This window comes from Oryctolagus cuniculus, chromosome 4, assembly GCF_964237555.1.
Source record: "Oryctolagus cuniculus chromosome 4, mOryCun1.1, whole genome shotgun sequence".
Taxonomy (NCBI): Eukaryota; Metazoa; Chordata; class Mammalia; order Lagomorpha; family Leporidae; genus Oryctolagus; species Oryctolagus cuniculus.
Window position 1 is genome coordinate 18594435 of NC_091435.1, and position 144179 is coordinate 18738613.

At 37.9% G+C, this 144179-nt stretch overlaps 1 protein-coding gene and 1 long non-coding RNA gene across 2 annotated transcripts; one reads left to right on the top strand and one right to left on the bottom strand.

Moving 5' to 3' along the window:
- Positions 1-11806: 11806 nt before the first annotated feature.
- Positions 11807-69060, bottom strand: LOC138849247 (uncharacterized). The gene is made up of 5 exons (XR_011387754.1): positions 68961-69060; positions 62078-62195; positions 58297-58341; positions 12336-12393; positions 11807-11954 (listed from the first exon to the last, which is right to left on the bottom strand). It is a non-coding gene; the product is annotated as an uncharacterized lncRNA (long non-coding RNA).
- Positions 26760-27383, top strand: LOC138843260 (large ribosomal subunit protein eL21). The gene has a single exon (XM_070071900.1). It carries the CDS (start codon positions 26805-26807, stop codon positions 27285-27287), a length of 483 nt encoding a protein of 160 aa, XP_069928001.1. The 5' UTR covers positions 26760-26804; the 3' UTR covers positions 27288-27383.
- Positions 69061-144179: the final 75119 nt, after the last annotated feature.

Genomic DNA, 144179 nt, shown 5'->3' on the forward strand with positions numbered 1-144179 from the left:
ACCTCACCCCGGTTAGAATGGCTCACATTCAGAAATCTACCAACAACAGATGCTGGCGAGGATGTGGGGAAAAAGGGACACTAACCCACTGTTGGTGGGAATGCAAACTGGTCAAGCCACTATGGAAATCAGTCTGGAGATTCCTCAGAAACCTGAAGATAACCCTACCGTTCGACCCAGCCATCCCACTCCTTGGAATTTACCCAAAGGAATTTAAATTGGCAAACAAAAAAGCGGTCTGCAGCCTAATGTTTATTGCAGCACAATTCACAATAGCTAAGACCTGGAACCAACCTAAATGCCCATCAACGGTAGACTGGATAAAGAAATTATGGGATATGTACTCTTTAGAATACTATACCGCAGTAAGAAACAACGAAATCCAGTCATTTGCAACAAAATGGAGGAATCTGGAAAACATCATGCTGAGTGAAATAAGCCAGTCCCAAAGGGACAAATACCATATGTTCTCCCTGATCGGTGACAACTGACTGAACACCAAAAAGGAAACTTGTTGAAGTGAAAGGGACACTATGGGAAACGGTGACTTGATCAGCATAGCCCTGACTGTTAATGAACAACTTAATACATTATCCCTCTTAGTAGTTTTTTTGTCTGTTCTACTTAATATGACTGATTTAATTCTGTAATTAATACACAGTTATTCTTAAGTGTTGAAATTTAACTGAAATGTGATCCCTGTTAAACATAAGAGTAGGAATAAGAGAGGGAAGAGATATATAATTTGGGACATGCTCAAGCTGACTTGCCCCAAATGGTAGAGTTAGAAACATACCAGGGGACTCCAATTTAATCCCATCAAGGTGGCATGTACCAATGCCATCTCACTAGTCCAAGTGATCAATTTCAGTTCACAATTGATCATAATGAAAGGACTAAGAGTCAAAGGGAGCACATAAGCAAGTCTAGTACCTGCTAACACTAACCGATAGAATAAATAAAGGGGAGAGTGATCCAACATGGGAAGTGAGATACTCAGCAGACTCATAGAATGGCAGATGCCCTAAATAGCACTATGGCCTCAGAATCAGCCCTAAAGGCATTCAGATCTGGCTGAAAAGCCCATGAGAGTATTTCAGGCATGGAAAGCCAAGACACTCTGGCAAAAGATCTCTGTGAGTGAGATCTCAGTGGAAAGAACAGGTCTTCAAAGAAGGAGGTACCTTTCTCTGAAGGGAGGAGAGAACCTCCACTTTGACTATGACCTTGTCTAAACAAGATAAGAGTCGGAGAACTCAAGGGGCTTCCATAGCCTTGGAAACTCATGACTGGAGCATAGGGAGGTCACTGATGCCATAGACAGGAGTGTCAATTGGTAAAGTCAACAACAGGAGTCACTGTGCACTTACTCCTCATGTAGGATCTTTGTCCTTAATGTGCTGTGCATTGAGATTTAATGCTATAACGAGTACTCAAATAATATATTTCACTTTGTGTTTCTATGGGGGTGCAAACTGTTGAAATCTTTACTTAATGCATACTAAACTGATCCTCTGTAAAAAAAAAAAAAAAAAAAAAAAAAAGAAAAGAAAAGAAAAGAAACTATCAACTCCCAACTTGACTCTCACTGGGATTAAACATGACAATAGGTCTGATCTGATTTCATCATCATTAAAAAAAATCATCTATTATTTTTCACTTTATGTTTCTGTGTGGGAGCAAACTGTTGAAATCCTTACTTAATGTATACTAAGCTGATCTTCTGTATATTAAGATAATCGAAAATGAATCTTGATGTGAATGGAAGGGGAGAGGGAGTGGGAAAGGGGAGGGTTGTGGGTGGGAGGGACGGTATGGGGGGGAAGCCATAGTAATCCATTATTCGTACTTTGGAAACGTATATTCATTAAATAAAAGTTAAAAAAAATAATAATAATAATTCAGAAACAGACATGGCAGGAGACATCAGGATCTGGAACACCTGCACTCCTCAGTTACACGGAACAGTCAAAAGGAACTTCAGCCACTCCATGAGTTAGATGAGGAGTTAGAGTTATGGGTGGAATGTTTGCAAAAATGGCTGGAATTGGCCCAGCCCTGCTGACTAGACCAGCAGATCGAAGATCTCTTTCTGCTTTTCAGATAAAATGCAAATAAATCCTTTTTTTTTTTATAAAAAAAAAATAAATGATATATGTATGAAATTCAATTCCTATTAATTTTTAAAAAATAACAGATGCATAAATATAAAACCCAATCCTTCTTATACAGTACCTAAAAGAGCAGAAATGCAGTAAATCTGCCAGTAACTGGAGGAACTCAAATGTTTCCAGGTGGTGTATTACAAAATATGTTTTAAATATTGAGTAAAGAAACAATTTTTTTTGATGAGAAGTCCAATTCCCTGTCCTGTTCTGGCATGCTATAAAATATGGTTTTTTGCTTTAAATGTTGCTGATTATACTTAGAAAAGGTTAAGAAAAATGGTAGTCCTGGAAATCCCAACTACAGACTCAAGGAAAATTAGGGAGGAAGGGACGGAGGGAGGAAGGGAGGGAGGGAGGAAGGGAGGGACGGAGGGAAGAAGGGAGGGAGGGAGGGATGAAGGAGGGAGGGAAGGAAGAAGAAAGGAAGGGAGGGAGGAATGAGGGAGGTAGGGGGAGAGAGGGAGGAAATGAGGGAGGGAGAGAAACGGATGACATTCTTTTTTTTTTTTTTTTTTTACATTTGGCTATTATGCACTGAACAGTGAACCCGCCCCCCCCGCCCCGAAATGTTTATGCTGAAGTGCTAAAAGCCCAAATGCCTCAGAATGTGAATTTGGAGATAGTGCCTTTAAAGATGTAATTTATGTGAAATAGGGTCACATCCTTTGCACTGTTCTGCAAGAATTTATGTTGAATGATTTTCATTTCTTCCATAAATATTTGGTAGAATTCACCAATGAAGCCATATGAGCCTTGCATTTTCTTAGTGAATGGCTTATACCTGCAAATGCAATTTTTTTATTAAATGTAGGCAATTTGTTTTAGCTTTTATCTTCTCAAGTAAGCTTTTATAGTTTGTGTCTTTCCACTAAGTTCTTCACTTTATCTAACTTTCCAAATTCATTGTCAGAAACTTCCTGATTATAGACCATTATTAACTTCCTTATGTCTCTAGAGTATGTAGAACTTTCATCATGCTCATTCCTGATAACTGTATTTTGTGTCTTCATTCGTAAACTATTTGGCTAAAGTTTGTGAATTTTCTGATCTCTACAAACACCCAGCTTTCGGTACTATTGATTTTATGTACAATTTTCTGGTTTTTATTTCATTGATTCTCTCCTCTGATTTTTTTTTTATTCTTTACTTTTGTTACATTAAATTTTCCCTCTGTCTCTAGTTTATTAAGGTGGATTCTGAGGTCATTGATCTGAGCATCTCTTCTAATATGCATTTAATTAATACATTATATAATAACATAAACATTTATATTAGTGACAATTTCTTAAACATTGTTTAGCAGTTTTGACCAAAATCTGATATTCTATGTACTATAATTTGATTTTTTGTGTTTTCCAAAACTCGTGCTAAAATTTGATTGTTATTGTGACAATTTGGAGAGGTGGAACCTTTGACAGTGGTTTTGACAGGGGTCTCTGACCTCATGGATTATTGAAGATTGATGACATTTCCAGGAGAGCAGTTTACTTGCACAAGAGGAAGTTATACCTCCTTTTTCTTCTCTCTCTTACTCTTCACAGTGTGATGATACAGCATGACAGCCCTAATCAGACCCCTTCATGATGACATCTTGAAATTGGACTTGGCAGCATCTAATACTGAGCCAGTAAAATTCTGTTCATCATACATTACCCAGTTGGTGGCAATCTGCTAAAGCATGACAAAATAGATAAGGACACTATTTTTTTTCATTGCATTAAATCCTAAATATGATCTAATTTCTTTTGTGACTTCTTCCTTAACTTATGAAATATATGTAAATGTGTAATTTAGCTTCCAAATATTTGAGGCTTTTCTATGTATATTTCTACTGTTGATTTCTATTTTAATTTTACAGTGACTAGAAAACTTTTTATAAACATATATATATATATATTTTTTTTTTTTTGGCAGGCAGAGTGGACAGTGAGAGAGAGACAGAGAGAAAGGTCTTCCTTTTGCCGTTGGTTCACCCTCCAATGGCCGCAGCGGCCAGCGCGCTGCGGCCGGCGCACCGCGCCGATCTGATGGCAGGAGCCAGGAGCCAGGTGCTTTTCCTGGTCTCCCATGGGGTGCAGGGCCCAAGCACTTGGGCCATCCTCCACTGCACTCCCTGGCCACAGCAGAGGGCTGGCCTGGAAGAGGGGCCACCGGGACAGAATCCGGCGCCCTGACCGGGACTAGAACCCGGTGTGCCGGCGCCGCTAGGCGGAGGATTAGCCTAGTGAGCCGCGGCGCCGGCCCCTTATAAATATATTGAAACTTGTTTTGTAGTCCATAATATGAGCCACCATAATAAATGTTAATTTGGGCCGGCATTGTGGCTCACTTTTAATCCTCCTCCTGAAGCCGGCATCCCATATGGGCATGGGGTTCTAATCCCAGTTGCTCCTCTTCCCGTCTAGCTCTCTGCTGTGGCCCGGGAGGGTAATGGAGGATGGCCCAACTGCTTGGACTCCTGCACCCACATGGGAGACCAGGAGAAGCACCTGGCTCCTGGCTTCAGATCGGCATAGCTCCGGGAGTAGCGGCCATTTATGGTGTGAACCAACGGAAGGAAGACCTTTCTCTCTGTGTCTCTCTCTCACTGTCTATAACTCTACCTGTCAAATAAATAAATATTCACATTAAAAATGTTAATTTGAAAAGGTCACATGTCTTCATATTGTCATACTGACAATCAGCTTCTTTTGCATGAATGTTGGAGGGGACATTCAAATCATAGCACATAGAATATCAGAACTTGATGAGAACTGATAAACAGTCTTTAGGGAAATTTTCCTTAATGTAAACATCAATATTATTATATAATGTAGTCATTAAACATATCTGATGGAAATAAAAAGGTACCTACTGGCCGGCGCTGCAGCTCAATAGCAGCTCAGGTCGGGGCGCCGGATTCTGTCCCGGTTGCCCCTCTTCCAGGCCAGCTCTCTGCTGTGGCCCAGGAGTGCAGTGGAGGATGGCCCAGGTGCTTGGGCCCTGTACCCACATGGGAGACCAGGAGAGGCACCTGGCTCCCAGCTTTGGATCAGCGCAGCGCGCTGGCCACACCGGCCATTGGAGGGTGAACCAACGGTAAAAGGAGGACCTTTCTCTCTGTCTCTCTCTCTCACTGTCCATTCTGCTTGTCAAAAAAAAAGGTACCTACCGATGATTTCAAGGTACCCAACTTGTGGTACTTAGAACCCAGTTCACACATAACTTAATCAAGATGACCTACTATTCTATTAAGTATTCCTCAAAAATAATTAAAATATTTATCCCCTTGCCACAAACAAATAAACCTTAAAATGTTTTTAAAGCATTTATTTATTTATTTGAAAGGCAGAGTTACAGAGAGGCAGAGGCAGAGAGAGAGAAAGAGAGAGAGACAGAGAGAGGTCTTTCATCCGCTGATTCACTCCTCAAATTGCTGCAAGGGCTGGAGCTGAGCTGATCCAAAGCCAGCAGCCAGATGGGCCAGGAATTGGGCCATCTTCTACTGATCTCCTAGGCCACAGCAGAGAGCTGGATCAGAAGTGGAGCAGCTGGGACTCGAACTGTATGCCCATATGGGATGCAGGCATTGCAGGCAGCAGCTTTACTCTCCATGCCACAGTGCCAGCCCAAAAATGTTTTGAAAATTAAATAAATTCAACTCTATTATTTTTTTACTTATGGCTAGTCACTCAGAAAAAAAAACATAAAGATTATTAACTGTTTCTAATTTGTAGCAGAAATGAGATTGAGGTAAAATGAGAGGGAGAGAAAGAGGGAGAGGGGGATAGAAAGAGAGAGAGAATGATAAAAACAAAAAGGAAAGGATTGCGCACTTAACAATTTTCTGCTCCGTACCACTTGACTGCCATTATTCCAAGTGGCATTTTTGGTCTATGTAAAGACGTATAGTATAGAGCCCTTAGGAATTTTATGTTTCTACTGGAAAATAGAATACATGACTTTTCTTTTAGACAAATTAAAAAGATTACAAAAATTGAAAGGGTGCATAAACACAAACATTCATAGATTTAATCATATTTTGAAAAACAGTGTGTAGCAGAAACCATACTATTTTGTTTTCAAGTTTTCCAATAACGAGTTCAAGATGTCCTAACCACATGTTGCTAAATCCTTGCAAACTCAGGATTGTCTATAAGACAGCAGACTTGTACTTTCAAAGTATGTTTTCTTTCCAGAGGCTTCAGAATGCTGATTTCCCCCACCCTCCAGGAACTTCAGCACAGAATGACTCACCATGGGTGTGGAGTGTGGGATATCGCCTTCATGAGCCCACCAATGTGGTCTTGGCAGTCACTGAATCTACTGACAAAGTGGGACATAACACAAGGAAGCCATTGCTTTATATTTTTATGCTGCACAGGAAATGTTCCTGTTGAAAAACATTGCACAGATGTGAAAAATCTGAGGAGTACAAAAAATATATTTTTTGATGGCTTTCTGTTTAATTCAGTTGTTTGTCTGAATTTGGAGTTTATCAGAAAAGATCTGCAATAAACTTACTGGAAATCAGAAGTATCCTCTAAGACTACCAAACCAAACTCATCATATTTCCAGGTTTTAATTACATCTAAAATGGTTTCAAATCAGTGAAGTGGTTATCTTACTGAATATTTAAGAAAAAACAAACAAACCCATGGAACAATTTTGCCTTTATCTGCCCTTCCTCTTTGGCTTACATTGATCAATGACTAGTCTTGCTTCAAATTCTGATGGTCAACAATAACACATTAAACTGTGACAATGACATCTTTTTTTTTTTTTAATTGTTTTTATTTCTTTGAGAAGTAGAGTTACAGAGAAAGAAAGAGATAAATATAAAGAAAGATCTTCCACCTGCTAGTTCACTCCCCAGTTGGCTACATCAGCGGGAGCTGGGTCAATCTGAAGCCAGGAGCCAGGAGCTTCCTCCAGGTATTCCATGTGGGTACAGGGGCCTAAGCACTTGGGTCATCTTCTGAGGTGCAACGGGGATACAAACAGGGGCCCATATATGGTGCTGGCTCTTCAAGCAGAGGCTTAGCCTACTATGTCACATCTCTGAACCTTATATTCAGTTTAAAAACACACATATATTTATATATATTTATATTTAAAAAGTTATTTGAAACAGAATTGACTCTATTCAAGTATATTTCACACTAAAGAAAAGTTGTCAGAGTGTCTTGGCTTTCCATGCCTGAAATACTCTCATGGGCTTTTCAGCCAGATCCGAATGCCTTTAGGGCTGATTCTGAGGCCAGAGTGCTGTTTAGGACATCTGCCATTCTATGAATCTGCTGTGTATCTCACTTCCCATGTTGGATCACTCTCCCCTTTATTTATTCTATCGGTTAGTATTAGCAGGTACTAGACTTGTTTATGTGCTCCCTTTGACTCTTAGTCCTTTCATTATGATCAATTGTGAACTGAAATTGATCACTTGGACTAGTGAGATGGCATTGGTACATGCCACCTTGATGGGATTAAATTGGAGTCCCCTGGTATGTTTCTAACTCTACCATTTGGGGCAAGTCAGCTTGAGCATGTCCCAAATTGTACATCTCTTCCCTCTCTTATCCCTACTCTTATGTTTAACAGGGATCACATTTCAGTTAAATTTCAACACTTAAGAATAACTGTGTATTAATTACAGAATTAAACCAAATGAAAGATCTCTGTGAGTGAGATCCCAGTGGAAAGAACAGGTCTTCAAAGAAGGAGGTACCTTTCTCTGAAGGGAGGAGAGAACTTCCACTTTGACTATGACCTTGTCTAAACAAGATAAGAGTCGGAGAACTCAAAAGGCTTCCATAGCCTTGGAAACTCATGACTGGAGCATAGAGAGACTACTGATGCCATAAATAGGAGTGTCAATTGGTAAAGTCAACAACAGGAGTCACTGTGCATTTACTCCTCATGTAGGATCTCTGTCCTTAATGTGCTGTACATTGAGGCTTAATGCTATAACGAGTACTCAAACAGTATATTTCACTTTGTGTTTCTGTGTGGGTGCAAACTGTTGAAATCTTTACTTAATGTATACTAAACTGATCTTCTGTTAAAAAAAAAAAAGAAGAAATTAGCAATTCCCAACTTGACTCTCACTGGGATTAAACATGACAATAGGTCTGATCTGATTTCATCATCATTTAAAAAATCATCTATTATTTTTCACTTTATGTTTCTGTGTGGGAGCAAACTGTTGAAATCTTTACTTAATGTATGCTAAACTGATCTTCTGTATATAAAGAGAATTGAAAATGAATCTTGATGTGAATGGAAGGGGAGAGGGAGTGGGAAAGGGGAGGGTTGCGGGTGGGAGGGACGTTATGGGGGGGAAGCCATTGTAACCCATGAGTCGTACTTTGGAAATTTATATTCATTAAATAAAAGTTAAAAAAAAAAAGAAAAGTTGTCTACAACTAAAATTTCAGATTGTTCTCTTGAAATTTTTAATGGAGTTTTGCAAAACTTGGTTTATGAAATTTATAGATCATGTTTATTAGTGTCTTCGTAACCCTTGAGTGGGAAAAAAGTAGAATTAACAATAGGGAATCCATTTTGATTTTGAGTGGCTGATTGATAACTTTTCTATTTTTCTCACCAAATCTGGAGACAGCCAAAAAGGCATAGCAATCAACAAGCATGTGGGGATATGACGGTGTCAATACTGATAAAAGGCAGATCAGAAGAGGTGACTAACATGTATGGTCATATTTTAATTCATAAAACAAAACCCCATAATTTATTTTATCTCCCTGACCTTCTGCCCTATCCCCGAAGGGAAGCACCTGTCCTATAAGGCTGATGTAAATGTAGAATGTGAGAGTTGCCCAGTCCCAGTTAAGCTTACTGAGCTCACTTTCTGTATTTCATAAAAATGTGAAATTTTAATCCCCATCATACCAATGTAGATATTTAATCATAACAGTTTTAAAAAAAACCTGCAAGACGTCTGTTATTTCAATCCTGAAACTGCTTTTCAACAGCACACAGAGACCATTAGTGGAGAATAACATTAGTTGATTTTCCTCCTACAAGTGAAGACATTTAACAGGGATTTCACATTATGAAAAATGAAATTTTATGGCCAGAAAGTTCTTATTGGTATCAAATGTAAGAATCCCCCCTTACAAATGAAGAAACTGAAGTTCAGGAAGGTTAAGTGATTTATCCAACTTTCTCCAAGCTCTTAGGGGCATAAGTGGCCTCCTGAGTTACATGTTTATTGAATGGTTTACCTTACGTTCCCTTTCACATTAACCACGCTACTAACTTATTCATTAGGAACAAATGAGAAAGAAAAGACATTCTAGTGCTTTTAGAATAATCTCTTTGTTGAGCCAATCTACTTCAGGCCATATTCCTTTATATCCACACTGGGTTCTCACTTTACAGAGTTCCGATTGGCTGGCTTCCAAGGAGCCTGAGAGGCTTAGGCAAATGGGACTTAGAAAATTGGCTGTTCTTAATGGCCACTTCCATGAGAGCTTCAGGCCATTAAAGCTCACCTATTCTGTTTTACTGGGCACATGTCCAGTAAGTTCTAAAGCTAATGTGGTATCAAAACCCACATCCTGGTTGATATTTCAGAAAATTTTCCAGTTTTCTCATCTCATTCCATTTCTTCAACCCAGAAGTAAACTTGAATTTATAGACTGATCATTTAAAAAAAACTTTAATTAAAGATTCCATTTCAAGGTCAGCTCTTACTCATTTATTACGTACAATACTAGTGTTAGTTTTATTAAAACAAGAAATTCTACTTAAGCACAAAAAGTACTGTTCAAAATAGTGTAAATACTGTGTGTGTGTTTGTGTGTGTATGTGACAGAGACAGGGAGAGAGAGAGAAACAGAGAGAGAGAATACTATGTGTGTGTTTGTGTGTGTATGTGACAGAGACAGAGAGAGAGAGAGAAACAGAGAGAGAGAGAGAGTATGCTGTTGTGGTTGAACAAAAACAGAGGTGGGCCAAGAGACTGCAAAGCGAATACAGCTTAAGCTTCTGGGGTAGTCATATGGCGGGTCTCTTCCATCACCTAGAAGAAGCCTAGCAGTGAATCCACATGCCCATGTAGTGGGTTCACACAGCCATATCTTTTTGGAAAATTCTCAAAAGAAACTGGTAATAAAGCTAGATATCAACAACATAGGAAACTCTAGCAAATACACAAACACAGGGCAAATGAAGAATCTGCCCCTGAGTGAGCACTGGATCATAGAAGAAATCAAAAGGGAAATAAAAAAAATTTCTTGAAACATGAAGATGACAACACAGCATATCAAAACATGTGATACAGCAAAAGCAGCGCTAAGAGGAAAGATTAGAGCAATTACTCTATACATAAAGAACTTGGAAACGCATCAAATAAGTGATCTAACAATATATTCCAAGGAGCTAGAAAAACAAGGATCAAACCAAACCCAAAATTAGTAGAAAGAAAGAAATAAGAATTAGAGTAGAAATAAACAAAATTGAAATAAAAAATATCAGTGAAAGAATAGCTGTTTTTTTGAAAACATAAACAAAATTGATAAACCATTGTCCCAACTAACCAAAAAAAGGAAAAACCCAAATTAATAAAATCAAAAATCAGAAAGGAGATGTATAAGAGATACCACAGAAATAAAAAGAATCATCAAGAATTACTACTAGCCGGTGCCGTGGCTCACTAGGCTAATCCTCCACCTTGCGGTGCCGGCACACCGGGTTCTAGTCCCGGTCGGGGTGCCAGATTCTGTCCCAGTTGCCCCTCTTCCAGGCCAGCTCTCTGCTGTGGCCAGGGAGTGCAGTGGAGGATGGCCCAAGTCCTTGGGCCCTGCACCCCATGGGAGACCAGGATAAGTACCTGGCTCCTGCCATCGGATCAGTGCGGTGCGCCGGCCGCAGCACGCCAGCCACGGTGGCCGTTGGAGGGTGAACCAACAGCAAAGGAAGACCTTTCTCTCGTCTCTCTCTCTCACTGCCCACTCTGCCTGTCAAATAAATAAATAAATAAATATTAAAAAAAGAATTACTACTAACAACTATATACCAACAAATTTGTAAATCTGGAAGAAATATATAGATTTCTGAACACATACAGTTTACAAAAAATGAGACACAAAGACATAGAAAACCTAAATAGACCACTAACCAAAACAGATATTGAATCAGTAATAAAGACCCTCCCACCAGTAAAAAAATCTGGGGAATGGATGGCTTCACTGCTAAATTCTACCGAAGGTTTAAAGAAAAACTAATTCCAGTTCTTCTTAAACTCTTCAAAAACATTGAAAAGGAGGGACTTTTCTCAAACTCCTCTCATGAAGCCAGCATTGCCTTCATTACAAAGCAAGAAAAATATAAAACAAAAAGAACTATAGATCAATATCCCTGGTGAACATAAGTGCAAAAATCCTCAAGAAAATACTAGCTAATCAAACCAACAACACACCAAATTTCAATTTTATTTATTTCCACATCCTTGCATATATTTTCTTGATATGCAAGGATGGTTTAAAAATGCAAGTCAATAAATGATATACATCACATGAACAGGTTGAAGAATAAAACCATGTGTTTATCTCAATAGATGCAAAAAATTGATAAAATACAACATCCTTACATTGCAAAACCTTAAGCAAATTGGGAATAGAACAAACATACCTCAACATAGTAAAGCAATATCATGACAAATCCAGAGCAAACATCATATTGAGTGAAGATATGCTGGAAGCATTTCCATCAACATCCAGAATCAGACAAGGGTGCCATTTTAGGTATTAATTTTAAATATAGCTTTGGAAGTTTTAGCCAGAACTGTAAGACAAGAAAAATAAATTAACAAAAGATATAAATTAGAAAAGAGGAAGTCAAATTATCTTTGTTTGCAGATGACATGATTCTATAAATAGGGTAACTAAAATACTACACTAAGAGACTATTTGAACTCATAAGAGAGTTTGCTAAAGTTGCAGGATATACAATCAACACACTAAAGTCACAGCATTTATATACACAAACAATGTAATGACTGAGCGCTTGTAAGATCAGTACCATTCACAACTAAAGATATGAAACACCTATACAATGAAAATTAACAAATATTAAGGAAAGAAATAGAAGACACAAAAAATGGAAAAATTTTGCATGTTCATAGAATAGAAGAATTAATAACATGAAAATGTCCATGCTACCCACAGCAATTCTCATATACAATGTGATTCCAATCCAAATTGCAAAGATATTCTTCTCAGATCTAGAAAAAAAGATACAAAAAATCATTTGGAATCACAAGAGACCCCCAAATAGCTAAAGCAATCTTAAGTAACAACAAATCTGTAGGTTTAACAATACCACATTTCAAGTAAATGTACAAAGCATTTATAATCAAAACAGCTTAATATGGGCACAAAAATAGACATGCAGGCAAATCAAAGAGTTAGATATCCCAGAAATTAATTTATGCACCTACAAATAATTAATTTTAACAAATGAGCTAAAATAACTTTCTGGAAAAAGAAAAATTTCAATAAATGGTGGGTAAATTGGCTCTCTACACGAAGAACTGTTAACAAGACGCCTGTATATACTCTACAAAAATCACATCATAATGGATCAGAGAGCTGAACTTAAGACCTGAAACCCTCAAATTACTAGAAGAAAGCACAGAGGAATCAGTGCAAGACATTCACATAAGAGAAGACTTCTTGGAAAAGACACCAGAAGCACAGGGAATTAAAGTAGAAATAGACAAATGGGTTTACATAAAGCTAAGGAACTTCTGCACAGCAAAGAAAACCCTCAACGAAGTGAAGAAAGAACCAACAGAATGAGGGAAAATATTTGCAAACTGTTTCTGATAATGGATTAATACCCAGAATATAAGGAGCTCAAGAAACTCAACAACAGCACAATAAATAATCCTGTCTACAAATGGGCAAGGACTTGAACAGGCATTTTTTCAAAGGATAAATACAAGTGGAAAACAGGCACAGGTGAAAATGCTCAGGATCACTACCCATAAGGAAATGTAAAAAAGAAAAAAAAAAAAGGGCTGATGCCATGGCTCACTTGGTTAATCCTCATCCTGCGGTGCCAGCATCCCATATGGGCACCAGCTTCTAGTCCCAGTTGCTCCTCTTCCAGTCCAGCTCTCTGTTGTGGCCTGGGAATGCAGTGCAGGATGGCCCAAGTGTTTGGGCACCTGTATCCACATGGGAGAGCAGGAGGAAGCACCTGGCTCCTGGCTTTGGATCGGCTCAGCACCGACCATCTGGGAGGTGATCCAATGGAAGGGAGACCTCTCTCTCTCTTTTCCTTCTCTCTCTCTCTCTCTGTAAACTCTACCTGTCAAATAAATAAATAAATAAAAAAGAAAAAGAAAAACAACAATAAAAACACAATGAGGTTTCACCTCACCCCAGATAGAATGGCTATCAACCAAAAATCAAAAATAACAACGGCTGGTGAGGATGTGGAGAAAAAGTACCCTAATACACTATTAGTGGGAATGGAAACTAGCGCAACCATTGTGTAATACATTCTGGAGTTTCCTCAGAAATCTGGAAATGGATCTACCATATGACCCAGCCAATCCACTCCTGGGAATCTACCTAAAGGAAATTAAATCAGCATATGAGAGACTTATCAGTACTTCCATCTTTATAGCAGCTTGAATCTCAACAGCGAAGATGGAATCAACCCTATTGTCCATCAACTGATGAGTGGATAAAGAAATTATGGCGCATATACATGATGGAATACTAGTCAGCCATAAAAAGTAATGGAATTCTGTCTTTTGCAGGATAACATGAGACTTCTGGGACAGAGATGAAGGACAATTTTTACTCACAACAATGACAGTACTGTCATGTTTGTGCCTCAAATCTCACATAGCAGCACAAAAAGAGGATCATGTGGATGTTTGTAGAAGCAGTGGGCTGCATTACAGAAGAATGTTTCAAAGGAATCTTTTATAATGGGCACTAAGCATACATTTTCTTTGCTCTGATTGGAAAGGGGATCTCTATTTACCAACTGTTTTCTACACAAAGATCCTTGAAATTACAGACCAGAAAAGCAGTCAGTGCCTCTACTCGCAAACATATGTTACATTCATTCTAGCAGGAATTTCTTCCCTCTTTATTTAATTAACTCAACTCAAATTTCAAATTTGAACTCAAATGCCATCTACTCTGACTAATCTTGCCTGATTTTAAGTCTTCCTCTTTAGATCTCTATTAAAATTCTGCTATTTTAATTAAAACAGGGGTCATCAAAATTTGATGCAAATACATTTGATGAAAAAAAATGAATTCCAAAAAAAATTTTACCAAAATATGCATATTTTAATTCTATTTTCCATTATCTTTTTGAAGTATCCCCATATCTACTTATAAGCTTCATATACACTGTATCACATAGTATGTATTCTTTTGTATCTTGCTTCTTTGGAAATTTAGCTAATATTTTTTCTATATGAAAATGACTTCATTGTCAAACAGTATCAGAATTTACTAATGATAGATTATTTTTCCACTTTGGAGCTATTACTAGTAATTCTGCAACAAACATTCTTGTACATTTATTTTAGTGAACTTATCTACATATTTTAACACATTTTCCCACAATCTGTGGAGTCACTGGATCATTACTGCTGTGTTGAACTTAAGCAATATTACCAATCTTCCAAATGCTTTATACTGACATACATTCCAGAACAGTGTACCATATTGCTTCGGTGGAAAGTTTCAAAAGTGGAACAATGTGAATTCTGGAGCCAGTTTGGCACAGTTGACAGCTTGGGACACCTACATCACATATCAAAGTGCATGGGTTTGAGTCCCTGCCCTGTTTCTTCTTCCAATTTGCTGCTAATTTGCACCCTTGGAGGCTGCTAATAATGGCATGAGGGCTCATTACTTGAGTCCCTGCCATTACCATGGGAGGACTGAATTAGTTCTGGGCTCTGGGCTTCCGCCTAGTCCAGCCCCTGTTGTTGCAGGCATTTGTTGAGTGAACCTTCAGATGGAAGGTCTCTCTTCGTGTCTGTCTCTTTCTCTGTGTTTGTGTTTCTAATAAAACTAAGGTATGTAAATGATTTTAAATGGTGTATGGTGCTGATGGGTCTCAACAGTTTAAGCCACCACTTGGGACACAGACACCCCATATCAGAGCACTGGTTTGAACTACAGTTCTCAAATCCTGACCCAGGTTTGCTAAAGTAGCAGAGGACAAGTACCTGGGCCTCCAAAGCCATGTGGGAGAACCAGAGAGACCAGGCTCCTGGCTTTGGCCAGGTTCTGGTCACTTGGGGAAGGAACCAGAGAATTTGGAAGTTTTTTTCTCTCTCCTCTACCACCCCACAATGGTCACACAACTCTGACTTTCAAATAAATAAAATAAATTATTTTGTTTTAAAAAGGGAAGCTGTGGACTATAAGATTTAAAAAAGAATGATGTGATTTTTCTCCTCTATGGAGTATAATTCACAAGCATAGTTCTCTGGGCCAGGAGTTTTAAAATCTATTTATTCAACATAAGGAGAGCAATTTAATCTTCTCTTCTTTTGTTTTGCACTGCAAATTGTGCTTTTTAGAAATTTATTTGTTTTTATTTAGTTCTCGAAGCCATCAATGCAAATTAAATTAATGAACATAATTGCTAGATAACATTAAATTAATTAGTTAAATTAATTAATATAATTGAATTGATGAATGTAAATTAAATTTTATTGTTAACATTTTTATTGCTTTTTAATATTCATAGTTGAATCTTTTCATTTCTGATATCACCAATTTGATTCTTTCTCTCGTTCTACCTGATCAAAAATTTTATCAACTGTTCAATAAACCTTTTGAAATAAAGGACCACAGCATAATCCACAAATTCATGGAGTCAGGGTATCTGACCCAGAGGCAAGCTGTGCCACTTGTGTAAATTGTGCCTGTGTTGCCCTGGAACTCTTCTTCAAAACAGGAATAATAGTAATGAGTTTTGTACTCCATGGTATTTCTTTGAATATTAAATGATTAACCCATATAAAGAACACGAAATACTACCTGATAAATACTAGGCAATTCTTTGACTTGATGTTATTATTCTTTGTCTGATGCTCCCCAGAAGGAAAATAAAGCACAAAATACCAAAACATCAATGATTTTTGAACATTCAAGAAGCTAGATCCCTAACACATCAATATTCTAAAGCTAAAATTCTCACCAGCATCATACCTGAGGTCCATAATTTATCCTTCAGGTACTCCTAATTTAATTTTTTTCTTGTGCTCTGAAAGGGGATCAAATGTCATGAGCTGAGGCTCATATGTATAGGTCATAGAACAAGCTCCTGGTGGGTGTTTGCCTGTAATATACTCCAGATTCCTGTTGCATCTCGCAAGTCTGTAATTTAATCTAGTAATGCACTGTGACTTACAAAAAAAAATGCTGGCATAATCTCAAGGAGACCAAATCTGGATATATACAACCCAAGAAAGAAATTATACTGTCTGCCCCCAGGGTAATGTTCTATGCACAGGAACACTAGAAGAAGGCTCAAAATGGGCAGATAAGCACACACTCACACACAGAGAAAGCAGCCAGTTAATACTAGACATTGTAGCAAACATTTGCTGATATCAGACAGACCTATGCCAGCTCTTGGCAATGCCAGCTGCCTTGAACTTTTGTAAATTATGCAACTTTGCCCAATCAGCTTTGACTTTTCTAAAATATGGATAATTTCTTTACTCTTTTTTTTTTTTTTTTTTTTTTTGACAGGCAGAGTGGACAGTGAGAGAGAGAGACAGAGAGAAAGGTCTTCCTTTTTTTTTTGCCATTGGTTCACCCTCCAATGGCCGCTGTGGCCAGCGCGCTGCGGCCAGCGCACTGCACTGATCCGGTGGCAGGAGCCAGGTGCTTCTCCTGGTCTCCCATGCGGGTGCAGGGCCCATGCACCTGGGCCATCCTCCACTGCACTCCCTGGCCACAGCAGAGAGCTGGCCTGGAAGAGGGGCAACCGGGACAGAATCCGGCTCCCCGACCGGGACTAGAACACAGTGTGCCGGCACCACAAGGCGGAGGATTAGCCTAATGAGCCTGAGCGCTGGCCTGTTGGATAATATCTTTACAAATCTCAATGTTTCATTGTACGTCTTCAGTGGGATAAGGTGTTTAAAACTCAGGCTGTGGTCTAGGTGAATCTGCAGGGAGGGGCTGGTGACCTAAGCTCCTCCACATCAACTCTCTCCCTGCCTACTTCTCAAGGGAGTTTCCAGTCTCATTCAAGAAAGAGGGTGAAGGCTTCTTCAGAGTTAGGTGTTTCCATCACAGCACAAATTCATGCAACTGCCATTAAACATCTATGCTCTTGTCCACCAATATTGAGATCTTTCTATCTCAGACCCATAACTTCAGATGTCAGTTTTACATTTACATTTAAATTTCTCGCTGCAATTTCAAAATCAGTAAGTTCCAAATCAATTTCTTATGAATTCTTCTCCTCTAAATCAGAATTACTTCCAAATATATCACTCTTAACAAACCCCAACAATTAATTTTCCAGTCAAGAAATACTGGGCTGTCATTTGGCACAACAATCATTTTAAAATGGTTGAAAAGCCAGATGGACATCTGCATGTCATTTTGGAGTTCCTGGATTTAAGTCCCAGCTCCTCTCCTGATCCGAGCTTCCTGCTAGTGCACACCCAAGGAGTCAGCAGGCAACACTTGGGTCCCTGCCATACCCATGAGCCACCTGGATTGAGTTTCCAGCTCCTGGCTTTGGCCTGACCCACCCCAGCAGTTATGAACATTTGAGGAGTGAAACAGTGGATGGAAGACATCTGTCTGTCTCTCTGTCTATCTCCTTGACTTTCAAATAAATAGAACCTTTTTCAAAAAATAAAAGAAATATTAAAATTTTTCCTATACTTCATTTTTCATTCTCAAAGTTTTTTCTAAATATTGTACAAGCAATAATTTCATCCATCTTATCTTTCCTTTGTTATAATCATAAACTTCCTGTATTAGTATTATAAATGTGAATTCATTTAACACCTGCTATCCCAGGAACTCTGTCAGTTTCAGAGACATAATTATAATCCAAACAATAATTAATAGCTATACGGTGTTTACTATGTGTTGTAAACTCCAGGAGTTTCACATAAACACACACATTTCTCACCAAAAATTAAATATTTTGGATAAAAAGGCAAGGAGCCACACACATAGAGTAAGTTGTCCAGAGCTATGCACTAGAACTGGGACTTGAACTTTGTTTCTGGCTCAAAAATTCATGTTCTCAGCCAGTAGACTCTAAGTTTTTACATTGTAGAAATGGAATATATTCAAGAGTAAATGATTTTATAGGTACAAATAGAGTTACAAGCTGTGATAATTGTAAGAAGGAAGAAAGAAATCCAGTGATTATTTTAACTGTCTTTTGAAGAAGTAAAGAAGAATGAACAGGACTTATGCTTTCCAGGCAGACAGCACACTGCAAGCAAGGAAAAGCAGGACACTGTGGGGAATAGAAAGACTGATCACATGGCTATAGCCGAGAAGTGGAGAGCTATGCAAACATGGTTGGACAGCTACAAACAGGCAAATTCAGTGTCTCTTCTGAAGCTGTTATAAACCTTAATAAAATTATATTTTTATGCCAAGGGTAATTTTCATAAATAATTTTATGTACCACCTCGACTGGGTTACCAGATACCTACTAAGACATTATTTCTGGGTAATTGCAGAAGGGATTAGCATTTGAGTCTGTAAAGAACACCTGCGCTCACAAGCATCATCTAATCCATTGAGATCCTAAGGAGAACAAAAATGTGGAAGAAGGTGAATTGGGTTTCTGATCTTAAGCTGAAACACCTATTTCCCCTGTCTTCAGATAACAGTGCCCACCAGTTCTTAGGCCTTTCAACTTGGACTGAATTAAACACTAGCTTTTTGATTCTCTAGTTTGCATATTAACATATTACCATGGCACTACCTACCCTCGGTAATCACATCAGTAGATTTCTTTTTTTTTTTTTTTTTATTTTAAAGAGAGTGGGAGATACAGAGAAGAAGATGTTGCATCTGCTTGTTCACTCCCCAAATGGCAGCAACAGAAGTTGGACCGATCCGAAGCCAGGAGCCAGGGGCTTCTTCTGCAATTCCCACCTGGGTGCAAGGGTCCAAGCATTTGGGCCATCTTCTAATGCTTTCTCAGGCCGTAACAGAGAGCTAGATCAGAATAAGAACAGCTGGGACTAGAACCAGCACCCATATGGGATGCCACCACCGCAGGCAAAGGATTACCCTACTGAGCCACAGTGACAGCCCCACCTGTCAATTTCTGTAATAAATCCATCACTGTATTCCATTCCCTATATTAGGGGAACTCTAATACAACTACAAACATTTCTTTCATACAAAGAAATGACATCATTTATTTAAATGTTAATATCTACAAGCAACTATGTACATGTAGCATAGATTAAAGAAATATCATGGGCGTGGGTAGAACAATAGGAAGCCAATGAAGCCATCAAATGAGACTAGTTTGGCTAACATAATGCTGATGGAACAGATGGAGAGAAAAATATGAATTAAAGTAATTTAGAGGGGCCAGCACTCTGCAGTGCCGGGATCCCATATGGGTGCCGGTTCAAGTCCTTGCTGCTCTTCGTCCAATCCAGCTCTCTGCTATGGCCTGGGAAAGTAGTAGAAGATGGTCCAAGTCTCTGGGCCCCTGCACCCATGTGGGAGACACGGAAGAAGCTCCTGGCTCCTGGCTTCCGATCGGCACAGCTCCTGCCATTGCGGCCAATTGGAAAGTGAACCATCAGATGCAAGACCTCTCTCTCTCTCTCTCTCTCTCTCTGCCTCTCCTCTCTCTCTCTGTGCAACTCTGACTTTCAAATAAATAAATAAATAAATGCATTTTAAAGAAAAAGAAATTTAGAAGGCAAAGACAGTAGAACTTGATATATTAGATATAGGATATAAGATAGTGTGGTATCAGGTGTAATGTCTGGCTTTTATTCTGTAGAAACTCCTTCATGGAATTAGAGAATCCTGTCTGAATGGATCTAAGTTTGGAAGCTATGATCTGGAGTTCAACTCTATATGCACTGGACTTGTAATTTTTAGCTAGCCAAGTTGCAAAATACAGTGTTGGATTATGTGAGCTGGTCATAAAAATTTAAGAATATTTTCAATGTTAACCTTTGTGTTCATGATAAAGGTGGATAATGTGGAAGATCCAAGTCTTGTTTACTGTAAAACCAGAAGGAATATGTAAAGAAGTTCCATAAAGCACCTGTTTGGGAGAATGCAGAAGGAAAGATCCATTATACCTCTAATACAGCCCTTTATTTATTTGACTATGAGTACAAGTCATTTGCATTAAAATGAAAATGAAACAAGACTGACTTGTGGAGGATGACTGTTGAGATTAGGGAAGAGGAGATCTTCCTGCACGTGTCTATACTCATTCATCTGATTTCAGCTCACTCTCTTGGCTATTTATACTCCATGACGCTGTTGATGTTACTTGCGTTCAACATTCTTGTCAAAATTTCACCTATCCTGCATGCTGTTATTCATTTTCTACTACTGAGTGTATGTTTTAATAAAATGTCATAACAATGTTTAATATAATAATCATGCTTAGATAAAAATAACAATCTAAAGGGAATAGTAATATAGCAATGTCTTTCTTAAGTCACATTTTATTTGCTGATCTGGAAATCATAGAAATTTCTAACTCATGAGGAAGCATTTGACAGCAAACAAAACTCACTGTCTTCTTTTTCCTATTAAAATTTATTGCTAAGACTTAAGAATTTTCAAGAATATTTTTAATAATTAAATTACTTATTTATGAAGTAGAGAGAAAAGACATCCCATCTACCAGTTCACTCCTCAAATGCCTACAACAGCCCAGGTTGGGCCAGACTGCAGCACAGAACCAAGAACCCAATCCAGGTCCACCACATGGATGGGAAGCACCCATCTACTTAAGCATTTACCTACTGTTTCTCTAGATGTGCATTAGCAGGAAGCTGAACTGGGATTGGATATGGGATTTGAACCCCGGAACTCTGATAAAGGATGCAGGCATCTTAACTGCTATGACAAATGCTGGCTAGCAAAAAAAAAAAAAAAAAAAAAAAAAAAAAAAAAAAAAAAAAAAAAAAATTCTTATAGAAGAAAACCCCATTCAAATATGTTTAATTTCTCTCCAGTCATGGTTATTTTACAACAAACAGAACAAATGCCAGCATAGACAGAAGAGCAGATGCTACAAAGAGCAAAGGGAATCCTTGCAGTAACAGAAAAGCAATTACACCAGACTGGATACCCGAGATTTCCCTGCATGTCTGACAGTGCCTGACTCAGGAGTGTAAAACGCGCTTGTCTCTAAGACAGTTTCTATCACAAATCTGTCGCATTTCAGGCCCACATGAACTGGTTGACTAAGTTCCTTTGTCTGGTTCATCTCTTACATACATAAAAATGAGCACATGGAATAAATTCAGAACTTACTCTCTTCACAACAAAGCAAAAAATGGGGGAAAACAAGAGAGATTATATCTTTCACTTTTCCTCAAAGATCACATAGGGAAGGAAAACAAAAAATATCAATTTTCTTTAACACACATTACAGAGAATGTTCAGAGACATGGATTCAACAAAATTTTTGTTGAGCAGATATTGTGCTGAGCAATCTAGTTTTTTTCCCTCACAGCTACTCCCCCTTGGCTGTAAACAGCATGTTAAAATCATCATCATTTTTTGTTTGTTTGTTTTTTGACAGGCAGAGTGGACAGTGAGAGAGAAAGAGACAGAGAGCAAGGTCTTCCTTTGCCGTTGGTTCACCCTCCATGGCTGCCGCGGCCAGCGCGCTGCGGCCAGCGCACTGCGCTGATCCGAAGCCAGGAGCCAGGTACTTCTCCTGGTCTCCCATGCAGGTGCAGGGCCCAAGCACTTGGGCCATCCTCCACTGCACTCCCTGGCCACAGCAGAGAGCTGGGCAGGAAGAGGGGCAACAGGGACAGAAACCGGCACCCTGACGGGGACTAGAACCCTGTGTGCCAGCGCCACAGGCAGAGGATTAGCCTATTGAGCCACGGCGCCGGCCAAAATCATCATCATTTTAAGAATATTTAGATAAAAACTTCTAATGATAAAAGCCAAAACTGATAGCAGTTTCAGTGATCCACCTTCAACATATAAATCCAATTAAAATGAACATAGTTTGGCAATGTTCACATACATGATCAGGGCTCCTTTTCTGTATCATAAGATTTTCAAGTACATAGTCTGAGTGAGTAGAAAATATAGAAAGAAATTAAAAAAGCAAACTCAAAGGCACATTTTTATTGCTGTTGATACTATTGCTTTTGCTACTGCTTATGTTTCTATAGTCATTATTCTGTTAATCATTTTATGCTAAATACCAGGATTGTTAAAATACATGTCTCTGTATTGACCAGGATGAAAAAATAAAAGCATCCACTATAATCAGATCTGGTGGAAAAACTCCATCTAAAAGGTCTATATATATCTAAATGCATCTGAGTACAATTTCAAGCAATTTTGGATATCAAAAAGAGTATAAAGGATAATTGACTTTTTAACCTTAAGGTAGTAAGAATGACTACATGAGCATATGATAGAGAAAGAGAAACAGTACAGGAAAAACACAAAGAAAGGGGATATCACCTGCGAGATTATTTAGCAGATAATTTGAGTGAGCTATTTGCTAAAACCTTAGCAGACAGGCGATGTGCCTAATGGACCCAAAGTTGCAGTCAATTATGCTTAAAAAGACATCTTAGAGTGCATTTCTCTCCCATTCAAAATGCAGTACCATGATCAAAGTGATAAGGGAAGATCTAATTTCACATTCAAAACAAACTCATATTAGTTGACAGAAAATTCAGATCAGTGGAAAGGAAGCCATTAGCCAACCTGAAATAGGAATTATCTTTTTATAATTGCCATACAAACTCAAAGATGGCCTAGCCCAGTGGGAAGATCTTTGAACATGAAAGAAGGAGACTGGGTTTGGTCTCTGGGCAAATAACTTAAATCTTAATGTTGTAACTTTAATACTATATATTGAGTGTTTTCTATGAGGATAATTTTATACATTGATATAATTCTCACAGTAACAATATGACACAAACCATGTTATCCCTTTTTAAAGATTTATTTATTTGAAAGGCAAACCAACAGAGAGAGAGAGAGAGAGAGATCAATCTGCTTTACTTTCCAAATGACAACAGCAGACTGGGCTGGGTCAGGAAGAAGCCAGGAGCCAGAAACTCCAGCCAGGTCTCCCACATGAGTGGCAGGGACTCAAATACTTTGGTCATCTTCTGCTACCTCTCCAGGGGCCTTAGCAAAAAGTTATAGGAAGTAGAAAAGCCAGGACTCACAATGGCACTTCAATATGGAATGCTGCTAAGCAGTGATTTAACCATCTTTGCCACACCAGCCCCTCACCATGTTATCTTTAATTATCTCTCTATATTTATATATTGTAATTTAGTCAATCACCTCTTATTGGCAAAACTAAGATAGAAGAAGTTGAATAACTGTAAATTAGTAAAGCTAGAAATGTGCAAAGTCAAAATGACTCTGACTTACTAGAAAGTTTTGCACTTACGCATGTGCACCAACACAGATATTTAATAAGGTATATATGTAAAAGATAATACAGACAAAATATGTTATCTGCTTAAAACCATATGTGGTGGAGTAGTTAGATAATAAAATCTTTTTAAATAATGCTCATGTTGTTTTAGTATTCTGTAGGAAGGAACAGAGAGTACACATACAAAACACTTCACATATTCCTACGTAATTGTTGTTGAAAAGAAAACAAATTTCTGCTTGATTAATGAGCTATCTTCTTCCTTGAATGCTACTTTTACTTAAAAGAAAGACTGCTGGGTGAACTATGGTTATTTATGCTAGGATATTTAGGAGATAATTTCTCAGAAATAAATTGAGACTGTAACTCAACTGAAAACAACAGGCATTATTTATTAAAATCCAAATTTCCAGGTGAAAATTAGAACTTTAAGAATTAGTATCCATTACAGTGAGTTTGACTTCGGATGAGATCAGTGGTGAAATTAATGATGGCTGTTTTTTTGGTACTGTATAATGAAATGTCCCAACATTTGGGAAATTTGCCTAACTTAAGGAACTAATAGTATTCAAACGATCAACACATGATGTTACAAAATTATGCATGAGTAAATAAATCATTGGAGGTGCAAGATAAATGAATGGATTTTAAGGAAACATAGAATAAAATGTTAATTGATAAGGTTTCAGATTTCAGATTGCAACTATCCTTTATGAAATGAACACTTCCTAATTTTATAATATCAAAGAATATTCACAAACATCAAAGAGCATAATTAAAATATTGCTTTCCTTTCCAACTACATATCTCTGTGAGGCATATTTTCTTCAAATACTCTAATAAAATCAATATATTGACAAACTAAACACAGAAAGATTTGAAGATTTCAGGCTCTTTCTATTAAACTCATTTTGGGTATTTGAAAATATGTAATTGAATACCACCTCTTCCCCACCCAGCCTTTTTTCTTTTGAGAATGGCATTGTGTATTTATCTTTTTAATTTATTTATTTTCATTTATGTGAATGATAAAGAAAGGTAAGGATTTTCCATCCACTGGCTCACTCCCCAACGCCCAAAATAATCCAGGTTTCTCACATGACTGGCAGGTCCCAACTACTTCAGACATCATCCGCTGACTTCCAGCGTGCGCATCAGCAGAAAACTGGAGTCAGAAGTGGAGCTGAGATAAAAACCCAGAAACTCCAATGTGGGATGTAGGTGTCCCAAGTGATGTCTTGACCATTTCACCAAACATTCAAACTTATAGATGCTTTTTTTTCACCTCTCAGTTTTAATTTCTAAATTGAGAATATTGATACATAAAATCCACACAAAATAAAAGCACTATGATGTCCTCATTAATTTTAAAGACTGTGATAGTTTTGGGAACAGTTTTTGTTATGACAGTACCTAATTATAGTAAACTGCTTAGCCTCAAATCCACAACAAATTGATAGTTAAATGTAAACTACTAATTGGAGGTAGCTCTCTGATCTGCCTATTGTACACGAGGAAATCAAGGTAAGATACACACCCATTGAATAATGAATCTTGTTTGGTGCATAAAGATTTAAGCTAAAGATAATTCAGTTTCTTTTGAACCAAGTACTTATTAGGAGTACATATCGGAGCCAGGAGAGATGATTGAAAATAAGAAATAGGCAAGTGAGATATAATTAATCAATCAAGAATCAAGTCTATTTTAGTTGTTTTGCAGATCCTTACAAATCCATTTGGCAGGCTACCTCATCATGTGCAACTCCCATGAATTCATCAGAGCAGCTGAGTAGTTAGTCTTTGCAGCTGCATAGTGAGGCTTTAAAGCACTGAAATTTAATAAATATAATTTGAACTGAGTACAGTATTATGCAATATATCTGTGACAAAACCACCCAAAAGAAAATTCAAAGTTGTTTTCATTTTTGAAACAAATTTGTCAAATTTTGAGCATCCTGTGACTATAACCTTGAGTCAAAAAGGCATAGAATTTGTTATATTTTTAAAATTTCATTCAGGAAAGCACATAGATGTAGTAATTATATTATGTAGAGCTTGTATTCCATGAATTGTAATGAAAACATAAGTGGTAGGAAAAACATAGCAAAGAGAATGCACAAGTTGAAACTTGACCAAAGTTAATTTCTAGAAATACAGAATTATTCATTTATTTCCAAGATCCCTTTCCTCAGTGTTTGTTAGAATATTTTAATTTAATTATATTTGAGATTGCAAAACTTAAAAGGTACAGCCTTTAAAGTATGACTCCGGGTTTGATTTCTTTGAACATCAATAAATGTTAAATATTATGATTACAATTTAAAGTGCATATACTATTTTCCACAGCAATTTCTTTTTTTAGAAAACTTTTATTTAATAAATATAAATTTCAAAAGTACAACTTTTGGATTATAGCAGTTTTTCCCCCCATAACCACCCTCCCACCCACAACCATCCCATCTCCTACGCCCTCTCCCATCCCATTCTTCATTAAGAATCATTTTCAATTATCTTTATATACAGAAGATCAACTTAGTATATACTAAGTAAAAATTTTAACAGTTTGCACTCACACAGACACAAAAAGTATAGAGTATTGTTTGAAGACTGGTTTCACCATTAATTTGTATAGTGCAACACATCGTATGATGTCTGGCACATAGCTCAACTTTTCTAAGCTTTGAGATTTGCAATTGTGATGCACAGAGGATAAATCCACCTACCCAGAGTTGCCATGAGACCTCAAGTATAGAATGTTCAGAAAGCATCTCACCACATCGCAGTTTTGTTCTCTGAAAACCAATAACTTGCAAACATCAAAAGAAAAAGAAAACAAAACAAAACAAAAAAAGTCTTGTGTCAACTCTCTAACTAAAATTCTGTAATTGGCAAATATGTGCAGAGAATGTTAAACTATTTGTAAATTTTCTGATATGACTTTCCAAAATTACATTATTTAAAAGAAAAACAAGCTTTTCGGCCGGAGCCGCCATCTTCCAGTAATTCGCCAAGATGACGAACACAAAGGGAAAGAGGCGAGGTACCCGGTACATGTTCTCCAGGCCTTTCAGAAAACATGGAGTTGTTCCTTTGGCCACATACATGCGCATTTACAAGAAAGGTGACATTGTGGACATCAAGGGAATGGGTACTGTTCAAAAAGGAATGCCCCATAAATGTTACCATGGAAAAACTGGAAGAGTCTACAATGTTACCCAGCATGCTGTTGGCATTGTTGTAAACAAACAAGTGAAAGGCAAGATTCTTGCCAAGAGAATAAATGTGCGTATTGAACACATTAAGCACTCTAAGAGCAGAGATAGCTTCTTGAAACGTGTGAAGGAAAATGATCAGAAGAAGAAGGAAGCCAAAGAGAAGGGTACCTGGGTTCAACTAAAGCGTCAGCCTGCTCCACCCAGAGAAGCCCACTTTGTCAGAACCAATGGAAAGGAGCCTGAGTTGCTGGAACCCATTCCTTATGAATTCATGGCATGATAAATGTAAGATAAATAAATAAGACCTAATTGATTAAAAAAAAAAAAAGAAAAAAAAATAAAAAAAAATAAAAAAAAATAAAAAAAAAAAGAAAAACAAGCCCGCGTCGCGGCTCACTAGGCTAATCCTCCGCCTAGCGGCGCCGGCACACAGGGTTCTAGTCCCGGTTGGGGCGCCGGATTCTGTCCCGGTTGCCCCTCTTCCAGGCCAGCTCTCTGCTGTGTCCAGGGAGTGCAGTGGAGGATGGCCCAGGTGCTTGGGCCCTGCACCCCATGGGAGACCAGGAAAAGCACCTGGCTCCTGGCTCCTGCCATCAGATCAGCGCGGTGCGCCGGCCGCAGCGCGCCAGCCACGGCGGCCATTGGAGGGTGAACCAACGGCAAAAGGAAGACCTTTCTCTCTCTCTCTCTCTCTCTCTCACTGTCCACTCTGCCTGTCAAAAAAGAAAGAAAGAAAGAAAGAAAGAAAAAGAAAGAAAGAAAGAAAGAAAGAAAGAAAGAAAGAAAGAAAGAAAGAAAGAAAGAAAGAAAGAAGAAAAACGTGGGGCTGGCACTGTGGATCAGCAGGTTAACGCCCTGGCCTGAAACGCTGGCATCCCATAAGGGCGCTGGTTCGAGACCCAGCTGCTTTTCTTCCTATCCAGCTCTCTGCTGTGGCCTGGGAAAGCAGTAAAAGATGACCCAAGTGCTTGGGCCCGTGCACCGGCGTGGGAGACCTGGGGGAAGCTCCTGGCACCTGGCTTTGGATCGGCGCATCTCCAGCCATTGCAACCAATTGAGGAGCAAACCATCGGATGGAAGACCTCTCTCTCTCTCTCTGCCTCTCCCCTCTCTGTGTAACTCTGACTTTCAAATAAATAAATAAATCTTTCAAAGAAAAGAAAAGAAAAGAAAAACGTGGCTAGTAAGGTTCACACAGTTCACGATGTCTATCTCCTTACCTCATAATGATCTTGGTAAGATGCTGGCCAATATAAAATCATGACAAAGCTATTGCATGGGTGTGAACCATGAGCAAAACTCCACATCAAATATTTTTGGCTTCGTTACTTTCAGAGATCATTTTTTTTTGTTGTTTTCAAAACTCAATGACATTTCCACTGAACAATCTAGCCTGCTAGGCAATCATATCTTTTGTTAAGATAAGTAAACTTAATATTTTTATCAAAAACTGCTTGGTATTGTTAATTTAAAATTTCTTTTGATTTTAAGATCCTCTGTACACAGTATTAGTTTTAAACTTTCCTATATTAGATCCATATTATATTTTACCTGCTAGGCATTCAATAAAAGTTTCTGGTAAAAATATTTTTGTCATAAAAATAGAATGCTTTTTTTCCATACCCTTTTAAATTGGAAATGATTGTTTTCGCTTTAATGTGAAGGGAAAAAGAGTTAATAATCAAAATAAAAAGATCAAGTTATTTGTATGTGAATCCCATTTAATACCAACAGGGCACTGATTAAAATTTATTTGTTGTTAGTAAAACGAACACATTCCTACTTCTTTCTGGAGCTGGTCGGGAGGGAACAAAAGACAGCTCTTAAGTTCATGTTCTGGGAAACTTGATTTTTGTGACATTAATACTCATTTCATGGTAACATTTAAGTTTTCAGTCAGATTTCCCTTATAAAGGCAAACTATCAAATATATGTCAGAATTTATTTGCATTTTTGAGTGAGAGTGCTTTATAGAGTTAAATACTTATAGGAAAATGACAACATAACTTTTTTAGAACATTAATTAAAGACAGAATTAACAGGAAAATTCAATATCATGCTAATCTCATCTAATATGTCCCTCTAAGAAGTTAAAACCCTCTTATTTATTTACGTAGAGCTTATTGATTCTCTACTCTAAGCTATAAATTTAGCAAAATTAACTTCATTTACAAATTGGGATTTCATTGTAGTGTTGGTATTTAACAACCATATCAAGACTTATGTCATGTATAAGCATATAAGCTCAGTATGTAAGAAAATCCAATACTTTGTAATCCAGAGCTTATGACATAAACAACCAGATACAAGAAATGTGCTGTTCTGTCAGTTCAAGTTAGATGTCTAATATTAATCAAACATGGTAGTTTTTTTTTTTTTTAATTTACACCCAGTTACATTTTTAGAAGTGCTCTGATATAGCTTTGTACTATTACGAAACAAAAGTCTCAGCCACATGGTTGAAACTTGGTCCAAAAACAAATGAGTAACATCAAAAGCAAGCAAAAAATCATAACCAATGAATTAGAAAAAAAAAAAAGTCCAGAAACTTAAACAGAAACTTCTACACTAGTTGGAATTGTAAACATGAAATTAAGCATGGAACAGGTCATTATTTTAACTCTGTTAAATGCTAATATTTTGGAACAAAGGTTAATTCTGTATTTTCCCATAGGAGAGGCAGAGAATTCATGAGAAACAGGAGTATATTTAGCCACTTAGTGATCTCTGTAAAACTAAGAGCTATTGAATGTATAATCACACACAAATGAAGTAACTTCCTGTTTCTCTAAATTCCTCCCATTTGTTAAACATTTGCCTTAATAAAGCCTATGATAACTGATGCCATAAACAGGAGTGTCAATTTGTAAAGTCAACAACAGGAGTCACTGTGCACTTACTCCTCATGTAGGATCTCTGTCCTTAACGTGATGTACACTGAGGCTTAATGCTATAACGAGTACTCAAACAGTATATTTCACTTTGTGTCTCTATGGGGGTGCAAACGATTGAAATCTTTACTTAATGTACACTAAACTGATCTTCTGTAAAAAAAAAAAAGAAAAGAAAAAAAAAAAAAGAAATTATCAATTCCCAACTTGACTCTCACTGGGATTAAACATGACAATAGGTCTGATCTGATTTCATCATCATTTAAAAAAATCATCTATTATTTTTCACTTTATGTTTCTGTGTGGGAGCAAACTGTTGAAATACTTACTTAAGGTATACTAAGCTGATCTTCTGTATATTAAGATAATCGAAAATGAATCTTGATGTGAATGAAAGGGGAGAGGGAGTGGGAAAGGGGAGGGTTGTGGGTGGGAGGGACGGTATGGGGGGGGAAGCCATTGTAACACATGAGTCGTACTTTGGAAATTTATATTCATTAAATAAAAGATAAAAAAAAAAGCCTATGATATTTTGAGGGGGATTGCATTGAATCTGTAAATTGCTTTCAGCAGTATGGTCATTTTGCTTATATTAATTCTTTCAATCCATGAGCATGGAAGATTTTTCCATTTTCTTGTGTCTTATTTTTTTTAATGTATTGTAATTTTATCATAGAGATCTTTCACCTCCTTGGTTAAATGTATTCCAAGGTATTTAAAGTTTTGTAGCTATTGTGACTGATACTGATCTTACAAGTTCTTTCCCAGGCAACTTTACCAAACTTTCTTATGAGTTCCAAGAGAATCTAAGTGGAGTCTTTTGGTGGCCTTCGATATAGAATCATGACATCTGCATACAGAGATAATTTGATTTCTTTCTTCCAATTTATATTCTTTGATTTATTTTTCTTGCTTAATGGCTGTGTCTAAAACTTCCAGGACTATATTAAACAGCAATGGTTAAAGTGGGCATCCTTTTTAGGTTCAGGATCTTAGTGGAAATGGTTCCAATTTTTCCCATTCAATATGATACTGGCTGTGAGTTTATCATGAATTGCCTTGATTGTACTGAGGAATATTCCTTCTACACATAATTTACTTAAAGTTTTTATCATGAAAGCACATTATATTTTATTGAAGGGTTTCTCTACATCTATGGAGATAATGGTTTTTAATTCTTCAATTTGTTAATGTGATTTATAAAATTATTGATTTGCATATTTTAAACCATCCCTGCAAATCAGGAATAAATACCACTTGGTCCAGATGAATGCTCTCTGATGTGTTGTTGGATTCCAATAGCTAGCATTTTATTGAGGGTTTTTGCATCTCTGTTCATCAGTAATATTGGTCTATAATTCTCTTTCTTTGTCATATCTTTCTTCTCAGGTCTAGAAAAAAAATGTACATATGAAAATACTTGAGACCCTGAATAGCTAACACAAACCACAAAAACTAAATAGGAGGCATCACAATACTAGATTTCAGACATACTACAGGGCAGTTACAATCAGAAAAGCCTGGTACTGGCACAAAAATAGACATCTAGACCAATGGAATAAAATAGAAACTCCAGAAATTAATCCATCCATCTACAATCAACTAATATTTGACAAAGGATCCTGAATCAATTCTTGGAAAAAGATCAGTCTCTTCAACAAATTGTGTTGGGAAAATTTGATCTCCATGTGTGAAAATCCATGTGTGAAAATATGAAACAAGACCCATACCTTATACCTTAGACAAAAATCCACTCAAAATAGATCAATAATCTAAATCTTCCACCAACGTACTAGAATAGAACACTGGGGAAACTCTGTAAGATATTGGCATAAGCAAAGGCTTCTTTGAAAAGACCCCAGAAGCTTAAGGAATCAAATCCAAAACTGACAAATGGGATTACATAAAGCTGAGAAACTTCTGCGTTAACAAAAAAAAAAAAAAAAAAAAAAAAAAAAATACAGCTCAGCAAAGTGAAAAGGTAACCAACAGAATGGGAGGAAATATTTGAAAACTATGTAACTGATAATGAGTTAAAATCTAGAATTTATAAAGAACTCAAGAAACTCAGCAACAATACAGCAAACAATTCACTTAAGAAATGGGCAAAGGACCTGAACAGGCATTTTTTTCAAAAGAGGAAAGTCAAATGACCAATGGACACATGAAAAAATGTTCAGGATCACTTAGCCATCAAAGAAATGCAAATGAAACTACAATGAAGTTTCACCAAACCAATGTTAGAATGGCTCTCCCACAGAAATCAAAATATAGCAAATGTTGTTGAGAATGTGGGTGGAAAGGTTCCCTAATCCACTGCTGGTGGGAATGTATGAAGTGTATGAAGACACCTCAGAAATCTGAAATTACATATACCGTATGACCCAGCAATCCCACTCCTGGGAATTTACCCAAACAAAATGAAATCAGCACATAAAAGACCTATCAGTCTCCCATGTTTACTGCAGCTCAACTCACATTAACTAGGATATGGAGTCAACCCAGATGTCCATCAACGATAGCCAGATAAAGAAATTGTGGTATATATATAGTATGGAATACTACTCAACCATAAAAGAAAGAATGAAATTCTGTCTTTTCCAATAAAATGGATGTAACTGGAAACCATTATACTTAGTGAAATAAGCCAGTCTTGAAAAGACAAATACTGTATGTTTGAACTGATCTGTGGTAACTAGTAGAGTATCAAAAATGTAATGTATATGAGTGAAAATTGACATTTTGAGATTTGATGATTGTTTATAGCTCTTGACTCTACTGTTAAGGAACATTTTTTTGTCTTTACTTATTATTGAGTTAATCATATAAGTATAAAATAAACTGAAGGTAGATAATTATAAAAATTGAAAGAAGGAATGAGAAATGAAAGAAGACGGAAGGTGAGAGCAAGAGCGGGAGGGAGATTATAATGGGAAGTATCACTATGCTCTTAAATCTGTATATGAAATGTATGAAAATTGTTTACCTTAAAAAATGAGAAAATAGATGAGCGCCAGACCGGGCTTGGGATTGCTATTGGCAAATTCTTGTTTGATTAATTAATGAGTCATGCCATATATATATATATATATATATATATTTCCATAACCAGTTTCCTCTTTCCTTTTAACCCTGATTTCTCCTTGACTATTTAGGATCATAAAATATATTTTTAGCAAGTATTGTGGCACAGAAAATCAAGCTGCTGCTTGAGACATCTCTAGTGCATAGCAGAGTGCCCCGTTGGAAGCACAGAAATCTTCCACACGCTGCTTGACTTCTTAATGAATGCAAGAGCCAGGGTTGGTCCAGGCTGAAACCAGGAACCTGAGGCTCCATCCAGGTCACCTACATGGGTGTCAGGAAGCCATCATCTGCTGCCTACCCAGACGCATTAGCAGGAACCTGGATCAGTAGCAGAGCAGCCAAAACACAAGAACCAGCATTCTGATATGGGATGTCACAATCCAAAGTGGCAGCTTCACCCACTGCACCACAACACTGAAGGAATTTAAGATTTTTACCTGTAAAAGTATAAATAGGATTTTTTTGAAAAATATTTACAAATATTTATTTATTTATGTGAAGGTCAGAGAGAGAGAGAGAGAGGGCACTTCCATGTCCTGTTTCACTCCCTAGATTGCCACAATAACCGAGACTGTGCCAGGCGGAAGCCGAGCTCCAGGAACAGAGCAGCCAGAACACAAATTGGCTCCCACAGGGGATGCCTACATTACAGGCAGCAGCTTTACCAGCTGGACCACAACACCTGCCTCTAAATAAGATCTTGTACTCTAATATAATGTGGGTACTAGGATGAATGAAATAACGTATTCTTCACAGCAGAGTTATTCTGAATATACATGCATACAATCATATTTAATAGCACATACATTAAACATCATATCTGAATGTTATACCATATATAATCCCTATAAAACTAATTTTTTTCACAACAAATTATTTTAAAACACAACACAAATTTTTATGCATATGTTGTCTTCTTTAAAAATATATATTTAATTTAAGTGAAAGGCAAAGTTAGAGAGAGGGAGAGAGGGAGAGACAGAGAGGTCATCCTGGCTTTGGATGGACCAAGCTCTGGCAGATCTGGCCAGCTGTAGAGTGAACCAGCAGATAGAAGATCTCCCGCAGCAGAGGGTTGTTGAAAGGTTATTTTATCTGGCAACAAACTTCGAGGCTTTTTCACAACATTGACAGCATCCTGGGTGACTTTATAGGCCCCATTTAAGTCAACAGCAGGAAGCTAGAATTGGGAGCTGAACTTAGGCTCAAAGCCAGGTACTCTGATTGGGGACATGGGAATCTTTACCTCTAGGTCAGTCTCCTATCCCCATGGAAAAGGGAATTATTATTTCAATTTTATTTTCTTTTAAAAATAATAATGAATTTTTTTATGTTTTTATTTTTTGTACACTTAAAAAGCAAAGAGAGAGAGACAGAGTTAGGTTGGACAAGGAGAAAGCCAGGACCCTGGAATGCCATCCAGAATTTACATATGTGTTACAGGGACCCAGGCATTTTAGACATCATCTGCCATGTCCCAGGGTGCAATGGCATGAAACCAGGTCAGATGTATAGCAGCCAGGACTCAAATCAGCACTCTAATATAAGAGACCTGTGTCCAAAACAATGGCTTAACCCAATATGCCAAAACTCCTGGCCCATTATGAACTCTTTCTCTCTCTCTCTCTCTCTCACCTCAATTTTTCTATTTGAAAGGCAGAGTAAAAGAAAGAGGATGAAGAGACAGGAAAAGGAGAGAGAGAGAGAGAGAGAGAGAGAGAGAGAGAGAGAGATGTTCCATGTACTGGTTCACTCTCCAATGGCTGCAACAGCCAGGTCTGGGCCAGGCCAAATCTAGAAGTCAGGAACTCCAGACTAGATCCCATGTGGGTGGCCCAGGTATTTGTACCATCTTCTTCTGTCTCCCTAGGCACATTAGCAGTAAGTTAAGCAGAGTAGCTGGAACTTAAGCAGCATTCCAGAAGACAGCGTTGTGGTGTAGCAAGTAAAGCCACTGCCTCTGACACTGGTGTCCTATATGGGCCCTGGTTTGAGTCCCTGTTGCTCCACTTCTGACCCAGCTCTCTGATAATGCCTAGGAAAAGAAGCAGGACATGGCTAAAGTATTTGGGACCCTGCACCCACGTGGGAGACCTGAAAGAATCTCTTGGCTCCTGCCTTCAGTCTGGCCCAGCCCCATCCATTGTAGCCATTTGGGGAGTGAACCAGAGGATGGAAGATTGCTCTCTCTGTCCCTTCCCCTCTCTCTCTCTCTCTCTCTCCCCCATCTCTCTCTCTCTCTCTCTCTCTGTGCAACTCTGCTTTTAAAATAAAAATAATTTTTGCAGCTCCTTTATAGAGTCTTCTACCATCTTACTACCTGCACCCCCTTCTTCCTCTCTCTAGATTAATAAGATTAATAAATATGTTGTATTTATACCTAGAACGTTTCTATCAACTTCCTTGTAAATGAAATCTTCTATTGTCAATCATTTTGGCAATACATTGTAGTTATTCATATTTAATTTTCCCTGAGCAAATATATTTTCTTTTTGTAAAGCAATCCTGATGACAGCTACAAATAAGACTTCCCTACCTCTTTGAAAATATTAAATAATCATACTTAGCACTATGATTTTTATAGAAAGTGACTTTTGAATTAGACAGTCTAGAAAGGAGAGATGAATAGTAGTAACTAGACCAAAATTATTCTAGAATCTGAAATCTAGAGTTATTAGACCTCAATTCATTAAAAATGTATGCTAAGTTATGAGTTAAAACATTGCAATGAACCCCTAAGTGTTGATTACAATGCTGTTTAAAAGTTTATCTTCATCACCAACTGTATGAAGGGATTCCGTGTTTAAAAAAGCCCAAACTGTTATATACAGAGTTCAACCAATGGTACTAGAACAAAAAAAAAATACTAAAATGGATAAAGTATTACATTGTACATCAACCGTCAGGACAAGAGTTGATCAAGTCACTGTTTCTCATAGTGTCCATTTAAATTTCAACAAGTTTCCCCTTTGGTGCTCAGGTAGTTGTTGCCGATCAGGGAGAACATATGATATTTGTCCCTTTGGGACTGGCTTAATTCACTCAACATGATGTTTTCCAAATTCCTCCATCTTGTTGCAAATGACCGGGTTTCCTTGTTTTTGACTGCTGTATAGTATTCAATAGAGTACATGTCCCATAATTTCTTTATCCAGTCTACTGTTGATGGGCATTTAGGTTGGTTCCAGGTCTTAGCTATTGTGAATTGAGCTGCAATAAACATCAATGTGCAGACAGCTTGTTTGTTTGCCGATTTCATTTCCTTTGGGTAAATTCCAAGGAGTGGGATGGCTGGGTTGAATGGTAGGGTTATATTCAGGTTTCTGAGGAATCTCCAGACTGACTTCCATAGTGGCTTAACCAATTTGCATTCCCACCAACAGTGGGTTAGTGTCCCTTTTTCCCCACATCCTCTCCAGCATCTATTGTTGGTAGATTTCTGAATGTGAGCCATTCTAACTGGGGTGAGGTGAAACCTCATTGTGGTTTTGATTTGCATTTCCCTGATTGCTAGTGATCGTGAACACTTTTTCATGTGTCTGTTGACCATTTGGATTTCCTCTTTTGTAAAATGTCTATTGAGGTCCTTGGCCCATCTCTTAAGTGGGTTGTTTGTTTTGATGTTGTGGAGTTTCTTGATTTCTTTGTAGATTCTGGTTATTAACCCTTTATCTGTTGCATAGTTTGCAAATATATTTTCCCATTCTGTCGGTTGTCTCTTCACTTTCCTGACTGTTTCTTTTGAAGTACAGAAACTTCTCAATTTGATGCAATCCCAAATGTTAATTTTGGCTTTGACTGCCTGTGCTTCTGGGGTGTTTTGCAAGAAGTCATTGCCGGTACCTATATCTTGCAGGGTTTTTCCAATGTTCTGTAATAATTTGATGGTGTCAGGTCGTAGATTTAAGTCTTTAATCCATGTTTAGTGAATTTTTCTGTAAGGTGAAAGGTAGGGGTCTTGCTTCAGCTCTTGTCCTGACGGTTGATGTACCATGTAATACTTTATCCATTTTAGTATTTTTTTTTGTTCTAGTACCATTGGTTGAACTCTGTAATTAACACACAATTATTCTTAGGTGTTTAAATTTTAACGGAAAAGTGATCCCTGTTAGGAATTTGGAAAACATTATGTTGAGTGAAATAAGCCAATCCCAAAGGGACATATACCACTTGTTCTCCTTGATAGGTGACAACTAACTGAGCACCAAAAAGGAAACCTGTTAAAGTGAAATGAACACTATGAGAAACGGTGACTTGATCAGCCCTCACCCTGACTGTTGATGAGCAACTTGATATGTTACCCCTTTTAGTATTTTTTTAATTTGTTCTACTTAATACTTTTGGTTGAATACTGTAATCAATACACAATCCTTCTTAAGTGCTGAAATTTAACTGAAAAGTGATCGCTGTTAAATATAAGAGTGGGAGTAAGAGAGGGAAGAGATCTGCAATTGGGGACATGCTCAAGCTGACTTACCTCAAACAGTAGAGTTAGAAACATACCAGGGGATTCCAATTCAATCCCATCAAGGTGGCATGTACCAATGCCATCTCACTAGTCCCAGTGATCAATTTCTGTTCACAATTAATCATAATGATAGGACTAAGAACCAAAGAGATCACGTAAACAAGACTAGTGTCTGCAAATACTAGCTGATAGAATCAAAAAGGGAGAGAATGATCCAACATGGGAAGTGAGATACACAGCAGACCCATAGAATGGCAGATGTCCTAAACAGCACTCTGGCCTCAGAATCAGCCCTTAAGGCATGTGGATCTGGCTGAAAAGCCCATGAGAGTATTTCAGGCATGGAAAGCCAAGACACTCTGGAAAAAAAAAAAAAAAAAAAAAACACCTAAATGAAAGATCTCTGCAAGTGAGATCCCAGTGGAAAGAACAGGTCATCAAAGAAGGAGGTACCTTTCTCTGAAGGGAGGAGAGAACTTCCACTTTGACCATGGCCTTGTCTAAAAATTATCAGAGTCAGTGAACTCAGGGGGCTTTCATAGCCTTGGCAGCTCATGAGAAGAGCCTAGGTTGATTACTGATGCCATAAACAAGAGTGTCAATTTGTTAAGTCAACAACAGGAGTCACTGTGCACTTGCTCCTCATGTAGGATCTTTGTCCTTAGTGTGCTGTACATTGAGATCTAATGCTATAACTAGTACTCAAACAGTATTTTTCACTTTATGTTTCTGTGTGGGAGCAAACTGTTGAAATCTTTACTTAATGTATGCTAAACTGATCTTCTGTATATAAAGAGAAACGAAAATGAATCTTGATGTGAATGGAAGGGGAGAGGGAGTGGGAAAGGGGAGGGTTGTGGGTGGGAGGGACATTATTGGGGGGAAGCCATTGTAATCCATAAGCTGTACTTTGGAAATTTATATTCATTAAATAAAAGTTTTTAAAAAAAAGAAAGCCCAAACTGGGGTTGGCATTGTGGCAGTGCAGGTTAAGCTGCTGCCTTGATGCTAACGTCCCATATGAGTATCAGTTTGAGTCCCAGCTGCTTCACATCTGATCCAGCTCCCTGCTAAAGCTCCTGGGGAAGCAGCGTAACATGGCCCAATGAATTAGGCCCCAACCACCCACAGGGGAAACCTGGATGTGGCTTCTGGCTCCTAGTTTCATCCTGACCACATCCTAGGCATTGTGGCCACTTAGGGGTAAACCTGCAGATGCAAGATCTCTCTCTCTCTCTCTCTTTACCTCTCTCTCTGTGTAACTCTGCATTTCAAATAAATAATCTTAAAAAATCCAAAGAAACATTAAACAAGCTAAAAAGATGCTGATGTGAGTGGTATAATCAAAAAGGATGATGTACAAATCTTCAAGGTTTATTTGGGGTAAATGTCTCTTGTACTTCTGATTCAGGAGGAAAACTACCTAGATCAATGTGTACCTAGATCAATGAGAGATGTGTACATGTGTACACTGATATGATTCAGATGACATAGAGATGCCATTAGGGGAGTTTCATGTACGTAGGCAGCAGCTTCGTGCTGTAGTCACTCAACTCAGGTACCATGAAGGCAACGACAACACAGGTGACACTAGAAAGAGCAAAGAAGTGCAGGTTTGTGAGAAACAAATTCCTAGGTAGATTTAGTATTTCATTTTTAGAGTCCTTAGTGAATAGATTTATGATGAAACTGTAAATTTAATCAACCAATGAGCATCTACCAAATGTTCTAAATTCACTTAGTTTTGGAATTTAATATTTTAGCTTTTATTTTTTAACAAAAAAGAGAATTGTAAGTAAAAATAGGCTAATTAAGCAATCCTGAATGAAAGATAGAAATTTTCAGTGCAAGTCCTAGGAGTGATTCATTTAAATTGAGAGATGGAGGGAGTTAGTATTCCACATGAAATCTGGCCATTTTAGGAGCTCCAGGGCTTCTTTTGGCAGAAATTAAGTTCATTTCCTGAAATCTGCTATGACTTACTATTTTAGCATTAATTTGAATTCTTATAAACAGAGTGGCTGGAAAACATATAAAAAGTAAATCTGAGGCTGGCGCTGTGGAGTAGTATGCTAAGCCTCCGCCTGAGGCACCAATATCCCATATGGGTGCTGGTTCATCTCCCAGCTGCTCCTCTTCTGATCCAGTTCTCTGCTTATGGCCTGGGAAAGCAGTAGAAGATGGTCCAAGTACTTGGGCCCCTGCACCCATTTGGGAGACCTGGAAAAAGTTACTGTCTCTTGGCTTCAGATCAGTCCTGTTCTGGCCATTGTGGCCATTTGGGGAGTGAACCAATGAATAGAAGACCTTTCTCTCTTTCTCTCTCTGTGTCTATAACTCTGCATGAAATAAATAAATGAATCTTTAAAACAATAAAGAAATCTACCTTCAGAACACTGACTGTAGGGTTACCTTAGTTATCATCCTTATAAACTGATATGAGATCTTATCCCTCTAGTGACTTAACTTTTATGTATATGGTCCAAGGAGGGCAGTGCCCAATTATGTATGAACCAGATAACTGGCCATTCCTCTGGGACTCTGGCATCAGCATCCTGGCATAGTCAATCATGAAGGAGAAACCATATCCTCCCTCATTGCCAACTGTATTATGTTACACTTTGAAAGCTCTCATCCTACTTTATGTAAGTGAGACTATGCTACTGAATGTGTGTTTTCCATATGTAGCTTTGTACAGCCCAGGAAAAATAGACCAGACTCTGTTAAACTTGCTAGTCTCAGGTTTTCTCTAACTTGCAAACTTCCAAGGGTCAGATTCTTTCTTCCTCTATTTTTCACTTAGGTTTAGATGAGTCCATCTACTTGTTTTTGTGTCAGACATGTTAAGCTTTAGAAAATTACTCAAATGTTACTTACTATGGCATAGTGTTATTTAACCTGCCTTTAAAAAATGCTCCACATAGGTCCCACTAATAAAAAATATTTTGTCAGTAAATATGAAGTTATTAATTACATAGAGTCCTCAACCATGTTCTTTCATTGCCTGACAAAGACACATGATTTCTTATAATTATTGTCTGAGTGCATCCTTGCCACCATAGCAATACACCTCAGACTTGGTAATTTATAAAGAATGGAAATTAACTTACACGGTTCTGGAGTCTGAAAGCCCAGGATCAAGGCAGCAGTAGTTTTGGTATCTGGGAAAATCTAGTCTCAGCTTCCAAAATGGAAGCTGTTATCTTTACAAAGTGAAAGAAGGTCAAAAACAGTGGTGTTGTATGCTATATTGGTGACGAAGTCTCAACATGAATTTGGGAGTGGGAACAAACATCCAAACCATTGTAATTTTATAGGATTTAGTGAAAGCACTTTTAACCAATTCTTTATTTCCATTAAGAGAGATTGTTTCTGAATTCTATGGTGATACTGTGGAACTATTGGATTTCAGTTTTCTCACATGTACTTATGTAAAACCTAAGTTTTATTTTAAGACAAAAACTAATTCAAAAATGACCTTTAAATAATTACAATATCTTTTATTTTAATACGAACAAGCCATTCAAAGGAGGAGAACCAAAGTTCTACTGAGATGAATTCATCTCTAATAAAACTACCATTGACTTCCGTTTATAGTGGCGAGATCTGGAAAAAACATCAGTTGAGATAGTTAAAATTTATTTTAGTGGCCAGCATTTTGGTTTAGTGAGTTAAGTCACTGCTTGCAGTGCCAGCATCCTGTATTGGAGCGTTGGCTGGTCACCCGGCTGCTCCCCTTCTGATCCAGCTCTCTGTTAATGCAGCAGATAATGGCCCAAGTACTGGGTCCCTGCTACTGTGATGGGAGACCTGGATTGAGTTTCTTGCTCCTAGCTTCAACCTGGCCCAGCACCATCTATTGCTACCATTTAGGGAGTGAACCAGTGGATATCTTCGATTTTTTTTCTCTCTCTCTCCCTCCCTCCCTCTCTCTCTCTCTTTCTGTTTGTTTATGTGCATGTATGTCTCCTCTATCTCTTCCTCTATCACTCCTTCAAATAAATATAATAAATCTTTAACAATTTTTATTTTCAAACTGCTTCAAATGTTTAAATGGAATAGAATCTGAATATCAAGTTCATATCATGTTAATTCTAATAAGGAGATGTTTTATACAGTGGCATTGTACATTTCCTAATTTACTTTTATATCATCTCTGACAGTGACAGATCATGTCACTCCTGATTAAAGAGTTTGTGTTTCCTCTTTTTAAGCACCGAAATTCTATTTTGAGAGTTTCAACATTTAAATGATAAAACAAAAAGTCAGCCAAAGGTTTCAATTGTCTATTTGAATTACTCAGTAGAAAGAGCCCATATTTAAGGTTTTTATATTTGAAAGAGGTCCTGTATGAAATGGGAGAAATGTTTATTTTTAACAACATAAAAATGACATTGCATTTCCCCAATGGAAATAATTCTGGAGTCAGGTATAAACAAACTCTCAGAGGAGAGGAAGAGAAAAATGTACGTGGACTAAGTTATGGGGGAATAAAAATATAATAGATTTTGGTGACATCACAAGCTGTGCAACAAAAGTGGGAATTTTTTATTTAGATACTGTAATTTTTCTTTAAGAAAAGTAGCAGGCCGGCGCCACGGCTCACTAGGCTAATCCTCCGCCTTGCGGCACCGGCACACAGGGTTCTAGTCCCAGTCAGGGCACCAGATTCTGTCCCGGTTGCCCCTCTTCCAGGCCAGCTCTCTGCTGTGGCCAGGGAGTGCAGTGGAGGATGGCCCAAGTGCTTGGGCCCTGCACCCCATAGGAGACCAGGAGAAGCACCTGGCTCCTACCATTGGATCAGCACAGTGCGCCGGCAGCAGCTCACTGGCCACAGCTGCCATTGGAGGGTGAACCAATGGCAAAGGAAGACCTTTCTCTCAGTCTCTCTCTCACTGTCCACTCTGCCTGTCAAAAAAAAAAAAAGTAGCAAGAGTCCATTAAGTGATACAAAGTGACCACAAAACACCCAATAAAGGTAGAGGTCTCTAGTTAGGAGCTTGTTTAAGGAACACTTAAAATGTATCCTCTTCAAAATCTTGTTTTTCCTGCGTGACCTTACCCTTAGGACCTGCTTAGAAGGGCTGGGAGTAGGTGGAGGCTGGGTTTCAGGTGAGCCAGGACCAGGACAGAAGTGACTGAGCAAGAATTCAGACCACAAAATATCTCAAACAAGTTTAAAACAAATTAAAAATAACAGTCTGTGTTGCACTTATATTTTAGCATCAGATCATGCTATAATAATTTTTTTAAAGAAAACAGCACAATAAGGTGTATTTTTTGATTTGTCTTTCACAGTCTAAAGGCTGATTCTGTTTTGTTTTTTTTTTTTTCTTTTCCGCTAATGATATGTTGCTCCAGTTCAGATTCAGGTATATAAATACCTTAAAAGATAAAGCAAGCTTAAGAAACAGAATGCTTTGCTTCCTTCCATTTGTTAATTTGGATTTGCAGAAGACATACTGATAGGGAAAGCATACTCACACACATGTACATGGGACATGGGCGTGCATGCACACACACACACACAGTCAGCTCTCCATAACCATGAGATCTGCACCTGTGGATTCAACCAACTGCACATGGAAAGTATTCAGGAAAAAACAGCTGCATCTATATAGAACATGTACTTCTCTTGTTATTATTCTCTAAATGATACAAGATAACAACTATAGTGGCTACATTGTGTTTGATATTATAAGTGACTTAAGTGTACTGGAGGATGTGTATAGTTTATAGGCAAATACTTTGTCACTTTATTTATAGCTCTAAAGCATCTGCAGATATCCATGGGATATCCATGGGAAGTCTTGGAAACAATCTTTCATGGACGCATAACAAAAATTTTAAAGGGAAAGAGTAAGAGGGAGAGAGAAAACGAGAGAGAGAGAGAGAGAGAGAGAGAGAGAGAGAAAGAGAGAGGAGAAATACGTGGGTGTTACTCTACATGAAAACTAGAATTTAACTGGTAAGGTTTTCTAAAGAGCTGATTTAGCAAGATGAGAAATTGTGAGAACAAAGAAAATGAATAAAGCTTCCTGAAAAATAGTGCAGTTCCCACCCACGACTAAATGGGCATTATTCCATAGGTTGCAATTCTTTCTCTTTTTCTGTGAGGCTCTTGGGGAGTATCTGTTCTTATTCATGAGTAGGGGGTCTACGAAGTCAAGTACTGTGGCTTCCATTGGGAAGAAGGCTCGATAGTGTAACCAAATGAAGAAACATGTAACAGGGTCCCTCTGAGGTGTGTGAGGAGATTGGGTCTGATCTAATATTTTGGATATGGATCTGTCCACATAGACGGTGAAATCTGAAATCCAGCCAATCATAGCAGTCTCTGCCCACACAAGTGATTACAGGCAGCTGAGAGTTTAGTCTTTGGATTCTGCATAAGTTTACGTTTTGGCTGTAAGTTTATAGTGAAAATATGCTGCTCATGTTTGCAAAATGAAGAAAGCTAGCTGGCCTTGTGAATTTTGCCAAGTTGTCAATTATTTCTAGAATCCAGGAGTATTTTCCTTATTTTTCAACTGTGACACTCTACTAGCATGTAGTTCAGTTAGCACCCACCCTCTTTGATCATCTGACATTCTTACAATATGAGATGAAACTTCTAAGTTTAATGAAATCTTTGTCATCACCAACCAAAACTATAAATCAACTTGAATGTAATCATCCCTTCCAGAATCTCATTACAGTTACCCTGTAAAAAACTAGCTCATAATGCAAAACATTTACTTTCAGACATAACTGGTGCAAATCAGAATCAATGACATGCTTATCATAATACCATACTACTTTCCAGTGCTTACTGCTTTATTGTGTGTGACTCCTATATTGTTTATTCAATACACATGTAGAACAAATAAAACAGGTCATCCACAATTGTATCCTGAGTCATAAATGATTTATATTCTTGCACGAAGGCAAACATGAAATTTAGGGGGAAATTGACACACGTGTGCATTTACACATGCGTGCATAAACACACACCAGATTAAAAACAAAAACTTTGCAGACTTAATGGAGCAGTACTTTTATTCATGATTTTGGTTGCAGTGATGTGAATATTTTTGTCACCCCTAAATTTGTATGTTGAAACCCAACCTCAAGGAGATCATATTAAGAGGTAAGGGTTTGGGGAGGTGATCAGATCATAAAAGCTCTGCTATCATGAATGGGATTAGTGCCCTTAGAAAAGATGCATGAGGTATTCTTCTTGACCCTACCCTGTGACGTTACAGTGAGAAGGTCCTGCCTACAAAGAAGAAAGCTCTCACCAGGCACCAAGTTTGATGATACCTGGATCCTGGGTTGCTCAGTCTTCAGAACATGACAAAAAATCCCTGTAAGTTATACATTACCCCATCTATGGTATTTTGTTATAGTGTAGCAGAAAACTCAGAGAGGTAGGACACACCAACGCTCATAGCAGGAAGAAAAGCTCTATTCTGCTGGCTGACCCACAGGTCAAATTCTGGGACTCAAACAAGGAAGGGGGCTGTCTTATATACCCTAGTACAAACAACTGTAAGTTTCCTAATATATACTTGGTTAGACATCTTTTGATTGGATATTTTAGTTCTATAGTACTTCCCACACAACCATTACACAAAGTCAAACATGCATGCAATCAAATCGCTGCAGTTGACCTAGCTGCATCACTTCAATTGACTTAGTTGAATTGTGGCATTTCTCAGAAAAATCCCTACATCCCCCTATTCTGGAAAAACCCCTGATTGAAAGCCTGTATCATTTTTGCCTCTAGCCAGTTGTTTTCAACCTAAGTAGAGCAACCCCTGCCACATTCCCCAGGGTCTTTGCCACAAGAGTAGCACAAATGTATTAAGAGAGAAGAAATATAAACACCAGTCTCCAGGCTTTTATTCTGTACTCCACAGCCCAGCACCATTTATATCCGTTGCTAGGAAGATTTGTCCAGTTCCCATCTGACATATTAGCCAGGCTTATAGGTCTATGTTGAATACTCCCTTTCTTCCCAAATCTGGATCATTATTTTCCTGGTTGGGGCTTCCTGAGACTAGCAATTAGGGGAAGTAGGAGCAGACAGTGAGATGATTAAATATCACTTACTAGGCACCTGTCTTGGGTAAATTTCTTGCTTTGTGTTAGGCAATGGGCAACTTATTCCTTCTGTCAAGAAGGAGCAAGGTACTATGATTCCTGCTGAATCATGGTGATCAATATTCTCAAGTTCATCCTGCCTAATATTTCCAGCCAGTCTCAGTTATTCCACTTCTCCACTGTCAAAGCTAAAATCCTGGGTAGAAGAATTTGCAGGAAATATGAATTCAACCTTTTTTTTTTCAGTCTAACTCTCTTATTGTAAAATCATAAGCCTTATTTTCCTCATATGAAGGAAATGTAAGCCCCTTTAAATGCTGCAAAGAGCTTCTATCTTTCACTCTGTAACCTTATTTGATAGCCAATATTTCTTCCTTCAGAGTTTGCATGGCTATAATAGCAGCTAACCGATTTCACAAACTTTATTATTATTTTTCACCTCAAATATTTCCATATGGGGCATTTTTACAAACCAATGCATTGCCTCTCATTTGTATTCAATCTACTACAGCTGTTGCAGGCAGATTGATGATGAGTGTGTTGACTCATTTCAATTCTGGAAACAGCATTCTACATTTGATGCTATGGCTTTCTTCCATGTAATGAGTGACTTGCATGGCTGCCCGTTTATAATGTGGCCAAGAGCTCAATGTTCTTCAGTAATTTCAGTAACTCCACCACTGGGTTCAAATGATTTAGCAGATCTCATGATGCTGGGTACCATTCTGCTAGAAAAAGGATACTGTCTAAAGAGGTAGTCACCATTTGAAAAGTAGCTCTTTATATGATCCTGGGTCCTTCCAAAGACTAAGTGCTAGAACATAGACTGTTGAGTGACAGATTATAAGACATATCCATTATGGACTAGACGCTGTTAGATGCACCAAACACAAATTAGGTCCAGCACAGAAAGATTTGTTATACAATAGAAGTAGCACATTTGGTATTGGATCTGATAAATTCTTGAGAACATATATTACACAAATAGGTGGTTGACTTCATGTCACCTACATCTATTTTTTAATTTCTGCTTCTTTCTTTTTTTAAAGATTTATTTTATTTCTTTGAAAGACAAAGTTATAGACAGAGGTAGAGACAGAGAGAGAGGTCTTCCATCTGATGGTTCACTCCCCAGATGGCCGCAATTGGCTGCGCCGATCCAAAGCCAGGAGCCAGGAACTTCTTCCTGGTCTCCCAAGTGAGTGCAGGGGCCCACGGATTTGGGCCATCTTCTACTGCTATCCCATGCTATAGCAGAGAGCTGGATCGGAAGAGGAGCAGCCGGGATTAGAACCAGCACCCATATGGGATGCTGATGCTTCAGGCCAGGCTTTAACCATTGCACCACAGCGCCAACCCCTTACAGTTCTTTATCTGACACCCATTCTTCAGTTTATGTCTATAGTATTGTGTGTTGGGGGAGGGGAGGTTCTCCATCCCCAGGTGAAACAGAATGTGGGAAATCTGGTTCAGATGCATGAACAGAAATTCAGTATGTTGCTTTGATCCATACAATGGATTGTTTAGAGTCAAAAACTGGATACTACAGCCTTAGTTAGTAGCCCTGAAAGATATTGATTAAGGGGAAAACCGCCAGTGAGCCGAATTTTGAAAAGTTCATGTGACCATGAACTTCACATTGAAAGAGTAGCAGCCTCAATTGAGGATATACATAAAATTCTGAGCAGTGATTAATAGCTGATGACAAAGCCAGGTGCTTAGAAGCAGAAAAACGTGGAAGGCACTAGAAAAACAGTGAGCAGTATGACCCACAGTCTGATAAAACTTGTTATCAGGCACCCCAATGTCTATAAAATTGGTTCTTCATTAATCAGCTCTTCATTCATCAGATGAAAAAGATGGAAGGCATGCAGGGCCCACATAGAATCCTTTTTACCAAGCACTTACTATTGTTACTAAGTGTTCAATCTACAAAAGAAGACTAACAAAAATCCAGGATAGTAACACCAACCTTTGAAGAGGACAACTAGTCCTCTCTGGTAAGTGGTGATGTTAGACAGAAAATGTTTGAATACTTCAAACTGAGGATGCGGGGAAAAGAAATTTGCCATTAAAAGGACTGATTTGATCTGGATATGGATTTGCCTTTTATGCTTATACTACCTTGGCCAAAATCAAAATTCAAAGACAAATGAAGGGGGCCAGCGCTGTGGTGTGGTGGGTTAATGCCTTGGCGTGAAGCGCTGGCATCCTATGTGGGCGCCTGTTAGAGGTGGCTGCTCCACCTCCAACCCAGCTCTCTGCTATGGCCTGGGATAGCAGTGGAATATGGCCCAAGTGCTTGGGCCCCTGCACCCATGTGGAAGACCCAGAAGAAGCTCCTGGCTTCAGATCGCGCATTTCCAACCATTGTGCTCAGTTGGGGAATGAACCATCAGATGGAAGACCTCTCTTTCTCTCTCTGCCTCTCCTCTCTCTGTGTAACTCTGGATTTCAAATAAATAAATAAATCTTTTAAAAAAGAAACAAAGACAAATGAAAATTATGGGATTCTGTATAGCAGCATAACATGACCTTGGGCCAAGGGACTAAATTCATAGGAAATACTTGTGACCTTGGACACTTGGCCTAGGATTCACTCATTGTAACAGTGACTTAGCCTTAACAGCTTTGAAAGCTGGAAGTTCCAAGCTCAAAGTGCCATTAGATTCATTTCTTGGTTACAGCCCTCTCCCTGTCTTGCTGTCACATATTTTTCTATTGTAGCCTCTTGTGATGGAGAGACAAACTTCCCAGGTCTCTTCCTTTCCTTATAATGATATGAATCTTATCCTGGGACTCCACCATCAAGACTTATCCAATCCTAATCATCACTCAAAGGTTTCCCCTTCTAGTGCTATCACATTTAGATTTCAACATAGGATTTGGGGAAGGGCGTATGACCATTCAGTTCAAATCTGTGGTGTCTGTTTGGCCTCTACCAACAAACTGAGCTGGCCAACCATTCAACTGGTCTGTGTCTTTTCTTTCTCCATCTATCCAATGATGGAGAGCCCTCTTCTTTTCCACCTGAACTTCTCAGTCCCCTAAAGTTTAGTGATATGAGCAAAGGGAAGAGAGTGAATCAGAGGTAGTGTCATGGGAATCATGTCCTCTATACTTGCCTACTCTTGGCTGGATTTCTTGCCCAATCCTTTAAGAAAGTAAATTATATAAAGAAAGTATTGTCGGAGGGCATAGAAGTCCAGAGTTGATGATAGGAAGAGGAAAATTAGGATGCTGGGATCAACGAAGGTGCTAGGGAACATAGTTGTATAAGACAACCTTTCTATTGCATGATTTTTTGGCTTTGTTTTAAGAAATTTTTTGTGGCCACCAATGTTTTGTGACTGTATAAGATTTATGCTGTTATAACAAATTATCACTTACTTGATAATTTGTAATTACCAATTCTGTAAGTCAAAATGCCAGGAAGGCTGCCAAAATCAAAGTATTGGGCAACTTGAACATTTACCAGGAGGCTATGAGGAAAACAACTTCCTATGACCTTACTCAGCTTGTTAGACTAGAATCCTGTTTGCTGTAATTATGTGACTGACACCCTCATGTTCTTAAAAACTCTTATCTAAAGGCTGCTCTTAGCAACCAGACATTTGTTATTAAAATGAGTTTTATCCTAAAAAAATGTACATGTTGAGGTGCTTACTCAGAGTATTTCAAAATGTAACTGCATTTGAAGATAAGGTCTTTAAAAAGGAATTACAGTAAAATGAGGTCATAATGGCATGCCCTAATCCAACATGACTTAGGTGCTCAAAAGAAGGGGGAATCTAGATAAAGACATGTATACAGAAAAGACCATGAAAAGATAAAGGGAGAAGAGAACTCTCTTTATAACCCCAGAAGTAAGGCTGTGGAAGAAACCAACATCTAATCTGTAATGAATATAAGACTTCCAATGGTCCTGACATGTGGCCCCGTCCATCACTGCACAGTCAACAGCACATCAGATCTGTGCTTCAAATCTCTCTGACCTTTCCTTCAACCAAAAATCAGGGAAAAATTTCTGTATTACTTCAAAACACAGTTCTACTGATTTTTTGTCACTGCAAGTGTACTTCAAAAAATTTGTGGGGAAAGGGAATTAAAAAGTAAGTTTATTTGGGAACAAAAAATTTATTTTTTTAAAAAAGATTTATTTTAGTTAATTGAAAGGCAGAATTGGAGAGAGAAAGAGAGAGAGGGAGAGAAAGAGAAAAAGAGAGAGGTGGGGAGCCATGGATCAAGTACAGTACACTTCTCAGGTGAGAACATGATGAGTGAAAGAAAGACAAGGGCCTCTATTTTCATAGTAGCCACTGGCTAGCATAAGGACTTGACATCTAATGGATCTTATATGAGATAGCACATTGATATTAGTGAAAATCTGTGTATTTTTATATTAGTGAAATATTAGTGAAATTATTATATATATTATATATATATATATATACCAGTGAAAATATTGTTTGTATTCAAAACCATCTAACATGATTTCTTGGTTTAAATACACACAGCAAGACTGTACACTTATACAAGTAAATATATATATGTATATACAAACAGCAGGGACTGCTTAAGGTAAGAACTATTTTACAGGCTCTCCACTAGTGAACAAGTTTTTTTTTAAGATTCAGTTTTATTTATTTGAAAGGCAGAGTTACAGAGAGTCAGAGGCATGGAGAAAGAGAGAGAGGTCTTCCATCTGCCAGGATCTGGGAGCTTCCTCCAGGCCTCCCATGCGGGGCCCAAGCACTTGGGCCATCCTCTACTCCTTTCCCAGGCCTCAGCAGAGAGACTCGAACTGGTGCCCATATGGGATGCCGGCACTGCAGGTGGCGATTTTACCAGCTATGCCATAGCTCCCGACCCAACAATTTTTGTTTCCTCTCTATATTAAATAACCTGGAAGAAACCTAACTGTCAGAGGCAATTGTTTCATAAATTGTATAAATTCTTTACCCAAATAAAACTATGTAAAGTTAGTAAGATATTTTGGATCACCCTCTACCTAACTGAATAACCCACATTTTAACATTTGAAGGAGAAAAAAAAAGTTTATGTGAGGGATGCCAGCAGAGCTGCAGCTGAAAATTGTTTAGGTCACAGTTAGGCTAAATCCAGGTTGAGGAAGAAGGAAAAGTGAGAAAGAGTGTAAAGGGATCTTTTAGAACCAGATTCTTGTCCCAGAAATCACCCAGAACATCCCATTGATTATAATAGTGACTTACAGTGTTTGTAAAGTGCATTGTTGAAAAATAGAAGAAGCGAAAATAAAGAAAATTAAGACAAATAGAGACAGAGACTAACATGACGTACATTTCAAGCACACGGATATTTAGATAATGTTATTTTATTTAAAGTGTATTTACATATTTCTTACGCCAAAAGTTCACAAATTTTGCAGGTAGTCAACATAAATTCCTGCTTTGTTCAAAAACTCAATACTTCTCAACTTTCCCACATTCTCCAAACAGAACGCATTAGATCAAAAAAATCACATGAATTATTAAATCTACCAGAACATTTTAATTAATTTTCTTTTGTAGTTTGAAGGGGTTTAACTGTCTTTTGCTCATGCATTTACAGAACCACAAAACAAAAACAGACTTCATAGTAACAAATGCACATCGTGTTAAGGACTCAGCTGAATGATGGGGAAATAAAACCAAATAAGAAATATCCTCTAGAAACTAATAGTTTAGAATAACACTTCCACAGATGATTAGAGCAAAGTGCAACAGATGTTATTACCAAGGCATAACCAGGCTTATAATGGAAGAAACAGATAGCTGAACAACAACAGTGAGTACACAAAGAACCACAAACAGGAGAAAGAGTCCCATAATGTGTAACAGGAAGTTGTGAAACACACAGCTGAACAGATAATTGGACACAAGATCAGGGAGAGTTTCACGTGCAAGGTTGAGGCATGTATGTTGCAATAGGCAATGGGAGGACTTCAAAGGGCTCAACAGTAGGAACATATGAGTATTTGCATTTTAGATGGAACTCTAGGGAATCTATTTGAGGGAGCAGGTCTGAGGACTGAGAGTACAGGCCCAGTTTCTGAGCCAGAAAAGAGATAGAAAGAATGAAGTGGATGACATGCATTTGAAAAAATTTCGGAGTTGTGTGATTACATGGGCTGCTATAACAAAATACCTTACACTAAGCAATTTATAAACAACACAAAGTTGTTATTTACACGTCTGGAGATCAGGAAGTTCAGGATCAAGTTTCTAGCAGAGTCAATGTCTGCTGAGAGTTTACTCTCGGCTCCAATTATGGCTCCTTTTCATTGTAGCTTCACATGGTAGAAGAGGCATGCAAACTCTAGTGGGGCTTTTGTTCTAAGAGTGTTAGTTTCATTTATGACTCCACCTTCTTGATCCCATAACCACCCAAAGGCCTCACCTCTCAATGCCAACAGCTGGAGACTACATTTCAGGACATGAATTTTGGGGTAATGCAAAGACTCACAAAACAGAAGGAATTGGAAAAATATAGATATGGTGGTTAGGAGCAAAATGCTGAATTTAGGACAATCTCCAGTTATATCCATGGTGAACAAAATGATGTTGAAGCAATCAATTTTGGGAACAAAAAGAAACATTCATCCTTGGGCCTTTGTGTATGGTACACATGTGTCCACACATGTAGTTAGAAAACCAAGTGAGAGTTTGTGGCTAGAGACAGGGGCTAAGAGTTGTCACTGGGCTAGGCAGACTAACCCCTGCTCTTTAGAGACCTCTCAACGCTGTGACTAGACTTCTTTCTATGCCAGTTGGGTTTCTGCTGGTGTAATGGATTTTAAGATGAGGTCGTCTTGGATTATCGGTGTGGCAACACATAATCATAATGTGCTTATAGGGAAATACAGAAGCAATAGTATCAGAGCATAACTCAGAGATCACAGAGAGACTGAAGATCCTATACAGTCACCCCTGACCGTGGAAGAAGGCTCTAGAATGTAGAGGAGGCAGAAGGACCAATTTTTCCCTAGAAGCTCTATCTAGAACACAACTCTTGCAGACACCCTTAATTATGCACTTCTGATTTTCAGAATCATAAGATAATATACTTGTGCTATTTTATACCACTAAGTATGTGGCAAGTTTGTACAGAACAATAAGAAACACAAACTTCACATAAGAGTTAGCAAATCTGGGGCCATGGTTGTGGTGCAGTGGTATGAGCACCAGCACAATTTCCAGCTGCTCCACTTCTGATTCAGCTCCCTGCTAAGGTGCCCGAGAAGACAGCTGAGGATAACCCAAGTATCTGGGTCCCTTCCACGATGTAGGAGACATGTATGGAGTTCCTGGCTCCCGGCATTGGTCTGGCCCAGTCTGACCCTTGAGGCCATTTGGGAAGAAAACCAGTAGAGGGAAGATCTCTTTCTCTCTGTCTTTCCATCTCTCTCTGTGACTCTCTGAGTCTGCTTTTCAAATAAATACATAAGTCTTTAAAAACAAACAAAAAAAAAAGAGTTAGCCAAATTGATAACTATGGTTTTGTGACAAAATATGGGGAGTGCACAATTCAATCTTGGGGTGCTGTGAAATGGTCACATGCAGGAGTTGCTTAAAGGAAACTTTATTGTGTTATGACGAGTAAAGCATACTGGAGGAAGGTGGGGTTCCCTAAAGAAACTACTTTCCTAAGAAGCTGCTTGCCAAGGCTGTAAGAATCAGGCAAGTATCTAGGATCTAGGAAACTCCTTCAAGGTGCAATACACATCTTCATACATTGTGTAGTCAACAGTCTGACTCATTCTGGCTCCTTGGAGCTTTCCTTATCCATCGTGGTCTGTCCCCCTTTTAGTACAGTGGCATGAGATAAGTTTTCCACAACCTCTGTAAAGAAAGTTCAAGCAAGATGTGGTTTCATATTCTATGCCCATGGTTAAGCGCCCTCCTTGTGCCTAAATTTTAAACTCTTAGTTACAGGTTATTGGAGAAATAAGATTAACATTGGAGAGAAAATATTGTAAAATGGAGAACTGGAGAAACCAACTTTCGAAGAGAAAAGTAGAGGAAGAAAAGTGAATGTGGTGGCTGGTGTTTTAGTGTAGCGGGTAGGGCTGTCACTTGCAGCGCTGGCATCCCATATGAGCACCAGTTTGAGCCCTTGCTGCTCTACTTCTGATCCAGCTCTCTGCTGTGGCCAGGGAAAACAGTGGAGGATGGCCCAAGTCCTTGGGCCCCTGCACCCTGGTGGGAGACCTGGAAGAATCTCCTGGCTCCTGGCCTTGGATCAGCCCAGCTCCGGCCGTTGTGGCCACCTGGGGAGTAAACCAGCAGATGGAAGACCTCTCTCTCTCTCTCTCTCTCTGCCTCTCTGTAACTCTGCCTTTCAAATAAATAAATAAATAAATAAATCTTTAAAAAAATGTGAATGTGTAGTTAATAGCATCAAAAATCAATGTGTTTACTAATATAAACACATTTAAATTCCAATTCAGTATGGAAGGAAAGCTTAAAAAAAGATGAAAAAAGGATATTTGATTACTTCCCATGTAACTTTCTCTCACACTCATTTGATAGAGAAAACATTGATTTTTCATTGCTAGAGGAAGTTACATGGTCTTGCAATTTTTTTTTCTAAAAATTAAATGAAAATAGAGCTAACCTTAACACTCACAAAGTAAACTTAGCAAACATTCCTGAGTACAGCTTGCTGGGCACAGTGTCCAGCAATCATGGACTACTGCTATGTACTACTCAGTTGGAAAAGTACAAGAAGGGTAAGTTACCACAAGGAAAAATGAATGACTTCTCTCTAAGGCACTTTGTCCCTGCCCAGGAGTCTATATTTAAATACTTGTCCTCTGTGAACTGAAAGTCAGAAGTCTGTAGTGGTAGCTAAGACATTAGTAACTGCCTTTCCTAATAAATGAGTATCTGAAATAATATCTTGGAAAAGGAAACTAAATGCTCAAACATTTCTCAACATTCTTCTTTTCTACCTATAACTCCCATTGAATATGAACATTTTACTATCTTTTGCCAGCGTACGATCCAAGCATTTAGTGTGGGTGTCTGAAAAGGTAGACCCAAGAAAATAAAAATAAAATTAGCTAATCCTGTAAGTTTCCCTGTCATTTGTAAATTTGCCTTTCAAAGTAAGAAATAACTACGAAAGTGAGAGATTGGGCTGGTGGTTTTAGCAACAACCTCAAACTGAAGGGATTTTTTTTTCTTTAATGTTGACATTTACTGCATAAGTAAAGAATTAAACTTTTTAAAAAAAAATGTTATTCATTTATTTCTTTATTTAGTTTGCTAACAGGATCAGTATCAGATCAGTGGGATTTCATTTGATACCCAAGCTTGCATTATGGCTGAGATTTATTGACTGGGAGCTATTTAAGTGTGGGAAGATAGACAAGGCACTCCCAAGTTGGATCCCTCCTCAACCTCCACTTACACTAGGCCTCTAATCTAAACATGTTAAATGTTGAGGTTCTCAGTTCTCAAGGCTTTGCACATTCTCTGCCCTGGTTTGAAAGTCTCAGCCTCCGGGAGGCATTGCTAATTTTCTCATTTGCCAATAGTCACACTTCTACTGTCCAATACACTAGCCGATAGACAGGTCACAAAGATCCTTGGTCTACACAGTCAGAGTGTTGTCATCCAGATGATAATTTTAAGTATGAGATATAGATTAGAACAGTTTTGTTTTTTAACTTACAAAATGAAAAGAACTCCTTACTAAATGAAAAAAAAAACTCAAAACTTAACATTTTTAAAGATAGATATTTATTTCATACATTTTTATGGCACTTTGTAACTTTTGATAAAACTGGTATAGATATCTCTAAATTCACAGATATTTAGATTTCCCCTCTGCTTTGAAAGTTTGAGATAACACTATTGTTCACAGGACAAGTCCAAGTTCCTGACTGCAGTCTCATGCAGCCAAGTTAATGGGAAAGCAATGGAGGACAATCCAAGGACTTGGGCCCCTGCACCCATGTGGGAGACCCAGAGGAAGCTCCTGGCTCCTGGCTTCAGACTAGCTCACCTATAGCCAGCACAGCCATTTGGGAAGTGAACCAGTGGATGGAGGTTCTACCTGTGTGTCTTTCCCTTTCTCTGTGTAACTCTTCTTTCAAATAAATAAATAAATCTTTTTTAAAAAAATGAAATATAATAAAGCTGTTAAAATTCTTCTTTTAAAAAGTAAAAAATAAAAAAATATATTGTGGCTTAAGTTCTGGGCCACCACAATAATGCAAATACCAACATAGAATCATATAATTTTGTCAACTTCTCAGTACATATAAAAGTTATATTTACAATTATTGCTAATTAATACATGAGCAATAGCATCATGTCTATAATGTAAATTTCTTAAGTTTGAAATATGCTTTTGCTAAAACATGCTAATGATCATTTTATCCTTCTGAGAGTTGTAATCTTTGTGCTGGTAGAGGGGCTTGTCTTAATGTCAGTGGCTGCTGACTAGTCAGAAGAGAATTTTCTGCAGATGGAGATGCCTTGTGGTTTCTTAAAATAAGACAAAGAAGTTCACCATATTGATGAACTCTTCCTATCTCAAGATTTCCTGTAGTGTGCAATGCTATTTAATAACATTTTACCCGCGGTAGAACTCATCTGAAAATGGAAGCCAGTCCTTTCAAACTCTGTTGCTGCTTTATCGACTAATTTTATGTAATATTCTAAATCGTTTCTTGTTGTTTTAAGGATGTTCATAGCATCTTCACCAGGAATAGAGTCCATTTCAAGAAATCACTTTTGTTTCTCATCCCTAAGATTCAAGTCATCCTAAAATTTTATCACAAGACTGTAGAAATCCAGTCACATCATTAAACCCCTCTCCTAATTCTAGTTCTTTTTCAGTTTCCACAACATGTTTACTTCTTCCATCAAAGACTTGAGCACCTCATACATAATGATTGAAATCAACTTACTCCAAACTGCTGTTCATGTTGATGTTTTGAACTTTTTCCATCAGTCATGAATATTCTTAGAAGCATCTGAAATGGTGAATTCTTTCCAAAATATTTTTAATCTATGTTGCCCAGATCCACCAGCAGAATCACTGTCTATGACAGATACAGCTTTATAAAATGTATTTTGTAAAAAAGACTTGAAGGTAAACATTAGTTTGACCATGAGCTGCCTAATGGATTTTGTGTTTTATGAAAACTTTAATCTCATTGCAGATTTCCATGAGAGCTCATTGATGATGAGGTGAATCATCAATGAACAACAGTATTTTGAAAATAATCTTTTTTTCTAAGAAGTAAGCTTGAAATATTGGTAATCCGTGTGGTAAACAGACATGCTGTCAGGACAGCGCCATGGCTCACTTGGCTAATCCTCCACCTGAGGTGCCGGTACTCTGGATTCTAGTCCCGGTTGGGGCGCTGGATTCTGTCCCGGTTGCTCCTCTTCTAGTCCAGCTCTCTGCTGTGGCCCAGGAGGGCAGTGGAGGATGGCCCAGGTTCTTGGGCCCTGCACCCACATGGGAGACCAGGAAGAAGCTCCTGGCTCCTGGCTTTGGATCGGCACTGCATGCCGGCCATGGTGGCAATTTTGGGGGTGAACCAATGGAAGGAAGACCTTTCTCTCTGTCTCTCTCTCACTGGCTAACTCTGCCTGTCAAAAAAAAAAAAAAAAAAAAAAAAAAAAAAAAAGCAGACGTGCTGTCTTCCAGATTTTGTCCCAATTGTAATTGTAATGCAATGTCTGTGTAGATTTTGTATATTCTCAAAGGCCTTAAGAATTTCCAAATGATAAATGAACATTCAGTGTAATGTGAACTCACCAGCTGCCTTAAACCCTAAAAATAGAATCAAGCCTGTCCTCTGAAACTTTGAAGCCAGGCATTGACTTGTCTTCTCTCACCGGAAAAGTTCTAGCTGGCATCATCTTCCAGTACCAGATAGTTCTATCTACACTTAAAGTCTGTTGTTTGGTGTGATCACCTTCCTTAATTAGCAGAGCTAGCTCTGGATAACTGTAGCTTCTGCATTAGCATTTGAAACTTCACCTTGTACTTTTATGTAATAGAGATGGGTTCTTTTCTTAATCCTCATGAATCAACCTCAACTAGCTTTAACATTTTCTTCTACAGCTTCCTTACCTCTCTCAGCTTTCAAGGAATTGAAGAAGAGTTATGGCATGATTCTGGTTTAGGCTTTGGCTTTAGGAAATTGTGTGTCAGGTGTGATGTTCTATCCATGCTATTAAAACTTGCTCCTACCATATTCTTGTGTTCACTGGAGGAACACTTTTAATTTCCTTTCAGAACTTTTTCTTTACACTCAAAATTTATCTCATGATTTGTTGTGAGGGGACTATCTCAGCTTTTGACATGCTTTCCTAATTAAATTGCTAATTAATTAACTGTGCTTTTGACTTAAAATATTATTCTGCCTCTCACTTAGAGGCCATTGTTGTGTTGATAATCAATATAATTTCAATATTGTTTTGTCTCAGGAAAAGGGAGGCACAAGGAGAGGGAAAGAGAAAGAGGAATAGGTATTTAGTTGAGCAATTAGAGCATACACAACATTCATGGGTTGACTTCACTATCATATATGCCCAAAATTTACAGTACACCAAAAGAGTTGCAAAATAACACCAAAGATGTCTGATCAGACATCACCATAAGAAATAAAATAAAAATGGAAAAATTTTAAATTTTGTATGATCACAATATGACACAGAGAAAGGAAGTGATCACATGCTATTTATTGGAAAGAATGATGCCAATATACTTACAAGAAACAAGAGCCCACAGTGTTCAACTTGTAAGAAGTACAATGTCTGTGAAGCACAATAAAGCAATGTTCAAAAAACCAAAGTATTCTATTATTTATTTTCATGGTAGTAACTATTATTTTGAGTGTTTTATATAATTTGCCTATTACGATTAAGCCACATTCCATAAAAGGAAACTTTTATAATCAAATTAATAAAATAATAATAATTCTGGGGCCAGCTCTGTGTGTAGCGGGTTCTGCTGCCACCTGCAGTGTAAACATCCCATATAGGCACCAGTTTGAATCCTGTCTGCTCCACTTCCCATCCAGCTCTCTGCTATGGTGTTGAAAAGCAATAGGGGATGGATGGCCCAAGTCCTTGGGCCCCTGCACCTGAATGGGAGACCCAAAAGAAGCTCCTGGTTCCTGGATTCAGATTGGCACATCTCTGGCTGTTGTGGCCAATTGGGGAGTGAACCAGCGGACAGAAGATCTCTCTCTCTCTCTGCCTCTCCTCTCTCTGTATTACTCTGACTTTCAAAGAAAAGAAAAGAAAAGAAAAGAAAAGAAAAGAAAAGAAAAGAGGAGAAGAGGAGAGGAGAGGAGGGGAGGGGAGGGGAGGGGAGGGGAGGGGAGGGAAGAGAAGAGAAGAGAAGAGAAGAGAAGAGAAGAGAAGAGAGAAGGAGGGAGGGAGGGAGGGAAGGAAGGAAGGAAGGAAAAAAGGAAGGAAGGAAAAAAGGAAGGAAGGAAAAAAGGAAGGAAGGATAAAAGGAAGGGAAGAAGGAAGGAAGGAAGAAGGGAAACTAATTTTGCAGGAATATTGTGTACCGTATGGCTCTGTATGCAGCCTTCACTCCTTAGGATGCACACTAGCTCCTTAGTAATTTCATCTGTCCCATGACTTCAAATACCATTAGACTCCAAGGAATGCTTATCTCAGGATCTAAGCTCTCTGTCTCAATGGCTCTCTAACTCAGAATGAAAGTTAAAGTCCTTCTAATGGCCTTGAAGTACCTACTTAACAAATCCCTCGGGACTCCTACCCCCATTATCTCTCTAACCTCATCCACTGCTTCTACAGCCTAGTCTACTTCATTGCTGCCACTTTGGCTCCTTGCTCTTCCTCTGACATGCCAGGCACACTATCAGCTTAGGTATGAACAAAGGCTATCCCCTCCACCTGAAATGACTTTCTTCTAAATGTTCTCATGGCTAAATGCATCCTTTTCTTACATCTTGGCTTAAAGTTCACAGTTTTGAGGAATGCTATGCTCACCATTTTATTTAAATTTGTATCTTCTGATAATTAATATAGTATTTATTCTGTTGATTGATTATTATTATTTATCCCCACATAATGTAAACAAAATTGAATACATGCATTTTAGATACATATTTAGTTCATTACCATATTTTTTTTAATTATTTGAAAGGTATAGTAAGAGAGAGAGAGGGAAAGAGATCATCCATACACTGATTCACTTTCCAAATGGCCACAAGGTTAGGACTGAGCCAGACTGCAGCCAGGAGGCAGGAACTCCATTCCACCAACCTCCCCGCCGGCAATGAGTGGCAGTGCCCATGTATTTGGGTCACCATTCACTGCTGGCACATCATCAGGCAGCTGGATCAGAAGCATAGAAGCCAGACTCAAATAAGTACTCTGTATAGCATTCCAGCAACATAGCAGGTTAATCTGAAGAGGCATAATGCCAGCTTCTATTACTATACTTCCATAACTTTCTTTATATTTTCAAACTGTTTGGTAAATATGTGCTGTTCCTTCTCCATAGGAAAAGTACACTTTACATGGCTCTGTCAGCTGTGGTCAACACAATGTGAGAAGAAATGTCAATGTACCGTTTTCAAATGGAAGCTGTCTCTCAAGAAAAGAACACATCCAAAGCAGTTGCTGTTCCCTGAGCATATGCCTAAGATGATAGACTCTACATTCTACACAAATCTAAATCCATAATCAGAGCTTTAGTCAGCTCACAGGCCAGTGAGCAAGAACTAACCCACTTGGTATTTTGCAAAACTGTCCTAGTAAAAGCTGACTGGCACTATCCCAAGTACCTTAAATGTGCTTGGCAAATGGAAGTTGTTCAATAAATGTTATTTAAATTAATGAGCAAGTGAGGAGGATTTTTTAAAAAATTAACTTCTTCTTTTAAAGATTTTTTTTATTTGAAAGGCAGAGTTACAGAGAGAGAGAGAGAGAGAGAGAGAGAGAGATCTTCCCTCTGCTAGTTCACTCTTTGGATGGTTGTAGTAGTCAGGGCTGGGCCAAGCCAAAGCCAGGAGCCTAGACCTTCCTGCAGTTCTCCCAATTCGGTGCAGGGGCCCAAGGACTTGGGCCATCCTCTGCTGCTTTCCCAGTTGTATGAGCAGGAAGCTGGAGCAGAAGTGGAGCAGCTGGTATAAGAACCAGTGCCCATATGGGATGCTGACATTGCAGATGGCAACTTAAACCTCTATGCCACAACACCGACCCCTTAATTAACTTCTTAGTTCTCACCTAATCATTACCTAATGCACGAACTATGTCCTAGAATTAAATTAGATTCTTACATAACTATTTAACCTCATTCAGGTCACTTAAACATATTTGGTGAATCATTATTCAGGATTTTAAGTGGAACCCAAATAAAAAGTGCATGTGTTTTCTAATAACTGTTTATTCCAACGATAGCCACATAAAATAAACCAAACATTTGACTGCTTGTAAATTTTTAGTCACTAACATGAAGTGCTTCAAATAACAGTGTTATTTGTATTTTTAAGAAAATAAAAATGATGAGAAGGTCATCGTTCCAGTCATTTCAATGATGCTACCAGTCAGGATGAATCCACTATTGGGTAACTGAATCCGGTTTTTTATTACATTTATGATTCTGTGACTTCACTTTCAGTAACTTGCACCTTGGGAAAATTACATTAAAGGAAACGATGGGTTTTTGGAAGATGCTATTTCCGTGGCTTGGCCAAGAACCTGGTCATCATATACATCTCTATCCGAGTACAATCACTTGGAAAGTTTTTCAATTACTCCTTTCTGTTTTGCTTTCCACTCCATTCATCCTTCTTGTTTGACTTCGTCCTTCTCTCTTATTATTTTTCTCCTTACTACTTGTTCCTTTTAAAAGGTCTTGTTAACACTTATTAATGAGTGTAGTGCAAATTTCCAAAGCAAACAAGCAGCAGAAGAAAGGGGATGAAAGAACCGGACTTTGATTTTCCTGCCAGACTTCAAATGGATCTCAACAGCAGCTGGGGTACCAGCCAGTTCTTGTAGCTGCCGCTGCAAGCTGCCACCCTGCTAATCCTCATACAAGTATGACTGGGACTACAAAAACTGTTCAAACAAATTTTCTCAGAACTGATTTCCAACAGCATCAAAACTATATTTGCATTCTCTCTAAAAATCACTGACCACTCTCTTACCACTCTACTGAGGATCTTGCCCCACTTCAAAGGATGGACAGCATCTGTCACTCCAAAATGAACTTGTTCCTGAACACAGAACCAAAAACTATAATATGAAAATCATGAAGAAAGGAATTGGAATTGCTAGATGGTTTTCAAGTGATAAAAAAGACCTTGTGTGGTGTTTTTTGTTTGTTTGTTTGTTTTTTGTTTTTTTTTGTTTTTTTTTTTTAATTCTGCTAATACTAGATCCGGTGAACTTTAATCTCTCATTCATCAGTATGACACCTTAATTTCCTTACCAACTCTACTACTTAGCACAAGAGATAGCCTTAAAGTTATGCATGCATGCAGAAGAATATTTGGATAATTACCTTCATTATTCAACAAATATTTATGGAGCTCATGCTACTGTCTTCGTGGTCATCGTAGATGTTAAGCATATACCAGTGAACAAGGAGGCAAACAATAAGTATAATAAATGTTGAAGAGCTGTAAGAAAAAATTTAGAATGTTTCCATCATAAAGAAAATATAAATGTTTGAGGAAATAAATTTACCCTGATTTGAATAATGCACAATCTATATACATATTGAAGGATAACTCCATAAATATCTACCCTATAAATATGTATAATTTTTGTATATCACCTTAAAAATTAATGCTGAACAGAAACAAAAAATAAGCATCTTGGGACAGGCATCCAGCCTACCCATTAAGATGACAATGTCGTACATCACAATGCCTAGGTGGGCATCCTGGCTCAGGCCCCTGACTCCAGCTTCCTGCTAATGTGCACCCTGGGTGGGCAGCTGTAATGCTGTGACAGGATCCCTGCCACCCACATGGGAGATCCAGACTGGGTTCCAGGCACCAGCTTTTGTCCCACTCATGCTCTCCTTCCAGCCTCTTTGTTGGCAGGCATTTGGGGAGGGAAACTGTGGATGGGAACTTGCTCTCTCTCTCTCTCTCTCTCTCTCTCTCCCCCACTGTGTGTGTCTGTCTGCCTGCCTCTACCTGTCTCCCTCTCCCTTTCTCTCAAATAAATAAAACATAAGCAACTTTTGTGAAGCAGAAACCAATCATACTGAGTGTCTCAGACAACACCAAGAAATAACTTTTACTTTTGAAGCTGGAAATACAGTCTAAGGCTAGAATATTTAACACAAATTTCTTGAGGCTGGCATTGGGGTGTAGCAGGTAAAGCTGCCACCGACAACACTGACATCCCAGCTGGGCACTGGTTTGAATCTCCCTGCTCCACTTCTGATTCAGTTTCCTGATAATGTGGCTAGGAAAGCAATAGAAAATGGTCCAGGTACTTGGGAGACCCTGAAGAAGCTTCTGACTCATGGCTTCAGCCTTGCCCAGCCTTGGCAATTGTGGCTATTTGGGGAGAGAATCAGTGGATTGATCTGTCTGTCTCTGCCTCTCTCCATCTCTCTAACTCTACCTTTCAAATACAACAAATAAATCTTTAAAAAATAATAATTCCCCTGTTTATTTTTTACTGAAGTAAAATAAACATAGAAAAGTATGCATAGCCTGTTTGTAGCTTAATACATTTTTACGAATGGATCACACCCATTTCAGCAGATCAGGGAAGAAATCAATTTCATTTCCAAAACAGGTGTTCTGCCTACTCTTTCAGTCATTGCTTTCCTAAAGTTATTTATACTCTAACCTCTCATACTTTGAGAATATTTCAAAATATAGATTATGCCTCTATATTTGATCAAATAATATGCATAAAGAAAATCATGCAAGATGTACTATTTTTGGTAAAGAGGATTTCACTCACAAGTTTCTGAGATGCACTTGCATTATGGCTTGAAATTATAGGTTGATCATTCTCTTGCTCCGTAATATTCCATTGCATGAGCCAACCATAACCTATTGCTCCATTATAACTGTTTATGGCCATTTGAATAATTTATGACTTTGGGGATATTGTAAATTTCTCTTAAGATTCTAATGCATATGTTATGTATTAGGCGTACCTACATCTAGCCTCTGTGTGTACTCCCAAATACTTTTTCAAAATGGCTGTACCTCTGTAGGTTCCCATCAGCACTATTTGAGACACCTGCTTGTTCTATACTCTTTCCAATACATGGTGTTATCTGCATTGGTCTTTAAGAGGAATAGTAGTTTTTCAGTCACTACTTTTCAGATTTTTCTAAACACATGGTCGTTTTCCAACTACCATATTTAGCAGCTTTTCATACCTTTAGACACTTAAGTTATTTTTACAACTGAATGTAGTCTTAACTCATGGTTTAACATCACAAAGTGTTAGATATTTTTGTAGATATTATCTAAATACCAGTCTGTTGTTTTTCCTTTCTCCTTGTGTTTTTGTTTTAAATATTTGTAATATATGTTATAGAAATACTATATGAATAAGAGTATCAAAGACAAATATGCCCTTGCAACAAACAATATTCCTAAAACTTTAAGAACATAAATTTCTCCACTTTTATCTGAATTTGAAATAGCAGCTAAAACTCTTCCTGTCTGCTAGATAATGTTTCTAGTTATTATGCACATTTTCTCTATAAACTTTAATCTTAATTATACGAAAATGATGTCCATTTTCAAGTTTATGTCATTGTGGATTCTAAAATCTGAGTCCATCAATATATACTGGGTGCTTTATATACATTATCTTATTCTATAAAAAAATTCTACAAACTTGTGAGATTCCATTTTTGGTTTCTCACAACTGGAATTTGGAAAACTTGTAACTTCTTCTAACTTGGGTATCATTTAAATGTCAGAATGGAGCTCTGAACTCAGGTTTGCAGATTTAACATGTTTCTCTTTATTTGGCTGAAGAAAAATCGGTCTGCAGGGAACACTTGGAAACATCTTGAATGACCAGTTTCCTACAGACAATGGTTTGGAAAGCATTATTCCAATTCCAAATTCAATCAACTTTCCATTACACCACAGATGTCCTTAACAAGCTTTGCTTAAGCTATATTTAAAACAGCACAGAAATATAGGCTATCAAAATTAAATTAGTCTCAATATTTTATTTTGTTACATTATAGGAAGGGCACAATTAAAAGGATTACCTCTGAAATGTCCACATTTAAACATCCTTAGCTATTTTTATCCCAAGTATATAAACTTTCAGAATTTGTTTCAGAAGTCAGTAGTTCTTGTATATCTAATCCATAAAATCTTTTAAAAATTCCATGTCGTCAAAGTTGCATCTGTTTCCTCAACCACTAGAGCCAGGTGTCATAGCTGGCGGCCAAGACAGCTCTGCATCTTTACAAATGTGTATACCATTGGAAGGAGGCCATAAGCAAAACTGTAGTCTCAGAATTACAATGTCAGAAAACAAGTTTAGACAAGGGAAACATGAGCACAAATGTCTAATTTACAATCTGGCTGTTCTCAGATAATGATCACTAACAGTCAAGTAGAGTTGACTATCATGTAATGTTTTAAGCGCTTTCTACCTGGTGATTTACTTTATATCTCTAAGCAATGAAGTATTATTACTTCATTATTCTATTATTATTACTTTTTGAGAAGTGAGGATATAAAGATGCAGGATACTATGTTACTTGATCAAAGTCTCAAAGGTTAGCAAGTAATAGGTCTTGCTGGAACAGAGGCCATGTGAAGCCATAAGTTGCTTTGGTTCTTGCCATTGAATAGTGTTTCAGGACCTTCAGAAAGTTCATTCTTACCTTTCCAGTTAGTTTGAAAGATTTATGTATTAAAACTTATTAAGTATTATGTTTTAAATATATTTATTTATTTGAAAGTCAGAGCCACAGAAAGAAAGACAAAAGAGAGATATGTTCCATCCATGGATCACTCCCCACATAGCCACCATGGTTAGGGCTGGACCAGGCTGAAGCCAGGAGCGCAGAACTCCATCAGTTCTCCTGTGTGGATAGCATGGGCCCAAAACACTCAGATCACCTTCTGCTGACTTCCCAGGGAAGCTAGACTGGTAGTAGAGCAGCCAGGACTGGGACTGGTGCTCATATGGAAAGCCAACATCCTGGACAGTGGCTTCCCCTGCTGTGTCACAACACCAATTCACAGTGGTAGCATTTATCTTTCCCATTTCTTAATGCACAGATATTATTCCATGTCCCATGCTTTTTAAAGCATCTTTTTCCGGAGAATACTGATGAATGTATTTTTTGTGTATTTAACCTTGGAATGAACTTTCATTTATTGTGTCATTAATGAATGAGAGAATGATGTGAACTAGAAAATACTGTTTCATCATATCCTCAAGGCTTATAGCATCCTTTTGGATAGTAATTTCAGTGACAGCAGAGTTAACAAATGTAAAAAAGGAGAGCCTACAATTTTCATAAATATTTGTGTATCACTTGGATATGTATCATGATTAAAAATGATTTTCTAAAAAAGCCAATTACAGCCAGCGCTGCGGCTCACTAGGCTGATCCTCAGCCTGCGGCACCGGCACCCCGGGGTTCTAGTCCCAGTCGGGGCACCAGTTCTGTCCCTGTTGCCCCTCTGCCAGTCCAGCTCTCTGCTGTGGCCCGGAAGGCAGTGGAGGATGGCCCAAGTGCTTGGGCACTACGGCACACTGTGGCACACGGGCACACGGGTGCCACTACACCCACATGGGAGACCCGGAGGAAGCACCTGGCTGCTTGCTTCGGATCAGCACAGCACGCCTGCCATAGTGGCCATTTGGGGGCTGAACCAACAGAAAAGGAAGACTTTTCTCTCTCTCTCTCTCTCTCTCTCTCTCTCTCTCTCTCTCACTGTCTAACTCTGCCTGTCAATAAATAAATAAATAAATAAGCCAATTACACTAACATATTCATGTATTAATTCTCTTTTAGTTGACTTATTCCTTTTTCTGGTTGTCTTTGTACTCTTGAAGTCAATTTTGTCATTCATAACCAAAGGATTAATTTTTACATTGAAAATACCATAATTCAATATTTAAGAATCTAGAAACAGAAACAGAAAAAATTATAATTTTGGTACACACCCCTGATGTGTCAACATTTCAGCATCGTTTATTTGTTCCATGAGGAGCTCAGTATGGGAAAATTCTCATTTATAACCTTCCTTCAAGTAAACAGTGAGGAACAGTCTGCTGTGCGTGCGTGTGCGTGTGTGTGTGTGTGTGTGCTTATTTTTGATTCGCAAGTAATAACTGTGTATGTAGGGGGGTGCAATAGTATGTTTTGATCCATGTCTATACCATAGACATGGTATTAATCAATAATTAACATATCCATTACCTGAACAATTCACCCCTTTTTGTGGTGAGAATCAAACCCATGGCCATGATCTTGGCATCGGGCTCCTAGTGAAGTCATTCTTCAGATAGCTCATTGTTATCCCAGTGGCCTCTCCCCAGCGCACAGAGCTTTCAAATTAAAACATTTCTGAGCAGCTCATACATACACCCATTGCCGTTGAGCATCTCAATAAATAGGCTAGTGCAAGGGTGTGCATTGCACCAAAGCATATGCGTCACCACTTGGGATGCCTATATCAGAGCGCTGGTTGAAGTCCAGCATCTCTGCCTCTATTCCAGGTTCATAGTCATGCATCCTAGGAGGAAGCAGATGACAGCTCAACTGCTTGGACCCCTACCACCCGCATGGGAGACCTTGATAGAGTTCCTGGCTACTGACTCCAGCTTGACCCAGCCCTGGCTGCTGTGAGCATATGGAAAGTGTACCAAAGGATGGAAGTTTTTCTCTCTCTCTCTCTTTCTCTTTCTCTTTCTCTCTCCCCCAACCCAAACAGCTCTGCTTTCAAGTAGATCAAACTAAATAAATAAACATTGAAAAATAGGCTTGGGTAGATATTTTCATAAACAGCTTGTCACTAATTCCCTGGAAATAAATGACACTCTATTTCAAATTTTAAGAAGGAAAGCTGCTCATTTTTATTCTGAAAGAGATAGAATTCGCTGACATTGTAACAAAGAATATTCCAAAAGTGGAAAATTAATAATCTTAAATGTGGTCAACAGACATCAGCTGTTTTTTATAGCAAACGTCAAAATCAAAATGAACATATTGCTTTGGAATGAAAACAGAAAGCACACACATTATGTAGATGCTATCATGAATTTGCAGTGTGCATGTCAAAACTCAGGACATGGGCCGGCCTTGTGGCATAGCAGGTAATGCAGCCACATTATGTTGGCATTCCATATGGGCACCAGCTCCTGGCTCTTTGCTCCTGGCTCCTGGCTTTGTCTTCATCCATTCTTGGTCATCGCAGCCATATGGGGAATGAACCAGCAGATGGAAGATCAATCTCTCTTTCTATCCCTCTCTCTCTCTAACTCTGATTTTCAAATAAATAAATACATCTTTAAAAAAAAGACTCAAGACTAATGATCCAGTTACAAAAATCCATTCTGTCGTCCGGGAGATCCAGATGCTTTGCTTTTTTTTGTTTGTAATGTTCATTTTTTTGCATTCTTTGAGGATTTTGTACATTTTTATTAGCATATAATAACTGTGCATATTTATGGAGTGTGATATTTCAAGAACTTTAAGTAGCATGTACTGACCAAACCGAGATTTTGTTTTAGTGTGTTTTAAAATGTGATGTGTTTTCTTTCTGAGTTGGTCTTTACTGGATGGAGCACTTTACCTGGATTTCTGATTTAAGTACTCAGCAGGACCCTGAGGGAGACATCCACAGCAGCCTCCTCCTGACAGACAAGAGAACTTTGCCGGCAATTTAATGACTTGCTCAAGGCCTCATGAGCAGCGTTGAAACTATTGAAGTTCAGAATCTACCATTAATTTCATCATGTTACACTGCCCTCCAGACCCTGTGTTGGGTCAGGCATCTTGCACTGTGGTTAGCATACCTCCTGGAATGTTTGCATTCCATATTGGAGTTCCTGGGATCAATCCCGGCTTCACTCCAAATCCAGTTTCCTGTTAATGTACACCCTGGAAGGCAGCAGGTGATCGTTCAAGTGATTTCGTCCCTGCCACATACATGAGACTCAGATCGCATTCCTGGCTCGTGGCTCTGATTTGGTCCAGCCTGGGCTGCTGGGGGTATTTGGGGAGTGAACCAGAGGATAAAAAAATCTCTCTCTCTCACTCTCTTTCCTTCCTCCCTTCTTCCCTCCCTCCACTCTGCCTTTCAAATAAATTTGAAAAATAAATAAAATTAAAAAGCAAAAGGTCACATACTGGAGAGTAAGTCACCGGTTCTTTCTGTCCCAGACACTACTAGAAGTTCAAGGTATTCCTCACTCACCTTCTTGTCATCATTTCCCTGCCAGGCAATGTTGCTGCTTCCAGGACTTCTGTTATTACTCCACAGCGGCCGCTCCTGCCCGTGTGCCACAGTGGAAAGAATGTTTTCCCTCTGAGTGATTTCAGGTCTATACTTAACGCTGCCCACATTCCCCACATGTCCCTTCAAGTACCATGGTTTTTTCAATTTCACAATCACCCTTCTCACCAAAAAAACATGACCAGCTTCTCAAGGCAAATAACCATAATATTATTATTGAGTGCTCGCCATGTGACTTTATTTTGTTTCCTCTTCTCAGAAACTCTGCACTTTATTTTACAGACTAGGAAGCAGAGAGTTAAGAAATGAGAGAGGAAATGGCATAGGACCTTATTTCATACTCTGCAGAAGTGCCTTCCATGGACTGAAATCAGGTATTTCCTGTCGGGATTGCACTGCTTGGCCGCTCCTCCCTCAGAGGCAGTGCTGTCTGCCCAAAGCTTTTGTCCTCCTTAGAAGTTGACACAGAAAGCATTTTCTCTAGTAATGTTCATCTTAACATTGTAGGACCTGCTCGAGACGCCTAAAGAATGAGCCTTTTATAAAAACCATCTCTCGGTAATGCAGGGAATTCTTGAAAGTTATAACTATCCATGGTAGCTGCAACATCATAGAGCCTGCTCACCGTGTTCTCGAGTGGATTTCAGAGTTTAAATGACCTCGCTGAGGGGCTTTTCAAAACTAACCAAATACTTCACTGTTGAGTCTGTGCCTCCAAATCAATTTTCATGTCCAGTTTTGCTGCACAGATGTCTTAATCAGGAAACAAGTATCCCCTTGGTGAATGGGAGCATTTCAGTCCCTGAAAAGTTCTTGTCCCATTGACGTTCTTAGGGCTTCCAAAACAATGGTTAATTTCACATCACATACAGATATTTCACCATGATCTGTTATATATTTAACATGCTACTACAATTTATTATATATTTAACATTTCACTTTCACTTCACTCTCACATTTTAACTTATATAAGTTATGGCAAAATAAAAATGAAAAATATTTTAGGTAACAACCTAAATCACAATTTGTAAATACCAGCTATAATTTACAAATTCAGATTTACTATGTAACTAAAAATTTTGTGATGCTCACCAATATATCTTTAATCATCCTAAGAACTACCTGCTAAAGCACCAAATCTATCATTAGTCACTTATGTAAGGATCTAGTGTCACAGAGTTATCAAAAAACTAAAAAAATCTGAAAATGTGAGGCCAAATTTAGCTTATTCTTCTGCAAAGTTTAGATATAGAGCTTTACTGTGATCAAGTTGGAACTCAATCATCCTTCCAAGTTGAAACTGAACAACCATCCTTCAGGGGTATTTTTGTCTCTCTTTTGTCAATTACGTTGACATTGTTTTTTACTCAGGCTTTGAAAAATGTTTTGTAATTTTATTATGCAGGGAAGAACTATCTGATCTCATTTTACTTATTTTATTCCTTCCCAAACTATCCCCTTGTATGATTTCTCTTGCAGTAGCCACATATCTCCAGCTTTTCTATAATGCTTCAGATCAGTCTTTATTTTCAAAATTGGTGACTTTATGATTTCAGGAAAAATTAAATTCAACAGACTTGTTTAGCTTGTGTTTTGACAAGTCAAATGTAAATCTAAAAGCAAGCAAGTGTCTATGTTTCCTCAACATTTTGCAAGAGATACAACTATCTTAAATAAGGCTATGAGAAGTGGTATTCATCTATTATACTCAGTAGCTTTTTTTTCGATTTGAAACAGGAGTGTATAAGCCACTGCTAACACCAACCTCATTAATTTCTCATTTTAAGGCATTCATAACTACATTTCCGGGGTGAGCATTTGGCCTAGCAGTTAAGATGCCAGTGAAGACCTCCATGTCACACACTGGAAGTGCCTTTTTTCTCCAAATCTCAACTCAGGCTCTCGGTTCTAACTTCAAACTAATACAGAACCAGAAAGGCAGTGGTGATGACTCAATTAATTTGACCCCTGATACCTACATAGGAGGCATGGGTTGAGTTCCCTATTCCAGGCTTCTATCTGGCCCAGTTTGACTATTGTAGGCACCTAGAGATTAATCCAATGGGGAATAAATTGATTTCTCTCTCATTCTCTCTCTCTCTCTCTCTCTCTCTCTCTCTTTCTCTTTTTCTTCCGGTCAAAGTTTCACCAAACTCTAGGGAGAGTATTTGACATAGAGGTTCAGTCATCACTTGGGATGCCCATATGCCATATTGGAGTACCTGGATGGAGCACTGGCTCTGATGTAAATATCAAATCCCCATGAATGTGCACCCTGGATGGAAGCAGCTGATGACTGAGTATTTGGGTTCCTGAAAACTCATGTGGAGACCTGCATTGACTTCCTAGCTCCTGTCTTCAACCTGGCACAGCCCTAGCAGTTGTGGGAATTTGGGTAGTAAACCAGCAGATGGGAGATCTTTCTGACTTTTTAACTTTTTCTCTCTCAAATAAATAAAATAAGCAAATAAAATTAATTTTTCATTCTCTAGGTAGCTATTTTACTTGTTTTAAAATACGTATAGACAGTATTAAATAAATAAATAAATTCTCAGAATTACAAATAAGGATCTCTCTCTCTAAACTTTTTCTCTCTCAAATAAATAAAATAAGCAAATAAAATTAATTTTTCATTCTCTAGATAGCTATTTTACTTGTTTTAAAATACGTATAGACAGTATTAAATAAATAAATAAATTCTCAGAATTACAAATAAGGATCTCTCTCTCTAACCATCTATGTATATAGTTAGATATAAATGGAGAGATAGCTACAGATAGAGCTGATGCTCTTACTATAATTTCCTAGTATGATATGTTAGTCTAATAATAATTGTTAAAAGATTTTGGTTGCGATCATAATTCAATAAACAAATATTCTCGACACATTTCATCTAAGCAAATCCTCTATTCAAGGTGGCATTGGCATGCTATTTGGCAGTAACGCAGCCAGACCCAGTTTGTTCATGCAGAACAAAACACCATGAAGAAATAGCACAGTCATCATTTTGCATGCGGAAGGGATTTGAGTCTTTCCAGCTGAGTCACTAAAGCAAGTTAATTGGAGCCAAAGAACACCACAGGTCAGGAACACATACCAAACTGTCTGTTCCTAGGATAATCTGAGGGTTACCATGCTGGTGTCAGATACTCTGAAATCAGTCTGGTATGAAGGAGATGCAGTAAGAAGGAATTAAAATCTCAAACACAGGAAATAAACATCAGACTGACAAAGTAGTCATTATGGGGATTTTACAATTTCTGACTCCAATCTGAGGAAGACAAAAATAATCTCATGGTAGGACCTTTTAGCTACTACTTCTTGGTCAAAAGTATATTTGGGAATTTGTCAAAGAACTATCCCCATCACCCTCTCTTTCTCAAACTGAGTGGATTAAGTTCAATTAGAACTGGCTTGAGTTTGATGGTCCCAAAGGAAACCCCATGAGGATCAGGTCCTGCCATGTTTTCTGATCAGCTCCAAAACTTAGACCAGCTACAATGACAAACCTGTTCTCTGAGAAGAACTTGTCAACCTTCAGAGGAAGAGAGAATTTCATATACTACCTCTAGAAGTTAGAAACAAGCACACTTTCCCTCAAATATCTCTGCACTTCACTGCCCTTCAGCCCTGGGCTGGCTGTCTGGGGTTACTCTTCATTCCACAGTCATTCCTTAACTTCCTGAAGGTTCAGGTTAAATGCTTTTGTATTCTCTTTGGAATTCGAAAGACTGCCATTCCCTATGTATGCTGATCCCTCTGTAGGCTGGAGTCCTGCCCCAGGCCCAGTTCATGTGATGAGAAACCAATGCTTGGATATATAATTTGACTCTTCCTTTCCAAGTACCACCCAGGGCCAATATTTCGCCTGTTCAAACCTACTGGTTGGCTTTCTTTTCCTGCTTGGACAGACCTCCCAGAATCCTGACCTCACACACACTGACTGCATTCCTGGATGGAATGACCTGCCCACAGAACTGGTTGACCTTCACAATTGTGACTTTTCCTGGAATTACATCTAAAACATTTGCTTCTTCTCTTATAATGACCACACACCACAAGGCTCTCCCCTCCAAAACAACCATCTCAACTGAGATCAGTTTCTCTAACACAACTCCCACCACCCAACTGAAAACTGCTTTATGTAATTTTCACGTAAAGAATCGCATTCATAGTTGGTGCCATATAAATATTTTCTTCGGACGGATCACTTTTCTAATATGTTGCTATAGTCTAAAATTCCTAACAGAAATGCCTTGTTGGTATTTTTAAACTAAAATTAATATGTTTGTAATTTATATTTATATATTTTCTAATTTTTAATTTTTACTGATATACAGTTGGCATTCCATAGCTGTTAGTTATTCAGAAAAACATATATAGGTGCTAGATATGCACAGTTATTTTTTTTCTTGCTGTTTGTCCCTAAACAGTGTCGTACAACAAAGGTAGACATTTGGTCTTGTGATTAAGCTGTTAGTTAGGATGGCTGCTTTCCACATGCAAGTGGCTACGTTTGAGTCCAAGCTCCACTCCAGATTCCAGTTTCCTGCTAATGGAAACCCAGGGGAGCAGCAGAAGATGTTTTAAGTAATTGAGTCCCTGCCACTCATGTGAGAGATCTGGATTAAGTTTCTAACAGCCAGCTTCAGTGTGGCTAAGCCCTGGTGCTCATGGGAATTTGATGAAATAACTAGTGGTTGGGAGCTCTCTCTTCTCTCTCTTTGCCTTTCAAATGAAATTTTAAAAATTAAAGTAAAATAATTATAACAACTATTTGCATAGCATTTGCACTGTATTACATATGTGAAGCAATGTAAAGGCCATTCAAATACTAGGGTGTGCATATGTTATATCCAAATACTATGACACTGTATAAAGCATCGTCAGGTTTTGATATCCATGGGCCACTCACAAGCAATCCTCTTTGGATGCCAAGTAAAGTTTGTATTATATGTTTATCATATATATTTATACTTATATACTCAACAAATATAGAACAGTGATTTCAAGTTCAATATATTATTTTAATGGTCAGGATTTTTAAGATTTGTTTTTTTAATTTATTTGAAAGGCAAAGTTACAGGAAGAGGAGCAAAGACAAAAAGAGAGATCTTTCCTTCACTGGTTCACTCCCCAAGTGGCTGTAACAGCTGGGCTGGACCAGGCTGAAGTCAGGAGGCAAGAGTTCTTTCAGATCTACCACATGAGAACAAGGGCCCAGGCACTTGGGCCATCTTCCACTGCTTTCCCAGGTGCATTTGTAGGGAGCTAGATGGGAAGTGGAGCAGCCAGGTCTTGAGCCATTGCCTACATGGGATGCCAGTGTCACAAGCAGAGACTTCAACTGCTATGTCACAACACTGGCCCCAATGCTCAGGTTTTGCTCAATGGAAACAAAGTGTGTTAATATAATTTGAAGGTTAGAGAAATTCAAGTTTCCAACTTGAGGACTCTGCAACATCATATGGAACCTGCCTTAAGCTCCGTCTGCACACCATTCAGGAACTGGCAAAGCAGGACCCAATTCAGCACCAGTTATTTGGCAGTCTTGGCTATTACTACAATCCTCTACATAGAAGAGGCATTGATTCAAGTGACAAATAAATAAATACAAAGTACCCTTTCTTGCTTGCTTTCTATACATATATGTGCTTCTATATCTACTAGGGGAGTAGAGATGAGGACAAAGGTCTTTTATATAGAAAATAGTAATGTCTGTAATACAGGTAGTAAAATATATTGTATATTCTGTTACGGACTACATTAGAAATCTGCAAACATTTTCTGTAAAGGGAAAGTTGTGGATATTTTAGGTCTTGTGGGCTACTAGGAAAATGGTGGCAACTGGTCAACTATGCGTGGAAGTAGCCATAGAGAGTATGGAAGCAAATTACTAACATAGTGTTCCAATAATACTTTATTTACAAAACAAAGAAGCCAGCCCTCTTTGGGTAAAGTTTGCTGACTTCTGGAATAGACTACAAAGCATTCAATTATATTGGGAAACACATAATGTAATGTATAACACAAATTTTATCAGGAAATATGCTTTTAAATGGATATATTAAAAAGTATATAATTAGCTATAAAGGAATGAGGGATTAAACATTCCAGGAAGCACTCTGACTAGCTTCTGTAGTTTCTACCTCATTGGAAGAGTCAATGAAATTCAAAGCTGTGTCTTTAAAAAAAAGAAACTATTTTATTAGAAATCAGTGCAACTTCAGATATTTTGTTTTTAAACATTTAAATTAACTAAATGATGCAATTAGCAAGTTAAAGAGATAACAATTACAGGCATTTTTCCATTTTAGGTTTCAATGGTCTATTTGCCACTTCCATTTGCTTTTTTCCTTTTTAAACAAAGAGAATACAACAATTAAACAGACCTCAATGAACTAAATATTAGCAAGAAACTTGTCTGTAATTGTCACACAACGCAATCTAATTAACAATACAACTTGCAGTTTCATGCTTGCTGCTCACTAGTCCTCAATTCAAATTTTTGTTTTCCTTAGGAGCCATGAGAAGCCTCTCAAGCAATCCCAAACAAGATTTTACAAAGTCTTCCAATATTCACAGCCAAACCATTAAATGGAAGTAACGGGCCTTTCTTAGTAACCACCAAGAGTATGTTAAAAAGATACAAGCTTTTGGCCCAGGTATTATGGAATTATCAGTTTTGCAGACAATCAGACAGATATTACCATCCCAGGCATGGGGTTTGGGGTCCATTTAAGGTACTCCCATTACTCTACCTCCGAAATCCATCTCAATGGGACAAGAATAAATATTCATATTGTGACTTGGGGGAAAATGCCACATTACATTTTTATTTTTAAATTTTTTTAAAGATTTATTTATTTACTTGAGAGGCAGGGTTACAGACAGACAGAGAGAGAGAGAGAGAGAGGTCTTCTATCCCCTAGTTCACTCCCCAAATGGTACAACAGCTGGTATTGAGCCAATTTAGGAGCCAGAAGCCAGGAGCTTCTTATGGGTCCCCACATGGGTACAGGAGCCCAAGCACCTGGGCCATCTGCTGCTGCTTTCCCAGCCCAGGCCATCAGCATTGAGCTGGATCTGAAGTGGAGCAGCTGAGACTCAAGCCGTCGCCAAATGGGATGCCAGCACCACAAGTGGTTGCTTAACCCACTATGTTACAGAGCCAGCCCCTACATCTATTTTTTTTAAATGTGTATTGATATTCTTTCTTCCTGGGTCTTCCCCAATTGGAAGGGAAAGCAAGTTCATTTTGAATACTCTCTGTGATCTCAAACTCTTGTAAGAGGTTTCACACTTGATCGTAGCCAAAAGGCCGAGAAGCGATTTCTAAGAGGTTTCGTATCATTTTCAGTTTCCATGGATTGAGAGTTGATTATATTACTTGGTTTAGAATTCCTTGACTGAACAACAACAAAAAAGCTGAAATTAAGTTGAAGAGCATTGAAAAGTTATCCTTTCTGCTTTGGAGATCAATTTTATAGAACAAGAATTGAATATTTATCATATATTGAGTTTAAAAACATCGCTACTTTTTCTTCCTATGTATTTTTACAGGTCTCTGCTACGGTCTGCGATAGCAGTAGAAGATGCCCCTGCACCCAAATGAGAGACCTGTAAGAAGCTCCCATCTCCTTGCTTAGGATCAGTGTATCTCCGGTCGTTGTGGTCATCTGGGGAGTGAACCAGTGGATGGAAGACCTCTCTCTCTGTCTCCACCTCTCTCTGTAACTCTGTATTTCAAATAAATAAAATAAATCTTTTTTAAAAAAGTATATATATATATATATGTGTGTGTGTGTGTGTGTGTATATATATATATATATACATATAAATATTTCACAGACTGGCACCAGAAGAAAAAAATCTCAAACCAGTAATTGCTGAGAATGATCAAGACATTCAGTACTTATGGTGATTTTACTAGAATTTAGTAAACCATATGTCAGGAAAAAATGCAGATATCCCACAAGTCATGAGAGAATTAATTATCATTGGTGGAGAATAGAAATTTAACTTTATTAGTTGATGTTAGGCTAGGGAATTAAGCTAAGATGTAATATTGACATAACATTCATTTTGTGTTTAAAAATGTTGTATGCATCAGGGATATGCAATGGTTATCTCTTCCTCAAAACTCTCAGAGGTGTAGACAGCAAAGAATTATGTATCATGTAAACAATATAATGAATGTGGATCATTTGGGGTGGCTATGTTGTTTGTGGTCACTCAGATTGAAAAAGACTTCATCAACAGGTTTTGATTTTGAATATATCATTTCTATTCTCTGTAATGGTATGGCCCAAGGAACATTCTATACTTCTTAACCATTCTGTCCTCAAAATGTCTAGTGTCACAATCAGTAGCAACCTCTAAATTGATTCTTCACTCTCATGTCCTCAACTAAATAGTAAAGCACAGAGAGAACCATTTTTTTTTTTTTTTTTTTTTTTTTTTTTTTTTTTTTGGACAGGCAGAGTGGACAGTGAGAGAGAGAGACAGAGAGAAAAGTCTTCCTTTTTGCCATTGGTTCACCCTCCAATGGCCGCCACGGCTGGCGCGCTGTGGCCGGCGCACCGCGCTGATCCGATGGCAGGAGCCAGGTGCTTATCTTGGTCTCCCATGGGGTGCAGGGCCCAAGCACTTGGGCCATCCTCCACTGCCTTCCTTGGCCACAACAGAGAGCTGGCCTGGAAGAGGGGCAACCAGGAGAGAATCCGGCGCCCTGACCAGGACTAGAACCTGGTGTGCCAGCGCCGCTAGGTGGAGGATTAGCCTATTGAGCCGGCCCGAGAGAACCATTTTCTACGAAGAGGAAAACAGAAAACATTGGCTTAATAGTATATTCACAGTAAATATTTCTAAGTTTAAAACTTGTTATATTATATCCAGATTGTGGTCTCTAATAGCAATCTCACATTATAATAAAATGGATTTTTTTTTAAATAACTAATTGAAGTCTTCGGAAGGTAATGCACCAAGGGAGCCCACACCATCTTGCTTAAGAGAAAGCAAAGAAACTGTCATTTTTTTTAAATGAAACAATTAAATTTTCCACTGTCAAATTGATCGTCAATATAATTAAAAATTGAAATGGAATCAAATGCATCAAGCAAGCTAAAGTCTGTAAGTTCTTAATGATATTTCAGGCAAAACAGTTGTTAGTTGCTTAATCACATTTTGAAGTTTCTCAAGAACCAACTCTTCTTCTAACTGACCAATAATGGCAAAGATAAATATTCAACCTTCTTTCCTTTATGAGTTGTACCTACAGTTAATTAATAACTTTGGGTAAATGTCTTCATAAAAAGGGTTCAATTAGTAAAAACAAAAAGGATGACTGAAATTAAAAAATCATCATTTTGTTCAACTTTAATAGAGTAAAATCACCAAACAATGATTATGTGCCTTTGGATAGAAGTCTCAAGATGACCTAGAGAGGATTCTTGTCACCAAACTGACCACACACCTACCTCTAACCAGAAGCTTATAGGAAACATGGGAAGACGCATTAATGACTATCCATAATACATCAGAAAATACAAGACTTAGGAAATCCCTACAGATCAAATGAATCTATTTATTTAATGAATTGCAAGAATAGAATCATGGAGTAGGAAGTTTATATATTGAAAAGGCTAAAAATAATCATTCAAAGAGCAGACAGATCATTTTTCAGGCTTGCTCAAATAAATGTAATGTAGAAAAGAAGAAACAAAATTATTCAGCAAGTGAAACAAGCTCTACATTGATTAAATTTCAGATGATATCAAGGAACTGGTGAATTGAGTATAAATGCCTTTGGATTACATGTAAACACATTATATAAAACAAGTTATCAGTAAAAAGTTTTTCTGGAACTGAAAGCTAAATTAAGAATCCATGTATTCTCATTTGATTCAATTCATTGGGTAAATTGGTTAACAAAGCTACTCAAAATGTCTCATTTTTCTAAAATGCTTCCTTTTCTAAATGAGCTCAATCAAGATTTTCAAACCTCACTCAAGAGTCTATAATTAATCCTTGTCAGATTTGATTTTGAAAGATTACTTGGTCTATATAAATATGATGCTTTCAAAATGTTATTGCTAATAATTCCAGGAAATCTGTCATACCTTATGTTAATAGCCATAGATGGCCAAAGTATCAAATCAAGATAAAATAAAAGCCAATGGTCTCTCTTTTTTCTTCAGTCAACGTTGATCAGTTAACTATTCAGGGCTGTTCAGAACCTAGTAAAAATGTCAGTTGTCCTGGTGAAATACTGAACTATGAGGAATCTCCTATCTATTGTTATAGGTTGTTTCAAACATGAAAAACATAAGCACAAATACTTAGTTGATGGCTTAATGACAGATGCTATATTTTTCCCTCTTTATTCAAGTTAATGGAGTGAACGTCAGATATTTTCCTCTATGAACTATGGAATATTAATGGAATCCCATGATACTCAATAACATGAAATATTTATTTCATGGCTTAATTGATGCATTTTCTTTGTTTAATCAGGGAAGACTAATGTCCCAAATTCAAAAGCTATTATTGTAATTACATGGATTAGAACAACAGATGATCTATACACAAAAAACCAAGTCTGAGATCATATCGTTTTTGTATATCATTCTACAGAATTCTTACATTGTCAGCATTTTATCTATTAGGCCAGTAATTTAAATGAACTGGTAAATGCAGACTAATCAGAAAAGACACATTTAGGAAAAGAGAATGTCTGTGCTTAGTCTAGGGATTGAAACAAAATTAGGACAGTGAAATTCTCATGTGTTCCAGAAAAAGAAATGAGCTTAGTTTAGCAGTAGGGAGTGGGGAAGTTGGCAGGAAAATATTGCTTCATTCCTTAAAGCAGAGATTAGAGCGATGTAGAAACTGTTTCCAGTGTCAGTACTCTTTCATCTCAAAAACTGAAGATTGAAAGGATGGGTGCTTGCAGCAGCGATTAAGATGCCATATGAGACATGTGTATCTATTTTCAGAGTGCCTAGTTCAAGATCTGGCTTTGCCTCAGAGTCCAGCTTCCTGCTAATGTGCACCCTAGAAGGTAACAGATGATGCCTCAAAACTGCCACCCATATGGAAGACCTTTTTTAACTTCCGGGCTCATGGCTTCAGCCTGACACAACCAAGTAAATGGAGGCAATTGGGAATTAAATCAGCAGGTGCAAGATCTCTTTCTCTTTTTCTTTCCCTTTGAAATAAAATAAAAACATATAATTTTCAATCAAACTTGAAAATACTGAAAAGTTGAAGTTTTTTTAAAAGCATGGCTGTTCTCCAATATGGTCATTGAATTTTCACATTTGAAATATTAATGATAATAATAAACAGGAAATTTCTGTGAAAAAGGAAAAAGAAACATTGAATAAGGAAGTATAAATTATTATTATGTTTAGAAATTTAAATTAATACCATTATATTAAAAATGATATAAAAGGTAAAATATAATCTCACTCAAATAATTACAACAAATTTAGACACCAATACATGCATATATCAAAAATTGTGATTTTTGAATAGATACTTGAAATGAGAATCATTGATCTCTGAAATTAAAGCATATAGAGTTTGAACAGGAAAGCACAAAATTCTAGCAATATGTAATAAACTATTTGGTTACTAAGCTACCTTTTCAAATTTATATTACTATATCTTTAAGAATAAAATCATTGAGCCCATTTCCTTTCCATTTAAAACTGTAAAAAATTTAGCAAAATATTCACCAACCTTCAAGAAAATCCTTATATTTAGTCCTCTAGTTTCTTTTTTTGTTGTTGTTGTTATTGTTTTAATTTATTTGAGAGGCAGAGTTATAGACAGAGAGAGGGATAGACATGGAGAAAGGTGTTCCATCCACTGGTTCACTCCTGAAGTGACCACAAAGTCCAGAGCTGGGCCAATCCGAAGCCAGGAGCGGGGAGATTCTTCTGGGTCTCCTATGTAGATGCAGGGGCCCAAGTACTTGGGCCATCTTCCACTGCTTTCCCAGGCCATCAACAGAGAGCTGGATCAGAAGAGAAGCAGCTGGGACAGGAACCAATGTCCATATTTGATGCCAACACTGCAGGTGGAAGCCTAGCCTACTATACCATAGTGCTGTCCCCAAACTTCTAGCGTCTTAAAACAATGCATTAATTGTACTTGACCTATTTTATATGATATTCTGCTTTCTGCTGCTTACCTCACCTAAGTATAATTTAGTTCTATATTTACTTACAATTTGTGCCCAAATTGTAGCATGAAATTAAATTTCAGTGGGTTCTTTCAGGCCTTAGGAAGATCATTTGTACTATTCCCCATTAAGCAAAAACTATAGAAGATCTTACTGTGGCATCAAAGGCTAAGACCAAAACCATGTGAATATGGTTTAAGACTGTACTTTGGGATGAGAATTTGCATATGGGCAAACATTGAAGTATCCCATTTTATTTGAGAATTTTTCATAGGAAAAAAACATAAGCACAAATGAAATTTAATAGTCTGACTTTTGCCGGGTGAGTTCAAGGCTATGAAGAGCTTATGGAGTTATTTAGATAGGATGTGCTAAACTGAAAATAGTGATGGAGGTGATCAACCCAGAGCTACTGTCCTTCTAAATATTGGGGGGGTTGGGCGGTGGAGAAAGAGAAATACTGAGGGCAGGCAATGTCCTCATAACGCAACTAAACTACAGAACAGCCAAATGAAAGGGAAAGAGGATTTTCAGATGTTAATATACCAGAATGTATCAGTGGCTACTGAAATTTTGAGCCTCCATACATCCAGAACACAATATTCATACACACTAACTTCTCTGCCTGAGCTATCTCACAGGACACTCATCTTAGTAAAGGTCCTTTTGGTTCCTTTGTTCACACATAATAGAATTCCAAACCTGAACAAAAATAATCCATTATTGGAGCTGAAAAGAAGTCACAGAATTATGACATTATCTTATTGCCATAGTCTGTAACACGTTTGTTCCCTTTAGTAGATTTTATGGTAGAAGGAAAATAATTGACTGAGTTCATGATTCATGACTAGAGAGTGTCATAAAAACTCTGCAAAGGCAAAGATACAAAGGAAGACTGATGTCCTGCTGTTGAGGTAACATATTTAAGGGGTATAAAAACTCGACAGTCATATGCTCCAAAATAATCTTTCAAATTGGTACTACCTTATTTGTCCATTTCAGAGAGTTATGCTTGGAATGAAAGCACTACATTCATTTTTTTCTTCAAAATTATTTAATTACATGTTTGTACCTATGTTCTATGTTACTTAAAAAAATTCTGATTTGGGTCCAAGAGGTACCTTCCTCACATTGTAAGACAGGCAAATAAATCTTATACAATCAATCACAGTAAATATAATTACTATTATAGTGTTAAGATTTAAATAATGAACTACTCATTCTTAATGCTTTTATTTTTTTAATTAATCCATTAATGCTTAATCATTTTTCTACTATACTCTATCTTTTATTTATAAAACTAGAGAAAACTCACTCTAATTATTAAAGGTACTCAATATACCTTAATATCTAATGTGCATCCTCAATGCACCAGATTTTATAAGTTTCCTTAAAGGTGCAGTAGAAACAACGTTTTCTTACACGATTTGGCTTTTAAATAGAATTTCCTCCTCTCCTTGTTGGAGAGAATTAGTGCAGGTCTGAAAAAAAGAAAACCACATATGGAATGATGTTGGGGAAGCTAAGTTGCAAACCTGATGGAGGATTAGAGGACAAGACACATTTGTCATTTAGTATTTCTAACATGCGCCTGTGGAGGACTTCTCAGATGTTCTGCAGTGACTGGAAAGAGAATTTCCTCTTCAGTTGTAGCCAAGCTCTTCATAAAACCTTCCTAAAGGGCCTTCACTATACTCTTAACTCCGGGAAATAAACAATTCAAAACGAATTCTTTCTTCTCAAGGAATCTCACATGAATTTCAGACATATGCTATCTGATATCATGAGATAAAAACAAGCAAATAAGAGCAAAATCAAAAAGTGTGACTTTTGTTCCACAAAGAAAGCATTCAGCATGATACCTACAAGGAGGAGGAAGATATTCCAAGGGAATAAGTTGGATGCTAATAACAGGGTTGCTTTATCACAGTTACTTTATTAACGGGATTCAGGTAACTTTTTTAAAAAAATTTTTAAGTCGTACAAATTTCATGTATCTCATATGTTCAGCTTTAGGAACATAGTGACATTTCCTACCCTATCGTCTGCCCATGCACTGTCCCTTCCTCCTCCTCCCACTCACACTCATACTCTTGATTTTTAAAAAGATCTATTTTCAGTTTACTTAATGATCGTATAGTTAACTCTACACTAAATAAATAGTTCAACAAATCTTACCTCAGATCAGGGAAAACATATGAGAGCTGTCTTTTTGGGACTGGCTTATTTCATTAAGTAGAATGGTTTCCAGTTGTGCCCATCCTGCTGCAAAAGACAAGATCTCTCTTTTTTGTAACAGCTGAGTGATACTCCATAGTGTATATTCACCATAATTTCTTTATCCAGTTAACATTGGTGGACACCTGAGTTGATTACATATCTTAGCTATTGTGAACTGTGCCTCAATGTACATGGGGGTGCAGATGTCCCTTCATATGCTGATTTCTTTTGCTCTGGGTAATTTACCAAGAGTGGTATGGCTGGATCATATGGTAGGTCTACATTCAGATTTCTGAGATATCTCCATACTGAACCAGTTTATATTCCCACAAATAGTAGACCAGGGTACCTTTTTGCCACATTCTCACCAGCATTTGTCATTTGTTGATTTCTGTAGGAGAGCCATTCTAACTGGTATGAGGTGACACCTCACCATGGTTTTTATTTGCATTTCCCTGATGGCTAGTGATCCTGAGCATTTTCTCAAGTGTCTATTGATCATTTGAATTTCTCTTTTGAAAAATGCCTGTTCAACTCCTTTGCCATTTCTTAACTGGATTGTTTGTTTTATTGCTGTTGAATATCTTGAGCTCTTTATAGATTCTGGATGTTGACCTTTTATCAGTTGTATAGTTTGCAAATATTTTCTTCCATTCTCTGAGCCGCTTCTTCACTTTGCTGAGTGTTTCTTTTGCAGTGCAGAAGCTTCTTTGCTTGAAGTGAACCCATTTTTCAATTTCGGATTTGATTGCCTATGCTTCTGGGTCTTTTCCAAAATGTCTCTGAATGTCTTGCAGAATTTCCCCAATGTCCTTTAGAAATTTGATGGTATCGGATCATAGATTTAAGTCTTTGATCCATTTTAAGTGGACTTTTGTGTAAGTTGTAGGGTATGGGTCTATTTTCATACTTCTACATGTATTACAGGTACTTGAAGGAGAGCAAAGGAAATAAATTTTTTAAAAAAATATATTTTGCAAACTTTGATAATTAAAAGTAATTTAATTGTTCTGAATCTCAATTTCCTGTTTTGTAGAAAACAAGACTTGTCTGAGATCTGAAAATAATAGAGCCTGTTGTGAAACTTAGACTCTAATATTTTGGGAACAAAGTGAAGATGCAGTCTCAAGGCAGTAAGAATGCAAATGAAGGAAAGCCAACAGGGAAGGAAAGCAATAAAAAATGGTGAGTTATTGAACTGGCCACATTTTATTTCTTTATTTGAAAGGCAAAGCAAGAGAAGGAGATCTTCCATCTGCTGGTTCACAAACAAATGCGTGCAATGGCCAGGGCTAAGCCAGGCAAAAGTCTCCCACGTGGGTGGCAGGAGTCCATGTACTTGGGCAATCTTCTGCTTCTTTCCCAGGTGCATTGGCAGGGAACTGAATCAAAAGCCGAGCAGCTGGTTCTTGCAAGCAGTGCTCAGATGGGATACAGCCTTGCAGGCTGAGTCCTAACCTTCCGGACCACAACACAAGCCACTAAACTGGTCACAGTTTTAAAAGAAGATCACAGTGTGCTCGTTAGGCACCAAAGTGTCTCTGGGAAATCATGTCAGATCTCTACATTTCAGAACATCCAACATGTAGAGCAGAGAGAAGACTATATCTGCTACCTGAAAGCTTTCTCGAGTTTTGTGCTTCTTGTTGGTGAATGTTAGGCCCAAGGAGCGTTAATCTCCCATACTTTCAGTTTCTCTTCTCCAGTTCCTGTAGGTCTCTGCTAGGGAAGCCAGAACTTAGACTCCGTGCTGAGTCTCCTGAATCCAGAAGTGAATGGAAGAAGGAAAGGCCATGTGGGTGCAGTTGGTTCAGATTAGGGTGCATTTTGGGTGACTGAGCCAGCCTCAGCAAGAGCAGGCAAATTTAAGACCCTTTTCAGAGGGTGAAAGAGCCAGGAAGAGCTGCAAGCATGTGTGCTCAAACTAGGTAAGATACAGACAGGGTGACACCTAAATCTTTCAGGAATTTCAAGTTTTGTGACCATATAGATCTCTTCAAATGAAATCACCAAGTGTCCAATAAATCATCAACTGAGACTGTGCAATAATTAGAGAGAAAAAATTCCATTAATTTTTCATTGGCACAATTCTAGTGAATAGCAAGAGTTGATTATTTCATTTTTTTCTGTAGTAATTTCTGAATTCTATGAAATCAACCAGAAATGAAATGTGGAATCATGAACTTAAAAAAATAAAAGAAAAAAAACAAGATGTGCTACAGAGGCAAAGCTGGCCTCACTACTGAATTCCATAGTTAGCCCCTTATTGCTAACAGCTGTGCAGGTTTGTGTTTGTAACACAGCTCGATATTCTACCATAGACAAGGTTTCACAAGCTGCTAACAGTCATATGGCTTTCTTGTACCTGCTAGATACATTTGCATGTCAAGGTAAACTTAAAAAAACTATATTTTGATGTATGAGATTTTTGATAATATGTTTAGTTTTAGAATCCTGCCCTAAATAGACTCTATGACTTCATGTCAATCCTCAGTTCTACAGAATACTCAAAACCTATCCATTTAAGGAATAAGTGGTTAAAAACAGAAAACAAATCATTTAAATATGGTTATTGCTTCCTTGTTCTCATGGTTGTTTTTTGGTAATGTGCACACATAATTTCTGTAATAAGCCATGTTTCTCACATCAGGGAAGGGACAACATAACTTCCCATAAATCCAACACATGGATTTGTAACACACCTATATGGATGAAAAGAGGTAAAGGAAATGATCAACTCTGTCGTACATCTTTGTGAACTGCATCCCTAAGTTGTGTGTTACACAACCTAGGCAGTCTTTTGGGCAGTGTTGGAAAGGAAGTTATTAAGTTCCTGCAGCCAGCATCATTTCTAAGTCAGGATTTACTCCGTTTAAGCAAGAGATGAATGAAATCCAAAGAAAGTTGAATGGCTAGCCCAATAAAAAGGCCAGAGTAGGCTGTTGCCATGGCTCAATAGGCTAATCCTTTGCCTGCGGCACCAGCACACTGGGTTCTAGTCCTGCTTGGGCGCCGGATTCTGTCTCCATTGCCTCTCTTCCAGGCCAGCTCTCTGTTGTGGCCTGGGAGTGCAATGGAAAATGGCCCAGTGCTGGGCCCTGCACCTGCATGGGAGACCAGGAGAAGCACCTGGCTCCTGGCTTCGGACCAGTGCGGTGCGCCAGCCACAGCGGCCATTGGGAGGTGAACCAACGGAAAAGGAAGACCTTTCTCACTGTCTTACTCTGCCTGTCCAAAAAAAAAAAAAAAAAAAAAAAAGGCCAGAGTAGAAAAAAACAGGGCATCTTATTCTTGGTCTGGCATTATTTTGTGGCAAAACTTTTTGAGAAAAGGAAAGTTAATGAAGTATCACATGTTAGTAAAATATGTAATGAGGATTAATATAAATTAATAAATGTCAAATTACTTTCTTTGCAGATTTTTATTCCTAAGTGACTAAAATATGATTGTGTACATAATATTAATCTCTTTCAGGCTACAGTATATGCATGGACCAGCTACCACCCATGGCCATGAGCCCTCCCTCATCTCAAAGAAACTATCTTTTAAATAAGAAGAGTATTTGCCTATTTTTCTTCTTTTTTATTTATTGGAAAGACAGAGTTACAGAGAGAGGTAGAGACAGAGAGACAGGGAGGTCTTCCATTTGCTAGTTCACTCTTCAAATGGCCCCAACTGAGCAGATCTGAGCAGATCTGAGAGCCAGGAGACAGAAGCTTCTTCTCAGTCTCCCATGTGGATGCAGGATCCCAAGGACATGGGCCTGCCCCACTGCTTTCCTATGTGTATTACCAGGGAGCTTGATCAGAAGTAGAGCAGCTGGGACTTGAATCGGCACCCATATGGGATGCTGGCACTGCAGCCCAGGGCTTTCACTGGCTGTGCCACAGTGTCGGCCCCCAGCAACTTTTTTTTCAACTATGTGTTCTAATAGTAATTTGTAATGTGCTCTATTGTAATTTCAGATCCTTGAGCATTAAGGATATGTCCAGATTAGTGCTTTTTTGACATCAGCATTTATTATCAGTCTGAACTAAAGTATTATGAATTAATAATACATCAGGCAGAATAAAGGAATACAGAAAGCATCCCAATTTGATTTGCACAGTAGATGAAACTGTCACTGCAGCCTTTACCATAGGAGAGCTTAAGATATTTCACACAAAAAGTAACCATAAAGTCAGTAAGGGCTATCAGTAACTTAATCCATTAATCCAGCATGATTTGTATACACATATTTTTTTTTGCCTGCACACTGTTAAGTGCTTTACTGACATTATTTTACTATTTCTCTTTGATATACCTGTGCAATATAGAACATTATACCTCTTTTTTTTTTTTTTTTTGACAGGCAGAGATAGACAGTGAGAGAGAGACAGAGAGAAAGGTCTTCCTTTTCCGTTGGTTCACCCCCCCCCCCCAAATGGCCATAGGCTGGCACGCTGCAAGGATCCGAAGCCAGGAGCCAGGTGCTTCTTCCTGGTCTCCCATGCGGGTGCAGGGCCCAAGCACTTGGGCCATCCTCCACTGCACTCCCGGGCCACAGCAGAGAGCTGGACTAGAAGAGGAGCAGCCAGGACAGAATCTGGTGCCCCAACTGGGACAAGAACCTGGCTGCCAGCGCCACAGGTGGAGGATTAGCCAAGTGAGCCGCTGCGCAGGCCTATACCTCTTTCATAAAAAATAAACTAAAGCAAAAAGAATTTCAGGGATCCTTTCAATTTGATCTGCCTTTATTGGATATCTACTAGTATACATAGCAAATTTAGGTTCACTGTTGTATGACAAGGATAAATGAAGTCCCAACTCAAGTGATTTGCAGTTCAGAGGGTAACAGAACTATGCACATAATTACAGGACTGTGGATTTAATTTATCCACATTTTTGCAATCTCTCATTATTATGGAAAATGGATGGCCTGAATATAAAAACTAAATGAACTGTTGTTAAGCCTGATGGGGGTTAAAGGCATAGTAAAATTAATGAAGCCATTAAAGGCAAGCTTTAGAGAAAATTCCACTGGTGCTTCAAAAAAAAGTACGTTAATAATTCCCCTTTACCCCTTCACCAAAAAAAAATGAAAAAGGTAAAATTAAGATGTTAATTTATTTTAAAGCCATCTCCCATTCCATTACCCAAGTGAAGTTATTACATAAATGGAAAGCAGACCTCAAGAGGGGTTTTAGGACACATTAGCTTCACAGAAACCAGTTTAGGCACATGTTCCAGTATCACATATCCTCTAAAAGGTGTGGGTTTGAGAAGATGATGGCTGATGATGATTACTGGGCAATCCCACTTGATAGACTTGACGCTCTACGTCTCAAAGAGGAGACTGAGTTGGAAAGTGACCCAAGGTTGAACTCTGCATTGCATTGGAATGTTTAAAGCCACACAGTTTCCAGCCTTAAGTTGCACATATCTAAAGAATATTGCTGGTGCTTAACTATCTAGGAAAATCTTGGCATGGTGGGCTCAGGGCTCTTAGAACTGCTTGACAGTAGGATAAGAGCCTGTCCAATGTGAATCCATCATCAACAGCCCCAACAAACTTTTGCCATTACCTCATTGCTTTTGATATTTCCTGAGGGTGAGAAAAGTTCACAACATTTTAAATTGGATTATTTAAATGCTATGTTACTATTTGGGGGGAAAGTAAAGCATGTTAGTGAAATGAAATAGAATTGTGATACTACTAGTGAACTACAGGATGGTCTTCTTTTAGTAGAGAAAAACAACAAACTCGTTTCTTTAGTTAATATGTACTGCTAGAACTAAACTTTCCATTTAACTTTCTCAATTAATTAAACTGCTAATTCAATTAATTAAAGTATGCATGCTCATTTTCATAAGCTCATTCATGTCTGATTAGGTGAAGTTTATTATAATTAATAGCAAATAACTAAATTACTATTTTAGACCAATAATTTTCAAAGTATGGCTTCTGGATGAATGACATGAGCACCACCTGGGAACTTACTAGAACTAATCAGGTCCTATCCTAAATCTTCTCTACCAGAAACTCTGGGAGTGGAGTTTGGAATTTGTCTATTAATAAACTCTCCAAATGATTTAGATTGACACTAAAGCTCGGAAAACACTCATAGAACTTTACATTTTAGAGCTCAGCATTGTAAACAAAGATGTGGTCAAATACCAGGAAGAGTAAACACACTCTCTTGTAAAATACAATTCAATGTTTAGGGCTATGGCCCTCTGGAATTTCGGGCCCCAGTTAAAAGCATTCATGTTCCAATCCTCTAAGTCTCTATACTGGTCAAACAAATCTTAACTGCGGGTTGGATATGACCCACTGACACTTAGTTTGCAACTTTAGTTTTAAAAGCACAAATATTTAGCAGCACAACTTTATAAAAGATTTATTATTTTAAGATAGGCTTAACCACAATTTACAAGAAAGAAAAATATTCTATTTGTCGTTTAACATCCTGTAAATGTCAATGCTTATCTCACTGCTAAAAACTTCAAAGTTGTTAGTGCCTGAATGATATTTACACTGTTTGTATATTCTAGTGGCAATAACAAAATATTACAAATTATGGTCATAAGAGATCAATGATCACAGACATATGATGTGAGTGGTCCAATTGGAGTAAATCACATAAATTTTGGAAGTTGGGGAAAAATGAAAATGTGGAAGATATTTTCTATAGTGCAATCAAATCTCTCTTCAAAAACACAAGTACAAGGAAGAGAACTGTGAAGAATTTCAAGGTGGGAGAGGACATTAAGCATAGTGGTACCTCATCAGTGTACTTAGATTCAATTCCAGACTCTGATTCCTGATTCCTGTATAGACATTTGGATGATATTAATTCTTCCAATCCACAAACATGGAAGATTCTTCCACTTTTCTGTGTCTTTTTTCTATTTCTTTCTTCAATGTTTTGCAATTTTCATAGTAGATATCTTTTTCACATCTTGGTTAAGTTTATTTCAACATATTGAAAAATTTTTGTAGCTATTATGAATTGTACTGACCTTACAAGTTCTTTCTCAGCCATAGCATTGTTTGTGTGTACTCACTGATTTTTCTGTTGAACTTTTCTTTGTTGCAACTTCGCCAAACTTTTTTATGAGCCTCAATTGTTTCTTAGTGGTGTGTTTCAGTTCCCCTATATATATATAGGATTAAGTTTTCTCATACAGGAATAAAGTGACTTTCTTCTTCCAATCTGTATTCCTTTGGATTCCTTTCCTCCTACTAATTTAGGGATTTTTTTTTCTCTCTTTTTTTTCTTTTATAAGCCCATGAGATGCATTATTAGATCATTTATTTGATGCCTTGCAATTTTTTGATGTAGGTTTTAATTTGTATAACCTTTTCTATTAACACTGCTTTTCCTATACCCCATAAGTTTTGATATGTTGTATTGTCATATTCATTCATTTATAGGTTTTTTTAAATTTTATTTCTGATTTCTTCTATGACTGCTGTTCATTCGGGAGCATGTTTTTCAGTCTCCGTGTGTTTGCAAACTTTCTAGAGTTTCTAAAGTTGTTTTCCAGCTTCATTCCTTTGTGAACAGAGAAAATACAAAGTATGAGTTTGATTTTTTTTATAATTTATTGACATTTGCTTTATGGCTTATGCTAGAGAAAGTTTCCTGCCCTGAGAAAAAGAATGTGTATTATGCATCAACATCAATACAGTCCATTTGATCCATTACCTTTATTGTTTCTCTGTTGATTTTTTGTCTAGTTGATCTGTCCGTTGATGAAAGTCAGGTGTTGAAATCTTCCACTATTAGTGTATTGGAGTCTATGTTTTACTTTAGATCCATTAACATTTGTTTTAAATAGTCAGATGTCTTGTCACTGGGTCCATACACATTTACTATAGTCACATATTCCCATTGAATTGATTCCTTAATTATTACATAACGTCCTTCTTTGTCTCTTTTGAACAGTTTTTGTTATAGTCTTCTTTTTCTGATGTAAGGATAGCTACCCCAGCTTGTTTTTGCTTTCCATTATCACAGAATACCTTTTCCATCCTTTCATCTATATCTATTTTTATTGGTGAGGTGTGTTGTCTTGTAGTCTGCAAATGGAATTTTGTATTCTTTGTGCAACACTTTTTGATTCCTTACTTTCTCTGGAATTTATGGAAGGCAAGTAATACCCTATTTTGAATACTTGCAAATGAAAATCTGATTCACTGACGTTTTAGTAAATTGGCAACAAAAACACATTTTAAAAAATCTTTTCTAAAGATCTATTTAATTATTTGAATGGCAGAATTACAGAGACAGATGAACAAATCAAGGGGGAGAAAAAGGGAGGGATACACCACCCACTGGTCCACTCCCCAAATGGCTGCAATGACCAGGGTTGTGCCAGGTGAAATCAGAAGTCAGGACCTTCATTGAGGTCTCCCACAAGGGTGCAGTGCCCCAAGTATTTGAGTCATCTTCCACTGTTTGCCAATGCACATTAGCAGGGAGCAAGAATGGAAGTAGGACAGCCAGATCTAGAACTGGTGCTCATATTGGATGCTAGTGCTGCAGGTGGTAGCTTAACCTGCTGTTCCACAACACTGACCCCTAAAAGCAACATTTAATGAGACTCACTGATAACACTGGTACTTTGGACTTGTATTTATTTTGCAGAAGACAATATTTTATCAAAATTAAATTTCAAAAGCAAAAGCCACTCTTTGTACACCTTCTTTACACTCAATTATGACTTAAAAAAAAAAAAAACACTTTTGGGAAATTTTCCTTGTTTAGCCACAAATTGAAAGAATTTATTTTTAGTCTTAATCTAAATCAAATGTGTTGAACCATAAGCATTTTTAAGTTGGTGGGGGAGCAGTGATTTTCCCTATTTTAAGAAACTTGAACTCTATTTGACTTAGAAAAACAAAACCCCCAATAACCTGAACATGCAGACTTCAAAACTTGGCACTGTGAGATCCTGATGAAGGAAAAATGCAATGAAAGCCAAATCTGACTAAAAGCTGCCTCATACTTTAAAAGTCACTCAGATTTAAATAGCATGTCTTGACATGAAAGGGAACAGAATTGTTTTTTTCCACTTAAAAAGAAGGTTATCTCCATTTATAACATCTTGTGAATGGCAATGCACTAGAAGTCTTGGGTTAGCATTCTTTGATTGTGATCACACAAACCAGAACACTTGAGTTATGATGCCCAAAAGCCCTCACACCAAGAAATGGTCTCTAGTTACCTTCTCCACAGACTTTTCCAAGAGCATTAGGTGAGAGTCAGATATCATTGTGATGTCTGTTTCACATCCTAATTTCTGACTTTACCTATCAAAGTCCTTAGAAACATCATTATCTGTACTCACAATTGGAAAAACCTACCAAAAATATTCATTGCTTTGTGAGCAGAAGGTTGGACTGCTTCTGGGAATCAGTGAATAACTTCCTATTCTGCTTTGCTAATTTACAATAGATTTATAAATTACTACTTTATATACCCTCCTAGAAGCAGCAAAAACATGAAGGAAATTTATACTCACAAATCTTATGAGCTCCTTTCTCAGTGGCTGATAATAAAATCCAGTACTGCAGTATTTTGAACTGAATTGAATATTTGGTTGTTTGAATATTTGTTTTAAAATATACTTAGGGGGCCGGCGACACGGCTCACTAGGCTAATCCTCCGCCTTGCAGCGCCGGCACACCGGGTTCTAGTCCTGGTCGGGGCGCCGAATTCTGTCCCGGTTGCCCCCCTTCCAGGCAAGCTCTCTGCTGTGGCGAGGGAGTGCAGTGGAGGATGGCCCAGGTGCTTGGGCCCTGCACCCCACGGGAGACCAGGAGAAGTACCTGGCTCCTGCCATCGGATCAGCGTGGTGCGCTGGCCGCAGCGCGCCAGCCACGGCGGCCATTGGAGGGTGAACCAACGGCAAAGGAAGACCTTTCTCTCTGTCTCTCTCTCACTATCCACTCTGCCTGTCCAAAAAAAAAAAAAATATATATATATATATATATATGTATATATATATACACACACACACACTTAGGGTCGGCCCTGTGGCATAGTGGGTAAAGCCACCGCCAGCAGTGCAGGCATCCCATCTGAGCACCGGTTCGAGCCCTGGCAGCTCCACCTCTGATCCGGCTCCCTGCTGGTGCACCTGGGAAGGTAATGGAAGATGGCCCACGTGTTTGGACTCCTACACCCATGTGGAAGACCCAAAAGAAACTCCTGGCTCCTGGCTTCAGATCAGCACAGCTCCAGCCCTTGCAGCCATTTTGGGAAGTGAACCAGTGAATGAAACAGCTCTCCCTCTCTCTGCTTCTGCCTCTGCCTTTGCCTCTCTGTAACTCTGCCTTTAAAATAAATAAATAAGTCTTTAAAAGATGTAATCAATATGAGGCAATTCTCCCTAGCTGGTTGAGTGTGTACTTACTGATAAATCTCTACAAACTCATAACTGGACCATTATGATTATAAAATGATTAAAAACTGAGTTTTGGTCCGGAAATAAAAGAGGGTTTGATTCTTAACCCTATCCCTCGTTTGCTATGTGAATTTGCACAGGCTACTCTAGATATTTCCATTTGTTCATCTGAAAATTGGAATGACAAAAATCCCTATATCATTGGATTCTGAAAGATAATAAGCAAAAATATTATGAAGTTCTTAACATACATCCCAGAACTCCATAGCATAAGCACCTTCAAGAAAGTAACAGTACAAAATGAGTGTATAGAACTGTTATTAGCAAATGTAGTAATAGTAAAAATACTTACACAATTAATTATAATTACATTATAATTACAAAGTGGTCTAGATTTTCTGCAGAGATATTATAAATCAAAAACTTCCCTTATTATTGAATATTTCTGGGATACCATTTGACAGACAATCTCCAAACTGTGATGTTTGACTTGTGATTTTTTTTGACACTACAATGACATAAAAGTGATTTTAGACTAATCTAAATTAGACTAATTGCTTGGCAATCTGATTTTCTCTCACAATGCTAGGCAGTGGCAACTCCTGATCATCCCCATTATCTTCAGTGAAAATAGCCAATGCACTATGCTGTGCTGTAGTGCCAGGGAATATTTTTAAGATTCTGCTTTCTATTTTTGCATATCATTATATCTAAAAAATGCCCAGCTGTGAGTGAACATAAAATATTCAACATTTTAGTTAAAAAGTAGGATCTATGTCAGATGACTTTGCCATCAGTAAGCTTCCATTGAGTGTTCTGGGCCACTTAAAATGGGTCAGATATTTGGCAGATTAAGTGCATTAAATGTGTTTTTTTAAAACCATTTTTAATTTACAACAAATGTATCAAGATGTAATCCTATGACACAAGGGAGAGTAACTGAACTTAAGAGACATTTTAGGAGTTTTGCTTTATCTGGTCCTTTGGTCATTTCTTGCTATAGAATTGTTGCTTATCTGACTCATAGAGAAAAACTCCATGTGAGATTATATTGGCAAAATGGTTTCAAGGGAAAAAAAGATAGATTTGACTAAAGATATAACAACACCTATCAACATCTGTTATCAAGAAATTTTCTATCCTTGGAGTATATGGTGATAAAGCAATACAGAAACAGTGAAAAAATACAAGCCAGTATGTCACAAGAAAAAAAAACCCACAAAATATAGTAAAATTAAGAAGAAATTCACTTCACTTGTGGAGTCCAAGTAAGTAATATAGAATTTGGGTTGGATTAAGAAACACTGAATAAGGATGCAGAAATACTGTGCTGGAAAATAATCCACATGTTTTTTGCATATCTATATGTTTTATGTACAGAGGTACTGGCTATTTTTGTTACAGACAATTTTTTCAAGGATGCCAGTATTGGAAGTATAGGCAGCTTGGAAGATACAGCGTCTCCCTACAGGTCAGAAGGCAAATTGTTTTTTTTTTTTCTAGCTAAAAAAATAATGCCTCCCTCTGGGAGAAGTTCAGACTGATTTACTTGCCTCCCCCATTAAAAAATATCTGGGTTTTCTAAACTTGGTCTTCTTCAGGTACAAAGCAAACTCATTGTATGTTCAGAACTCACTTGGGCCGCTCTGAATCACAGGGAACTGGGGTATAAAGAAAACCAGCATAAACACAGAGTTCATGCTGTTGGCTGTGTCATGAATAATAAAGCCTTTTGTCAGACTTCCAGAATCTGACACCGTATTCCTAGAAGCTGAACACTGCCCAGCAATGAATTAACCACCTTATGGCTTACAGGCTTTTTGTGGTACCATTTTAATTCTGGAAACAAGATATGAATTAATCACAAAATTCTGAATTATGTTCTGGTAGCAAAACATCATCCAGCCTACAAGGTTCAAAGCTTAGTTTATTTCCTGTTCATTTCAATTTTAAAGAAGGCCACCATAACTTTCCCAGTCAACATATCTCCTTCTGGTGTTCCAGGAATCTGGGTTGCTTCCTTACTATCATATGCACTCCTGTACAATTCTTAAGACATACCTAGGGTCCCAGACCAGCAATTAAATGGCTCTTCCTACATGTGTCACACGTGACTTCAACTCCACCTAAATAAAAGGTATAACATAGTATAACTCTCACATCTTCAACAAAGGAGAAGATAATTGAAAATGGATGAGTACATAAGTACTCATCATACCTCAACTTGCAGATAAGGAAATGGAGGTTTGGCCAGTGGCAGCTGTGCTTGTGTTGATGATAAATTTACTGTCAAATGACATGGTCCCTGTCCTGAAGTTTCCATGCTGAGACACAAATCTAGATACTCTCCTAGCTCACTGTTCTTTTTTTACTACTTTTAACAGCTGGGATTTATTCTGCTTCTTTCAGAAACTCTTGCAGGACTGGTGAGTGTGTCAGCTGACTGCCTAACAAATATCATCACCTTGCTATTTTTATATTAAAATCTCAGTACATTACATTATAAGAAAATCAGAAAACCATGATGGTTTTGATGATATGTGATTACTTTAAAATTTACTGCACATGAGTGATATGGGCATCTTTTCACTTGGTTACTGATGATAGCCCTTGCCTGTATCCCTGCTGACCTATAATCCCCCTTTCTTTTAACTTGTTGCACTCTTTATTTAGTGGACTATGTCACCTCTGAGTATAAAATAAATTAAGAATATATTATCTCAAAAATTAGTAAAGAAAGAAAGAGGAAGGAAGGCAGAAGAGGGGAAGAATGAAGGAAGGGAGAGAAAAGGAGGAAAGTAACATTATATAATAAAATTTTATGTAGGAACTACATTGAATCCATTCTTTGTTAATCTCACATTAATACAAGAATCTGTTGTATTAATTATCATGCATTTCCTGTGATCCTTGGAATCTAATGTATTAATAAATTATTTTAAATAAAGCAACTTAAAATATTTAAAAATTTTAAAGGAAATAAAAGCAAAAAATGATAAATGAGATGGGATTACATCAAGCTGATATGCCTCTGCACTGTAAAGGATACACTCAAGAAAGTGGAGAGGCACCCAACAGAACAGGAGAAAATATTTGCAAACTATACAGTTGATAAAGGGTTAATATCCAGGATCTTTAAAGATGCTCAACAATAACAAAACGAACAGTGTACTTAAGAAATGGGCAGAGACCAGTGCCCGTGGCACATTTGGTTAATCCTCTGCCTGCAGTGCCAGCATCCCATATGGGATGTCCCAATTGCTCCTCTTCCAGTCCAGCTCCCTGCTGTGGCCCAGGAATGCAGTGGAGGATTGCCCAAGTGCTTGGGCTCCTGCACCCGCATGGGAGACCAGGAGGAAGCACTAGGCTCCTGGCTTCAGATCGGCACAGGGCGCTGGCCATAGCAGCCATTTGGGGGGTGAACCAATGGAAGGAAGACCTTTTTCTCTGTCTCTCTCACTAACTCTATCTGTCAAATAAAAAAAAAAAAAAAGAAAAGGGCAAAGGACAGGAACAGGCATTTTTCAAAGGATGAAATGCAAATGGCCAACAGACACAAGAAAAAATGCTCAGGATCACTAGCCATCAGAAAAATTCAAGTGAAAACCACAAGAATATTTCACTTTACTCCAGTTAAAATGGCTATCATCCAAAAATCAAAAACCCTAAATGCCGGCAGGATGTGGGGAAAAAGTTACCCTCAAACACTATTGGTAGGAATGTAAACTAGTACAACCATTATAGGAGACAGTATGGAATTTTCTCAAAAATATGAAAATAGATGTGCCATACAACAAAGGCATCTTACTTCTGGAGGTTTGACCAGAGAATATGAAATGAGCATATGAAAAAGTTATTTGTACCCCTATGTTTATTGCAGCTCAATTCACAAGAGCTAACATTTAGAACCAACTCAGATGCCCATCAACTGATGATCAGATAGAGAAAATGTGGTTTATACACATCACATAATGCTACTCAGCCATAAAGAAGAATGAAATCATGTCTTTTGCAACAAAATGGATGCCCCCAGAAACCATTGTGCTCAGTTAAGTAAGCCAGTTTCAAAAAGACAAATATTGTGTTTTCTCTGATACATGGCAATTACTATAAAATACCAAAAAAAAATGTATAGGAACATAGCAGACATTTTGAGATTATTTTTCTCATTTTTAGCCCTTTTTTACACTCTTGTAGAACTCTGGTCTTCCTAGGTTTGACATGTTTAATATTGTGGTTAGTGTGAATATATGAGTGGAATAAATTTATGTCTGCAAAAACTGATGAAAGGAAAAGAAGAGAAGGAGGAAGGAGTTTCAGGGGGAGGGAGGTATGTGAGGTTGTTTTCTTGGAACTGTACCTATGGAATACATGAAATATGTTCTCTTTATATTAATAAGAAAATAAATGGGCAAAGGACATGAACAGATATTTTCCAAGGATGAAATGCAAATGACCAACAGACACATGCAATGCAAAAAAAAAAAAAAAAAAAAAAAAAACAAAAAAAAAACAGGGAAATGCAAAATTCAATGAGGTTTCATCTCACCCCCGTTAAAATGGCTATTACCAAAAGTAAAAAGAAAAATAATAAATGTTGGCAATAATCTGGGGAAAAAAGGTACCTTTACCCACTGCTGGTGGGAATGTGAACTAGCATAAACAATTATGGACGACAGTGTGGAGATTCCTCAGATATCTAAAAATATATGTACCATATGATGCAGTCATCCTGCTCCTAGGAATTTACCCAAAACAAATAAAATCAGTATATTAAAGAGTTATATTTGTACCCCTATGTTTATTGCCATTCAATTCACAATAGCTAAGAAATGGAATCAACCCAGATGCCCATCAGCTGATGAGTGGATAAAGAAAAGGCGGTATATATATAGTATGGAATACTATGCATCTATAAAAAAGAAAGAAATCCTGTCTTTTGCAATAAAATAGATTCAATTGGAAACCATTATACTTAGTGAAGTAAGCCCAGAAAGACAAATATCACACACTTTCTCTTATATATAATAGTAAACAAAAATATAAAAAATGTGTATGAACAGAATGGACATCTTGAGATTTAATTGTTATTTTTAGTCTTTATTTATACTCCTATGGAACTGTGGTATTTACATGCTTTACTTGCTGAGTATTATTGTTAGCAGTTCCTTAAGCCTGTGATTCTAGAGTGGACTGAAATTACGTTTTCACAAAAATTAAAGAAAAAATAGGAAGGAAGGAGGGGAATTGAGAGAGGAACAGAGGGAGGAAAGAAAGCATGGCTATCTTCTCCAAATTTTACCTATGAAATGCATGAAATCTGTTTCTTTTCATATTAATAATTTTAATAATAAATTTAAAAAATAAATGATGTACTTGGTACTTTTTTTCTTTCTGGAAATTTCTTCTCTCCTCCATATTCCATCTCACATTTTGCACCCATAGATATGGTTCATGTAAGTGTTGATATACTTGATCAGTTCTCTATTATATGATCATAAGGAACTTGTCCATAATGACTGTCACGTTCTCAACAGTCCCTTCCTTCAAGATCTTGTTCCTGTACACAATTGTTTATTCAAGGGTGGGTATCAATCCTAAACTAGAATATTTTGAACTATCGCAAACAGAGGTAATCAGTCTCTCCTCTTGTGGGTTTAGATTGCTTAGGCCCCAAATATGTTGACTTGCCTGTTTTTGGCAGAAAACTGGTCAGCTGTTTGAAAATACAGTGAAGCCAAAGACCAAGAAAATATACAAAATGGTATTATTTTCAGTTAAATTCCAGAATTCTGATTTTGTGGAGGGTACTTCAAGCTATAAAAATAGTTTTCAACAAATTCAAGGAAGATATAAACTAGCACTTAATTGTTGAGCTGAAAATATATTAAAACATTACTTCACTTGTAATAATGCTTCCAGAATTTGTCTTATTAGAGGTAAGAGCAATGTATCTGTTTAAACATGGGTGTGATTTTTATACCATTTTCCCATTACTTCTAGTTTTAGGTCAAAAGAATTAGTTCTATTCTCAATGGGAATATCAAGCCTGTGTGTTTTATAGTTGTTGAGAAAAGATTTTTGAAACAGCATCTGATGTAACTAACTGAATGCCAAACATAGTGAGGTAAACTTCATTTCATAGTGATCAAGTTATTCATGGAATTCCACTTAATCATACACTGACTTAATGGCTGGAAGAAAAAAGATTAAGATGATCATTATTCTTATTTTGTAAAAAGATAATAAAAAATATAGGTAATTCTATAGCCTATTAAACAAGTCCTCAAGGGTTGAGACCATAATTTATTTTTCTTAGAGGATTTATAAGTCAAAATGGGTGGACAAGTCTAAACTCTCTAAATTTTCTAGTGTAACCAAAGACAATGCCTCAATTTAACATTTTTCAACTTCATAATTTTGCCAAGACGAATCCATATTATGTTATAGCCACTGTCAGCCTTGTCTTATAGCAATTTTTATGTTTTATTTCCATAACAGATGTGGAAGCCATGTAAAATGTTAGTTATTTCCAAGAAGTTTGTGCCTAATTCTTAGAAGCATCATGTATGGTTTCAATCATGTTGACCCAAAATTCATATGTTGAAATCCTAACACCTATACTTTAGAATCTGACCCTTTGAGGCAATATTTCTTTATAGAAGTAGTTGTGTTAAAATGAAATTGTTCTCTGGGCTGTAATTCAGAATAACCAGTATTCTTATAGAAAAAGAAATGTGGGCACAGACATTTGCAGAGGAAACATGATGTGAAAACACAGGGAGAAGACAGATATTTAAAAATCCAAGCAAAGAGCAAGGGAAGAGATATGCTCTCCCAGCTCTCAAAAGAAATCATCCTTGTGAAAATTAATCTGAGATTTCTAGCTTCCAGAACTATTTTTTATTGATTTCTATTAATTAAACCGCCAAGTTTGTTATTCTCTCCTCAGAAACATGATACACTAACGAATCTTCTACTTATCCTTCAAGTTCCAGCAGGTGCTGCCAACTCCTCTCTCTCTCTCTTTTGAGCTTCATGTCTATAAAACGATTTGAGGGGCCAGCGCCATGGCACAGTAGGTTAATCTTCCACCTGCAGTGCCGGCATCCTATATGGGCGCTGATTCCAGTCCCGGCTGCCCCTCTTCAAATCCAGCTCTCTGTTATGGCCTGGGAAGGTAGTGGAAGATGGCCCAAGTCCTTGGGTCCCTGCACCCACGTGGGAGACCAGGAAGCAGCACTTGGCTCCGGCCATTGCAGCCATCTGGGGAGTGAACCAACGGAAGGAAGACCTTTCTCTGTCTCTCCCTCTCACTGTCTGTAACTCTACCTGTCAAATAAATAAATAAATAAATAAAATCTTTTAAAAAAAGATTTGAGACATCCCACTGCTCTCAAGATAAATTATGCACTTCAGTATTTCATTGCAAGCACCCCATGATATAGCCATAGCTTGTCTATTATATAGTCTTCCCCTGAACTACGGTCCATTCTTTCTTTCATGTTCTGACTGAAGCAAACTACTATAATTTTCATTCCAAAAATGATCACTATTCTTGTGTCTCTAAAATTTTACACAGTTTTTCTTCTACCATGAATCATATCCAACCCCTCTCCTAATGCCCTTGCTCTTTTGACTAAATTTTAGTAGTCATTTGATATCTGCTTATACAGCTTTCTGTTAGGATGTTGCCTTGATGCATAGTGACTATCTTCCATAACTCTGCTCCTATAGCAAAAAAAAGCATGTCCTTCTAGAAACACCATTTACTTATCTTTGTACTTCAAGATATGATAATTGCCTCATAACCAAGGACGTGTTTTATTTTCCACTGTATCTCTACAACTGAGCACATGCTAGGCTAACTGCACATAATACATATGCTTAAATGAAAATCATGTGCACTTTCGTGAAGGTCTACCAGGCTTTTCCACACCCTACTATTTGAATCTATTGCAACTTAATACCATCACTTTCATATATTTTATTATTTGCCAAAACTGTGTGTATTATATTTTTTCATAAGCCACTTAGTTAATATAAACAATTTACATGCCTAATTCCTCTTACCAGAAAAGAGGAATTAGGTATAGGTTCTACTTTTTCATGTTCTATTGCGCACCTTTAGTGCAATTCTTGGTGTTTTGTAAGCATTCACGATATTCATTAATAAGAAGGAAAAAACGATCCCATAAAAATATAAATGTGTGCCTGGGAAATAGTGCTGAAATATCCCTGCAATGAAGTCTATTCTAAACTCACTGTAGCAGTACTTAAAACACATATTAAAGAACCAAACTGTTAGTAAAATGGCACAGTCTTATCCATGGCATCATCTATGCTCTGGATACCCTTGAAAGCTCTGGCCTCTGCCACCATTGCTGTAAGCCAGGTGACAGATGGCCCAACCGCAGGTGTCAGCTCCACCCCCACCCTAATGGTATTCACTGCTCCTAGTTATCACCCCCCCGCCCCGCCCTCCACTCCAATGCCCTCTATCCCCCCAACCCACACCTCCCCAAGCCCCACCACACAAAGGATAACGGGACTTGCTTCCCATATAGGTGATCTCTTTCTTCTTGAAGCCTTCCCTCCAACCCGCTGGCTTCCCTGACCCGACAATGCCAATAGATCTTTCTTCTAACTCTGGGATTTGGTGTGTTTTGTGGTGGCCTTACACAAACTAATCTGAAAATATCTTAACTGCCTTTCAGAACTTCACACTCGTTAAGGAAACACAACAGAATCCAGACATACAGCACTCTAAATTCAGCATTCCCACATTCCTTCAAAGAGCACCCCCACTCCCAGGACTAGCCAGCTCCTAGAGGTAGTGATGGGACTCACCTACAATTACACCTTAAACATGCAAACTGACCACTGCAGAGCCAGCACCCCAACTGCTTTCCCTATCAGGCTTTCACAGTGCCTGACTCAGGATCACTATTCCTCTGCCCAATCCTCCTAGGTTAAACCCACCCAAGGACAACTCTTATGACCCACTTAGAACTGAAATTATTCAAACTAGCTAATTCTACACCTGTTTACCTGGCCTCTCCCATTCTTCTCCTATGTAAACAATAAAAATTCTTTTCACATTTTCCCCTTGGTCCCTAGGCCTCTGCTTCAAACCTGGAGCCTCCCCATGTGGCCTCTCAGGGTAGGCACCCCCTCCTCCTCTGGGGATCTATCAGTGCAGCCACCTATCTTTCCTATTACAAGCACATCCGGACATATTGGTCTTTCCCCATCTAAATAACAATAAAACCTAAATTTTAAACAAAGTCAGGGATGATGTAATTAGCAGTCAAGCAGGCCAAAGCAGTTTTTATAAGTGTATTTAAATCCTTCAGATTTAAAAGGAGAACAGAAGCATAGTCAGAAGAGGAAATGGGTGCATAAGTGAGGAGCAGAAATTATTTTAAAAATAGAAACAGGAATAGAATCAATCCAAAATAAAATATGGATACAAGGGAGACAAGAGTCTAATAGAATTGAATATATTCTTAATAGCTTTTGGAAAATATTGGCAATTAGGTCATTGAAGTCTTTGAGAAAGGCAGGAGTCAGAAAAGTACTTTTTAAAATATTGGCTAAACTTTTCTACATTTGATGAACACTGTCAATCTACATCTCCAAGACTCACAAACACTAAGCAGGGTAAATCTCTTTCTGAAGGTGGTGGCTCACATCCTACCGCCTCCTAGTCATTACAGTGAAGTGATATAGTCTACAGAAACCAGTCAGTTACTCCCTGTTGGAGCAAACTATACAGATGGATATAATCACCCTCATCATTTCTAGCTGCCTGGGAAGTGAAGTTTTACACCATTACTCTTTCTTCCTCCTTTTAATTGATGCATATTATAGCCTTATTTCTATAACTCCCATATTCCATGCAGTTCTGTGCTGTGGTAGGTAGTAAAACTCATGTCTCTTAGATAAACAGGACTTAGACAAAATCTTTTTCTATACAAGATGTAGTCTACAGATTGTAGCATTTGGGAAAAAAAGTTACATTTTTCTGCATATCCGAGTAAACAGGAATTCAATGATACAACAGCCATTCTAAGCACGTTAAAACATTATGGAATTTAATCACCACAATAACATGCATGAGAGATTGTATTCATTTAGAGTTGAGGAAATAGATGTAATTAGTGTGCATGAGCTTGCTGTGGACTATGTCAAGTTATTTGTCTCTGGATCCAATTCTCTCTCCTTTCTTCTTCTTCTCTTTTTCTTGGAAAGCTTTACCAATCCGGCTTTATTGAGAAATAAAAATTATATCCAGAATATTTATGATGCACAGCAGGATTTTTTTATATGTACACACTGTAAAATTGTTACCACATCAATGTAATAAATACATCCATCACTTCACATAGTTATGTTTTTGTGAAAATATTTGAAATGTCGTATCCTGGAAAATTTTAAGTATGCCATACAATATGATTAAAAGTCATCATGTGGTATGTTAGGTCTCCAGAACTTATTTATCTTTCCTAACTGAAGCTTTGCATTCTCTGCCCAATATCTCAGTTTTTCTTTCACTCTCATGCCTGAAGACCAACATTCTATTTTCTGATTCTGTGAGTTGAGCTGTTCAAGAGTCCACATGTGAGACTGTGCAGCATCTGTCTTTCAGTACCCAGGTTACTTCCCTTAGCATAATGTTTGCCAGTTTCATTCACGTTCTTGAAAATCACATGGTTTGGGGGCCAGCGGTGTGGCATAGTAGGCTAAGCTTCCACCTTTGTCTCCAGTGGCATTGGCATCCCATATGGGCATCTATTTCATGTCACAACTGCTCCTTTTCCTATCCAGCTCTCTGCTGTGGCCTGAGAAAGCAGTAGAAAATGGCCCAAGTGCTTGGGCCCCTGCACCCATGTGAAAGACCTGGAAGAATCTCCTGGCTTCTGGCTTCAGATTAGCCCAGTTCCAGCTGGTAGCCATTTGGGGAGTGAACCAGTGGATGGAAGACCTTTCTTTCTGTCTTTCTTTCTGTCTATCTGTAGCTCTACATCTTAAATAAATAAATAAAATCTTCTGGCCGGCGCCACGGCTCACTAGGCTAATCCTCCGCCTAGCGGCGCCGGCACACCGGGTTCTAGTCCCGGTCAGGGCGCCGGATTCTGTCCCGGTTACCCCTCTTCCAGGCCAGCTTTCTGCTGTGGCCCGGCAGTGCAGGGGAGGATGGCCCAAGTGCTTGGGCCCTGCACCCCATGGGAGACCAGGAGAAGCACCTGGCTCCTGCCTTCGGATCAGCGTGGTGCACCGACCGCAGCGCGCCTGCCTCAGCAGCCATTGGAGGGTGAACCAACAGCAAAGGAAGGCCTTTCTCTCTGTCTCTCTTTCTCTCACTGTCCACTCTGCCTGTCAGAAAAATAAAATAAAATAAAATAAAATAAAATAAAATAAAATAAAATGAAATTTAGAAGATACCAGCTCATGATCATTGAAAGTCATAATTAAGTAATTTGCACACAGTGCTTTCTTATTGTCTTTTGCAACCACCTGTCACAGTATACGGAAGGGTTAGAGCTAACCAGAAACTTCTAGATGAAAATTCCAAAAGCTTCTCATCATTTTTCATCAATCTACTTATGGGATTCTCATAAATCTACTTTGGAATGCCAGAGCAAACTCAAAGGGATAAGAAGGCGATGCATCTCGTAGATAGAAACCCCCTGTATGGGCATTGGGATACATTGGGTTAAACTGCCACCTGTGATATAAGTTTCCCAAATGACAATTATTCTAGTCTCAGCTGCTCCTCTTCCAATATAACTCACTGCTAACGTGCCTAGGAAAGCAGCAAAAGATGGCCCAAGTTCCTGGGTCCTGGCTTTGACTTGGCCCAGGTCCAGCTGTTGTAGCCATTTGGTGAGTAAACCAGAAGATGGAAGATCGCTTTCTCCCTGTATCTCCCTCTCTCTGTAACTCTGCCTTTCCATAAGTAAATAAAAGTCCTACAAAAAAGAAAAACTTGTCTATTTCCACTCAGATTTGAATCATAGACAAAATAAGCTGGAAAAAAGTAAAGGCAACTTTTTGAAGAATGAACTTTGAACTGCAAATAAAACATTTAAAAGTCAAACTCATTCAAAAGAGTGATTAAGAAGGAAAAACAGAACAAATAGAATGCTTGCTTTTGCTCTTTTCAGTTAATTTCCCTGAAGTACATATTACTTTGCTCATAAAAGACCAAACATTTTGTTCTAAAAATGTAACTTACAAAATAACATTAAAATAATTTATAGTTTCTAAAGCCCCCTAAAAGTTGTATGATGTTTATAGTCAAAAAAGAATTAAAGCTGTTTTCTAAGAATAATTATGCAATTGCACAATCCAGTCTTATGAAATATTCTACTGTTCTATCAGTTCTTATAATTACACAGGCATTAGAATGTGATTTTTTGCTGTGAATTTTATAATTTTTATTACTATTTGAGAGACAAAGAGACAAAATAAGAGACAGAGAAAGAACTCTGATCTAGAGAGTCATTCCCCCGTTACCCAGCAGGGGAAGGAGTAGGATTGGCTAGAGATAGGAGCCAGCAATTTGATCCACGTCCCCCACATACATATCAGGAACCCTACTATTTAATATGTAGCCATAGCCTTCCAGGGTCCACATTAGCAGGAAGCTGGAGTTAGGAGCCAGAGCCAGGAATCCAACCCACAGATTTTTGAAGTGGAATGCAGGCCTTTTAACTACTGAATGAAACACCCAATCTCTGTGACTTGACTTTAAAATCATAGTTGGTCTTCCCAGTTAGGTTAGCATAGAAAAAAAAATATTGAACTCAAAAACTCTAATACAGAGTGTCAGTATTCTAAAATCTAGCATGTGATATATTTTAACCGGAACTCAGTATTGCAATAGATGAAAGAGTGTTGGTAAACACAAATGTAGAAAGATGTCCTTTTCCTTCTTTTGAAATCATTCTCATCATCATCATCACCATCATAATCACTACTTAGAAGAGAACTTAAAAGACAGGCTTCCTTATAATTTTCCTTAATCATGAAAGATAGAAAAAGAAAGGCAGATGTCTCACATTCTGTAGTCATGAGAGTTGCCCAATGTTTGAGAACTTTCAAATAAACATATTTCACTATGTGAAATCCATTTCGAATGACTTACTACCCTGTGTGGAAAAGAGAATCAGATTTACTGATAGAAAGATTTCAAAATTAGCTATTTTACAAAGTACCCAGAAGCAAAAACACATTTATATATTCTAGCCACTGATTTCAAATCCAGTTGAATACTGAATCTTGTAAATCGAAACTTTCAGTCATTTTTACGCCCAGACCTTATTAGACTCTGCTTCTGTAGATGTTGAGTGAAGATTTCACCGGATGATCCTGATGAAATACCAACTCACGGAAACTTGAAAACGCAAATTCTCAGGCTCTGTGCCTGAGGTACCAAATCAAGATCTCTTGTAATATTGTACAGCAATCTGTAATTTTATAAGCCTTCCTGGTGATACTTATCCATGTTAAAGTTTGAGATCCCCAGCCTTACATTATCCCATGAAGCTACTATAGTTCTAATGATCTATGACTATTTTATAGAAAATATGAAACAAAAAAACACAAAGGAAACATCAGTATAACCTGTTTTTCCTCATTTTGTCCCTCCTAATACAGTTAGTTGTTGTAAGTGTGTTTTAACATCAGTGGATGGATCTCTTGGGTAAAAAAAAATTCTCAATTAGCTATAAAAAATTACTTTTCAGGAACTGATATTTGTTTGGTGGATTGCAGTGATGGTCACAAGAATAACAATTTGCTTCCTTTCTTTGCTGAGCTATTGAAATGTCTCATTTGAAATATATCCCTGGTGAGTGAACCAACGGAAGGAAGACCTTTGTCTCTCTCTCACTGTCTATAACTCTCTCTCGGTCTCTCTCTCTCTCACTGTCTAACTCTGCCTGGCAAAAAATAGAAAAAAAAAAAAGAAAAGAAATGTATCCCTGGTCCACATGAAGCCTTACCTATCCAGCTATATCCATGCATCCCAAGTATTCTATTTGTTTGCCTATTGTCTATGGATGCACTTGAGTGAGGAGGACAGAGCTGAGTAGTTGTAACAGAGACCACATGGCACACAAAGCCAAGTACATTTTCTGGATTTTTAGAGAAAAAGTTTGCTGATCCCACCAAATCCAACCTATCCAAGAACAAATTGTCTAATCACATTTTCATGTGTTTCCCCTTAGGAGAAAAACAAAAGTACATTCCTACCCTAGAGTAAATTGGTACAAGATTTGAATTCCAGGAAATGAGATTAAATTTCCAATATGAAAAACTTTTTGAAAAAAAAAAAAAAAAAGAATTCCCAATAGAAGATTTTACTTATTTGTAACAAACAAACCTGAGAGGATTCTGTCAACCATTCCCATGCTATCTTCATAACATGAGTGACTTAGCCACTGTTGTTTGGTGGACAGAGCCTGTTTGCTCCTGAGAGATCTGTTATTGTTTATATAAAAGGTAGACTGTGTCCCACATTTGCAGCCTAGTTTTCAACATCAAACTCCACTCATTCTGTTTTTTAAGAATACTATGAACTCACAAATAAGGAAGTTAGAACTATTGAACTTACAGATTAGAATGGTAGGTTTTCCAGTCCTCTGAAATCTGAAAGTGGCCAATCATTTCTTTTCCCAAGAAAAGGTTTTACACCCAAAAAGGTAAAACAAGTGAATGAGGATAAAACAATAACATAATTTTTTTTAACTTTTATTTAATGCATATAAATTTCCAAAGTACGACTTATGGATTACAATGGCTTCCCCCCCATACCGTCCCTCCCACCCACAACCCTCCCCTTTCCCACTCCCTCTCCCCTTCCATTCACATCAAGATTCATTTTCGATTATCTTAATATACAGAAGATCAGCTTAGTATACATTAAGTATGGATTTCAAAGTTTGCTCCCACACAGAAACATAAAGTGAAAAATAATAGATGATTTTTTTAAATGATGATGAAATCAGAGCAGACCTATTGTCATGTTTAATCCCAGTGAGAGTCAAGTTGGGAATTGATAATTTCTTTTTTTTTTTTTTTAACAGAGGATCAGTTTAGTATGCATTAAGTAAGGATTTCAACAGTTTGCACCCCCATAGAAACACAAAGTGAAATATATTGTTTGAGTACTCGTTATAGCATTAAATCTCAATGTACAGCACATTAAGGATAGAGATCCTACATGAGGAGTAAGTGCACAGTGACTCCTGTTGTTGACTTTACCAATTGACACTCCTGTCTATGGCATCAGTAATCTCCCTATGCTCCAGTCATGAGTTTCCAAGGCTATGGAAGCCCTCTGAGTTCTCCGACTCTTATCTTGTTTAGACAAGGTCATAGTCAAAGTGGAGGTTCTCTCCTCCCTTCAGAGAAAGGTACCTCCTTCTTTGATGACCTGTTCTTTCCACTGGGATCTCACTCGCAGAGATCTTTTGCCAGAGTGTCTTGGCTTTCCATGCCTGAAATACTCTCATGAGCTTTTCAGCCAGCTCCGAATGCCTTTAGGGCTGATTCTGAGGCCAGAGTGCTAAGAAACTGCAAAGTCCGTGACCAAATGTTGTCTGAATTAGCAGACAATGGAAAGTGCACAGCTGAGCCCACAGTGTCCTTCCATAATCCAATCTTAAAGAATCTGTGAAGTCACCGAGTCTGGCACTGTAGCCAAGTGAGCTAAACTACATGGCCTACAATGTCAGCATCTCATATTGGAGTGCCAGTTGGAGGCCCAGCTGCTCTGCTTCTGATCCAACTTCCTGTTAATGTGCTTGGGAAGGCAGCAGATTATGGCCCAAATCATTGGGCTTCTGCCATGCAAGTGGGAGTCTCAGATCAAACTTCGGGTTTGCTTTTGGCTTGGGCCAGTCCTGGCCATTGTGACTGTTTGGGAAGTGAACAAATCGGTGGTTTACTCTCTCTTTCTCTCTCTCACCCCTTCTCTTTCTCTCTACTTTTTATATAAATAAAAAATAAAGTGAAGTCACAGGCAGGTAGAGGAGGTGGTGAAGTAACAAGTTCAAGTTTTGTTTGAATTTTCCTACCTTTTAAGAAATACACTGAGGGCTGGCATGTGGTGTAGCCTGTAAAGCCGCCTCCTGCAGCACTGGCATCCTATCTGGGTGCCAGTTCAAGTACCAGTGCTCCACTTCTGATTCAGCTCTCTGCCGTGGACTGGAAAAGTAGTAGAAGAGTGCCCAAGTGCTTGGGTCCCTGAACAGGCCTAGGAGACCTGGAAGAAGCTCCTGGCCCTTGGCTTCAAATCAGCACAGCTCTGACCATTGCAGTCATTTGGGGAATAAATCAGTGGATGGAAGACCTCTCTCAGTCTGCCTCTACCTTTGCAACTCCATTTTTCAAATAAACAAATAAATCTTTTTTAAAAAGAAATATGTTATGATATATATGATTTAAGTGCCTAATCTCATTTATCATATCAATGAATTTCTATATAATTATGAATCATAATCTACCCATATTCATGATTTTTTAAAAAAATCTATCCGTTTATAGTTTTTAGTGAAGATGGAAAAATATTTTTAACACAAAATCTGTGACTTACTCTATATAGCAGAATCATCCAACTATATTATATTTTTAAAGATCATAACTTTAATTTACATTTTAAATGTTTACAAGTAGCAAACTCTGATTTTGCAATTGGAGGGTGATTTTTTAGCTGAAGGAAGTGAATGGAAACTACTTCTATTTTATTTTTATTTTTATTTTTTTATTTTTTTTTATTATTTTTTGACAGGCAGAGTGGACAGTGAGAGAGAGAGACAGAGAGAAAGGTCTTCCTTTGCCGTTGGTTCACCCTCCAATGGCCGCCGCGGCTGGCGCGCTGCGGCCGGCGCACCGCGCTGATCCGATGGCAGGAGCCAGGAGCCAGGTGCTTTTCCTGGTCTCCCATGGGGTGCAGGGCCCAAGCACTTGGGCCATCCTCCACTGCACTCCCTGGCCACAGCAGAGAGCTGGCCTGGAAGAGGGGCAACCGGGACAGAATCCGGCGCCCCGACTGGGACTAGAACCCGGTGTGCCGGCGCCGCTAGGCGGAGGATTAGCCCAGTGAGCCGCGGTGCCGGCCTGGAAACTACTTCTAACACAGAGTACTTATAAGCTCTTTGTGGGTCTTATCTTGCCATATGCACTGAATGAGCCTTAAGACCTTCTTAATTTTTTGTATGTTTTGATTACTGGCACAACAAGTATGAAAAATGACAATGCAAGCACTCAGTTCCTTGCCTTCAGTGTTCTACTTTTTTCTGTGTCTGTTCTACACCCATTTGAAGATTCAATGACTTCCAATCATTGTAACCAACATTTGATTATTTAAATAATCATCAGATTTTATTTCCTTTATAAAGGAAAAAAGAGGTTGTTAATAGATGCTTCACTAAAAAATCCTCACCTCTCACTGAATTAGTGACTCGACGGTGTATGAATTATAAAGTTAAAGAAAAATAATATTAATGCTTTATAACTTCATACTTTCTGCTTACCTTACAGTGTGATATTTTAATCTGACCAACTTCTCAGTGCTTGAGTAATCAGGTGAATATATGTAAATCAAGGAACCAAACGCAGCTTCAGAAGTTTGCACATTACAGGGGTGGGTGTTTAGTGTAGCAGCTAATCCATTGCCTTGGACAATGCCACCTCAGAGTACCTGAGTTCAAGCCACATATGCTGCGAGGCAGCGCTTGATGGCTCAACTAACAGGGACCATAACACCTGGGATATCTGAATTGAGTTCTTGGTTCCTGGCTTCAGCCTGGCCCAAACAGGCTGTGAGAGGGATTTAGAGAATGAGCCAGCAGATAGAGAATATCTCTCTTTCTGTCTGTCTATCTCTTTCTCTCTCCTTCTCTTTCTCTCTTTCCCTGCCTTTCAAATAAATAAATGCTTAAAATTTGCATAGTTCATAAATTCTTCCTTTAATAGTAACTGAGCCAATATTTTATCATTAAAATATTTTTGAATATGTAACTTAATATGTGCTTTGAAAAACTACAACTAAAGTCGGTTAAAATAAAGTGTTAACCTAATGGACTGAAAATAAATCCAGTATATGAGTGATGAGAAGAATGAACATTGGCTCTCTCAGAATTAATGTTGTGAAGAACATTGTTAAATGAGAGGAATTCTAGGATTTGGAGAAATATTGCATTTAAATATGCATTCACAGTGTTGAAACATATCTATGAAACAGTGTTTTAATTAGAATAACACCAGCTGCAGTCATGAATAAAACACAAGATTCCTTGGGCTTAATGTAATACAAATTTATTACTTTTTCACTAAAACACCAATGCACGTGTTCCTGGGGTTGTAGACATCTGCTCCATCCTCTCATTAGAGGCCCAGCTGATTTCTGTTCTGCATTCTTAATTATAAGTCTTTCAGGTTGTCTTAGGAATTAGAAAATACAGAGATGGCACACGCTTTCATGACAGAATTGACCACACTTAGGTGGCTCATATCCCCTTGGTAACAACTATACCCAGGATCCCACCAACATGCAAAATAGCCTGAGAAGTAAAAATCCCTAGATAGGCAGGTGCTTCCTTCAATCCAGTCTTGTCAAGGGTCACAGAGTAGTCTTGGGTCAAATTCAGCCTGATGCTTATTTTCGTATGGCCAGCAAGCTGAGGCTGTGCTTTACATTTTGAAATACTTGCTATTCAAGTGCCTACATAATGCCTTCTATTTTGCCTCTTGGCCTGCAAAGCAACAAATGTGTATTCCTTGGAATTTGGCTGACACTTGCCTATACTATGCATATGAAACCTGATTTGGAAGCAAAATTGCTGCAATATTCAGCCTTTCTACTCCCCAAATTGCCATGTATAGACTCCTTTCCACAGAGCACCCTTACAGTAATCCCTAAAGGACTTACCTTAACTGTTATTCAGTTATGATATCGAACTCACAGTCTAGAATTTCTGTCCTCCAGTCAAGATAGGGATCCTTATGATCTAGAAAATAATAAAACAGAAGTTACCTCTTCATTTCCAATCACGTCCTCATTAAGATAAAATGTTGGGGGGGTCAGCGTCGTGGCTCACTTGGTTAATCCTCCGCCTGCGGCGCCAGCATCCCATATGGGATCCAAGTTCTAGTCCCAGTATTCCTCTTCCAGTCCAGCTCTCTTCTGTGGCCCAGGAAGGCAATGGAGGTTGGCCCAAGTGCTTGGGCCCTTGCACCAGCATGGGAGACCAGGAGGAAGCACCTGGCTCCTGGCTTCGGAAAAGTGTAGCTCTGGCAGTAGTGGCCACTTGGGGGGTGAACCAACAGAAGGAAGACCTTTCTGTCTGTCTCTCTCTCTCATTGTCTAAATCTATCTGTCAAATAATAAAAAAAAGATAAAATGTTGGAGCAGAGACAGGTGCAAAAAAAAAAAAGCATCATCTATGTCAAGATAAAATAGGATATTCAGAAGCAACATATACAGAAATAAAGGAAAATCATATGTATGTACAAATGCTCTGAGGATGAGAGTGTTTGAGTAGACTCTGATTATGCTCCCAGGGATAATGTCCTTGTCCACTGTTCTCAGTTGCCCCCAGTCCTAACCCTTGGAAGGTTCTTCCTTAAATATGGTCACATGTGAAGCAGTCATTAGGTAATGTTTTCCTACTGGACTTATCAGATGTGCAAGCCCACTTCCTATTTTTTGCAATTTGGGGGAACTAGATATTGTTTAAAAACTCCAACAAAGATTTTTGTCTGGGCTTTGTTGAAAACAATTCTCTTAAAAAGAATAAGGGTACTTCAATGAGGACTGTCCAATAAAATACAGGACACCCTAAACAAATTCTTATTTTAGCTATATAACAAATACTTCTTCAGTGTAAGTGTAGCCTTTATAATATATTCTAGAGTAAATAAAATATGCAAGATGTGGGACATCTTTGTATTAAACATTATTTGTCACTTACCCGAATTTCAAATTTAACTGGGTGTCTTGTAATTTTTGTTTGCTAAATTTGGCAACTCTTCCATGAATTCTTTGTATCTATGTTTCACTAATAATATCCAAAAAACGTCTTCCATATAGTATCCTCATACTCTATGTATTCCCTGATTTCTTGGTGCACCAGCTTTCCCTTTCAAGTCTGTAGTAACTACATTGCCACTGTAACAATCAGATGGATGATACAATCTTTGACACAGTGCTGAGTCTTAATGCTTAATGGATCTTTGAGACAAAAACCTTTTTAGGCCTTATCTCTTTCCAATTTGGCAATGGAATCTTTCCAACTCTGAAAGGTCCCAAATGCCTGCAGTTTTATTTTCATCGTGGTCTGCTCTCAATCATACCAATTATTGCTCTTTCCTTGCAATAACTTGCTAAACTCAGCAAATGACAACCAACATCAGCTATTAATATCTGACTTTTTCCACCCTCCTTCCCCTACTGTCTTAGTAAACAACTAGCAGTCTTCCAACATTGCAGGCAAAATTTTAACAAATGTTTGCCTCTAAAGAATGTGTTCTCTTTGCAACATAAGTTTCTACTTTGATTTCTGCTTGACTATGCCAGTGCCATATATTTTGGGTTTTTACTTTAGCAACACCCAGCGTGTATGACTACTTTAAAAGTTCTTGGCAAATGGAATCAACAGATAAGTTTATCTGGGTGCAAAACATCTTTGAAATCTGTGCATAGTTTTCCACAATAGGCATTCTTCGTAAATTTTTTTGAAAACCCCTCTTACCAATTTTGATACAACTAAGGGTGATGTTAGTTATTCAACAAATGAGACCCACGATCTTCGTGGATTGACAAGGCAGAATTTACTGTTCACTCAAGTAACAGTGACTCTCTGTAAGAGGCTATTAATGTGGGGACATTCAGGAGGCAGAAGAGAAAAGAGAACGGAGAAGACACATTTACTTCCTCCACCTTTGACTGAGGCTAGGCAGCTATCAACCCTTCAGTATCATACTCTGATAAGGAGAATGGTTCACCTAGATGCATGGGGACTGGAGGAGACATACAGTCTGTGAAAGATGACATGTGAACTGCTGCTGGTCACCTGGTGGCCTATGCTCAAAGAGTAAATCCATCCTCCTCCCTATTCCAATGGCCATGTGCAACAACAGAGACGTTGATTAGACATACACTGTTTTGCAAGCTGCTGCCATAAGTGGTAAAATAAATCAAAGATAAGGAAAAAGCCAAGGCCCATGTCAAACAGTGGTTACATGTTGTATTAGCTTCCTAGGGCCGCTATAAAAAGCATCACAGACTAGATGATCTGCACAACATGAATTTATTTTCTCACAGTTCTGGAGACTGGAGTCCAAATAAGGTGCCGATATGCGGGGTCTTAGTCCACCAGAACGAGGATGGACTGGGTCCGAGGAAAGGTGAGTGCGCCACTTGCCCATTCCCCAGCCTCCCTTGATCCCAGAGACAATCAGACGCAGCGGGGCTTCGAGTCAAGCAGGAACCCATTTATTGCGGGCTTAGCAAGGCCTTTTCAAGCACAAAACCACAGGATTATTGGGGCAGGCATAAGGACAAACCAATCACTTAAAAGATCATTTTACGGGGCAATTTTTTTTACAGGAACAGCTATACGTCTATACACTTGTCATCAGTCATGGTCACCTCCCCTGATGCCGCAAGGCCAGTTAGCTTTGGTGGTAAACAACTTTGGGTTCTGCCCACCTTGCTTGCTTTGGGCACCATCTTTGGATTGCCTCTTGTGCCTAAGAAGAGGCTGTCGCTGGACTCGGGTGGCGTCTCCGGGGACCGGAGCGCTGTCTCTGCCTTCATGGCTGAAGGGACCACGTTTCCTCAGATGACAGCCCTCCTTCGATGTTGGGGAAGGGGGAGGTGAACTGTGTCCTGGACGCTAGGCGATCCGAGGACAGTGGGCAGGGGTCCGGGCCCTCCAAGTCCTACACTCCCTGCAAAGCGACCGCAGCTGCTCGCCGGCTCCCCTTTGCTCTGCCTCTAAGCATGCCCTAAGCAGCCTTGGGGCCCCCGGAAATGCTAACGTCTGGGCCGCTCATCCCTGAGGGGGCCGTGCGCCCAGACTGAGCTCTGGTAGAGAGTGAACGCATAGGGAGTGGACTCACTGGGGGTCCTCTCCGCCGGCCTCGCCCAGTAGCCACCGCCCACAGCATCCACAGCTCCAAGAGGCCAGGACGATGGCGTCCTGCAGCCTGCCTTCTGTCGGGGCTGCCCGGCTCCGCGGTGCGGGCAGAGGTGGTGGCTGTGGTGTGGCAGGCACGTCAGGGGCCCCCTCAGGCCGCTGCTCAAAGGGCGCCTGCTCCAGGCCCGGGCCCAGCGCGTGGAGTCCTTCCGGAGCCCTGGGCATGCACAGGCCCATGAGGGCAACAGCGCGATGCAGGCGCAGCGCCATCACCGGGCCATGGCCACGCCGCCCTCCCCAGGGCCAGTCCCGCTACTTCCCGGCGAGCTACACCGTGGCCGCACTCATGCCCCGCACCAATAGAGTTGGTTTCTCCTGAAAACCAAGAGAAACTTTTCCCCTGCAGCCCCAGGCCTTTGTTCTCAACTTGCAGATGGCCATCTTTTCCTTGAGTCTGTTCAGTGCATGTGTGTTTTTGTCCTGATCTCCTCCTCCTTTTTTAAATAAAATTTTAAAATGTACATTCATTTGTAAGGTAGAGTGACAGAGGAAGAAAGTGAGAAACAGAGCAAGAGCTCTTCCTGCTGCTGGTTCACTCCCCAAATAGCTATAACAGCTAGGACTAGGCCAGGTCAAAACCAGAAGCCGGCAACGCCATCTACGTCTTTCACAGGGTGACCGGGACCCAAGGACTTAGACCACTTCTACTGCTTTCCCAGAAACATTAGTAGAGAGGTGCATCAGAAACAGAGCAGCCAGGACTCCAACCAGTACTCTGATAAGGGATGCTTACATCACAATCAGCAGCAGTTTGCTACACCACAATGCTAACCCCCAAGCTTCTTTTTTTTTTTTTTTTTTTTTTTTTTTTTTTTTTTTTTTCATGCATCAATCATAATGGATGTTACAAAGAAACCATTTGAACTCAATCACTTCATTAAAAATCCCTCTTGAAAACATGGTCAGGGGCTGTCGCTATGGTGTAGCGAGTTAAAGCCCTGGCCTGAAGTACTGGCATCCCATATGGGCGTCAGTTGGAGACCCAGCTGCTCCTCTTCCAATCCAGCTCTCTGCTATGGCCTGGGAAAGCAGTGGAGGATGGCACAAGTCATTGGTCTCCTGCATCCTTATGGGAGACCCAAAAGAAGCTCCTGGCTCCTGGCTTCGGATTGGCACAGCTCCGGCCATTAACGGCCATCTGAGGGGTGAACCAGCAATGGAAGACCTCTCTCTTTGTCTCTATCTCTCTCTGTGACTCTGTCTTTCAAATAAATAAAATAAATCTTAAAAAAAAGAAAACATGATCATATTCCAAAGCCATGAGGGTTAGGATTCCAACATAGGAATCTGGAAAGAAAACAAATGAATACATAGTATGTCTTGGAAAATATATATTTTCCTATTAATTGACTTACATGGAATGATTTATACAAGTTATTCTTCCAGTTTAATATCTGTAATTATTTTCAATTTTTTGAGAAACAATTTCATAGGAAAGAAGAATAACTCCTCTGGACCAGAATGACTGAGTTATAATTAACTCAGAAAAAATATGATAGACTATATTGTAAGTTATTACTAATACATGTAGGACAAAAATACTATTAAAAGTATCAACATGTAAAATAATTTTTGTAAGTAATCTTTCACTTGTCCACATAGAAAAAACATAAGTAATACATTAAATTCGCTCTGTTTAACAGGATTGATTAGGTCCCTTTTAGTTTGTACTATATGAGGGTACATTAAAAAAAATGGATGATTGAAATTAAAAGAAACTTATCTTTGGTTTAAAAAATTGAAACCTATGCATTTTTTATAATATGCATTCCTATGAACTTTGAAAACACCCTTGCTCCTCCCAATATAAAGATAAACATTCTAGGATTTTCATCAGGGATGGTAAGAGTCTTTGACATGTAGAATCTCTCTCAAGTTAAACATTTCAGATGTTGAAGTGCCTGAGAGACTCCAGATTTTGCAGCTTTCTCTGTGATCTCAAATTTCAGGCTATGCATAAAATATAGTAGTTAAAATAATATCATGAAATCACTTTTTAAAATTCAAATTTGATTACAAAGTTCATGCAAGCAATATGTAAATAATTTGAAACCAGACACACGAGACTTAGAATCCATAACTACATTTAAACTTCCTATAGAATTCACGTAATTTAATTGCAGTTAATCCATAAGTCTTTCCAGGAAAGTGATAAAAGAATTATCATGTCAAATGGGAAGAAACATCTGGGAGAGGAATGTAAAGGGAAACTCCATGGTCCAAAATTAAAATTTAAAACTACACTCTGGTTCTCTTTACACAAATGGACTGTGATTGTCCCAAAGTAATTAGAGCATGCATTTCAAGTTGTTTTCCCAGTCATTCTGATGAGTCTATCCACTTCCCATCATCTGTTGCCCTTTTACATTCCTAGTCATACTTGTCCACATTTCTAACATGACCTTTAAACATAGGTGATAGATCTGTGGCCATAAAATACTTTCCCTGTGGCTAAAGCAATCCCGCTTACGTAGGGAGGAAGCCTGCAATTTTGGTCCATGCAAAATTATCTCCAGTGTGCAAAGCTTCTTGGCTGAGCCTCTACCATCCACAAGAACAAATGAACAAAACAACAGAGCAAAGAGAGGAAAAGGCCCTGTTTACACAGTACAGTAAAAGAAAACCTCACACTACACAGGGTACTGTTTTAACCGATGAGTGTAATAGAAGGAGATGTTTTCTCCAAGCTCACAGGAAACTGACCCAGAAGTGAACTATAGCAAGAAGCATGATTTGGCACTTAGAAATGAAGCTTTTCTGACCACTGAGCCAGAATCCATCTTTTCATTGCCAGATTTTAAAAATAAAACTCATAAGAGTTACACAGGTGCTGCTGGTGGGCTAATTATAGCTGCCAAGTTCAATGAGTCTTCTCTGGCATCATTCTGGTTCAGCTTTATGATTCCTTGACTCAGTCATAAAAATATATTCCTTCATTAGCAGGGACAAAATGCACACCAAGTGCAACACAACACGGTGTAGAGTCTAATTCCTCTGAAGTTTACCATTTAACTTTGCATCTTCCAAATTTAGGTAGCAACAATACTGTCCAGGGATCCACAGATAACTCTTTCTTTAGTATAAAACTGCCATCCGAGTAAATCAGAGTGTCTTTGCCTTGGTTCTATTGGCATTTTGAACCAGACAATTCTGTGTTATGAAGATGTTCACCTGTGCATTGTAGAATGTCTACAGTTCCCCTGGGCTCTGTCTAATAGGTGAGAGCTAGCACAACTCTAAAAAACAATCCCAGACATTGCCAACTGTCCCAGGGGGAAGTGATGAAATCACTCTGGTTGAAAACCATGTATCTAAAATAGGCTACACAAAACTGGCACAAAATATCTGGGACCCAGTGCAAAATAAACATATGGTTTCTTGTTCAAAAAAGTAGTGAGAGTTCCAAACAAACTTAAACCAAGCACCAGATCCTTCTAAATACAAGATCTTATGAAACTACACAGTTTGTATTCTCACAAGGATGACCCACAAGCTTCTTATTCTCCTCTATTCCTCCACATTACAATACTTGTAACATACATTTTTACAGTGCATAACTTCTAAATGCCAAGCTCACAGCTGTTGACACCTACCTGCTTCCCCATGGTATGCAGTAGGAAGTTGCTTTCACTACCATAGTAATTCCAAATAATTTATCCACACTTTATATTCTGTTTATTATTCTCCCCATCTTCACTCATCCTGTCATCTCTGCATTCGTGATCATTGGAACTAGACAAGAGCTTCCTATTTAACAGCTGCCTCTCTAACAATCAGCACTCCACTAACAATTCTCTACCTATCACCACACAGTCACAGATTGTCTTGTGTGGCTCAGCTCACTTGGCTAATCCTCCGCCTGCGGCGTCAGCACCCCGGGTTCTAGTCCCGATTGGGGCGCCGGATTCTGTCCCGGTTGCTCCTCTTCCAGTCCAGCTGTCTGCTGTGGCCCAAGTGTTTGGGCCGCACCCACATGGGAGACCAGGAGGAAGCACCTGGCTCCTGGCTTCGGATCAGGGCAGCGTGCCAGCCATAGCATCCATTTGGGGAGTGAACCAATGGAAGGAAGACCTTTCTCTCTGTCTCTCTCTCTCTCTCTCTCTCTCACTGTCTAACTCTGCCTGTCAAAAAAAAAAAAAAAAAAAAATTGTCTTGTGCAAGTGCTTATCCCCACTCTGTGCCACCTGCCCTTCTATCTCCCACAGCAGGTCATGTGTATCCCGGTCCTAGGAACTCATCACAAGCAGCTCCATGAACACAGTTCCACTGCTGTGACAAATTTCATCTGACCCAAAGCTCCCACTGACTGAGTACTTTCTAAGGTGGTAGACCTCAGTACTTGGAATTTTAAAACAGCAATTTTCAGTTGAAGAAAGCAACACTTGGAAAATTTAAAAGGTAAACTAAAGCCTTCCCAAGATCATTCAGTCAAAATTAGAATTTAAAGCTGTCTATTGAACTCCTAAGTCCTTGACTTTAACTGCTACTTCACCTCCCGATATTTCTCCTGATTAGGAAATTAGTTTTTCTGTCATTCTTTCCCTGTCATATCTTTTAGCTGACAAGATGCATCCCAAAACCAAGGTAAAATCATTAAAAAATCCTTGGCTTAAAATTTATAGGTGACTTTTCAACAGGAATGAAATATTGTGTTAGGCACATGAATATCAGTGATATAATATTTTATCATTTATCAAAATATAAAAGACAACACAGCACTCTCAATACTGGCTCTTTTGAAAATTGAACAGTTTTAATAAGTCATTTCTATGTATGTATTAAAATGATCTTACCCAGTGCTATTAAAATAATATGAATGTGTTTTATACTTGCTTACTAGAGTTGTCAACATTTTAAGGATATGATTTCTCACTTATTTGATTAAAATATTATTTTGTTGTATGTCTTCATCTTCAAATTTAGAACTTTTCCAACACCTTTTATCTTAAATATCTTTGAGGTATATAGGTGATAATGCTGTGCTAAAATTTATGGCCTGCCAAGAGGTGAAAGATATTGTCAAATCATTTCTGCTGAAATAAAGCTCTGTAAGCCAAGCTTCTAAGCTAGCAAGCATTTGTGGAAAATGCTGACCACTAAATTTAGCCATTGTCAAATAATATCATGAGAAGAGAAGGAAACATGTAGAATAATGAAATAATGAACATCTTTGTGTTGTTTTCAATGTATTAAATATGCCACGGCGATCTGTAGGTCACAGGTCCTGCACGAGAAAAACACTACATGGTCCAAGAATGTGTGAGAAAGTAAAGCCATTCAAAGTTCAGTGTCAGAAGCCTTACTTGTTTCTTGCACACAGCCATTCCAAAGTCCTGAGCAGTTGGGAAAACTTTTAAGAGGAAAAGAAATTCCTTTGTCAATTGAAACTGCTGAGTGTGAGAATAGTCTTTAAGCTTTTGATAGAAAGATGTCAACTCACAGACCTCTCCAGTATAATAAAACTGCTAGCACACTTACATGTACAGAAATTTCATTTCAGAGACACCAACTAAGCAATACAAGATATTTTATGGATAAATCATCATAATAAAAATGCAGTCACACATATCAGTGTTCAGAATATTAATAATCATGAGGGAAAAAAGAAAATACTGAAGTGGCCAAACCTCCTGATTGTCCTTCTTAATATTCAACTAGTATTTAAATGCAAAAGAAAATTAATATGGATTCTCATAGAAGACATGTTGTGCCATTCATATTTCCTCTTCTACCTACATTCAACTTCCTGAAATTGTTAGTATCTCCTCTGAACTAGTTTCCTCTTTTGTCAGTATTTTAATTGCATTCTAGTTTGCATAGTTCTGCCTTTCTAAATATGTCCTAAAAATAAAGTAAGATATAAGTCCCCTCTTTTTCTCATACCTGCTTTGTTAGTTGCTTCTTCCTAAAATATTAAGGTTTGACAGGGGTCTGACTTTAAATAACTCCTTTCTACTCTGTCCTCAATCTCCCTGGCCAGATAGCCCCTGTAAGTGCTTCAATCACCTCCTAAGTTCTGCTGACTGTCCCCAGCCCCAGCCTTTCCTCTAAGATCTGGATCATCATATTCAGCACACTAGGATACTCTTCATCTCAGTGCCCAGGGGCTACTTAAAGGTGACAAAGTCAGAGCAAAACACATCCTCCTGTCCCTATGCCCAATACCAGAGGTTGCATTGTTCTTAGTCACTATTACAGAACATGGAATCATCATTTCTCTCATCAGTATACATGAAAAATATGGTGGGAGTAGGAGGGTGGTGTTGTTGAGCAACATCCAAAATTTCTCTTTCTCCAGGCAAATCAATAAATCATGCAAGCCACCCAGCCCTCCTTTTGACATAATGCAACCTTCGTCCCAGCTCTGCTCCTCAGTTCCATCTCATTGACTTTGCCCAGACAATTCTGAGTTCCCTCCCTTGTCTTTCCTGTCTCTGCTCTATTTCTTCTCCAATTCTTCTCTATTATTACCAGAATTACTTTTCTCAAATGCAAATTAGGTCACATAATTTGCCTTTTAAATAAGATGCAATGTCTTCTAATCCTACAAGAAGGTAGAGCAAATAAAGCTTTTTCTGACTTGGGCCCTATTAATCTTTGCTCCTTATTTTCTCCCATGCTCACAGCTCAGAGATGATCTCATCTGTGAAACTCGATTCCTCTTATTAGACTTAGAGCTGCTCAGATGTCCCATGTCCCCCAGAAGACATGGAAGTGGCTCAGAGGCTTCAGAGTCTTGGCTGTAATACAAGCCAGCCATTTGACCTTGAACGACTTGCTTAATCTCTGCATATTATTTGCTCACTTGTAAAAATGATATAATACATCTATCTCATAAAGACATTCTGAGGTGTAAATAATATAATTCATGTACAAGGATTAGCACAGTGCAGAACACTTAGTAAGAGCTCATCAAGTGTTAATTACAATGACTATCATGATGGTTTATGAGTGGATCTTTTCACAAGAGAATCATTTGTGTGTACTTTATGAGTAACCTACTCTCTGGCACATAATAGTGACTCACACAGTGCCTGTTGGGTGTACGAACGAATAAACAGATCAACGAATCAATAGGCAAATCAATATAATCTCTAGGCCAAAGAAAAAAAATCAGACATTTGGCAGTTGTCCAAGAAATCATTCTTATGCTTCATTCTTGACAGCTAACTCTTGTGTGAGTTTTAGCATTCATGCAAAATCCCCACCTCTCTGATGAAAGCTGAGAATATGAAAATGAACAAGGGGGAAAAGGCAGCAGTCATCCTCTCACAGAAGAATACAGTAAGAAAATGAAGGCTTAGTTAAGACCCTTCAAAGATCGGAGGTCCTACTCCCAAATCTATATTAATCAAGTTTCCTGAGAGAAACAGACCAGTAAGATGTGGAGAGTATATGCGGTTTTCAGGATTCGGCTCATGTCGTTATGAGGATTTGCAAGTTGGGTTCTAAGTGATCGACCTGCATGTCTGAGACCCATGGAAGAACTGATGCTGCAGGTGAAGTTCAAATTCTGTCTGCTGGAAGATGCTCAGAAGGACCTAGCTATGAGGGCTCCATTGCCTTCTTATTACAGATGACAGCATTCACACTGAAAACAATCACAAAGCCAGATAGAGGTTGAGCTGGAATTCAGTTCTTCATTTCCTTAAGTACTAAACCTTTTCACTGTTCATTAAACCACACAGCAATTTTCCAGTGATTTCCAAACCCTCCTGAGATAAAAATATAAGAAAATAACTTGCACAAGTAACTTTCTTAAAGAGACCACAAGCTTTATTTCCTTTGTGTTCTTGGTTCTCAAAGGAATGGCTGTAAAGGGTAGGTTGTTTCTAGTAAGTTAACTCCATTGTGGTACTTTAGAAAACAATAAAAAGCAGCTGGAATAATTTATAATCTGAAAGCAAAAATAAGATGTTTAATGAATGTCTCTGTGGGATTTTTAAAAAAATTTTATCTTTATATTAGGTGAACAAACTTCATATATTTCAGATATACAGATTTAAAAGCATAATGAGGACAGGAGCTTTGGCACAGTAGGTTAATCCTTCACCTATGACACTAGCATCCTGTATGGGCACCGGTTATTGTCCTAGCTGCTCCTCTTCCAATCCAGCTCTCTGCTATAGTCTGGGAAAGCAGTAGAAGATAGCCCAAGTGCTTGGGCCCCGGCAAATGTGTGGGAGACCTGGAAGAAATTCCTGGCTCCTGGCTTCAGATTGGCCGAGCTATGCGTTGCGGCCATTTAGGGAGTGAACCAGCAGAGGGAATACTTTTCTCTCTGTCTCTCCTCACTATCTGTAATTCTACCTTTCAAATAAATAAAACATCTTTAAAAAAAAGCATAATGATATATCCCACCATAACATCCCTCAGGCCCACACTTCCACCATTCCTTCTAATTCCTTTCTTAATTTTCTTTTAATTTTTACAATGATATACTTCCAGTTTATTTTATAACACCAAACATAATCCTCCACCAAAGAATTCAGCATGTAGTAAGTAGAAAAACGACTGTTCCTCCAGACTGTAGACATAGGCTGCAAGCAATAATTCCTCCTCAAAATGTCGATTTCATTCACATACATTACATTTTTTGTGATCTCTATATTAATTACCACAAATCAGGAAAACATAATGTTTGTATTTTGGGGACTGGCTGATATTATTAAGTGTAACAGATTCCCAGTTCCTTCTGTTCGGTTGCAAAGGAGAAGATTTCATTCATTTTTGTGGATGAGTGGTATTCCATATTGTATATTTACCACATTTTCTTTATCCAGTGATCAGTTGGTAGACATTTGGGTTGATTTCATATCTTAGATATTGTGAATTGAGCTGTTATTAAACATGTGGTTACAAATAACTTTCATAAGATGATTTCATTTTTTGGGTAAATTTCCAGGAGTGGCATGGATGGGTATGATCTATGTTTAGATTTCTAAGGAAACTCCATACTGTCTTCCATAAAGGTTATACTAATTGACACTACCACCAACAGTGCATGAGAGTACGTTTTTCTGCCACATCCCCACCAGCACTGATTATTTTTTGATTTTTGGATGATAACCATACTAACATGTGAGGTAAAACATTGTGGCTTTTATTTGCATTTCCCTGATGGCTAGTTAGTCTGAGCATTTTTTTTCTTGTGTCTGTTGGCCATTTGAATTTTATCCTTTGAAAAATTCCTGTTCCTATCCTTTACCCATATTTTGAATGGACTATTTTTTTCTTGTTGTTGAGTTTCTTGATCTCTTTATAGATCTTGGACATTAATCCTTTCTCAGCTGCATAGTTTTCAAATATGTTCTCTCATTCTGTCAGTTACCTCTAGACTTTATTCAGTGTTTCGTTTCAAGTGCAGAAGTTTCTTAGCTTGATGTAATCCCATTTGTCTATTTTTGCTTTTATTACCTATGCTTCCAGTGTCTTTTCCAAGAAGTCTTTGCATATGTCAATGTCCTGCAGATTTTCCCCAATGTTTATTTCTACTAATTTGATGATATCAAGTCATAGATTAAGATCTTTGATCCATTCAGAGTTGATTTGTGGTAAGGTATATTGTTAAGGTCTTGTTTTATGCTTTTGCACATGAAAATCCAATTTTCCCAGCACCATTTTTTGAAGAGACTGTCTTTCTCCAGGGATGAATTTTAGTTCATTTTTCACATATTATTTGGTTGTAGCTGCATGGAATAATTTCTGGGGTTTCTACTCTTCCATTGGTCCACATATCTAGTTTTGTGTCAGTATCAGGCTTTTTTGATTATAACTGCCCTACATTTTGTCTTCATATCTGGTATTGTGGTGTTTCTGGCTTTGTTTTTGTTGTATATGTTTGCTTTAGCTATTCAGAGTCTCTAGTGTTTCCATGTAGATTTTAATATTTTTTTCTATATATATGAGAATAATGTCATTGGTATTTTGATCAGGATCACATCAAATCTGAAATTACTTTTGGTAGTATAGACATTTTAATGATATTGATTCCAATTCATGAACATGGAAGATTTTTCCAATTTTTTATGTCTTCTTCTACTTATTTCTTTAGTATTTTGTAATTTTCATTGTAGAAATCTTTGACATCTTTGGCTAAATTTATTCCAAAGTATTTAATTTTTTGTAGCTATTGTGATTGGAATTAATCTTAAATGTTCTTTCTCATCCATGGTATTGTGTGTATATATACTAAACTATTGATTATTGTGTGTTGATTTTGTATCTTGCCACTTTGCCAAACCCTTTTATGAGTTCTAATAGTTTTTCAATGGAGTCTTTTTGATCCCCTATATATAGAATCATGTCATCTGCAAACAGGGCTAACGTAACTCCCTCCTTTCAAATTTCTATCCCTTTGATTTTTTCTTCTTGTCCAATGGTTCTGGATAAATCTACTAAAACTATATTGAATAGCAATGGTGAGTGTTAACAACCTTGTCTGGTTCTGTATCTTAGTGGAAATGCTTCTGACTTTTCCCTATTCAATATGATACTGGCTGTGGATTTGTCATATATTGCCTTGACTGTGTAAAGGAATGTTCCTGCTATACAGAATTTCCTTAAGGTTTTTATCATGAAAGGATGATATATTTTATCAAATGATTTCTCTACATTATGCCTGTTGAGATAATCATATAGTTTTTAATTCATTAATTTGTGACTATGATGTATCACATTTATTGATCCACATATGTTGAACCATCCTTATATATCAAAGATAAATCCCACTTTATTAGGGTGAATGAGCTTTCAGGTATGTTGTTGGATTCTATTTTAATATACAAAATGTATAAATAAAATAAACTCCTGAGCAAAAATATACTTGACTTTGTTAAAATGTATCTTGACTTACCTTTTATGTAGGATGAGGTCTTTAAAAATTCTGTTATTTATCTAAAACAAATCTGAGAGGAATTATACTCACAACCTTTGAGCCCATATAAATTTTAGCATGTCATTTACATATATGTAGTCCCTTGCTGATAAAAGGCAAAGGCTAGGGAAGACTGCTAGTGGAAAAAGTGGGGGAGAAGGATAAGATCATGTCTCTCTTGAGCATTTTTCAGAAGGCTAGCCTCTGTTGTATTTTATATTCTTTCTGAAATTTTAAGGCTTTTTTGTATCCATTTTTAATAAAAGCTGTAGCCTACTGATTAAGACATCTACTTTCCACACAGGAGTACCTAGGGTAGATTCCCACTTTTAGCTCCTGACTCCAGCTGTTTTGCAATAGTGCTGGCTCAGTTAGTTGGGTTCCTGTCACCCACATGGGAGACTTGATTTGACTTCCACACTCCTGGCTCAGGTCTCAGCATGGCTATGCCTATTGCAACCATCTGGGGATAAACCAGCAGATGAGAGTCCCCTGTCTCTCCCACTTTCTCTGCCTCTCAAATAAGCAAAATGCTAAAACAAACCAAAACAAAAAATTATTGAGGAAGTGAGCATTTAATCTGGTTGTTAAGATTCTGGATAAAATGTCAAATCCTATGTCAGAGTACCTGGGTTTAATACCTGACACTGACTCCTGACTTCAGCTTCCTGGTAATAAAAACCTTTGGGGGCAGTGGTGATGGCTCAAGTAACTGCATTCCTATGTGGAGGACATAGATTGAATTCCGGGCTTCCAACTTCAGCCCAATTCGACTCTAAAGATTGCCAGTATTTGGGTAGTGCACTAGTGAATCAATCTCTCTCCTTCTCTCTCTCTCTCTCTCCCTCTCTCCCTCTTCCTCTATCTCCTTCTTTCTCTCTCTCACTTTTTCTCTGGGTCTCTCTTTCAAATAAATAAGAAGAGAATTTTATCTGAAAAATAGCTTTAAACTACTTTGAGGACAGAACAGTTTAATCATATCACTAACGATTCATCTGTGGCTTAGACATACTTATTTCTTTCTTTATGCATTTTTGTCTCACGTTTCAGGATACAAGAGTTCATTCTTTTAACCATATGGCATTCTCTGAGAAGTTGTTCGCATCTTTGTTGATACGAAAGAAGGAATCTGTGAGGTTTAATGAATTAGGTGTAAAATTAAGTCAGACTGATGAAGCTAGGGAACTAAGAACAACTAACTTTATTAAATAATTATTCTTTCTATCAAAACGTTTCCTTTACCTGTTAATTTTATTCTATAGGTAAGGTTTCTTCTCAGCTATTCAGTATCTGATTAAGACTCTAAGAGATCACAAAATTACTCTGAAATAAGGATGTGTTATGGAAAGAAATAATAAAAGCACAAATCAAAGAGCTGTGCTTAAAACCTTTAAATTAATTTGGAAATTTGTACTGAAATTTGAAAATAGGAGAGATAACAATGTTAGCTCTTTTCTTATTTCTCGAAACCCAAAGGAACTTACTTGCATTGTTTCTAATGAAAAGAAAACTAGGAAGGGATGGGCCAATCTACAGGCTGGTAGACCACATTCTGAAGAAAAAAAAAAGTTAAAAAAAAAAAAACACAAAATCTTCAAAAATAAGATTCTAGTCTAGAATGTGAAAAAATGTAGCAGTGAATTGTTTTTAACAAAAACTTTGGAAGCTATAAGCAATCAGGAGGTCCAGATTCTGAGGAATACACTCTGGGATGCAATTTTATTCCTTTTTCAGGTCTGTTTAGTACTGAAGGGTCAACAATGCTTTATTAATATTTTAGTATATTTTTAGTTCAAGTATGAAATACTTTAGTGCTTATCATAGTGGCTTTCTTCAGTGCACCAAACATTTCTTTATCAATGTGGTATTGCATAATGTTGAGTGCTAAGGAATGCAAGGCAAACAAGTAGGAAATTAACTTGTTTTCCAGAAGACTGGGAAGGAATGCTATATATTGCACTAACACAAGGCCTTACTGACATATGTCGTGGTGCCCATGCCCTAGAATTCATGTTCCTCACTTTTCCTTATCAATTTTCATTAAGTATAGATAGATGAATGAATAGATACATGATAGTGTGATAGAGAAAGATGATAGATTGAATAGATAGATATTAATATGTATATTATCATTCAAAACTTTGCCACAACAGGTCATATACATTTTTGTGAAAGATTCAAATTTGAAACTTTTCTTTGGAAACTGCCATCTAAGAAAATGTATTAATCACAAAACATACTTTCTAGTCACAAATGAAGTATTTGAACAAAAAAAATATAAAACTTTCTAAATTAAATAACAATTAGTTCAACAGGCTTGACTCAGATTGAACAAATTAGTTATTGGAAAGGAGGGGCCAAGGTAGCAGTATAGCAGTGAAACATTCCAAGTCATGCTGGGAAAAACAGATAGATAGTGAGCAGAGGGGATACAAACCAAAATCATACCAAGCATCGTCTCAGACCATAAAGCAATGAAGCTGGAAATGAACAACTCAAGAATCTCTACATCACATGCAGACACATGGAGAATGAACAACATGTTTCTGAATGAACAGTGTCATAGAAGAAATCAAAAGCAAAATCAAAAAATTTCTGGAATCAAATAAAGATGGCAAAACGACATATCAAAATTTGTGAGATACTGCAAAAGCAGTGTAAAGGGAAAGCTTATAGTAATTGATGCCTAGATCAAGAAACTGAGAAGGCACCAAATAAGGAACTATCTATGCATCTCAAGGATCTAGGAAAACAACAGCAAACAAAACCTAAAACTAGTAGAAGAGAATAAGTTATTAAAACTAGAGAAGAGATCAACAAAATTGAAACAAAAAATTACAAAAGATCAGCAAAACTAAGAGATGGTTTTTTGTAAAACTAAACAAAATTGACACAACATTGGCCCAAGTAACCAAAAAAAGGAGAAAGACTCGAATCAATAAAATTAGAGATGAAAAAGGAAATGCAACAACAGACACTACAGAAATAAAAAGAATCATCAGAAACCACTACAAAGAGCTGTATGCCAACAAACTGGGAAACCTAGAAGACATGGATAGATTCCTAGACACTTACAACCTACCTAAATTGAGCCATGAAGACATAGAAAACCTAAATAGACCCATAACCCAAGGCAGAAATTGAATCAGGAATAAAGGCCCTCCCTACAAAGAAAAGCCCAGGACCAGATGACTACACTGCAGAATTCTACCAGACATTTAAAGAAGAACTAACTCCAAAACTTCTCAAATCATTGAAAACAATTAAAAGGGAGGGAATCTTCCCAAATTCTTTCTATGAAGCCAGCATCTCCTTAATTCCTATACTCAGCAAAGGTACAATAAAGAAAGAGTACTACAGACCAATTTCCCTGATGAACATAGATGCAAAAATCCTCAACAAAATTCTGGCCAATTGAGTTCAACAACACATCAGAAAGATCAGTCACCCAGACCAAGTGGGTATCTTGGTATGCAGGGTTGGTTCAATATTCACAAATCAGTCAATGTGATACATCACATTAACAAATTGAAGAACAAAAATCATATGATTATCTCAATAGATGCAGACAAAATACAAGACCCTTTCATGATGAAAACTCTAAGCGAATTGGGATTAGAAGGAAAATCCCTCAACACGATCAAGGCCATGGCCAGCATCGCATTGAATGGGGAAATGATGGAAGAATTCAGACTGAGATCTAGTATCAGACAAGGATGCCCACTCTCACCAATGCTATTCGAAACAGTCCTGAAAGTTATAGCCATAACACAAGAAAAAGAAATCAAAGGGATACAAATAGGGAAGAGGAAAGTCAAACTATCCCGATTTGCAGATGGCATGATTCCAAAAGACTCCTCTAAGTACTATTAGAACTTATGAAAGATTTTGGTAAAGTAGTAGGATATAAAGTCAATTCAAAAAATCAACAGCCTTTGTATACACACAAAATGCCACAGCTGGGAAAGAACTTTTGTGTTCAATCCCCTTCACAACAGCTACAAAAAAAGTCAAATACCTTGGAATAAATTTACCAAGGATGTCAAAGATCTCTATGACAAGAATTACAAAACATCAAAGACAGAAATACAAGAAGATACAAAAGAATGAAAAAAATCTTCCATGTTAATGGATTAGAAGAATAGATATCATCAATATGTCCATTATTTCAAAAGCAATTTACAGATTCAATGTGATATGAATCAAAATACCAAAGACATTCATCTCAGATCCAGAAAAATATGATGTTGAAATTCATATGGAGGCACAGGAGACCTTGAATAGCTAAAGCAATCTTATACAGCAAAAAACAAAGCTGGAGGCATCATAATGCCAGCTTTGAAGATATATTACAAGGCAAAGAAGCCTGCTACTGGTACAAAAGTAAATGGAAAGGCCAATGGAAGAGAATAGAAGCACAGAAACTAATCCAACCATCTGCAACCAACTTATACTTTAGACCAAGGAGCTAAAACCAATCCCTAGAGCAAAGACAGTCTCTTAAACAAATGGTGCTGGGAAAACTGGATTTCCACATGCAGAAGTATAAAGCAAGACCCCTATATAACACAAAAATCCACTCAACATGGATTAAAGATCTAAATCTATGACCCGACACCATAAAATTAATTGAGATCATTGGGGAAACCCTGCAAGACATTGTCACAGGCAAAGAATTCCTGGAAAAGTCCCTAGAGACACGGGCAGTCAAAGCCAAAATTAACAAATGGGATTACTTCAAATTGAGAAGCTTTTGTACAATGAAAGAAACAGTCAGGAAAATGAAGAGGCAACTGACAGAATAAGAGAAATTATTTGCAAACTATGCTACTGATGAAGGATTAATAACCAGAATCTACAAAGAGATCAAGAAACTCTAAACAACAAAACAAACAACCCAGTTGATGAAGAAATGAAACAGATATTTTTAAAAAGAGAAAATCCAAAGGGCCAATAGACACATGAAAAAATGTTCAGGATCACTAGCTGTCAGGGAATTGTAAGTTAAAACCACAATGAGGTTTCACCTCACCCCCAATAGAATGGCTTTCATACAAAAATCAACAAACAACAAATGCTGGCAATGATGTAGGGAAAATGGTGTCCTAATCCACTGTTGGTGGGAATATAAACTGGTAAACTTGTAAAGCCACTATGGAAGACAGTATGGAGATACCTCAAAAATCTGAATATAGATCTACAATATGACCCAGACATCACACTCCTGAGAATTTACCCAAGGGAAATGAAATTAGTAAACAAGAGAGCTATCTGCACCTCCAAGTTTATTGCAGCTCAATTCACAATAGCTAAGACATGGAATCAACCTAAATGCCCATCAACCAAAAACTGGATAAAGAAATTATGGGATATGTACACTATGGAATACTATATAGCATTAAAAAATGAAATCCTATCATTTTCAACAAAATGGATCAACCTGGAAAAACTCATACTTTGTGAAATAAGCCAGTCGCATTGGGACAAATACTGTATGTTCTCCCTGATCTGTGAGAAATAATAGCACACCTAAAATGAAAGTTGTAGGAGATTGACACTTTGAGAAACAATGACTTGATCAGTACTCATCGTGACTGTTAAAGAACAGTTTTTTATTTTTTTCTGCTTCTTCATACTATATGTTGAATGCTTTGCTTAACATAGATTTAATCATATGTATATAAAGTCAATTGAAAATAGGTCTCAGTAAAACAAAAGAGGGGAAATAAGAGAAGGAGGAGGAAGACTGTAACTGTAAAGCTGTATAGCTCTGCATACAGCCCTATAGACTTACTTCTAAGGGTACAGTTTAAAAACTTGTCATGTGACTCCAAATTCCATTAAAACTGGTGGTAAAAATGTTATCTTAATAGTTAAAGTGATCATATTAAGTGTTAATGTGAATATATAGATAAGATTAAGTGTTAAAGAGATTATGTAAATAGCATCAACTGCCTGGTAATAATAATATAATTGAAAAGGAAGAAATGTCTAACATGGGAAGGAGTCCACACATGACTCATAGACTGACAATCACTTTAAATAACACTCTGACGTCACAATCAGCCCTTAAGGCATACAGACGTGACTGAAAGCCCATGAAAGCATTTCAGGCATGGAAAGCCAAGACACTATGGTAAAATATATTCTACATGAAGGGCTTCTGTGAGTGAGACCCCAATGGAAAGAAGGATGCACTTTTCTCTAAAGGGAGGAGAGAACTTCCACTTTGCTTATGGCCTTTTCAAAACTGAAGGAGTTTGTGGTCACAAAAAGCTTCCATAGTCTTGTCAGTGCATTGCAAGATCTTCAGGTGATCACTGATGTCATAAATAAGATTGTTAATTGTTAAATTAACAACACAAGTCACAGAGCACTTACTCTCCATGTAAAACCTCTGTTCTTAATTAGTTGTACTATGAGAATTAACTGCAAAACTTGTTCTCAAATAGTGCTTTTTATGTTTTGTGTGTGTGTGTGCAACCTATTGAAATCTTAGAATAGCATTCATCATCCGTATATAAAGTTAATTAAAAATGAGTCTTTCTTAACTTTTATTTATATAATAGAATGAGGTGTGTGGGTGATTATTGAGGAAGAAATTAAAGTTCAGCAAGTAAAATTTGCCGAAGGATCTCCACATGCTTTGGCATTTCTGAACTTTGAATCTTTTAAATAAGCAACAACTTTTTCTCCAGTAATCATTTTAAGAGGTGTAACAATTTCTTCATTGATACTGCTACAATTGCAAAATAGTAATACATATAAGTGAATTCTCATTTCAGTATTATTCTTTGCATTGCTCTTGATTAATTTGTTCAATTTGTTTTTCAAAGCTTTTATTTATTTATTTTATTTATTCTTTTGTATTTAATAATACATATTATTGGTTTGTAACAGCACCTCACACCTATAACGCATTTGATAATGTTCCCTACTATTTGATAATCAGTGCTTTGCAGCATTTTTATTTAAGGTCTACTCTGTTAGCAGTCAGGATTCACAAATATCATGCACAAAATATTCAGTTATTTATAGTATATCTCAAAGAGAACGTTTTGAACTCCACTCATCAAGTTTTGACAGAAAAACCAGGGTTCTCCTTAAAATCTGAAGGTAGGGACTCCTGTCACCATGTGCTGTATTGGGACTTGCATCCATTGTTGTGTGCTATGAACCAAACATTGTCTATAGATTTTGTCCTGACTTAACTGTCTCTGTGTTCTAACTGTGAGGTATTTCTGCCAATGCTACGCACAGACTTTATTAAGTAGTCATATCTGATGATGTACATTAAGTAATTTTTCATACTCCGGGTGTTCTATAAGACTGGTTATTAGAAAAAAAGAAAGAAGGCCAGCGCCACAGCTCACTAGGCTAATCCTTTAGCTCACTAGGCTAATCCTTTGCCTGCGGCACCAATACCCCTGGTTCTAGTCCCGGTTGGGGTGCCGGATTCTGTCCCTGTTGCTCCTCTGCCAGTCCAGCTCTCTCCTATGGCCTGGGAAGGCAGTGGAGGTTGGCCCAAATGCTTGGGCCCTACACCCACATGGGAGACCAGGATAAAGCACCTGGCTCCTGGCTTCAGATCTGCCTAGCTCTGGTAGTAGTGGCCATTTTGGGGGTTATCCAACAGAAAAGGAAGACCTTTCTCTCTGTTTTTCTCTCTCTATCACTGTCTAACTCTGCCTATCTAAAGAAAAGAAAAAAAGAATAAATAATATTTTCTACTCTCCATTTTATGCATATGAAGATCTTTTAAATGAAATTTTTTGTGTTTATGTCTATGATAAATCTGACAGTTCTGTAATTTTGTTTAGAGCAGTATTGTGTACTATATATGTAGGTTTCTGAGCCATGTAGCAAGTAAATTTTTTCCTAAAAAACAGTTTTATTTCCCTGAAATTAATATTTCTCTTGATTTTTAATATAGCTTACTAAATTTAGAGCTGTTGTCATTAATTTATCTAGAGATAAGTTTCTCAAATATGCAAGTTTCCTCTCAAATGCACTAAGTGTCCTAAAATTTTATTCTTAACAGAGTTTTTCTCAATCATTCTATTGGGCTCCAAGAAGAAACTATTTGATCTAACCTCGAGACAAAACCACAGTCTGAAGACCTTTTTCCATCTTCCTAAGAATTTTCTTTGCCTCCCTCTTGTACTGGATCTGGTGGCTTCCTGTTTCTTGGTTTTCTCCCAATTTTAACAGAACAAAACCTCCTGAAAAGGTTTTGTGGGTGTGGAAAATACTTACTGTGAATTTTATCCCTACACTCACACTAAACATTTCATTTACAACTTTGGTGATGGATCATTTTTTGCCAAGAATTTATAAGAATTTCCCCTGTGTCTTCTGGCTTCCCATGCTCTTAAGGAATTTGGTTACCCTCTGCTATTTTATCTCTTGTGTACAACTTTCTGGATGCTATAAGTTCTCTGAAATCACAGTTGTATTTCTCAGCCCAGTTCTATTTTAATTCATTGTATAGGATTCTTGGAAAGATGCTTATAATTAGGAAACCCATTGTTATGGTTTGAATAGGGGTTGGCTCTTAAAACTCATGCAAATATTTAAACCCCAAGGTTTTAATGTTAACCATAATGGATTAATGTTAATGCAGTAAAGGTGGAGAATTTATAAAATTATGGCATCTGGGATGTGAGCCAAGTTAGAAGTCTTTCGGTTGTTGGGGGCTCATACTTAGAACCTAGCTCTCAACTGAGGGGACTGGTTATAAAAACTGAGTGTACTGCATGGCTCTCCTTGCTTCCTGGCTTGCCATGTGCTTGTTCTCCACACCCGCTCCACCATTGCCAGCCTCCACCAGATGCCAGACTATTGGGGCCACCCAATCTTGGACTGTGAGACTCTAAACTATAAGCCAAAATAAATGTTCTTCCCTGTTAAGTTGCTCCTCTCAGTTATTTCAGTTGGAGTAATAAAAATATATTATTCATTAATACAAAAAAATATTTTAAAAGTACATTTGTTTGATAATTCCCTTCTTCCTCTTCTTAAAATTTTATTTAAGGTATACAAATTGCATGTATTCCATATATAGAGATTTAGAAATACAGTGATACTTTCCCCCCACCCTCTCTCTTACAATGCTCCCACCCTTCTTCTTCCTCCATCTCTTGTTCTCATTGTTTATTTTTCCAAAGATCTATTTTCAGTTTACTTTATACCCATAAGGTTAACCCTAGACTAAATAAAGAGTTCAACAAATGGTATTAAGGAAAAAATTTTAAAAAACACTATTCTTCAACAATAGAGACAAGGACTGTAAACAATAATCAAATTTCAAAATGTCAACTTCACTACTGTATATTACCTTTTAGGTACTCTATTGGTTACCACGAATCAGAGAAAACATGGTATTTGTCTTTTGGGGACTGGCTTATTTCTCTAAGTATAATGGTTTCCAGTGCATTCAATTTATATCAAAAGACAGGATTTCATTTTTTTTTACCACAAGTAGTATTCCGTAGTATGTATGAGCTGTTGCTTCTTTACCTAGTCATCAGTTGATAGACATCTTTCTTGATTCCATATCTTAGCCATTGTGAATTGAGCTCCAATGGACATTAAGGTACAGATAACTCTTTCATGTTCTGATTCCATTTTGTTCAGGTAAATTCCCAGGAGTGAGATGTATGGGTCATGTTGTAGATCTACCTTCAGATTTCTGAGGTATCTCCGTACTGTCTTCCACTATGAGTGCATTAGTTTACATTTCCATCAAACAACTCCTACATGGGAGTGTTAAAAATCCAAAACTGTTAATAATACATTTTTTCCTTTTATCTTATTTTATATCCCTAATTCTTTTACTCCGATATCTATATTTCTTCAATGTTACCTTCCAATTCTTCTACTGAGTTTTTCGTTTTTATCACTATAATTTTAACGTCCAAGAATTTCTTTGTATTTTCTGAAATGCTTCATAATAAATGCTTCCTTGTTCATGCTTGGTTATAACCTCTTACAGTATTAATTTTATTTTTCAGATAATTCTTCTATTTACACATTGTTACTTTATCATTTACCTGTGATTTCCTTTTCTAGAATATTATCGCTATTGTATTCCTTTTGGGTTTTTTTTAGATTTATTATTTTTCAAAAAAATCAGTTTACTACTATTTCTTTAGCCTTTATAAGGGACTACAGGACAATTTATGCATACATTCCCTCATGTTTAACCAATTTGTATATACTTGTCTCAAAAACTATTCTCCTGCTCTCAGGAATTCAAATTTATATCTTGGTGCAATGTGGGTAAGATTTAAACAATTTATGTGAAGTCCAGTATTGTGGCACAGTAGGTTAAGACACAGCGTACAATGCTGGCATCTTAAATGAGCTCCAATTCAAGTCTCAGCTATCCATTTTCAATCTAGCTCTCTGCTAATATGCCTAAGAAAGCAGTAGAAGATGGTCCAAGTACCTGGGCATCGGCCACCCATGTGGGAAATCAGAATGAGTTTCTGGTTTCTGGCTTATTGTGGCCATTCTGGGGAGTTAGCCAGCAGAAGATTCTTCCTCTCTCTCTCTCTCTCTCTCTCTCTCTCTCTCTCTCTCACACACACACACACAAACACACACACACACACACACACACACACACATACATACTGTCTCCCCTTCATCTGTAACTCTGGCTTTCAAACAAACAAATAGTTTTTAAAAATTTATATGGACCTTTCAGCTCTACCTTGGGCAACTGAGGCCCATCACTTAGCTGAGTGAATGGTCTATTTTTCTTTGTCTTTTCTATTTCACTTGATATTCTGATCTCACACAATGACCTAGGGTTTCTTCATAAAGTTATTTTAAAAATGTTCTTTCACTTGTGAGTGTTTCTTAATGATATTGATACTATCTTTTTAATAGATGTATTTATTTATTTGAAAATCAGATTTCCTGAGAGACAGAGATCTTCCATCTGGTGGTTAACTTCCAGATATCTACAATGACCAAACCTGAGCCAGCTGAGCTAAGAACCAGGACTCTTCCAGGTCTCTCACATGGGTAGCAGGGACCCAAACACTTCCTTTGTTTTCCCAGCCATTAGCAGGGAGCCGGATCAGAAATGAAACAGCCAGAACCAGTGCCCATATGAGATGCCAGTATAGCATGTCGAGGCTTCACCTGTTACTCCAAAACTCCAGCCCCTATACTGACACTAGTACCATCTAATAGAAACTTACTAGGAACCACATAGGTAATTTAAATTTTCTAGAATGCACACTAAAATAAAGCAAAAAGAGCAGATGTAATTAATTTTATCAATAATGTACGTTTCCTCTAATTTACTGAAACTATCATTTTAACATATAGTTAATATAAAAATAATTAGTGAATTATTTTCCATTACTTTTTTTCATGCCAAATCTTCAAAATCTGGTGGGTGTTTTTTGCTTACATTATCTTTCAATTTGGACTGCCACATTTCAAGTTCTCATAGATGCATGACTAGAGGCTGTCATGTTAGATGCCACAGTTCTAGGCAATTGCAATATAAAATTCGGTAAGTGGTAATACATGGTCCCAAAATAACTCATAGTCAAAGAAAAACAAGGAGAGCACTGAATGATAATATCAGTGATAAAGATTTGCCTAACCAAAAATATGGTATGTACATAAAGTTGCATTTGCAGGAAAGACATTATCGAGGATGGTGTGCTAACTTGCACCATTGAAAATAATTTTTTATTATTGGTATACAAGCTACAGGAAGATCATAATGCTAAAGAATTCATAAATAACAGATTCCATTGCATGGCATGCTGCAAGTTTAAGTTAAAACCAGGAGAAGAAATAAATACATTTAAAAGGGGATAAGTTGTGATATCATACAGTAGATTTTAGATGAGAAAAAGGGTCATGGGGAACATATAAAAATCTTGGACAATAAACCAGGTAAAAGGTGTTATGATACTGGACTAACAGCAGTTTTTGGAATAGAGATGTAGAGTAGCTTGGAGACCTCTGAAGAAGGCAGACTCACAACTTAGCAACTATTTAGATATGGCCAGGGAAGATTACCAAGAAAAAATTAATGGACCACATTGTTATTAGTCTTCATTTCTGATATTGGGAGGACAAAGATGGTTCCATTCACCAAAATATGAATCATAAGAGCAATAGCAGATTTGAGATTAACAATGATGTGTTGTCTTTTAGATATATTTTTGACTAGAAAATAAAGTATAAAAACCCATATACACCATGGATGGGTTTGGAGTTCAGCAGAGATTCAGAGATAAAAATACTCAGCATACAAACAAAACATTTGTTTGCAACTTAAAATAAGCTACAATTTCAGGTATACAGTCAATGTTTTATAAAGGATGACAAGTGGAATGAAATTAAAGAACTCTAAGTAGATGTCTTCTTTCTTACAAAAATTGCACTTATGAATGGACTTCAAAAGTTTTCAAACAATGGAATTAAAAATCAAATTATTTTGATACAAAAAATTTTAAATCCTTACATAATTTTAATACTATAAATTTCCCACAAACTTTGAAGAACTTTGATTGTATGTGCAACAAGACAGAAATGAAATACTTTTCCAGAGACTTGTATGTATATTTTACTTGGCAAGATATTAAATTTTCCATGCTAACAATATAGTAGATAAGTTTATTAAATAAACTTTCTGAGATTTTTTTCTAAAAGATTATTTAAGAGTTACTTGCACAGTTCACCAACATGCATTCAAAGTAAGACTATATAACCTAGCAAGGGGAAGATATGGTGGCATTTGCACACTTTGTGCTTAGCTTGTGTTCCCTTCATCAATTTCTCTCTGATGTATAATTTAATAACATTGTTATGCTATAAAGTTCAACACACTGATCATCTCTTTTCACATGAAACAATAACAATTTGAAAATCTTTAGAATGGTTTATAATCCTGGAATTTGGGGAACAATTTAGTCATCAATTTTATTCATTAATTACATTATTAAAGAAATGATAACAATAGTGAACTGTAATTTTTACATACTATATTCTAGGCATACGGTGCCATTTAAGTGGTTTGTATGGTTTAGATTGTATAATTCTTACAAGGTCATACTTTAGGTACTGTTTTTATACCCACATGTGCCTTTGTGTTGTTTGCTCTTGGGTTCATTCCTCCTTGCCACCACCCTGATCTCTCTTTCAGCAGATTGGCTACATTTCCCACTCACTTTAGCTGGTCTCTGGCTGAGTTCAACAAAGAGATGGCCCTGATGTGAGATTAGAGAGTAGAAGCCAAGGTAAAGTTGAGACAATCCTTCTCTTAATCTTAGGTGACAGTTATCTTCTTGCTGGGTTCAGTTCCCGGTGGACTTAATGGCTTCTGTTGCTAATCTGTACGGTGTCTCAACATCCCTTTTACCACTTTTCAGTTTTTTCATTACTTGTGTAATTCAGCTTCAGTATTATGTTTCTGCTTTCCTAATGGAGACCAATATATACTTACATATACTTATATGTGTATTTATATCATATATGACATATACATGACTATATAATTATATTTTTATTTTATATTCAAGAGCAGGGGGAATTATGCTAAAAGTATTTGGAAACCTAAAACTAATAATATCATATAGCCAGAAAGTGATTGAATCAGAGTTCATTTCAAGTAAACAGGTTTAAGATTCCACATCTTGGTAGTATCCTGAACTGAAGTGAAGTATTCTAAAATATACAGACCTAAATTAAGATCTATAATGCAGCCGGCTCCGCAGCTCACTAGGCTAATCCTCCACCTGCGGTGCCAGTACCCTGGGTTCTAGTCCCGGTTGGGGCGCTGGGATTCTGTCCCAGTTGCTCCTCTTCCAGTCCAACTCTCTGCTGTGGCCCGGGAAGGCAGTAGAGGATGGCCCAAGTGCTTGGGCCCTGCACCCACATGGGAGACTAGGAGGAAGCACCTGGCTCCTGGCTTTGGATCTGCACAGTGCCAACCATAGCAGCCACTTGGGGAGTGTTCCAACGGAAGGATGACCTTTCTCTCTGTCTCTATCTCTCTATCTCTATAACTCTGCCTGTGGAAAAAAAAGATCTATAATACAATAAACTACACTGGAGTACACTCAAGGGATGATCATGACATATTTGGGACAATATGTGTCAGACATTACTCCCCAGTACTTTAAACGTATAACCTCACTTCATCCTCATTATAACCTTATATTAGCCCCTTAGTTTTATTTTTTAAAGTATGAAATGAATGTGATATTCCAAGATACTTTCAAGTTCAAAAAAGTGCTTTCATACATGTGATCTTTCCCTCTTTTATTTGAGTACAATCTCTCATCAGGACTAATCATATGATGCTCTAATAATTTTTATTGCTGTTATAATATATTACCAAAAATTTAGTGACTTGTAACTATTATCTTCCAGTTCTGTGAGTCAGAAACGTGGTATGGGTCTCTCTGGGTTGAACTCAAGATGTTGAAAGAACTGAATTCTTCTTGGAGGTCCTGGTGGAGAATTTGATTCCTTGTCTTTCCAGCATAGAGAGGCTACTGCATGCCCTGGCTCATGCAGTTGTCTTCCATCTTTGTAGTCAGCAGTTGCTCACTTTGAATCATTAAGATTCATTTTCTCTCTAGGAACCGTTATGATTATATTGGACCAGCAGAATAATCCAGCATAATCTTCGAATTTTTAAAACCAGGTGTTAGCAAATTTAGTTCCATTTGCAAACTTCATTTCTCCTTGCCATGTAGTATAACATATTTTCAGGTCCCAGTGATTGCAAGAGGACAATTAAGTGGAAGACATCATTCTGCCTACCACAATTACCTTGTACTTTTTTATGCTGAATTGATTAATTTTAGTAGATTAAGAACTCCTATGGACATATTTAAATCTCCCTGCTTTCTCTGTAGTACTTTACACAAACTACTCAATCAGTAAACGTGAAGCCCTGCCTTTTTATTGATTATTATCACGACACTTTATTTTCCACAATAAGAATCTCCAAAATATCTTTAAAAATGTAAGTTAAGTTGAATTTCTGGGACCAGCGCTGTGGCACAACAGCTTAAAGCCCTGGCTTGAAGTGCCCGCATCCCATATGGGTGCTGGTTCTAGTCCCAGCTGCTCCTGTTCCAGTCCAGCTCTCTGCTGTGGCCTGGGAAAGCAGTAGAAGAAGGCCCAAGTCTTTGGGCCCCTGCACCCATGTGTGAGACCTGGAAGAAGCTCCTGGACCCTGGCTTCGGATCGGCGCAGCTTCAACCATTGTGGCCATCTGGGGAGTGAACCAGCGGATGGAAGACCTTTCTCTCTGTCTCTACTTCTCTCTGTAACTCTGTCTTTCAAATAAATAAAATAAATCTTTAAAAAAAGTTGCATTTCTTTTATTTGCTTTTCAAAATAAATTTTAAAAGTATGTAGAACATAAGCTGTTGAGTGCCTTGAGCTACTGATGAAAAGTGTGTTAACAAGCGAGAGATAAATGAAGGAAAGAGCTCATTAGGTAATGCCAAACTGTGGATGACAAGGCAATATGACAGCAGCTTCTATGTGACTTGAATCATCATCAAATCTTCTCACACCCCTTATCTGAATAATTTTATGAGCTCTGAGATTCTCAATATTCAAAATTCCATATGTTGGCCCTCCCAGTCTTTAGCTAGAGAATTTGTTGTATTTGGTATTAGAGGAAAAGCTTATTTAGCTCTACAAGGTAAATTCCAGTTTGTTAATGCTTTTAGGAAAAGGTTCATATGTGGCATGATGGAAAACATGAGTGGTTGAGGGAATGTATATTCATGTGTCCCTGGTATGCAGTTTAGTGTCTCTAATAGATGTGTCACACTGAAGGAGAAATGAATAAGATATAATGGCACAGGAACATCTAGGAAGAAAGAGAAGATAAGTGAAAGAAAGTTACTGAGTTGGCGTTTCTATTTTCTTTAACTTTAACTTTTTTTATTTGACAGGTAGAGTTATAGATAGTGAGAGAGAGAGAGAGAGAGAGAGGTCTTCCTTCCATTGGTTCACTCCCCAAATGGCCGCTATGGCTGGCACTGTGACAATCCAAAGCCAGGAGCCAGGTACTTCCTCCTGGTCTCCCATGGGGTGCAGGGCCCAAGCACTTGGGCCATCATCCATTGCCTCCCCAGGCCACAACAGAGAGCTGGACCGGAAGAGGAGCAACTGGGACTAGAACCTGGTGCCCATATGGGATGCGGGCACTGCAGGCAGAGGATTAACCAAGTGAGCCATGGCGTTGGCCCCGGCATTTTGATTCTCAAACCTAACTAGCAAGCCAAAGGATTATCAGGAAATTCACAGAATATGCATTAGAAGCTACAAAAGCATAAAACTAGGCTAGAAATGACAATGTGTGACACAGATCAAAAGATCAGAATAAAAACTAGCTACCTCCTGTATTCCCCAAAAGCCATGTTTTTTGCCAGTTGGAAGAGAAGAAATCAGTGAACTCTGTTTCCGCATCACCTGATGGAATATAGACCAAAGGGAAGCCTGAGTGTTAGTAAAACCAGTGCTGCCTTAACTGGAGTGCTATCTTAAGCCCCAGGCTCCATACAGCCACCTGTCATTTCCAACACCAGGTAAGTACTGATCCCCTCTTACACCGCTACCAAATCTTCCTACAGCTTCTGTGGGAGGAGTAGCAAACACAATTCTTGCCCATCCATCCCTCCCAACTCCTTTCAGATATTGAAGATTTATACCTCCAAGGAACCTTCTCAGACTTCACTCCCTTTGAGATCTACACTTTTCCATACCTTCTCTTACTGTATCACTCCTTTTTCAGTGCATCACCATGAATTTCCTGATAATCTCATTCTTCCTACTTTTTTGTGTCTGTCCCGCATCCACACTAGCCCCAGGAACACGTTATACATGGCAATTCCAGATTTTCTCCACTTCCACTTCCACTCCAGCTAAATTACTTATCTCCACCTTTTGTCCCATCAAGGGCTCTACAGGCTCAATTACTCTGTACTTTGATTCACTCAGGTCTGCTCATGCAGTTGTTGAACTAAACATTTTTTACCTGGATTTGCCAAGAGAACCATATTATCTCTGCCTCACTAGGGACAACACAGGATCATGTAATGATGTTTTCCATAAAGGTTACTCATCATGGTCCTGTAAATACTACTATACCATTCCCAAGTATGGCCACCCAGGGAAGACAGTTCTTCAAGGTTGTGCCTCTCAATGAAAATACTATAAGTTGGATGCTACTCTCAAAAACAGATCATCAGGTCCAACCCCTTTTCACTTTCACTATAACT

Excerpts from the sequence above, each read along its gene's own strand:
- LOC138843260 (XM_070071900.1), top strand. The coding sequence starts at position 26,805 with ATGACGAACACAAAGGGAAAGAGGCGAGGTACCCGGTACATGTTCTCC.